Source organism: Lepisma saccharinum, chromosome 3 (assembly GCF_977018435.1).
Source record: "Lepisma saccharinum chromosome 3, izLepSacc3.1, whole genome shotgun sequence".
Classification (NCBI taxonomy): Eukaryota; Metazoa; Arthropoda; class Insecta; order Zygentoma; family Lepismatidae; genus Lepisma; species Lepisma saccharinum.
The window spans coordinates 33,643,233-33,787,411 of NC_139231.1; the positions used below are offsets into that span (position 1 = coordinate 33,643,233).

General features: G+C 37.4%; 1 protein-coding gene across 2 annotated transcripts; it reads right to left on the bottom strand.

The window, feature by feature from the left end:
• Positions 1-14,536: 14,536 nt before the first annotated feature.
• LOC145984966 (uncharacterized) lies at positions 14,537-70,679 on the bottom strand. Of its 2 annotated transcripts, none has more exons than XM_083118410.1 (10): positions 70,630-70,679; positions 66,595-66,889; positions 55,411-55,551; positions 54,593-54,790; positions 43,580-43,729; positions 40,076-40,162; positions 33,569-33,947; positions 30,364-30,734; positions 24,892-25,299; positions 14,537-17,453 (listed from the first exon to the last, which is right to left on the bottom strand). In XM_083118410.1, the coding sequence occupies exons 2-9, from the start codon at positions 66,706-66,708 to the stop codon at positions 25,261-25,263; spliced, it is 1,479 nt and encodes a 492-aa protein (XP_082974536.1). In that variant the 5' UTR covers positions 66,709-66,889; positions 70,630-70,679; the 3' UTR covers positions 14,537-17,453; positions 24,892-25,260. The 2 variants fall into 2 exon arrangements, with proteins under 2 accessions (XP_082974536.1, XP_082974537.1); XM_083118411.1 differs by having other exon boundaries at positions 66,595-66,839; positions 70,630-70,648.
• Between the last annotated feature and the right edge of the window lie 73,500 nt (positions 70,680-144,179).

Sequence of the window (144,179 nt, forward strand, 5' to 3'; positions counted from 1 at the left end):
CTGTCTGAAAAGATTTAATTTTGTGGATTTGATAATGATTGTGTGTAATAATTGGAAACAATATTTACTTCTCCTGTTTTGTTTCCTGTTCATAAGAGAAAGACAATGGTTGATGTTCTGTCAGATCACCAGTATTGTTTCTAGTCGTTAAAGAATTTGTAGTTGCATGTAAACAGTGTATGTTTATAATTGGTACAAATACATTATTTCAATTTCAATTTTCCTTTATTAACCCTCCCGGTGCCAAGCTTTTCGACACCTTTATTTTACCAAGCGGGGTATTTTGACTACCCCAATACAATTTTGTGATTTAGTGTAATATTTGTTTTTAGATTCTGTTATTTTCAATGAATATCTTTATTTAGTATTGAAATACAGTTTTTAAAATTATTAAAAAGTATTTAAACTGAACTTAAACACCGTATGGTGACACTAGTGCAGCGCTGCCATGTATGCGCGCTCTAATTCAACTCAACAATAGTAACCTGACACAATAGAGAACAATATATGTTATTTGAGCTAAACAATGGATGTATGGTAAAACTCAACAATGGAAAAATTAAATAACGAAGATGAATGAGAGACCATGTTTCGTAAAACCTTCATTTTTGACAAATAAGAAGATAAGACATTTCATACCAAGCGGGTTAGTCTCACAACCCCACCAATATATCCCGTCAATAATAACTATAAAAACAAAAAAATTGAGTCAGTCACGAGAGTGAATACAATTTCAATCATTTTATAACAAAGTCATGAAACCACAAGTATGCAGCTCTTCAGATAAAATTATTATAGGGAAAAATCAACCTGGGGTAGTCAGAATACCCCGCTTGGTAATGCTAGGGTTAAAGGGCGAGGTTCAGCCTGCGGCTGTTCTACCACCTAACCCCGATGGATACATATACATACTAAAAACATTCTACACACTAAATGTTTGTACAATAACAAACAAAGGAGAAAGATAGAAACATAAAGAAGACACAAAAAGAACAAATACAACAAAAGAACAAAGGCTCATCTCTACACATTAAAATAATAATAAAAAAGTAAAGATTGAAAACAAATACACAAGAATACACAAATTAATTGACACAATTGTGCTTGATGTGATATGGTTAAGAATAATACAAATTAATATTAATGTTATGTATAGAAACATATAAATGTTCTTAATATGCAAAAAAAAAAGGACAAAATATCGTTAAGGGTTGGCAACATGTAAGGGGAAAAGTAAACAAGCAAAATGAAAATGAAAATACTTGTTATTAGGAAGTTGGTTCAGAAATGAGAGCTATTATTCGTCAGTGCTGGAACACAGATATTGTTCATTTAACAATAGTTTTAAGTTTGTCTTTAAAGTTGTTGCGATTAGTGAGGGATGTCATGGAAGGAGGAAGTTCATTCCACGCTCTTGCACCTGAATATGTAAATGATGATTCGAAAAGCACTAGTGTGTGCTTTGGAAGCTCAAGTTTCGATTTTCCCCTTGTTTTGTAATCATGTATTTCCCTTCTGAATTTTAATTTCTGGAATAGGTTTCGAGGTGTTTTGGTTTGTAAAAGATTATGAATAAAACAACACAGATGTAATTTTCGGCATCTGGTCATGTTCAACATTTTGTTTGCGTTTAGAGTTGGGAGGATATGATCGTATTTTCTTATATGGTACACGAAACGGAAACATGAATTTTGAACTTTCTGGATTTTGATTTTGTTTCTGTTTCGAATGGATAGATTTGGTCCGAAAATTACGTTGCAGTAGTCCAGTAAAGGAAAGATAAGTGCTTGTATTAGTCTCATTTTAATCTCTGTTTTTAGGCATTCTTTAAAGCTGTACAGCGATCTTAGCATGGCGTAAGCTTTTTTAATTTGTTCTTGTACATGAATATCCCAGTTAAGGTGTTCATCGAAAATGACGCCTAGATTTTTCACATTTGTTGAAAGGGATTATAGCTGTGTCTAGTTTGATGCATATCTCGTCAGGATTTATCAGAGAGAGACTATTTCGGGAACCAATAACAGAGAAAGTTGATTTTTGTGGGTTTATTTTTAGACTGTTACTTTTACACAAAGTATTTATGTTTTAGTTTTTCTTTTTCCTTGGTTCCTTTATGTAATTTTAGCATGAAAGATATGTTTAGTGATACAGAAACATAAAGTGCATGCAGTATAGATAATAGGACTGTACCATAGGACTAATAGGACTGTACCACCCCTGTAAAGGGTGACCTTTCCACGTAGTGCACCCAACTGTCAACCTCACTTCCGTGTAGTACAGCCTGGACTGCATTTTGCAGAGTAACGAGGCTCTGGCGTCTGGACCTACGGCCAGTATACTCCTCTGCAGGACTGTGTGTGTTTTGTCCTTATGTATGCAGAGTGTCACTTTACAGCCTCAGCTTTTAAACCAAGTAAGGCTATTTTAGTCCAACATTATACGAGGCTCATCCAGAAAGTAAGTTTCCCTATTTTTTAAAAAAAAAAATAGCCAACACAGTTTCAGGAAACCATTTATTGGCAACAGGTACAGCAAAGGTTCAGCTATTTTTCAACATAGCAACCACCAGAATTGAGACTCTTGTCGTATCGTGGTATCAACTTTTGGATCCCACTGTCGTAGAACTCTGCCGCCTGTGAATGGAACAGACGTCTTCAGCTTTTCGTCGTTGCCAAAACGCTCACCGGAGGACAGGAATTTCTTGAGGTGCAAGATAACGTGAAAATCCCTGGGAGCCAGATCAGGACTGTGAGGTGGATGATCAAACAACTCCCAGCCAAATTCAGTCAAAACAGCTGCTGTGCGCCAAGCCGTATGTGGACGAGCATTGTCATGGAGGAGCACAACACCTGCAGTAAGCATGCCACGCTTCTTGTTTTGAATGGCACGTCGCAATTTCCTTAGTGTTTCACAGTAATGGTCAGCGTTCACCGTTTCACCTCTGGGGAGGAAGTCAATGAGCAAAATGCCCTTCCTGTCCCAAAACACGGTGCACATCACTTTCTGTACCGACAGCGTCTGTTTGAATTTCTTGTTGACCGGAGATCCACTATGCCGCCAATGCATTGACTGCTGCTTGGTTTCCGGGGTGAAGTGCGAAATCCACGTCTCATCGCCCGTGACGATCCTGTCGAGGAAATCATCGCCGTCATCATGGTACCGTTGCAGGAATGTCAGTGCTGCTCCTGAACGTTTCATTTTGTGTTCGGGTGTCAGGTTTTTCAGCACCCACCTGGCACACAATTTTTTGAACAGCAGGCGCTGCGTGACAATCTCATGCAACACGGATCGCGATATCTGCGGAAAAAGGCTACTCAACTCCGTAATCGTGAAGCGACGGTTCTCTACGATGCGCTGCCGCACCAGCTCAACCAGATCATCAGTGATGAGGGACGGACGCCCACTGCGCTCTTCATCATGGACACTTTGACGACCTTCGGAAAACTGCCGACACCAGCGACGCACCATCTGCTTACTCATAATGTTCGGCCCATAGACCTCACAGAGCTGATGATGAATGTCAATTGGCGCAATGCTTTGTGCATTCAGGAACTTTATCACCAACTGAACCTAGCATGCGGCGGGAGAAGGAATACGAGCTTCCATTTCGGACCACTGCTGCCTCTCTACTGGCATGCGGCGGGAGAAGGAATACGAGCTTCCACTTCGGACCACTGCTGCCTCGCTACTGGCGCCGGGCGGGATCTGTCCACCTGGCATATGATTGATACGCCTTAGCTCTGCTGCGCATGCGCAATTTACACGGCTCATTATGTTTACTTTCACGGGAAAAAAATAGGGAAACTTACTTTCTGGATGCGCCTCGTATTATAGTTATGCTAAGAGACTGGACCCCATATAATGTGATGGGTGCAAAATAACCTAAGTGCTGATGCACCCAAAATTACGAGTTCAATCAGTCAATACTCTTTATAGATTCTTATAGACTTTAACTTACTTCCACAACTCTTGTCATTTTGTTGTTACCCTTAACAATACGTGTGTGTGGGATACTGAACAGCCAGGAATGGTGTCATTAAAAAAAGCGATTTATTTGACTTTTCTGCCCTGTATCAAATATTTATTGGCAGTTTTCATTCCAGAAATGCACTCACTTCAGTGAGAAATTATATGTAGCAGTCAAAGATCTTGTGAATGCTGGAAGAATGGAAGAACCTGGATGAAAGATTCTGGTGCCAGAAGGAACAATGGACACGACTTTATTAGCTTTTTAAAAAGAACAATGCAGTCATTAGTAGGGAACAGACTCTTAGGTGCTAAAAAAATATGGATTTAGGACTTTATAAACTTCAGTTTAGGTGCTCATAATAAATTAATAAGTACAGCGTGTTTCAAAAAGAATATACGTATTTCGCATGCATATATTTATTAAACTTTAAGACATACGAAGATGAAACTTGACACACATACTTACGAACCTCTCAAGTTAAGATTACAGATGTTCAATATGTCCTCCAGCAGTGTCACGAACAATATCACATCGATACTCAAATTCCTCCCATACTCGGGCAAGCATGTCCTTCGTCACTGATGTTACGGCAGTACGGATCCGGTTCTTCAACTCTTCCAGGTTCTGTGGGAGTGGTGGTACATAAACATTGTCTTTAATGAAACCCCACAGGAAGAAGTCACAGGGTGTCAAATCCGGTGACCATGGAGCCCAGCTGATACATGCTAAGTCGCCAGCTCCTTGACGACCAATCCAACGGTTCGGTAGAGTTTCATTCAGATAATCACGCACTTGGCGACTCTAGTGAGGGGTTGCCCTGTCTTGTTGAAAAATGAAGTTGTCTTCATGCAGCCTCGGAAACAACCAGTTTTGTAACATAGAGAGATACTGCTGACCGTTAACCGTGTTTCCATCAAAGAAGAATGGACCGTAAACAGATGATCGGGATATCGCGCAAAACACATTCACTTTGGGCGAATCTCGTACATGTTCAATGAATGCATGTATGTGGGTTCTGTAGGCCCCAAATGCGAACATTATGTTTGTTTACCTGACCACTGACATGAAACGCAGCTTCATCACTAAACACGATGCGTTGTGCGAAAGTGTTGTCATTGTCAATAGCATCAAGAATCTCGTTACAAAATGCCGCACGTTTGCGTTTGTCATCAGGACGGAGAGCTTGTAACAGCTGTACCTTGTAGTACAGCTTCATAACCAGCCGACGTCTCAAAACACGTCAAATTGTTGTTGTAGGAAGTTGTAACTCCCGACTGGCACGACGAGTTGATTTTGAAGGGCTACGTTGGAAAGCAGTTTGAATTCGTGCAACATTTTCTTCAGGAACACGAGGGCGGCCAGGACTCTTTCCTTTACATGCACATCCTGTATCTACAAACTGTCGATACCATCTGCGAATGTTCCACCCATTCGGAGGATCAATTTGGTACCTCAACCTGAAACGTCTTTGCACTGTAATCACGGAATTGCACTTCGCAAACTCGAGAACACAAAATGATTTCTGCTGCGGAGTAGCCATTTCAAACAACGGACGGTTACCAAGCAAAACAGAACACAACTGACATCTAGAGGCTATTATATAAACTAGACTATGTATTCGTTTCTCTAATAACCGAGCCGGGACGCAGCGATCGATAGTTTGGACAAAATAATACTTTGTAATACGTATATTATTTTTGAAACACGCTGTATATTTATTAATTAATAATAATTTTATGGAATAGTTAGTTTTGGATGCAGTTTGTATAAAAAATGCACTATTTTCAATGGTTATGAAAATGATACAATTTGTCCAATACAAAATCTTTATCAAATTTTGAGGTACTGCACCACCATATGCTTTTCAATGTTCTCCGTGGTGAAGTTATTCCTGTCATCCGTGAGTAGTGCTTGTACATGGAGAACCTTCTTTCAAGCCAAAATGGTTATTGGTGCAAACTTCATAAATGCAACTGCTATTGATTCCCAAGGTAGTTCGAGCCTCCCCGATGGCATACTGGTAATGGCATATTGTAATAAAAAGTTCCTGGGTTCGATACCTGGTGGAGACACATAGTAGTTTCCACTTTAAACTGTAGATCCATTCCCGAATAGCCTATCTTGCATCAAGTGGGCTAAAGATAAGAAAACAAGCTGAAGGCTGGTTCATGATGTTCTCTAATCCTCCCCTTTCACCTACTTGTGTCAATGGGGCAAAATAAGGTGATGTGATTGGTCACGCATGGTTGCCTGTCCTACTCAACACAGTAGATGCTCAAAACATCCAATCAGAATAGCGTATTAGAATCCTCCTGCGCTCTTATATTGTTGGAGGCTGGGAATAATATCGGCTGTGCTTTATCATTGAATTATTTTGTAGCTAGGATTCTGTCCTAAAACAACATGCATCTTTGTTTGGTATGCTACAACTATTGTCCCTTTAGTTGCCTGGGAAGTACAGCATTAAACAATGAAGAAAGCCTCTTCCAGTCAGTGTCACCACATTTTTCTAATTTTCTGATGCACGCTGGAAGATGGTGGAAATCTACACAGATGCTGACACACCTTGTTGTTACATTGCTTCTTTTGCTAGTTGGATCACAGTGATGGCAAGAACTCAACATTTCCATTCCTAAATGCCATGATATTCTTTATTAATATTTTCAATCTTATCCAACAAAAAAAAAAACTTCAGTCTTGCTTACCTCTACTTAAGAGAGAATTACTCTGGGATTCCTGAACCATTCATTGCTACAAAAGCACAAGTCTTCCATTTGTCCCTATCCTTAGAAATATTATCATAACTGTTGTTATCCTGAATGCAAACACAATATTTATGTATAATATCTGTTTGGTTTCTTTTTGCAAGGGAAAGATCCTTCACGGTCATCCAGTTATGTATGTATAGAGAGTTCATCATCTATGAATCAAATATTTGCCATGTTGTTTTACGTGTTATTGTCGTGTTGTTTTAAGTCCACTTTATGCACAGATAGGCTAATTGGAACTGGCCTTTAAAGTGGGATCCAAAACACTGTGCAATGTGCCTCCACCGGGTATTGAACCCTTGATTACAAGGAAATGACATTACCACTACTCCATCCGGGAGGCATGTTTGCCATGTTATATCCTTAGTGCAGTAGCAGTGTTGATACATTCCTAAAAATGCATCTCCTATGCCAGTTGGCAAGGCCGAGCAAGTGGGTATGTGTCATCGGGCCAGTTGCCAGGCCGATTCCAACCTGACTAGTAGCGGTTTTCTTCAAAGGAAATTGTGCAGATGCACAGAGTAGCACCAAGCATGTTTACACAGGTTGAGGAAGGATTAGGTCTTGTTTCTTCAACTTTTGATCATGGAGTGGAGTGGACGGACTCGCAAGTTATAGCATTATAGAGATATAAAACAACATATAACATATTTTAAACCTTTAAAACACACGACATTGTTTTTGACAAATGTTTAAAAAAAATGTGTTGTAACGTTTTTTTAGACTTGTTTAAAACATATTTTGATACTTGATATTTGATACTCTGGTTATTTGCATGTTTTGTAACTTTGTCTTTTCATTCATCCATTTCATTTTGTTTATTGTGCACAGAAGTCTGTTCAGTGGCTGAAAATAAATATTCAGTTAACAAAGAAACATATCGTAATGAGTACCTGTGGGGCATGTTTAAAACACCTGGTTATGTTTGTTTTTCTTTACAAGTGTTTCAACTTTTTTTTACTTTTACTTATTCTGATCCTCTTTTACTGATTGGTGTCGAGGTTTTACAGAGAGCCTGCCATCTGTCATGATCTTCTTCATGAGATGTTCCTTCTCAGGATATCCTTTACACCCTCATTCCATGTCCTAGGTGGTCTTCCTTGAGGTCTCTTCACATCCAATTCTCCCATACCTGTTTAGGTATTCGATGTTCAAGCATTCTGCTGAGGTGTCCAAACCATCTGAGTTGTGTGCTTGCTCAACATCCTGATATATTGGTTTTGTTTAATGTTATTCTGATTGTTTGATTTCTGATTTTGTCCCTTCTGGTCTTTCCCACTGTTCCCCTCAAATATTTCATTTCTACTGTTTGTAAGCTTTGTTTTTGTTTTTCATTAATTATACAGGATTCACTTCCATATATCAATGTTGGTACATAAGTTGATTTGTAAACAATATTTTTTTTTTGGCTTATTTCCTTTTTCCCTAAAAATCATTTGTTTATGGCATAATACAATCTGTTTGTATTCTTTATTCTAGTGTTTAATTCTTCATCTACTTTTCAATTACTATTGATTGTAACACCAGATACTTGAAACTTTGTACTTGTTTTAGCTCTGAATCTTCAAGGCTTATTATGCAGGGTTTTTCTGTTCTCCCTATCCGTAACACAGTTGTTTTATCTTTATTTTCATAATTTCTTTGACATATTTCCATTTATTATTTCTAAATTTCTTTGTAGTTTTGCTTGTGAATTTGCAAACAATAGAATATCATCTGCATATAAAAGTTCAGATACAGTTAGTTTTCAGTTTCCAATTTCCTGCCTTGAGTTTTCTCATCTTTGGTATTATTTCTTTCAGAACGTCATCCATCAGAATGATAAACAAGTATGGTGATAAAATATCACCTTGTATTACTCCTGTTGTTGTTATGAATTCCTCTGACCTGTTATTGCCAGTTCTGACATAGCATCTGTTTGTTTTGTAGAAACTTTGTATTGCTTCTATTCATTCTTTGTTTATGTTGTTTTTCTTTAGTGTTTTCCATAGCTCTTGCCATGGCACCCTATCGAAAGCCTTTTCCAAGTCTATAAAGCATAGGTATGATTCTCTATTGTATTCTATAACTTTCTCTATTATTCTTTATTGTAAATATGTGATCCTGGACACCTCTTCCTGGTCTGAATCCACTGTGTCTCAGTGGCGTGTGGTGCTAAATCAGGCAGGGGAACAGGTGACCTGCATTTGCCCCCTCCCCTCCCATACTTGTTGTAATATAATACAGTAGACCAAGTAAAATTCAACCCTTGTTGAAATGAACCAAATAAACATATGATACATAAGTTACAAATTGTCAGAAGTGACATACATGAAGCACGCTAAAATTATGACAATACCAATGTTAAAGCAAATATGATATAATGTAAAGAAAACATTAAAAACAAAATTGTTGATGCACAACAAAGAAAAATTAATAAAAGCAATTTATGAGTGATCATAGAAAAAAAATGTTTTGTCGAAACCTGTTTCATCTCTCTATTTGTAGATTAAGTTGACATTTTTTTTTGTAGAGTTGATCATTCTTGTAATTCAAATGTCCTCACTGCAATAATGGCAATCAGATGGCCGAGTTTTTTTCATGGCGTCCGCTGGATTTGTAGAAATTGTGACAAAACCCGAAGTGTTCCAAACTCCCTTCTCGGGAACAAACAAGAACAACAATAATTTGCCACTGGAAGAGTATCCAGTTAATCATTTTACAGAGTTGTAGTAACTTGTTTGAAAATGCCTTGTGTACGATTTTGTTTTAGTTTTTAATTCAGTCAGGATAGGTGTTGGTTTGCTGTCTTTTCTATAAAGTTCTATGAACTAAAAGCTTTCGTCTTCAGCCGGTTAATCATACAACATTCGCTTTCTTGTCCTGCGCCTGCTGCTGCGTGCATCTTGGGACTGTTGGAACAGGTGGATGTGAGCTGTTCCCTTGGAAGCTATTTCGCAGTGCATTTAGCAGACGCTTAGACTGTAGAAAATTTTTTCAGTTCGTTATGACTGGCAGACGCAATTTTTCAATGAATTATAAAACTATAGACTTACTACACACCAAACTATCACTACGACACAATTAAACTTTAGCACATAGCAAAAACTCGAAGGAAAACGAATTCGCTATGTCTCTCGTAGGGAACAGCTAGTGTTCAGCTTCCGTGGTGGTGGGAGGTGGCACCATGAGAATCGTTTACCTTTGCGCGTGGCCGGAAATACTCGGTGTCAAACAGCAGAGGGTGGGACGAGGAGGGTAGGTGAAGTAAACAAACATCCAGTCACGGTGAAAGTTTTTCTTCGGCATGTTGATTTCGGAAGAAAGAAGTGTTCGTTCTTATTATGTTATTATAGATAATTTAAATAGCTAAAAAGGGCGATAAATAGAAGGGAACAGCCTGTTCCCTCTGTTCCATGGAGGGATCGCCACTGCTGTGTGTCCCCCATTTTTGCCTTAAGTCTATTTGTCAAAATTCTTGATTAGACTTTGCCAGGCACACTGAGTCACTGAGTAGTGAAATACCTCTGTGATTTTTTGCATTCCCTGTTATCTCCTTTCTTATATATGGGTATTAGTATTGATACTTCCCAATCCTTCACTACTGCTTTTCCTTCCGTGCCAAATTTACTATTCTTTAACTTCCCGTGTAATTGCTTCTTGTTCTACATCTGGGATATCTTGTTCTTCAGGCCTTCTCTCCTCCTCCTCCTCATCTTAATTTGATACATTGTTTCTTTCATTTTCATTTAATAAATAATGAAAGTAGTTTTTCCATCTTTTAATTATTTCTTCAGAATTTGTTAATAATTTCTTATTTTCATAACATATAAATTTTAAAGGGCTATCTTTTTGTTTCCTCATGTTCTTCAGAACTTTGTAGAAAAGTTTTTGATTTTCTTTATGGTTTTGCTCCATTTTTCTTCCAAATTGCTCCCACATTTCTTGTTTTGCCTCTTGAACCACTTTTATCTCTCTGTATTCTATATTCTTCAAGTGCCTCCAGAGTACCCAATGAAAGATATTTCTTCCATTTTTCTTTCTCTTGTTTTACCTCTCCTTCTACTTGCGGATTCCATCAATTTGTTATCTTCTTCTTGCTTCCTACTCTAGATGTTCCACAAACTTGTTAAGCTGCAGATATTATTGTCCCTTTCCATTTACCCCAGTTTTTCCAAGTCCTCTTGTCTTTCTTCTGCTAGTTCTCCTCTCGCTTTCTTTCTAAATTCTTCATGGATATTTTTCTCTTTCAACTTGTGTACCTTTATCTTCTCTCTTATGTTGTCATTTATCCTTTTCTTCCTTGATGTCTTACTTTAACCCTTATAGTCATATCTAATATGAGAAGTTTATGATCAGTGCTTATTTCTGGCCCTCTTTTGACTCTTGCATATCTTATGAACATTTTCATCTCTCTCCCACAATGATGTAATCTATAATAGATTTTTCATTTCTACTTGGTTCTTCGCTAGTATATTTGTGTGTTTTTATGTATGTACATAGTGTTGGAGATAATCAAATCATTTATTATGCAGAGTTTGAATAATATCTCCACTGTCATTTATCACTTCTTCTCCGTGCTTTCCTATTACTTTTCCCCAATGTTCTGTTTTTTTTCCCACTCTGGCATTCATATCTCCTAGGATAATAACTTATTTATCTATGTCTTCTATAGTTCCATCCTCGTCGGGGCATATACTATCGCTAAAGTTAAGTCTTTGTTCTGCTCTAAAATGTCTACTGTCATTATTCTCTCATTTATAAATTTCCATCCCTTGATATTTTCCTTTCTATCTTTATGTATCATACATGCCACTCCTGCTCTTGCTCTTTCTTGTTTTGGTACTCCACTGTATAATAGTAAAAGGTTTTCATCAAGTTCTTCAATTCCATTACCTTTCTTCTTTGTTTCTGTAACTGCAAGGTATTTCACTTTTGTTTCCTTTATCTCTCTTACTAATTCACATTCTTTCTTTCTTTAGACCCTTTACATTCCATGTTCCAACATTCACTGAGCCATATCCTCGTCAATTCGCCGTCATCGTGATCTGTCAGGCTTGCATGCTTGTTGTTCTTGTTTCACATGTGCTACCAACAAGTTGTTGAACCAGACTGGTGCACGTCTCCCCACTGCAGTGCTGTGGGGACCTTCATCAATATCGGCAAAGCAGTGTGGCTTTTACGCTCGATCTTGCCAACTAGCATAGTGGGGATGCACCTTAATACTGTAGGGATGTGAGAGATTAATCAGTACACTACCTGAATCAGGTGATATTATTATTTTATTGGTGATATTCCTGATAATTTTACTTATTTGATATTTCTATAAATAGCCTGTAACTTTGTGCAAAATTCATGTGGCATTTTTGGTTACTAATTAGGGTCATACCAGTGTACATCCTGAATGGTGCATGCTACGTTGAAAATTCAAGCACCTTAGATTGAAACTCACCTACTTCCACCAACTTTCCCCTCTTTTCATTTTTCGCCATGTGCATTAATAACGGAATTGCCTATGGAACCAGACTTTTGAGTCACCCTGTATTTATAATAAACTGGACTTTGAACATCATATTCATGTACGTTAATTCAAACAATATTGTGTTTGATTTCTGTTAGACTTTTACTTATGAATATTTAAGTAGCCTACCCAAACCTAAATCTAACAGAACTCCGGATCCCATTGGCGTCCCATTTTTAAATTATACTTATTGATTTGGTGTTTTAAGTCCACTTTATGCACAGTAAGGCTAATCGGGACTGGACCTACAGTTTAAAGTGGGATCCGAACCATTATGTGCCTCAACCGGGTATCGAACCTGGGACCCCTTGATTACAAGGCGATGATGCTACCACTGTGCCATCGGGAAGGCCCATTATACTTAGTGAGAAATAGTGTATGTATGACATGTAATTTTTTGAAAAAAATTAATAAATAAAAGAGCCATTTTTGAGAAAATTGCTGCCAAAGTTTTCTTCAAACCACCTTCAATTGTTCTTTTACCCTGGCATAGACATGCTATATCTCATGTAAAAGAGCCCTTCAAGAAAAGTGGATTGTCTCATCATCAAATCTTTTACGAATTTCCCTTGCAGGATTGCCTCCTACAATTGAGTAAGGCTCCACGTCTTTTACAACTAAACTATTTGTACCAATAATGGCTCCATCACTAGCTTTTTTCCATCAACTGTGATGACTTTCCTGGCCCTTTACAACGCCATCTGAATCACTTCTATAGGTGGCCTGGTTTCCGAAATATTGTAATTAAAGTTAACAAGATGTTGGAAAAATGGTCAAAATCGCAGTTTGCAACACAATAATTTCGGAAATACAAAAGATATGGATCTGCAAAGTTGCATATTTTTCCTACCTCAAGTGGCCCTTTCAGTGTGGCAAATTTCAAATGCATCAAAAAATGTAAGGTTGAGGACCTTGTTGATTTGACATGAAATGACCCTTTGTGCGATTCCAATGTATCCAAAAATTCTAATTAAATTCAATTAAATGGTATACATATATATTTAATTTAAGGAGCGCAGTTTACATTTGCCATTTCATACACTCAGTTTAGAAACACATCTACAAACGTGAGTCACAAATGATACGGGATGTAGTAATCTAAGAGAAATTGTTAATTGTATAAGAATTTCAAATTTACCTAATGAACTTCAAGATATCTTGCAAATAATCTTCAGTATGTCAGATAGATTGTTCTGCAAAGGACAGTAACAAACCAAACGGATTGAGAGAATTCCATTTTATTTTTCACACAGCTTTCTTTTGTTTTCCTTCCTTGATAAAAATAAAAGCTAAACTGTAACAAATGTGCCTCAGGGCATAAATAAATATGTATAAATTCAATGGGATTTGGATTAATAAAAGTTGAAATTTTTCAAGTCTATGGAGAAAAATTCAAGCATAATTTCTGAAACCAATAATTCACATACAATTCCTTGAATTCTCAGCGAGTGTATATATTTACAAAATTTGAAATTTGGCTGTTCCCGCGGAGGCCATGCCAAGATGGCAGAGTTTAAAATGGTACTACCAAAAATTCTACCTCAAACAAAGGATATGAGAACAGGTGTACATGGAATGCCGATTTATAGTTATTTTGTGTTGTGTATGTTCTGTATGCAACCTTGTACTCTTAATCTTTCTCAAGGGGCTCTTTACAACCCCCCCCCCTTCTTTTAACTTTAAGGTAAGGGTTTAGATAGGAATTTTCCTTGCATACTTTGAAGAGTGTAAAATGGCCAATGACACATGCAAAAACTTGGAACTTATTCATTCATATATAGTTGACAGGCTGCCAAAACAAACTTAACCCCCCCCCACCTCATTCCATGTTTCATTTGGTTTTGCTGAAAGCAACAGCACGTAGGCTGTGCCAGCTTGCTGTGAAAACAAGTAACATTGACAATGACTATTTTTGTAACTGCCGACATAGGACTCCTCTTACCATCTGCTTTTTCCATTCAGGCTGGAAAAGATTGTGTCTCGCCTGCAAAACTCTCATTTGGTCCAGAGAATGGGAAAATAGCACAGTGTTGTTTATCTAACCTGCCCCAACACACACAAAGATCTCTAAACATTATCCGATTCATAGTATGTTCCAAAAGTCAAAAATGAATCTGGTACATATGCTGTTCGATGGCATACCTGGTGGAAATACCTTTTGGTGCAGCATATGTACCAAGCTAATATTGAAAGAGTTAATATTTTAGGTGGGTAAATTTCAGTATATCGTTAAATCTAGTTCTCTTGCTCGCTGTATGGTTTTTGTTTTTAGTGAATGAAGCACACACTTTTAAAGCATTACAACCAGCCTTTATTGTTTGTTTTCATTTTCCAAGTATAAAATAACAAATAAATGCAGCAGTTTATGTTGTTACAAACTTAATGCATATTTGATACATATACATATATCAGCATCAGCATTGCTGAAACACCATTTTTCACTAAAAATCCAAATGCTGTACTACAGGAACTCACATTTCTAAACATTTTATATAAAAAACTTTTTCTACAAAATACTGAATTACATATAACTGTAAAGACTAATCAAGAAGCTAAATATGGGGGGAAAACTGGAATGATTTGTACAAAGTTAAATTTTCATGTTATTTTAAATATTTTGACAATTGTTTTTAAGAATGAAATCTGCAATTGACTCCTCAGTCATCACAAACACTATGGTGTAGTTGCAATTAATACTGTTCTAAAAATAAAAGTGCACTGTTTATATTATTCAGAGGCACGTTAAAGTAAAATAACCACTGTTGTGTGGTTTACAAAAAATCCTCTACTTTCTGCATTTGATGTTTGTAACTATCTGTGAGCAACAAAATTCAATGGACTTTAACTGTAGCAAATATGTGAAATCTAATTAACGTATATCACATGTAGAAAAATATATATCAGTCTATTGTTCTGTAAATACAATATCATAGAAAATGAAAATACAAAACCATACATACATATTCCCTATCCACTTTCTGCACCCCTTTTCATATTGGTAGGGCATCACCATTCATACAGTATAACAACAACACTACATGTATTCTTAACATTTTTGTTTTTTACATTATATTTGGCACAACAATGACTGAATAACTCAATACTTATATACACTGTAAGTCTATTTGCATATGTACAGAAATAATAACTTACTTTCTTTAAATATCTACTGCTGTACTGTCATTATTTTAAAGAGGTGAGATGTAATGTGTCAATGCAATTTACTTTTGTCAATTAATTTAGAACATACATGTGTGTGTATGACCCTGTGCATACTTCAGAATTTAATAATTATAATGTTTGTTCCAAAATATGGAACAAAATTCAATTTAAATTCACTAGCAGAAGAGGTGTTGGGTGTTTATATTTGTGCATTTTTCTATTATTGACCTATTACTGATGCATTCAAGAGGGGTTGAAGAGAATAGCCACCATTTTTTGCATGTTACTACCTATTTATTTAAAAAAATATGCTTGAATTTTTTTCAACTGCTACGAAGCTCTAGTGAAGATTGTATTAGAATAATATTTATGGGTTAGACTACATTACTCTTTCCATAAGGCTAATGACGGGACTGTTTTGCAGGTGATGTTCTTGTCTGGGGCCTCATTACTTCCAAACTATTCATGTTAATTTTCCATGTTAACATTTACTTCCTGTTAATATATACTGGAATGTTGTTGCCAAGCATGTAGGGTTACAAATGAAGCAAAAGCGATGCTACGATCAAGGAAAAAGACTTTAACCTACATCTAGAGAAAGTGGTTTATTTTATTTATATGCTTGAATATCAGGCAGCATCCTCTCCTGCCTGTGCTTGTCAGGACAGAAGGTTACCAAACCCATATTTCAAATGTGCAGGAAAACTATTTATAGCAGACAGTTGGGGTTGGTTTGTTTTTAACTCAAAGAATCACACTGTTGTGGGGAGGGTAATTTAGGTATCACCTTCCTGAAAAACATAATTAGAAGAAGAAAATTTAAATTTTACGCATTAATTCTATTTGGACAGCCTAATCAGAATGACTACAACAAGAAAAGTTCTGAAGGAGAGGTGTTCAAATACTGACATGTTGAATGTCCATGACATACATGAGAATACATACCGCATATAACAAGAACTACTGAAGGTGTATAACTGAAGAAAGAGGTGATGAGGGAAGGAAGCTTGAAGAAGGACAAGGCCCAAGGTGGGCTCTATAGCACTATGAATGATGGTGATGATCACATACTTATGTGTCAGTTAACCAGGTAAAGTTTGGTGTTCCTAAAAGGGTGGAGGATGGGGTCCCATCCAACAATGTATAAAAAATAATGTTTTCAGGCATCACTTGCAGAACACTCTAGTCAACAGCCTTATCAATCACTTTTTGAGGATGCTTAGTATCTGTTCACTAACACCCCCAACTGACAAAATATTGAACTATTGCTTCTATCTAATCACAAAAAAGAAACAACCTACAAACAAGACACAAGTCAACTCAGATGCTAATCAAAACTGTCAACCTTTAAAATTAATAGGAAAATGGACAAAGGTAAATGTCATATTTTCTTACAATGCAACATATAAAATATCTTCCTTTTACTTTCTGATACATTTGATTAGTACCTTATAAAAAATCATATCATTTGAAAAGAAATAAATTCTTTTATAGACCCAAGTGAACTCGGACACTAATAAAAACTGTCAACTTTTAAAATTGATAGGAGAAATGAGCAAAGGTAAATGTCATTTTTTCTTACAATGAAACATATAAAATATCTTCCTTTTACTTTCTGATACATTTGATTAGTACCTTATAAAAAATCAAAAGAAATAAATTCTTTTATAGACCCAAGTGAACTCAGACACTAATAAAAACTGTCAACTTTTAAAATTGATAGGAGAAATGAGCAAAGGTAAATGTCATTTTTTCTTACAATGCAATATAAAAAATATCTTCCTTTTACTTTCTGGTACATTTGATTAGTTCCTAAAAATCATATAATTTGAAGTAAAACAAATTCTTATGTAGAATAATTACATGAGACACATGATTGAGTTATAAAACATTTACCAGGTCCTCAAGCTGCAAACCACATATGCTCACTTGAATTAAAAAGACACAAACAGCACAAAAACACACCAGTAATGTAATTTCATCAGGTAATATCACCCAGTAAGTCCTCATGGAGTATTTGAGTTCAAGCACCGTAGATACTTCCAGGAAAATCCTGAAAAAAAGATACAGATAAATTTTGTTTTCACTCTTTTTCTTCTATTAGTAGAAATTCGTGTATATTAAAATTAAGGCTGAGCCCATGCCAGTGACGTATCAGAAAGTATCAGTTGGAATTCTGGTCTTTTGTGGGGCCTGCAAAAATGCCACAATGAAAAAATCCTGTAAATTATGCAAAATTTAAAGTTTATTTTTATTTTGCACAAGTTTTGTAGACAGATTTTCCACTCAAAAAAATAATAATTATGTATTCTCATAGGCTAGGTAAGATACTGGTTAACCTTTTGAGTCCCAAGGCCATTTTCACAAGTAAGCCTCTCGGTCCCGAGCCGATTTTGAGCAAAATGCAGAGTTTCAATTAAATGAGTGTAGATCGGAGACTAATTGCCCTAGAGAGATGAGTGATATATCGTTGTACGCGAAATGAACCAGAGATTCAGACTATATGAAATTTATTCAAATTCGGCGTATATATGAAGGGGGAAAGGGGGGAAATCCCCTGAAAATCATTTTTTTTTAAAGAAAAGGGGTTTCCCCCACCCCCGCCCCCCGAAAAAAAGCATTTGAAAAGTTCAAAATGCACATAGAAATTATTGCTGGCATGTAAGGAACACAAAAATATTTGCATTATTATCATATGACCAATGTAACTTGAGTTGTACATCCCAAAAAGGAATGGTCGGCACGCCACTGATTCAAGCTTCAAAATGCAGCGGTACCTTGAAATGACTTTAGCTCAGAGACAATTTGCCCTGGAGATATGAACTATATACCGTTGTAAGCAGAATGAATCACAGATTCAGACGATATATAATTTATGCATCTTCGGTGTACATATGGAGGGGGAAATGGGGGAAATCCCCTGAAAATACTTTTTTTTTAAAAAAATGGGGTTTCGCCCCCCTGCCCCCCCGAAAAAAAGGATATGAAAAGTTCAAAATGCACATAGAAATTATCGCTGGCATGTAAGGAACACAAAAATATTTGCATCATTGTCGTATGACCAATGTAACTTGAGTTGTACTCCCAAAAGGAATGGTGGGCACGCCACTGTTTCAAGCTTCAAAATGCAGCGGTACCTTGAAATGACTATAGCTCAAAAACTAAATGCCCTAGAGATATGAAAGATATACCATTGTACGCAGAATGAATCACAGATTCAGACGATATATAATATATGCACATTCGGCGTACATATGGAGGGGGAAAGGGGGGAAATCCCCTCAAAAATACTTTTCTTAAAAAATGGCATTTCCCCACGCCCCCGCCCCCCCCCCCCCCAAAAATTCAAAATGCAAAATTTATGCAAATTTGGCGTATATATGGAGGGGGAAGGGAGAAAAACCCCTAAAATTCTTTTTAAAAATTGTTGAAATGTTTGAAATTTATATTTTCCCTTGAAAAGAGAAGTCCCTTTTCCCGCCTTTTCACCTCCATTTTCATGAAGAAAAAAAAGGTGCAAGAAATATTTCTGTTAAATACATGTGTTAGGAACAATATAAAAGAAAAAAATCGAAATTCTAGCCAAAAATAGAAAAGTTATAACGTAAAAACTACGACCTTGACACAGCGTCTCGATCGAGACGCTTGGGACCGTGAGGGTTACAGTTGGGTATCTCGTTCGAGACGCTTGGGATCCAAAAGGTTAATATATTGTGTGTACAGGTTGCAATCAAAACTGAGCCGATACTGAAATCAGTGTATTGGTATCTAAGAGTATTGGTTAGAATTTAGTCACCAATACTGGCCGATGCTTCATGGAATAAGGATATTTTGTGGTCTGCAAAAATGCACTGCAACACTTTCGCAGAGTCTAATTATCCTAAAAATTATGAACCAGTATTGTGTGAAAGTGGTTTTGACACCCATTTTAATATTCTGATGTAATTCTTGAATAATTTAAAGCAAAACTCTGGTAAATTGCAACATATCGTTGCAGTGAAATGCTTACATATTAATATTAATCAATATTGTAAGCAATTTTCAAGGATTGTTATCGATATCAGTGCAGTAAGAATACTGACATCAGTTCGGAGTGGTATTGACACAGTCCTAGTTTCAATATCAACTACACTAGCAATATGAAATAACTTTTGGCACACATGAGAATAAAATTTACTTAAAAGTTATGTGAAAATTGTGCCTAAATGAGAGATTGAACCTGTCTCTTTGGTTGTTGTTGAGTTGGTGTTTTAAGTCCGCTTTATGCACAGTATGGCTAATCGGGACTGGACCTACAGTTTTAAAGTGGGATCTGAACCACTTGTGCCTCCACCGGGTATCGAATCCGGGACCCCTTGATTACAAGGCAATGACTCTACCACTGCACCATGGGGGAGGCCCCTGTCTCTTTGGCTTTTCTGCCAATGTCCATGAGTAATGAGAATTTGCAGTATAACTGAAGTGAACATTATGAACTTACAGAGTTTAAAGTTTTAGAAATTGTGGGAAGACCAGAAGTTGACTTGGCAGTTCATTGGTAGGCACCGAATGCCAAAGACTCAGGTTCAATCCTTGGTTAGCCACAATTTTCACATCCTCAATAAGTTACTACATATATTTGTGGATATTTTCCACCGTCAACAATACTGATTGGGTAGCAACCCAGCCTGGTACACGTACACATTGAACACTTTAACCTTTTGATTGAATAATTGATGGTAGAGGCAAAATTCATTCTACTCTCGATACTGTTCATTTTCAAATACATACCAGTAACATGAAAAATTTCTACAAAAAATTTAATATATTACCTGATTATATCATTGCATGGAAGAGGTCACTTCACTATGAAAAATAAAAATGACAAAACTGGCATCATCCTTTATACAGGGTGATTCTAAAGGTATAGTACAAACGAAAACCACAGATACCTCCCATGAAATAGAGACGAAAGTTCCCCTTCCACTTTGCCGAGAGATGCCTCCGTGAGGAGCTAGACAATGCCGAAAACGTGTGAAAATGAACTTCACACCTCTGTACAGCCAGTACCAGTGAAGATAGAAAGGCGGAACAAACGAAGTCAAAAGGAACACCAAAGTCGCCCATCCGAAAAACACTAGGCGGCAGCTGCGCAATGCATGCGCATGGGGTTCCACAAAGGAAATAGGAGTGTCCCGCAACACAAGTGAAGGGAAAGGGTAGCGATCGACAACGGTAGGGACAAAAGAAGCAATGAAGCATGAAGTAACAATTGCACAGCGGGAAACAAACACATGCAGCACGTGGGGAGTCCCCAAACACAGTGGGGAGACACCGCAGCAAGAACAAAGCATGGTTCAACAAAAGAGAAAGAGGACCGGATGGGGAATGGTACCTGTCAAGGAGACAACAAATGCGGGACGAGGGATTCCCCGTAGCAGCACCGAGGGGATGTCACACAGAGGTCGTGCGCCAGCAGGACAAACACAGCAATCACGGGCACAGGAGGTTTATTGCCACGCAAAGGTAGTAGTACGTAGTCGTACCCCGGACTGACGTTGTTACAAAAGTTGCTCAAATTGATGACCACCACATTCAATGCAGGCATTGCAGCGTCACAGGAAATTCTGGCGAACCCTATCAAAAATCCCTGGCATGGTACACACCTCGGCCGATGCTGCAAGTATCCGCACTACCAATGTTTTCTTGTCAGGCACCGGGGTCTCGTAGACGAGTGTTTTCACATGGCCCCACAAGAAGAAATCCATTGGTGTGAGGTCAGGCGAACGGGCGGGCCAGGGGACGGTACCCTCTCTGCTGATCCAGCGCTGTGGGTAGGTATGGTGCAAAAGGGTTCGCACTGTGCCATCAAAATGTGCAGGCGCTCCATCCAATTGAAACCACATACGATGTCGCACGTTGAGGGATACATCTTCTAGCAGCACTGGAAGGACTGATGCAAGAAAGATGCGATAGAGGCGGCCATTTAAACGTGGTGGCAGTAGGTATGGACCGATAATCTGTTCATCGATGATACCTACCTAGATATTCACTGCAAACTGGGTCTGATGGTGCACCTCGACTGCTGCATGTGGATTTTCATAATCCCACACATGGCTGTTTCGGCAATTGAAGATGCCCTCACGGGTGAATGTTGCCTCGTCCGTGAAAAGCACATGGTGCAAAAAACGGGGATCGTCGGTACAAAACTGCAACAGTCGTTGACAGAATTCCACATGTCATGGGTAATCCCCAGCCTGCAACGCGTGGACTCGCTGTGGATGATAGGGATACAGCAGATCATCATGAAGGACACGCCACACTGTCGACTGTGATACTCCCACTGCACATGCAATGCTACGGGTGCTAGTGGACGGTGTGTCGTCCACGCGAGCAAGTACGTCCTCCTCGACCGGCGCGGTGCACACATGTCTTGGGTGACCGACATGATGGCCTGCACGTAACACACCCGATTCACCAAGGGTACGGTGCACGTTCGAAAACAACCTGCTGTCGGGTTGTCGCCTCTCCGGATACCGTCCGCGATAAAGGTGTGCAGCTGCTCGGCCATTGCCATCTGCAAGGCCGTAGACAAAATGCATGTCCCTCAGTTCTACAAATGTGTAGCGTTCCATGGTACGGTGAGTATATTGCCAATTATGGAATACTGTACTGCAGTGCACAGGTGGCACACACACACACTGGTCACAACGGCTTTGAAACAACGTACTCAATTGTCGTACGTCAAGCACACCACCACCGCACCGGCTCTTTCACTGACACGCTCCCTGACGCTGCACTTCCAATCAGCCCACACGTCCGCACGGCGCTGTCGTACAATCAGCTGACGTTCCTGAGCCACCCATGCCTGTGCTCTTCACTACCTGACCACTGCCGTCAGGTGGGGCCATGTACTCTGGGGCCTTGTCATCGTGGAACACATGTAGCATCCTTCATTCTTGCCCCATTCACCCACAACACGTACTTCGTCCGTCTTGCTCGAGCCGACGAGGAGCACTACGTACGATCGTGTGGTGTTTGTGTACACCAATGTGGGGTAACCCAGCAGTTGAACAGATGTTCATACCCCCACGTAGCTTCATTACACGATTGTCCCACGCAGTTTATCTGTCCAGCCTTGCTCGGCCCGGTCTCACACCCACGCGGCAGTGTGCGGCTGCGGTGGTGTGAGGCCACGCTTAGTTTCGGAGCGGAAGGCTGCGGCCGAGGAGGGACTCGAGTTGTTCGGCTGGGGTTGCGCTCGGAAGCAAGCAGCCGCGTCAGGTCTGGGAACGGTGGACTTGGTGATCGGGATGGAAACATTCCGACCTCGTCCATTAGTGTCGTCCACCGTACGGAGTGGTGGGGTCCGTACAACACTCCAGCAGCCTTTCGCCCGATCCCACCCAGCGATGTGCCTCCGGCTTCATTTCTAAGAGGCTGATTGGGCCCCATCACGATGTTTGTTACAACGTCAGTACGGGGTACGTGGTCCTATCTGTACGTGCACCTTTCATTAGCAATAACCTCCTGTGCCCATAGTTGCTGTGTTTGTCCTGCTGGCGCACGACCTCTGTGTGACATCCCCTCGGTGCTGCTACGGGGAATCCCTCGTCCCGCATTTCTTGTCTCCTTGGCAGGTACCATTCCCCGTCCGGTCCTCTTTCTCTTTTGTTGCACCATGCTTTGTTCTTGCTGCGGTGTCTCCCCACTGTGTTTTGGGGACTCCCCTTGCGATGCACCGCCAGCGCCGCCATTTCTGCCCCGAACCATGTACGCGTCTGTTGCCTGTCGAGTGTCACGGACCACTTTGCTTGCATTCTCGGTGTGTTTTTACATCCTACGTCGTCCTCCCGTGGTTCTGCAACCCCGCACTACTTTTCTCGACTGCACTGCTTCAGTCATGGTGTTCGTTTCCCGCTGTGCAATTGTTACTTCATGCTTCATAGCTTCTTTTCTCCCTACCGTTGTCGATCGCTACCCTTTCCCTTCACTTGTCTTGCGGGACACTCCTATTTCCTTTGTGGAACCCCATGCACATGCTTTTTGCAGCTGCCGCCTGTTGTTTTGCGGATCGGCGACTTTGGTGTTCCTTTTGACTTCGTTTGTTACGCCTTTCTATCTTCACTGGTACTGGCTGTACAGAGGTGTGAAGTTCATTTTCACACGTTTTCGGCGTTGTCTAGCTCCTCACGGAGGCATCTCTCGGCAAAGTGGAAGGGGAACTTTCGTCTCTATTTCATGGGAGGTATCTGTGGTTTTCGTTTGTACTATACCTTTAGAATCACCCTGTAGAGACAGATCTGGACATAATGTGTGCCTACTCATTATAAAATTATAAATGTTGGATTTCGAGGTTTTTTATTTGTTGTTTAAGCACATTTTTAAAATTTGCGAAAAATTCCAACAATTCACATTTTATGCCAAATTCTCGTTATTTTGCTATTTCGAAAGGGTGAAAAATGTGTCCACACATCACTGCACATTCATAAACACTACTTCGCAGCAATTGACATTTTTCACTATTATCAAGTTTGCGAAAAATCAAGGTCCCTACTAATTGGAACTTACTTCCTGGATGCCAATCGTATAAATAGATGAAAAGTGAAATCAATTACATCAATTACTGAAGAAAGTGATATGCTTTTAGAATTGAATGATTAAAGAAATTATGATATTAAAATATTTACATATTTATTATTATAATTTTATTTCATAACACTGGACATTCCACGAGTTTGAACAGACAGAACAAAAAAAAAGGAGGGTGAATTGCAATACGAGTGTTGGAGAAAACTTGAGGTTTGGAGCATCATGCACTTGTCAAATTTATATGAAGTTTACCAATGCAGATTTCTGTTTTACTTTTTCGTGACATTATTTAACATATATATCCCGATTTGTTGGATTCTTCTTGACATGGAATTACAGTTTGATTTTTGTAGGATGTCGCAGAATGACAAATATCGAACTGCTACGTTTGACAAAAATCGCATGCATACAAGGAGCCAAAAAGTTTGTTCAAAGAAATGTACCACACCAGACATGCAAGGATGTATGTAAAAATTAATGCTTCAGATTTCATCCTGGATGGGGAATGGCCACATTACTTTCAAATTTTTGCAAAACTTCATGCATATAAGAATGTAATTCTTAAAAAACAAAGTGAATTCAACTCAATCAACCACAACTCAATATAATTTTAGATTTCCGAATATTCAATTTTATCAAATCCCAGTACAGGTACATTCCGGTCTCCATGGCAGAATGGTTATCACATCGTGCTACGATGCCAGGGGTCCCAGGTTCGAATCCTGGCCTGGGCATTGAAGTTTGTGAGTGTCCATTCATCAATTTCATGACAAAATCACTCATCCCCATCTTAGTAAATTAACCAAAAGTGGCACAATAAGTTAAGTAAATTAAAGCAAATCAAGCAATATAACAATGTAAATTCAGTACTGTAAAAAATAGCAAAAATTCTTAACCACAAGCATAATGTCTTGACCTACCTGTTGATTTCTTGACTGATAGACACCCTGTTCTATAGAATTGATTGAATGTCAATCAACATCCTTCTGTGAATGGTGGCAGTGGTCACAAAAATCAATAGCAGAATAAGTTATCTTTTACCGCATGTTTGTCCTATGAATTTAACCATAGTTAATCAGAAAGTTAAGGTTAATTTATGTATGGTGTTCCCTCACTCACAAGTATACCTGATTATGATAATTCCTTTCAGTATACAACTGCACAGCACATAATGGTATCATATAATAACTTATATCACAGTACAAGGTTCATTTAAAATAAATCTCATTTGAGCATTTAATAGGTTTTTCACATTCTTCACTGGCTATGACATATTCATGCCTTCTTCCTTAGCAAATAGCATATCCTCTTTGACAGACAGGCAAAATCTGTAAAAGATAAAATGGTAAGTTTAATAAAGCATTATAAAGTTGCTTATTAAACTACAATATTTCACATGGTTCCTATTGTAAAATTATGGTTCTTTTAACTGCTATTTAACATACCAATTGGAAAACATCTTTATCTGGCTACACTGTAGTTCACACTTTAGTTATTCTCTGATGAAGTAGCCAGCTCACAAAACATAAACTGTTTCTCTCCTTATTTTTCTTATTTTATTTTGTCAGAATTACCTGTATCTAGTGATGTGACGAAGCTGAAAATTTACCAATGCTGATGTACTCACAGATAATTTTTGGAACCGATACAGATATTTGATTGATCGATTTAAAACTTTTGGGTGTGTTGGCACATCAGGTTATTTTGCACCCTTCAGTGAATGCGGGGAAGATACCCTTACCTCAAGTTTAAAAAGATAAAAAAAGGATGTAAAAAATCCCTCAAGAAAGGTTAAAAAATGCAGGTTGTAAATAGACCTGCATTGGACAAACACAACACATTTAAAAAGGTAAGGATAGTTTAAAAACTACCTCAGACAGTGGAAGAGACCAGCTCTTCTCAAAAATCTAAAAACATTGGCTAAAACACTGACATTGCCACCCAACATGGATGACAAGTCCTTCGGAAGGTTAATACACTGTCGGAGGTGATTAAAATCTGCACATTTGGGAAGAATGTGTCGAACACTTAAAACAACGTTGCAAGTATGGCACAATGGGGGATCTAGTCCTTGCAGCAAATGATGGTGTGTTAGACGGTTGTGTCTGATTCGGAGCCACGTTAAGATCACTTCTTCTCGGTGTGAGGGACGGGACGAGGAATGTCAAGCACCAGTAACGGGCTTGATGGTTGAAAGCTTGTTCCCCCTTGTCTCGTACCACTCTTCCTTTCAAGTGTCAAGAAGGGCATCGACGAAACACATTCTGAAGGTCCCTAGCTGGCAGAAGGTGGACAAGAACGTCGCTGTCTGCATCAGTAGACTTGCCGGCAGCATCGGCTGCTTCATTTCTCTGGGTGCCCATGTGGCTAGAGATCCAACAGAAGCACACTTCAGCTCTGGCACGCAAGGACACTAGCCATCGAAAGATTCGCTGCACTACAGGATGTCTGGAATTCAATAATTCCAGAGCACACTGGTGGAATCTGTGCATACAAGGACGTTCTTTAGAACGTGAATATATGTGAAATACAATGCCTTTACAGCAGTGTACAGTTCTGCCGTGTAGATGGAACAGGCAGGGTGTAGGACGAAACTGTGACTTACTGAGTCCACCACAATGGCGAATCCTACTGATTCCGCAGATTTGGACCCATCCATGTAAAATACATTAAAATTGGGGTACTGAGAGCGTAGCTGTAAAAAGCGCTGCTAGTACTCGACCACTGGTGTTTCTGCCTTTTGGAGAGCAGTAAGTGATATGTCGATGGAAGGTGCAGGAAACTGCCAAGTTAGGAGAGGCGCTATGAGTGGACAGATGCCAGGCAAATCACTATCAACACCAAGTGCTGATAGGATCTCGTCTATACACCGAATTGTCTTGTGGCACGAGAATGTAATCGGTACATAGTCAGCCTTCTCTCATCGGGAGATGATATGAACGAAGATGAAAGTAGTAGTTTATAGAGACAGCGACAGCTCAGATGCAACATACAGACTCACGACTGTTACGAGTGTGATGAACAGTGTTGAGAATTCAAAACCCAAATGGTCTGGCGGACGAGTAGACAACACATCCATAATTGACCTTCGACCTGATAAGTGAATGGTACAGGCAGAGCAGTACCATTCGGTCAGCACACCGAGACGTATGACTTAAAATGCGTAGAAGGTTGAGAACCCTTAGACAGGAGAATTTTAGCTAGCAAAGGTGAGGTAGCCAAGTAAATTTCATATCGAAGATGATGCCGAGAAATCTGACCTCATTCACGAAATGCAGGGGCAATCTACCCATGTGCAGGTCTGGGTTAAGATGACAGGTACATTGATGGCTAAAATGAATGCACGTGGATTTCTCGGATGAAAAGCTGAAACCAGTTTGGGAGGACCAGTCAACCAAAAGGTTTAACGTCAGTTGGAGTTGACGAGAAGCTGACGCCAGATTCCGTGAGCGACAAAAGATCGTGAGGTCATCTACAGAGGAGACGATGTACAGGGGCAAGAATGTTTGCAATAACAACATAGCTCTGTTCACTGCTATGGCAAACAGAGTTACACTAAGTAACTCCTGTAGATGAAGGTACGAAAAGGTGTTCCCAACACGTTACGTGGAAATATCAATCTGACAGGAAGTTCTGAACAAAGTATGCCATATGGCCACAGACACCCGAAGAGTGGAGCTGCTTGAGGATGGTAAATCACCACATCGTGTCATAGGCCTTTTGGATGTTGAAGAAAACTGCAACTAAATGTTCCTTGTTGAGGAATGCATCCTGTTCCCTGAATATGTGTTTCCATCTGAACCAGGTGACCCAGCGTGGAATGGTTGGAGCAAAACCCACATTGAAAATTGCTAATCAAGGAGTTCTCCACCAAGAACCAGGTGAGGTGCTTGTTGACCATCAACTTGCACACACAGCTAGTTAAGGCAATGGGCTTGTAACTCGAAGCTGTGATACAGATATTTAACTGATTCCGATACATAAGATTATTCAACAGAAATGGAATGTCATTTTATGCTATAACATAAATTTGCTATGTACACTTGTACATAGTACATAATGCTATGACATTATATATTGACCATATATATATTCTCATATATTAAAGTTAGTACACAAGCAGTACTTTGAAATGTAAAATAAATACTTGTTCTTAATATTGTAAATTTAATGCTCGCAGATTCAACTTCAGAAAAGCGAGTTTTTGAAGCACTTCTGGAAGTAACCTACTTCTTCTCTTATCACAAATCTGTCCAGCAACACTGAACACTCTTTCATTAAATACTGATGCAGCAGATATGCGTAAGTATTTTCTCACCACTTGCTTCAGGTTTTTGAATTTCCAATACAACATATGGAATAGTTGGTTCAGCAATGTACTGTTCTGTTTCTGATTTTGAGGTAGGTTGGTCCTCTGAATGAGAATTTGCAATAATTTTATCACAAAAACTCCACAGTGATGAAGATCCATAACCTAACTTTCAATAAATATTACAAAATTAAAATAAAAAACTTATTAGAAGGTAAAACTCTAGTATTATTGGTACCAATTTAAATATTCAATTTTTGCCAAAGCCGATATGTCAATTTCTGAAGATTATGTATATTGGTAATTGGCTTCGGCCACGGCCAGCTTCATTAAGGCCGGAATCCTGAAATTTGGCAATGCTGTCTCGCTGGCCTAAACATCCAGCTACATAGCATGGGGGCCAATAACAAAATTGATGTTGACTCTTAAAGAAACAAGGGCATCTGTGTAAAATGTTTTTCTTTTTCCAAATCTGGACAGAAGATTGACATTACAATGCAAGTGGAAAACATACATTAACAATAAAAATTTAAATTTGCAGATAAATAACTTGAAATAAGCAGAAAATACAATGCCAACTTTGCGTTTCATATGCAGTATGGAACTTTCCAATAATGTGTAGTCTGACCTTATTTTATTTGGTAGCATTTCGGAATGACATTCGAATCTCTTTAACAACTAAATATTTAAATGATGGAAGATCTAACACACTGGCCTTCAAGTTCTAAAAGTAAGACGTACAAAGTAGTTGTGGATGTGTATATATAGCCCATGTATTTACAAGGCTAAAAAAAATGCTGAGTGCTGGCGACTATGTACTTCCCTGCGAGAAAGTGGATAATTTTGCAATTAGAAGGTGTTACATTTCCGTTGTTTTTCTCTTGCGGAGATGTGTTAAGAGTGAAGGAATTAGTGATTTTGTGTTCTACTGTTTCTGTTAGGTTAAGCAGTTTTATGCTCATTTAGAGGTTTGTTTGAATTTGTTTTGTTTCCCGAATTCTTGTTTGACTGTTGTAGTTTAACCTTTGTATTTAATACAAGTAAAAGCTTAGCGTGCGGTGCCTCATGCAAACACAACTTTTATCAGACTGGAATTTGCTTTTTACGTAAAAATGTTTTAAGCCTCTATGTCATGGTTAAGAGTTATAGCTCTTCGACGTTGCTAATTTATTTTGCACATGATAATTTAGAATATTAATGACATCAATATTGGATATTTATTATATTTGATGATTCACATGTGAAACGTACAGAATGCTTCGTGAAATGCTCAAAAATGTAGTGTATATTTTAAACACCTTAATAACATACTGCTTTACTTGTGAAAAATAATGTTGAATACACTAGTGAATACAATTTGAGCAAATGAAGTGATTACAGGATGAATAGGCTATATAAAATTATTACTTTTTTTACGTTTGAACGTTCATTCCCTAATGTTTCTTCCAAGTAACATCGGCCGGCTGATGTCACGGTTTGCAGGGTTGCCAAATTGAAGGCTCCGGCCTCCCTCGGATTAAAGATGGCCGTGCTTTGGTACATCCCTACCTGTATCTTTTAATTTTGATAAGATTAACATTTCTTTATTCAGGAAAAATTATGTATCAAAGCTGAGAACGTTATATCGCAAACTGAAATCGTACAGGATTGTTTCTCGTAGCCATATAATAGGGCATACCAAAAAGGTCTCTTTTTAAAAAACTCACCTCTTTAATCTAATTGGAACAATACGAATGGATGATGATTATGTGAAATTTATCCTGCCCAGGTCAGGACTTGCACCTATGTTCTGAAAAAAAAATCATCATCTTCTTCTAATTTATAGTGCAGAATTGATTTTTTTTTTACACATATTTATAGCCTGATCTATACTGAACAAAACGAGGTATTATTAGCAACTCTACCGTTCGTATTTTTCAAGAAAATAATTTTTATTTACAAAAGTGCATAATTTCAAATTTCACGCTGAAAACATGCTGGGAAGGAATGCGAATACCAGGGAAACGGGCTTAGGAAGATAGGGGTTCATCAATACTGGAAAAAAAATACTCAAAGTACTTAATACATAACAATGAGGAATTACCTGTGTGGAACAATTTGTTGATGGTTCATCTCCATCATCATCATCATCTGAAGAACAAAGATCAACTACAGGAATTATAGATATATGATCCAATTCATTACGGGAGTCAGGAAACATATTGAAATAAGAATTGATAGTTCTTAAAGGTACTGGTAGTGTGTTGTTCCTATGACAAACTCCAGTTCCCAAGGGTGTGCATGGAGTTACTTTGGGAGCAAATGCAGGTATATCAGCTACAATCTTCAACTCCACATCCTCTTCTGCTGGTCTTCTAATTAGATAATGAGCAACAGCATCTACAGTGGACTCTTTCAGTATCACGTAAAGCTTATCCTCCTTTAGAATTTTGTGTACTTGCCTGATATCTAACCCTATAAGAAAAAAAAAGTCTTAAAAGCTCCAATTAATATTTTTAAATTTAATTTTTCCATGCTCAACTGAGCTGTACACTACAAATACAGCACGTAAGAGATGCTATTCTATATCGCCGTATGACAACCACAGAAACGTAACTCCAATAATGAGGTATTTGATTTTGTTTAACATAGGGATAGGACAGATTAATCAGTACTCTATTGATATCGGCTGATATAGGCATCTTGGTGCATCGGTTTATAGGTAAAATTACCAATTATTACACCGATCCAATATATCTATAAATATCTTACAATTTAGTGCAAAATTTTGTCATTTTGTTATAATTTTTATGGATAATTTTCATGCCCTACTATATAAAAAGTAAATGTTTAGGCATGCAACTTCTTTTGCACTGCAGTCACCTAGAAACATGCATTTATTAAGGTCAGTAATCCATTCAGGTTCTTCAAGGACCATTTGGAACCTTACATTGGATTGGTAGCATATCGGTTATCAGTACCAGTAAATTTTATGCTGGAACTTTTATCGGAATTGGACAACATTTCATATCTGCACATTCCTAGTTTAACATATCTCCTCTGAAGAGCTCTATTTGCTGTCAGATCGAAATATCTCCACTACCTTTCTCTCACAATGATGTATATGCACAATTTTGCCACACAACAACAAGCTTTCATGGTGGGCAGTGGTCACCACGGCAAACTTTTATTAGTAATGTTTTTCACACTAACATCTTGTTTCGACACTACAAGCTCTCTGATAGTTTTTTTTTTTCAAAATCCTGTATGTATGCAAGCATGCAGTGTAGATTCAGATTGCCACTAGCATTTATACTTAGAACTGATAATGTACTAAAAGATAAGTATGCTGCATGGAAACATCACAGGAAAATAAAAACTACTTAAAACAACAATATTATATTGTATTATATGGCATTTACAAAAGTAGTTATGCGAAGCTTCCAGAAGAACAATGATTTTTTAAAATCTTTCACAGACTTTATAATTAGCCTGTGTACACAAAAGAACAAAAATGAAATACGAGGGGTATGTCAAAAAAAAATGGCCGATTGGTTATTACAGACAATAAAATCAAGCGAGAAAATTTTTATTTTGATGCTATACAAGTGCATACCCTGGCTATTTTTCTACATAGTCACCATGACGCTCCAAGCATTTTTGGTACCATGGAACAAGTTTATGTAGACCCTCTGCGTAGAAATCTGCTGCCTGGGATCTCAGCCAGTCGAGAACTGATGTCTTGAGAACTTAACTATCATCGAAACGTTGCGAAGCAAGCCACTTTTTGAGATGAAGGAACAGAAAGTAATTACTTGGGGCAAGATTGGGACTGTATGGTGGGTGATTAAAACGTTCCCATTGGAATTTTTTAATTGTCGCAACAGTACAGTCAGCGTTGGATGGGCATTGTCATGAATAAGCAGAATTCCAGACCGTAACATTCCTCTTCGCAGATTAGACAGTGTTTGGCAATACACATCTGCTGGATCGTTCATCCCGGTTCCAGAAATTCCACGAGGATTACACCTTTTTGGTCCCAAAGCACGGTTGCCATGATTTTGCGATGTGACGGTGTTTGTTTGAATTTCTACGGTTTTGGTGAACCATTGCATGGATTGCTGCTTTCACTCACCAGTGACGTATGATATCCAGTAACTAATGAGAAAAAACAGTCATCCCCATCCTTCTCCCAGCAGGCCAAAAAATTACGTGCTGATTTCATTATTTCATCTTTGTGATTGTTTGTCAACAATTTTGGAACCCACCTCGCACACAGTTTGCGATAACCCAGATTGTCCCTTACAATTCGGTGCAATGTTTTTATCATCGAAAAGCACGGCACCATTGTCTTACCTTTCCTTCACTCATTACTGTTGGTCCGTAAATGGCACACAATTCCCGATGAATGTCAGCTGCACTCGGTCCTTTTGCGTTGAGAAATCTAATCACCGACCTCACCTTGCATTTGGCGGGATTTTCTATCACAGCAGCCATTTCTTGCTACTTGACATACGCACCTCTACACTGAGAAATATACCTCTGTTGCAGGCACAGAATGCTAAAGCATGCTTCTGTGCACGCGCAGCTTTGTCAGTGTTGCCAGTCCCAAGTAAAGAATTATCGGCCCTTTTTTTTTTTTTTTTACATGTGCCTCGTATTATGAGTTGTTCCAGAGAATTTATGAAAAATATAGTTACATGCTACTGGTCTCAAAATGGACGTCAGCATATAAGATATACAGTTACTAATCCCAAATGGGATTAGACAGCATTTAAAGCTGGGAAGCTACAGACAAGTAGAAATTAAATTTCCCGACTTTTCCAGGACAAATTTTTCATTTTCTGTGACAAATTTTAACTAATCAAACGTTTTGGCAAATGGAAATAGTAAATTCATAGAGCTTCCAAGTGTGAATTGCATTAAGTGCCTATCTTAGCTTACAATAAATTGTCTTCATTTCTCTATGATTTATAGTCAAACTGGAAAATAGTGCGTTTGGAAAATTATTACAATATTCAAGTTATGGAGGGAGTTTTACAGGGATTTTTTTTACCACATAGCACTTAAATAAAACATTTGATTATTTTTACAAAATTACGACTATGCGACACAAGAGTGAATTAGTTGTTTTCAATAAGTGCCATTAATAGAAAATAAATTTTGTAATTTCTCAACCTTCTTAGTCATCTTCATTTTATATGTTGACATTTCAACTGAGGTTTGGAGATTTCTAAGCTCTGTTATTGGAATCTTCTACTTGCAAGAACCACACTTAAACTCGCACTTATGAGTAAGCAAACACTGACCTGTCATAATGGACAATATTTTCCTTTTCAGCTGCCGTTGTGTGAAACTGTACAAATGATCCCACAAGTCTCTCATCTTCGATGACTGTGTCCACGTCACTCGCCACTGGTTACCACCAACCTTTCTGCTTCTGCTACACCTTACAGGTTTGTTCACATACATCTCATAGCGATGTGTTTGTCCATGAAATTTCACCATAGCTCGTTTCGTCTTTGCTTTTAGACTCTTCCCCAAAGGAGATGAAAATGGGATATCAGGAAAGGTGCTGACCGTCATTTCAGTGGAATTCTTTACAGACGTTTTGCTTCTGTTTATTTCACTTCCTTTGTTCTTTTTTCTTGAGGATGGTTGCAAAGAAAATTTGCTCATAAACAACACCTGGGAAAAAGTTATAATTGGAATTTTACACAAAGGAATATTAAGATACAGGTAAAAGTTTACACAGTGCAATCACAACTACACTTTTTTAAATAGGAAAATAATATGGGTAATGTACACCAATACTAGACTAAATTGCTTCGAATTTGAACTCAGCCCCAGATTTGCGTATGTGGAGCTCGAGGATAACTATATTATATTGCAATTTCAATTGTAACTTCTGAGCTATGTTAGATAGTTTTATTATTTATATTTTTGCTACATTTGAAATATTTTATTTTTATTTTGTGGCCCAATTCAAGGCATACCCCACCCTGCCCCACCAGTGAAGGGTCAGGCCTGTAGACGACACCCTAAATCTGGACCTGTACAGGCAATAAAATTAGTGTCAAGGTATTCATAGGGTCCACAAAATACTGTGTAAAAATTGCAGGAATATTAACATCCTGTAAATTATGGGAAATTCAAGTTATAATACATTTTGTGATTAAATGACAAGTTATTTTCATATTCTTATAATTTTCATGTGTGAACTTATGAATATTTTAACATGAAACTTTGTTAAGTTGAAATCTAATAGATACACACAAACATGAACACACATAGACAGAGAGAGAGATATATAAATTAGGGATAGGGATGGGGCAGATAAATTAGTACTTTATTGGTATCAGGTGACATAAACATATTGGAGTATTGATAAAATTACCAATAATTATAATCATAATATTACTATAAAATAGCATGTAACTTGGTGTAAAACTCTGCCACTATGTTGTTCATATATCCTAGTTTGTAAAGTAAATGTAAAAATACACACAAAATTTCTTAACATGCTACAAAATTAATATTTTTACGAAATTTTCTGCTTACGATGTGCTGGTGCAAAATTCCAGTACAGCAAAAAATGAATTATGAGTAATTGAAAGTTTGCTGAAAATTATATGTAGGGCACCTAACAATGTGAATGAATTTTACAGGCTTCAACACTAAACTATTTTCTTGAAATTTTAACTAGAGCTGAGTCAATACAAATACTGATATTGTTACTTCTCTCACCAATGCTGATATGGATACTTGAAAATTACCCATCTTCCATAATTTCCATGATTCTTACACTGCAGAAAAGTATGGGATAGTTGACTGATTAAATTACATCAGTATTTGTATTAGCTCACCCATGGTGTTAAATTATTCTAGTACACTGAAAAATAAGTAGAACATATTGTAAAATATGATGTGCAGTTCACCAAGACAACAGTTTTATGTCACTTTTCTGCCACGTTTGGTTACATGCAGCAATGTGGACGAATAACAGATGGAATAAAATGATGAAGGAACACACTCGCAGGTCAACACATGAACCAGGAACTTTCAATCAATTGATTTTTAAATTTTGAACACATCAGCACACAGGCTATTTGTGTCCATCTCACAATATGGTGACAAGCCCCTTAACTAAAACAAAAATTAAGGACATGAGCGAAATAAAAAAAAAGTTTAACAAATTGAACCGGTGTCGAAACGCGCTGTGCTAACCACTCCACCACAGAGGTCGGCCCAAGTATTAATATATGTTTCATTGGTCAGTGATGTGATGGTTAAATATCATGATTGCATCTCACTATGCCACTGAAAGGTTTCGAAATATATTAGCGAAACACGAATATAAACGAACCGATAGCGTTAAAGAGGAAGAAAGCCACATGCAAAAGCTTTTGACATCTTCAATGCTTCCGTTGTGAGTCACCCCACACCCAACCATTAAGGTTTCATGGTGCCATAAAGTACGAAGTGCCGCTTTTCTGGCTCACTGTCTTCCGACGTTGAGGAGTTACTGCTCTCTGAAGTATAGTTTTGCAAATTTGCTTCAAAGATGTTTCTAACCAGCACTAATTTAGCATCCGTATCGAACTGATTGGCCAGTTACTTTCTTTTTTACAATTTTTACGATCATATTAGTTCGTTTATTGATGGTAATAACTGTCTTCCAAATAGCAACTTCTCATTTTCAGCTGGCATTTACGATCCATCTCTGCTGCATGTTGCTGAATTACTGAATCGATAATTATGTGAAAAAGTTTAACTCTGATTTAGTGACTCTGTCTTCCTTCCAAGACGACGGGGCCTATATCTTCCACGTTTCCTCAACAGTATACACATTTTTTTATTTGCTAGTGAAGAAACTAGCAACATCTGTGTATAGTAAGTTTTCGAACGTGATTAGTAATGGCCCTATACTCTCTCGCATTTACTCCAGAAATTTTCGGAATAGAGTGTACCACAGACTTGTCTTGTGTAGTAGTTATGCTGTCTAATGTGTTTCTATTTGTCTTGTGTAGTATCGGTGGTGTGTATGTATGTGTCTTGTGTTGTAGTTGTGCTGTCTAGTATGTTTGTGTAGTAGTTGTACTGTCTAGTATGTTCGTTTTGCGTACTAGTTGTGCTGTCTAATTTGTTTGTGTTTGTCTTGTGTAGTAGTTGTGGTGTGTTTGTGTTTATATTGTGTTATAGTTGTGATGTGTTTGTGTGTGTCTTTTGTAGTAGTTGTGCTGTCTAATGTGTTTGTGTTTGTCTTCTGTAGTAGTTCCTCCATTCATATTGGGGGTTAGGCGTAGAGCTGACAACTCTGCACTGTAAAAAGCCATGTCAAGAATCGGCAATATAAGGCCATGGATGTTCCCAAGGTAAAATACTCCGGGTGGGGACTACTTTGGGAGGTCCCTGGACTAAGGATAAAATCTACATTAGGAATAAGGATATTAAATTAGGCACCTCGAATGTTCTGAGCCTTTACCGGCCTGGGGCATTTTAGTGTACAGTTAATGAGATAGTTAAGTATAAATTAGATGTAGTAGCTGTCCAGGAAGTTAGGTGGCCAGGAGAAGGGAATTGTAAAACTAAAAATTATACTTTTTTCTATGGTGGTACTGAAAATCATAATTTTGGAACAGGCTTTTTCATAAATAATAGAATTATCTCGGCTCTTAAAACAGTAGAATTTATTAATGATAGGATATCATATGCAGTTTTACAGGGTAGGTGGTGTAAAATTATTTTAATAAACATACATGCACCAACGGAAGATAAAGATGATAATACTAAAGATGATTTTTATACAGAGTTAGAACAGGTCTTTGATAAATTTTCTCAGTATGATATGAAAATTCTGTTAGGTGACTGTAATGCACAGATTGGCAAAGAAGAGACATTTAAACCCACAATTGGTAAAGAAAGTCTTCATGAATTAAGTAATGATAATGGTATAAGATTCATTACTTTTGCAACCTCAAAGAATTTAATTGTGAAAAGTACCACTTTTAAACATAAAGATATCCATAAATATACCTGGTCTTCTCCAGATGGTAAAACTCATAATCAGATAGATCATATTCTCATTGATAAGAGAAGGCATACTAGTATAATTGACGTTCGTACACATAGAGGTGCTGACTGTGCCAGTGACCATTATTTAGTAATTGCTAAATTAAGAGAAAGACTCTCAGTGATAAATCATAAGCAACAAAATCTAAAAGTTCTAAAATTTGATACAGGAAAGTTTACTGATGAAAGAATTAAGAAAGATTACCAAATTAAACTGTCAAATAGATTTGATGTTTTGCAGGATTTAAATGATGATGAAAATATAAATGAAACAGACGTAAATAAGAATTGGGAGCACATACGTAATGCAATAGAATCAGCAGCTAAAGAAAGTATAGGATACCATAAACCGAGAAAAAAGTAAGCCATGGTTTCATAATGAATGTCATAATCTAATAGAAATAAGAAATCAGGCTAGACTTAGGTGGTTAAATAACTCTGATGATACAAATCTAAACAATTATAATAGAATAAAGCGAGAAGTTAACCGCACGTTTAGAAGTAAAAAAAGAGATTACTTGAAAAGCAAAATTAACGAAATTGAAACAAACAGCAAAAATAAAAATATCAGAGATTTATATAAAGGTGTAAATGAGTTTAGAAAGGGGTGGCAACCTAAAGTAAACTTGATAAAAGATAAAGACGGTGATTTTCTAGCTGACCCAAACGATATTCTAAATAGATGGAAGAACTACTTTAATGACCTTTTAAATGTCCATGTAGGAGATAAATCAGAAGTGAATGAAGTACACACAGCAGAACCTTTAGTTCCAGAACCTAACTTGACTGAAGTTAAAGATGCTATTAAAAGGCTACAGAATAGCAAAGCACCTAGCATTGATTTAATACCAGCTGAGTTAATTAAATATGGTGGAAATTCATTAATATGTCAAATTCATAAATTAATTTGTTTAATATGGAATAAAGAAGAAATCCCTCAACAGTGGAAAGAATCCATAATTGTTCCTGTGTTTAAAAAAGGTGATAAAATGAACTGCAATAATTACCGTGGAATTTCTCTACTCTCAACAACATAAAATATTATCTAACATTATTTTAACAAGACTAACCCCATATGCTAATGAAATTATAGGTGATTATCAATGTGGATTTAAACGCAACAGATCAACTACAGATCAAATTTTTCACATCAGACAGACACTTGAAAAGAAGTGGGAATATAATCAAAATGTCCATCAGCTATTCATTGATTTCAAAAAAGCATATGATTCGGTCAAAAGAGATAAATTATATAATATATTAGTAGAGTTTGGAATACCTAAGAAGCTTGTCAGTATGATAAAAATATGCACCAGTGAAACAGAAAGTAAAATTTGTGTGGGTATTAATATGTCTGACAAATTTACAATTCATGATGGGTTAAAACAAGGAGATGCATTATCTCCATTGCTCTTTAATTTTGCCTTAGAATATGCTGTTAGGAAGGTAAACGAAACTAAAGAAGGACTAAAATTAAATGGTGTGACTCAGTTGTTAGCATATGCAGATGATGTAGACTTACTGGGGGATGATGTGCATACAATTAAGAATAATGCTAAAATATTTTTCAAAACTGCTAAAGAGATAGGTTTGGAAGTTAACAAAGAGAAAACTAAATATATGCTTACAGGCTGAAACCAAGTGTTAGGTAATAATCAAAATCTAATTATTGATAACAACTCGTTTGAACCAGTTTCCAAATTCAAATACTTAGGAGTAATATTAACAAATGAAAATTATATTAAAGAGGAAATAAAAAGTAGGCTTAATTCAGGAAATGCATGTTACTTCTCTCTTCATAAACTTTTGTCTTCTCGTTTAATATCTAAGAAACTAAAAGTTAAAATATACAAAACAGTAATTTTGCCTGTAGTATTATATGGGTGTGAAACTTGGTCCCTTACATTGAAAGAGGAACATAAATTGAGAGTATTTGAAAATAGGATCCTTAGGAAAATCTTTGGACCTAAAAGGGATGAGGAGACAGGTGAGTGGAGAAGGTTACATAATTTAGAACTACATAATTTGTATTCATGTCCAGACATTATTAGAATAATTAAATCAAGAAGACTTAGGTGGGCAGGCCATGTGGCACGAATGGGAGAGGAAAGAGGAGTTTACAGGATTTTTGTTGGGAAACCTGATGTAAGAGACCAGTAGGAAGGCCAAGACGAAGATGGAGGGACAACGTCGAGATGGACCTAAGGGAAATCGGTAGGGATGGAAAAGAGTATATACATCTTGCTCAAGATAGGGACAGATGGAAGGCCTGTGTTGCTGCAGCCATGAACCTTCGGGTTCAAGAAGGCTAGAGAGTTAGTTAGTTAGTTAGTTAACAAATTGTCAGTTTTTAAAACGTAAGACTTCTTATCAACAACTATGATGGCTTCAAGGATAAAATCTCCATACATAGGTCAAAAGCTTAGGCTGTAAAGGGTCATTCAGAACACGTACGGACAACACAGGACAACATGACCCTACAGAGTCATACTGGTCATGGGTTCAGGTGCCAGAGCTTCGTTAGCCTGAAAGACTGCAGTTACCAGGGTGTACTTTATGGAAGTGAAGTTATTTGGGTGATTTCTCAGGACACCACTTACATGCACAGAACTTTCGATAGCAAGACACAGGCAGTAACAATGTTTGCCAATTGTTTCTAGCATACAAGTATTTTCTACAGTCTGGTATTTTATTTCATACTCACAATCATAGTCTGATGAAACTCTAAAAGAAAATATACATACCTTATCTATCTGCTGATAACCACCTTCACTCAGTGTTGGACTAGATTCATTGATGAGCTTTTGTGTACAAAATTTTCTTTCGTGCTCCTGAAATGATACCATGGTGATGAAATCTGGGATTTAATCATCCCCTACATGTACAGATATTTATAAGTATTGAATCTAGGGATGAGCCGATACCAATGCCTATGTATCAGTATCGAGAAGTATCGTTTGGAATTCATCTACCGAAACCAGCCGATACTTCTCCAGCATATTCGTCTATCACAGGGTCCGCAAAATGCTGAGTGACACTTTCGCAGAGATGAATTATCCTGGAAATTATGCAAAATTCAAGCTTTCTTTTAACTTGCGCCAATTTTTCATGAAAAGCTATATTTTGCGATTACATGATATATATATTTCAATATTCCCATGCAATTCTTGAATATTCTAAAGAAAATTTCTTGGTAAATTTATGCATATAATTGGAGAAGAATATTTACACATCAATATTGATAAATATTTTGAACAAATTATAATTATTGCAAATTTCAAGTATTGTTATCTGTGGGAATCGGTAAGAGTATCAGCATCAGTATCAGCTCAGCCCTAATTGAATCTCATGGCACTCTTCTAACTTTAATTTGGATGAGATTACTGTTATCTTATCAGCAAGGCAGATTGATTCAAATCAAGTTGCTTTAAATCACAATTCAAATCACTTTAAATAAATAATTTATAGAATAATGCACATAAGGATTTTGTCGATATCAGAATCACTTTTGGTGAAAGTACATTCATCTCGTAATCATTTAATGGTGTCTATTAGACTCAAGGAAAGGAAAAGAAAGAAGCAAAATGTATGTACTGATGGGCTGCTCTCATACGAAAGGAAATGTAATATGTAATCTAGCACACTTAAATTTATCTTGATTTTAAAATTAAATAATTTTTATATGCAAAAATGGCAAACATTTTGTGTACAATAATATGCAAAATACTAATCATGTTAAATCGTAAATAGTGTCATTATATTTAAACTGTAAATATGGCAGGTGATATTTTGCAGAAGATCTGAAATGGTACGTTTAATGGAACAAATAGAACAAATTAACGAGGAAACTACCGTCATGATACAACTCACGTTAAGTAATTTCCCGAGAACGACCTGATACTTGAAAGTCACTAAAATTGTGTTGCAATGCGACTTGAAGAGGAACAACAAGTAGGCAGATAACAAAACTGTGTATCAACAGTGCAAAGGAAAATATACAACTAATGCTGAGCTGTACACATTTATCGAAAAACACAAACTACTACATGAAACACAAGAAGAAACAATTCTTTATAACAATTCTGAAGAAATAAAAACAATGGCCGCTGATCTTTATGGACTCCCGACAGTACAGGAAAATAAATGCGGCATCTCTTTGAGAGGAGGATCCATGCTTGCCTGTTGTAAATAACAAGCATCCCTTCGTGCCCCTGATCACGAAGGCCAGCAAAAGAGTAATTGTGCACATACATATGGTCAAGAATACTTGATAAGAACTAAGTGCACCACTAAATGTAGTAAAATTAGCAGCCTGATACAGGGTGACAATTAATGAACTATATGAAATAAAACGGAAATTAGTGACAAACCACGTAGTACACAAACTGTATTGCACATGTAAACGGCACTACAGATATTCGGATTTAGGTTATGACATGTTCGATATGTCTGCCATCTCTGGCAATGATGTGGTGCAGACGAACAGCAAAATTCTGCTGTCGATGACCTCCTGAATGGCAGTTTTCAGCTCGGCAATGGTTTTGGGGTTATTTCTGTGCACCTTGTCCTTAACATAGCCCCACAAAAATGAGTCACATGTGTTCAGATCTGGGAAATATGAAGGCCAAGCGAATCTCCTTCCAGTGGCCTCTGGGGGAGCCAGAATGCGATCCCCAAAATACTCCTTCAGGACGTCAAACACTCTCATGGTCCGATGGGGTCGAGCAAATGGCCGACATCAACACGTTGCATGCGCATACGCATACAAATTCCCATCATGCCCTGTGGCCAGCCACGCAGTTTGGACGTCATCACGCGAACCGTTCAGAAATTATGATGGTTATATTTCATATAGTTCATTAATTGTCACCCTGTATCAGTATGGTATGTTTGTACAAGTTACAAATGAAAGGTGCACAAACTGTTGCATGCCCACAGTAGCAAGTAACAGTGTTTTTCTTTCACACACAATCCAGAAATTTCATTGGACCTGTGCATCTAATTTGTTTTCCATGAATAAAATGATGTATCAGGGTGTCTACCAAAATAACAAATCTAAAATGGTTCACTTTTTCATGATTGGAAATTAAGGAAATAGATATTTTTATTTAATGAAAAATCTCTATCGCAAGGCAGGTTAAGATGAAAACTGAAGCTGCACTTTAACAAGAGATTTACTATTGATGCCTGTAAAAGTTAATGCTTCAGATTTCATCCTGGATGGAGAATGGCCCCATTACTTTCTTTAGAATTTTTATAAAACTTGACACATACAAGAATGTAATTCTTAAGAAACATTGTGAACAAATCTTAACCACAACTCAATACAATTTTAGATTTGCACATATTCAATTTTTTTCAAATCCCAGTACAGGTGTATAACAATGCAAATTTACTGAACTGTAAAAAAATGCAAAAATTCTTGACCACAAGCATAATTTCTTGACTTTTTTGACCTACCTGTCGATTTCTTGACATTCTTGACTGGTAGACACCATGTGTATTTGTATTTTTTGTTATTTTTACACAGCTTTCTTGGCATTTTTAGCTATTTGCGACGATGAAGATGAGTGATGATTAGAAGAAATAAATGAAAGGGAACTCACAAACTATGCAATCACTACAAACTAACCAGCCAAACAAAAAGTTACATTTTCATGTGGGTCACATCAAATCAACGAGAGAGAAAAAAAGATTTTGTCACCCATCATCTCAGATTTTGATGAAACTTGGTATACACCCTTCTCTTATGGGTGAAAGAAGCACCCTGAAATTTTTTCGCTCTATCTCAAATGGTTTCAACTTTACAGCACTTTGAAATTTAATTAAATCTGTGTTGTCTGTCACAAGATACCCTTGCTTACATTTTATTTTTTTTCTCCTTAACCAATGATCAAATCATTTTGAAATTTTACACAAACCTCAATGAAATAATGAGGATTTCAGAAAAAAATATATCAGCACTCAAAAGATTTTATAGAAGCCTCAAAAAAGATGAATAATGTACTTGTAGCCTAATTTTTGTGGTCGAAAAACTAGGCTAAGAATTTTCAGCATGTGGACTTGATGGAACCAAAAGTTTTTGATGTGCGAAACATCTTATTGTGCTATTTCATTTCCAAATTTTCTTAATTAATGATTAAAGTTGTATAGATAGTTTTGGAGCATCTTATATATTTCAATCCTTTTATATCACTGCAACCACTTTAAACCATGGCAGAGAATACAGAATGTGACTAATCTTTTACCTGGACTTCCTCAAGTGTTGTGAATTCTGCTGGGCAGTATTCACACAAAAATATATCAACTGTAACATGCTGAATCCTTGCATTCGAGCTTGATGATATATTATTAGGCAATAAGCACTGATGTGAATTGTCATTGCTCTGGTCGTAAATCTGAAAGACAGAAAAGATCATATAAAAGTAAATTACTTGAAATGTGAACTCCATTGCATTGACAATGGTACAAAATGATTATCAATATTATTTCTTTTATTTATTCCATGACAATGACGATAATTATTCATTCAGTTATCTTTAACCTTTAAGTGTCAGCTGAAGCAGCATGCAACTAAGTTTCTCACAATTTCTAATGAACAACTTTTCATTTCTGTTGTCTATTTTCATTTAAATAAACATTGAGGTATGGCATACTTAAATTTCAACGAAATACAAATATTGCAGATTTGTCGAAACTTTTCTTTTCTTAAAAAAAAGAAGAGGAAGAAAAGAAAGTACTAGTCCATATGTATGTGTAAATCATTGAATGGAAACCATTTGTTGTAGAGGGTTGATATTTGATTTATTCTAGGCAAAATGTCAAGGACCTTCAGATCCTCAAACATTCTGACATCCCACCAATTGGATTTACTTGGACCATTTAAGTTTCAGGTAAAATTTAATTTATTTTGTTTTAATCTCCTTTGCCATGGTAGCTCAGTCATTAGAGCATCTGACTACCATGGGAGAGAACCAGGTTCGAACCCTGGCAGGGGAAAAATGGGATTTTTTTCACCTGTTCAAGTGGCTCCGGAACCCACCCGGCATCACATGAAGTGGTTCCCTGAAGGAAACTCCCGAGGGGTAAAGGTGGCCGGGGGCGTGATGCTGATCATATCACCCCCTCCTTAAGCCGAGATCAAGAAAGTGTGGGACCTCTAACTCCACACCCTATATGCCGTCATGGCGTGGTGCAAAGCACAGGGGAAGACCTTACTACCTTTCATTATTTTTTTTACTCCTAACTATGCTTGTTGGGATGGAGGATGAAAATATTTTACTTCCCATAAGAGCATGGTCTTTCTCAAAGGAAAACAAAACCAACTTCAACTCTCTGCATTAAGTACAGTAGTTTGTCTTTTACGTTTTTTTTGTTTTGTTTTGTTTTTGCACACACACCTAAAACCATCTGGAAAGGAGTGTAAGTTAACCAGGTAACCAAAGAAAAGGAACGTAAAAGAAAAAACAACACCTACTTCATTACTTAACAACTCTCTCATGGGAAAAGCCTACCACGCCAAATGGATTTTATTGACACTGAGTCTCATTGCAACTATTTCGGACTTTCAAGAACAAAGTCTTCTACCACTGCTTTCAAGTAGACCCCAATAGTACTCACAATCCTGGGTCAACACTGAATTTTTGGAACTCCCATATGGAATGTTGGCACTGTGAGAGGAATAAGCATTCAACCACTCAGGAACTATTCATGTTACTAAACATTGTTTCATTTGTCAACATAATCAGGCAGTATGGCCCTTCTTCTTGGATCGTATTGAGAGTACAGGTATTGGCAGGCAGGAAGGAAGGTCAAAAGGAATGTTTTCCGTGTGGGAGCAAGTGGGGGTTGGAAGTTGGGGGAGGGGGAAGAGGGGTTGTTGAAACTGCATCATAATAATGCAAGTTCGAGGCACGCTGAAGAAAAGCCTTTGTTCTTGAGCAACAGTGTTTCACAAATGGCTACAAAGGCTACCGTGCATTGTCTAAAAATAGAATTTGGAAGTAGCTGCAAGATTTTTTGAGTGAAGTGTGACTCTTCCCAAGACTTTATCATCATCTTTGCTTTACATGCCAGCGATAATTTCTATGTGCATGTTGACCTTTTCATGTCCTTTTTCTCGGGGAGGGAGGAACCCCATTTTTTTTCTAAAAAAGGATTTTTTGGGTGATTCCCCTTTCCCCCCTCCATATATATGCCGAATGTGCATACATTTTATATTGTCAGAATCTGTGATTCATTCCGCGTACAACGGTATATCATTCATCTCTCTAGGGCAATTCGCCTCCGAGCTATAGTCATTTCAATGTAACCCTGCATTTCGCTGAAAACCGAAGCTTGAGACAGTGGCATGCAGGCCTTTCGTTTCAGGGGTACAATTCGCGTTACATTGGTCATATGATAATGATGCAAATATTTTTCTGTTTCTTACATGCCAGCGATAATTTCTATGTGCATGTTGACCTTTTCATGTCTTTCTTTTTTCATAAAATTTGGAAATCTGTTTGGGCATCAAGGAGTTATATGTGAAAATAGCCTTGGGCTCCAAAAGGTTAACATTCAACGCAAGACCACTGTCAGCTTCTTTCTTCTTAAACTTATGCACGTTAAAATAATATCTCTACTCTGACTGTGAATCACTTTGCTTTCTCCAATATTCTTTCCAGTTTTCACCTCAGCTCCCGTTCAATAAAAACATCCTAAGCAACACAGGTCAACAATCACCTTACTCATGGTAACATGATCTGCCCCCCTCCCCCTGGAGAGGAAGAGGAGGAGAGGGAGGATGCCTCTTTCACCGAAGAGGCTTAAGCAATGGGTGTTTCACCGACAAAAAGAATCCTCTGTCATTCATTTCCTTGAACTATCACCATCTCAAACTGTCGCTTTAAAAAAAAAGAACAATGCTAAATGTGCAAGGCACCAGTAAGTACCGAACACCCCTACCAATAAGCTCTGAAGTCAAATTATGGATACAGGTAATTGCTAAAGCGGTTAAAAACTTTGATCTCAGTGGAACTCTCACATCGTCGCACCGATGGCAGGCTTCTGCGCAGCTGAAGGCCAGAGTTTAAGCTAAACTGAATGGCCTGTATCACTCAATTTGAGACAACCCTAGTGAGAGAACCACATTTTCCTGTACCAACTATATCTTTGATCTGGGTCTGGTAAATTTGTAGGTTAATAATATCAATTTCCAACCACCTCTTTCTAGAACTGAAGAGACGGCCCTGAAAAAGTTTTCCAGTGTCTGGTGGGTGTTTCATATTTCCTTCTCATTTGTTATTTAGCCCTTTTGGCTCTCCTTCCTTTCATTCACTAGCTTTCTTTGGATTCTGAGTTACCATGCTCTGAGAGCAATCTTTCTTGTCTTGTGAGATCAAATTTGGACCCTGCCTTATCACAGAAAAAGAAACTATGCACATGTTGAACTGTTAAGTTGCAAATTGCTACTTAATTGTATTCATGCAGTGTTTGACAGTACAATAAAGTAAAGTGCTCCCCTGTGCTTTGCACCACGCCATGAAGGCGTATACCGGGGAAGGAGTTGGAGCCCTACACTTCCTTGATCACGGCCGACGGTGGGGGTGATGTGATCAGCACCATGCCCCTGGATGCAGGGTGGCTACAAACAAGCAGAAATGAAATTCCCTGACTTTTCCAGGTTTTCCAGGACAAAATTTAAATTTTTCCCTGACAATTACAAACTAAACTAAATCGATGTTTTTGCAAATGGAAATAATAAACTCATACAGATCCATGTATGGTTTTGTTAAGTACCAATATTATCTTCTATGAAATTGACTTAATTTCTCTATTCTCTATGATTTGAATTCAAACTGCAAAATAGTGAATTTGGAAAATTATTACAATTCACAAGCTAGGGAAGGATTACGGAATGTTGTCATACGCAGTAAGTTTAAAATAAAATACTTGATTATTTTCAAAGTTACGACTAAATGAGATTAGAGTGAAGAGTGATTGATTAAGAAATACAATTTGTAATTTATCAGTCTCCTTATACATTTTCGTTATTATATGTTGATATTTCCCTGAGGTTTGGAACCCTCTGCTTGCAAGAACCCTGAGTGCAGACTCATTTTTCAATGCATAACGCTACTTTTCTCTTCTCTGTAAAGCAAACAACTTAACTCTTGCATATAAGTGAAACAATTGAATCGAACAAAATAAAGTGTCATATTTCCTTACATTATCAATGGGATTTCTGCTTCAGTACAGTATATCCAAGTGAAGTACTGTAAAACTGACAACATGCAGTTATACCATTAATGCTGACGAAAAGGGTATGTAGGTATTAGAAATTTAACGCAAGCAATTTATAGAATTTCATTGTATAGGTACCTGACTTAGCTAACCACACATTAAAACTGAAACACTCTAATAATAAAAGCTTCTGAAAGTTCATATGCGAGGGGCATCCTGAAAAATGGTCCCTATACGCAGCACTAGTGGTCGGAGAGCGACACGCACACATGCAGGCAGGAAGAAGTGGCATGTAGCTGTAATCTGGTACAGTTGTAATGCAGCCGTTTTAGGAAAGTTCTAGGTTAAAGATTTCAGCTCTCATACAGTCTCTACCGACTGCGATGTTGCCTACGTGTAGTAATAAGATTTTTGCAGACTCAGAATTTGGCACAGAGCTACCAGCAATCGTGTGATGTGTGCAGACCAGATATCGTGAATGATAGTATGGTCAGACGATGGTGCAGACAATTCACGAAGGCCAATCGAATGTGCACAACCCCATACAGCTGAGTACACGCGGGTGTTCCATCACTTCAGGTGAGAGATTTTATACCACTTTCTGTACAGCCCTGGCCTTGAATGTACAGACTTTCATCTCTTTGTCTAACTGAAGAGGGCTCTGGCAGGGCAAGGATTTTACAGCTACACTGCGGTAGACATAGTTCCAGACTTTGCTGTCAGACACATATACCATGGGCAAACAAAATTTAGTGCCATGCTACAACAAATGCCAGAACAACGGTGGTGATTATGCCGAAAATTAGGTTAGGAATCACTGTTACTAATGCAATAACTTACAACTGATATTCTTGTTTTATTTATACCTAATCGGTAGGGACCTTGATATTTTGTTACTTTTTTCAAATTGGTGTATTTTTTTTTTTACTATAACGTGTTATTTTTTCCAAAATTCACATTTTCATTTTAGAGCATTTTCTGGCAAATATCTAAAATTATACCTTCATGGTGTTTTAAAACTACTGTTTCAAATTGTAAGTCACATGGCTTACGCCTCTTCGTGAGAGTTTGATATCTTGAAAGTTATTTTGGGAAAGTTATTTTCCATACCCCTTTTTTTAATTTTAAGGTATGGATTTTAGATAATGGAAATTTCCCAGTATATACTGAAGGGTACATAATGACCGTAAGTGGCGAGGCACCCAAAAAATTAAAATCAATCAATCTCATGTGACCAATACCGATATATTATGGCACCAAAAATTGGCATTGTATTTTTTTGACTTGTTAGTGTTACGTTTCCCAAAATTCGCGTTTTTGTTTTAGAACATTTATCTGCCAAATATACCGAAACTTAATACTCCATTGTGCTTTTAAACTATTATTTAAATTGTAGGTCACATGGTCTAAGTATTTTCGAGACAGTTTGATATGTTGGAACAGATTTTTGAGGAAGTAAAAGTAAATAGCTCGCCTGCACTTTTCCATGAAGGTGTATAGGGGTTTGGAGTTAGGGGCCCACACTTTCTTGATCACGGCTGAAGGTGGGGGTGATGTGATCAGGACCACGCTCCTGGCTACCTTTATCCCTCAAAGTTTCCTCAAGGTACCAGCTTCATATGATGCTGGGTGGTGCCGGAGGAGTTTGAATAGGTGGAAAACATCCCGGTTCTCCCCCGCAGGGGATCTACCCCGGGTCTCTCGCATAGTAGTCAGACGCCCTAACGACTGAGCTCCATTATTACTCGCTCGACAAATGCCGATGGTGCACACTTAGCTTGGTAATTCAAAACATATCTCGTGCGACAAATACTGAAGATGCTGCTCCCGTGTGACGGTAGATAAGCACTCGATCTCCTGTTAGAACCCTGCCACTTTTACATGATTTAATGTGGCTTTTGGAATTATTCCATGTACGTATAACTCTATAGTTTACTCTTGAATAAAATGTTGGCAAAATTGCATGTTCTATGTACACAAACATGGCCTAGAAAAGACAAGCATGTTGGATTTCACGGAATTTTTCATTGTTTTAGGACATTTCTTTAAAAAAATTCGCTAAAAACGCCAACAATTCGCATTTTATGCCAAATACGCATTATTTCGATATTTCTATCGGGCGAAAAATGTGTCCAGACATCACTGCACATTCGTAAACATAACTTCACAGCAATTACCATTTTTCACAGTTTTGGCGTTTTCGAAAAATCAATGTCCCTACTAACAGACAGGACAGAGAGTGGCGTTAATTTCATTGCAATACTAGTGTTGCAGTAAATTTGAGATTGGGAGCATGCACTTGCCAATTTTTATAATGTTCACCAATGCAGATTTATGTTTCACTTTTTCGTGATAGTATTCAATATGCAGGGTGACTGGTAATTAGATGAATTCCCTGAAAGGGGTTAAAGTAGAGACAATTTGCAATAAATTTGACAATATGATACCCCGTTCGAAAATTAGTAGTTTTCGAGATAATCGAATTTCAATTTTTTTTTTTTAATGACAATTTTCCACATAAAAATATAAATTGAGAAAAAACTGCTCATTGTATGCCACTTATTTCAGCATTTTCTGATAGACTCTCCCTGAGCTCTTCTTGCGAGTTTACCGGTGTCTTGTCACGTGGCTCCAAATGTAAAAGTCGCAAAGCGTCAAATCGATCGCGGGATCGAGCTGGGCAGTAATCATGCTGATAAATCATGTCACGTCTTGTAGCTAGAGGCACATCCTCCAACAACATTGCCATCCCGTTCCTCAAAAAATGTTCATAAGTGATGCCATTTAAATATTTGGGGCAGGAAAAATGGCTCTGTCAAATGATGATTGTTGGTTACGCCCATCCATACTTCTCCTGCCTGGGCGTGCGACAGTGGCTGAATGAAAATTATCCAAAGAAATGGATTGGCCGAGGCGACCCGATTCCCTGGCCGGCTCGATCCCCCGATTTCACACGCCTTGCGACTTTTACACTTGGAGCCACATGACAAGACACCGGTAAACTCCCAAACAGAGCTCAGGGAGAGGATCTTAACAGCTGGTCAACACATCAAAGACACCATCACATCACGAGTTAAGTGACCAAATGTCCGTAAAAACTGTGTGCCTGCATTCGTAATGGAGGTGCCCACTTTGAGCAAGACGTGTAATGTTCCTTAATTGTATTGTTCATTGATTCCATCAACATGAAGATGAATGAAGTATTATTTCTTGTACACAAATGTGAATGTTAGCAACATTTGTACCTTGTTGGATAGCAGATGTCACAAGGAAGTAATTTAAGTAATTTGTACGCTTCGTGTCATACCATTTTTGTTATTAATACGTTGCCAAGTAAACTAAGAGTTCATTTTTTTATCATCACGTGTAAGTTTAGACCCACCCGTTACTTACATGTGATTGTTATTTGGTAAAAACTTTTTTTAACGAACCACTTATTTGTTAGCTATCAGAAAATGCTGAAATAAGTGGCATACAATGAGCAGTTTTTTCTCAATTCATCCTTTTATGTGGAGAATTGTCATTTTTTAAAGAAACAATTGAAATTCGATTATCTCGAAAACTACTAATTTTCGGACGGGGTATCATATGGTCAAATTTATTGCAAATTGTCTCTACTTTAACCCCTTTCAGGGAATGCATCTAATTACAAGTCACCTTGCATATTCCGTTTGGTTGGATTCTTCTTGATATCTAAGAATAGTGTAATGTCATTGTAAAAGTATGTTAACTTGTGCGAAACCAGTAATACGTCAGGATGATGAAAGAAGACCTTAGTAAGCACTGCTACATTAAAGAAGGTGAAGTGAGCCAGAAGAGTAATAAATTCCAGCAGCATATTTGCAGTCTAAAGCTCTTCTTGTTCATGCATGAAATTTTTGTTGGATGTTGCAGTCAATGCAATTTCTGTCGCATGTTGTAGTGAGATACTTTGTCGGGTGGCGATATTCGACAAAAATCGTATGTATCAATGGAACCTATTTGTTTCAATGTTCCTTCAGTTTGCCCAAGAAAATGCCTTACTACGACGTCCGACAACTATCGGACGGCGCCACCCGCTCTTATCCCCTCCATCTGTTGACAAGTTCCCTTACTACTCCTATACGGACAAGAAAAAAATTATAATTCAATGCATTTTCCACGTAATATTTAGAGGCTTAACCTTTACTCCCCCGATGATACCATATGGTATCATCAGAGTAAGGTCGTACTGGCCGGATGATACCATATGGTATCATGGTGCTGATTACGAAATAAATATGCTTTACGGAACTACATACTCTTATGTTTGGGTGGAAACTCTGACACAGGTCTGGAGCAAGCTTGGGAAATTCATATTGATGACCAACCTCCCCCCTCTCCCCGCAACATATCCATGCCACATTTCCGAACAGAGTTTCACATTTTGGCTTATTATTCAACTTTTATGGCACCCAGGACCATGAAATGTTTCCATCTTTTTGGAAACGTCCATTCTCCCCCAAATAGCGGGAGAAGAAGGGGCAAACTCCTAATTTTTATAGTTTTTCCATTGAAATTCGGGGGTCACGCCCCCAAACCCCCTTCTTCGGTTCGGCGTTCTGAATTGTACTGTTGCATGCTCTGATGTTTTAGCTGCAAAACAAAACTTACCCGAAGTAGATTGCTCCCATAGTGCCCGAGTTATAACAATTTACCTCCAAAAATGCAAATTACCTATTTTTCGTTCAAAAAAATCACATTTTGGCTTATTATTCAACTTGTATGGCACCCAAGAACGTGAAACATGTTACGTTCTCTTTAGAAATGTCCATTGTTTGAAAAGAATACTAAAGTTTGCGCCCTCTCCCCAAAATAGCGGACAAAGAAGGGGCAAACTCCAAAGTTTTATGTTTTATCCATTGAAATTCGGGGGTCGTGCCCCCAAACCCGCTTCCTCGGTCCGGCGTTCTGAATTGTACACGGTTGCATGCTATGATGTTTTAGCTGCAAAACAAAACTTATCTGAAGTAGATTGCTCCCATAACAATTTTCCTCCAAAAATGCAAATTACCTATTTTTCGTAAAAAAAAAAATAATCACATTTTGGCTTATTATTCAAGTTGTATGCCACCCAAGAACATGAAACATGTTTCACTCTCTTGAGAAATTTCCATTCTTTGAAAAGAATACTAAAGTTCGCGCCTTCTCCCCAAAATAGTGGGAGAAGAGGAGGAAATTCCAGACTTTTATGTCTTTTTTTCTATTGAAATTCTGGGGTCGCGCCCCCCAAACCCCCATTCCTCGGTCCGGCGTTCTAAATTGTACATGGTTGCATGCTCTGATGTTTTAGCTGAAAAACAAAAGTTATCCGAAGTAGATTGCTCCCATAGTGCCCGAGATATAACAATTTTCCTTAAAGAGTGTACGAATTTAAAATTCCCGCCGAGAAGCCCGGGCGAGAGAATCTATCTATCTCTCTCTCTCTCTCTCTCTCTCTCTACTCCTGCCATCACTGGTTTCTGGCGCCGTGGTGTGCATAAAAGGGGCCTAAAAGTTGAGGCTGAAACTTACGAACGAGATTTCCTGTTCCCGTGCAGAGTTCGATATTAAAAAAAAAAAAGACGAAATTCCCTGACATTTCCCTGACTTTTTTTGACACCTCAAATTCCCTGACTTTTCCCGGTTTTCCAGGTTTTCCAGGTCTGTCGCCACCCTGGGATGCCTTTATCCTCCAGTGTTTCTTCCAGATACCCAATTTATACGATGCTGGGTGGGCGACGGAACAGCTTGAACAGGTCGAAAAAATCAGTTATCCCCCACAGGGGATCGAACCCAGGTCTCTCGCATGGTAGTCAGACACCCTAACGACTGAGCTACTGTGGTTCTTTTAACAGTACAATATACTGTATAAATACAGAAGGAGTGGAATGTGCAAAAAATATCACCCCTTTTTTTTTAAATTTACATACGAGGGCTATTCAGAAATCAACTTCCGATTAGCTCATAAAAAGCAATACATAACCACAGAGTGCAGCAGCAGCAGTAATGAGTAATCACACTCCATTTGCTTCAACAGTGCATGAGTAGGAACCGACAAACATGGACGCTCATATTACTGCTCCTGCTAGTTGTGAGCAGAAGGAGCCAACGCACCCGACATTCATTGTCTATTGTGTCGTGTTTATGGCAATGGCATTATGAGTGATAATGCTGTAAGAGACTGGTACAGGAAATTGAAGGCTTGGTGTGCAGTTGTGCATAATGAGGGAGGTCAAGGAAGACCTTCGATTGTGACTGATGAACTCGTCCTGGAAACTTGAGGAAATTTCTTGGAGACTTGTGAATTTGTAAACGGCAGTTTGCTCACACAATTTCACTCATAAAGCCATTGTCATAAACACAACACATGATGATTGTCGGGTACGTTGGTTCCTTCTGCTTGAAGGAATCGAATCACACCATGCACCTCACAACTGGCGGGAGCAGTAATACGAGTGTCCATATTTGTCGGTTCCTACTTGCGCACTGTTGAAGCAAATGAACTGTGGTTATGTGTGGAATGAGATTACACATTACTGCTGCTACTGCGCATGTGCTTATGTGCTGTGGTTATGTATTGTTTTTCACAAGCTAATTGGAAATTAATTTCTGAATAGCCCTCACATTTGAGCCAATTTTTACATACTTAGCTATACATTTATGTGGTTTATGTGTTGAAAATGGACTAAATTCATTACCCTGAGCCAATACCACTTTGAACCAATACCCAGACTGATAAAGATACCACCAATACAGATGCTTGAAAAATTTCTAACAAAGTTGTTAAAAAATATTGTTAAAGTTGTTACAAATTTGATTAATATTATTGTGTAATTATATGCATGAACTTGCTTAAAATTTTTCAAGAATTACATCAGAATATTGAAATACATTTCATACAATCAGCAAATCCACCTTTTTTCCACATCACTGACACAAAATAAATCAAAATTTCGAATTTTGCATCATTTACAGGATAATTCGACTCTGTGTGTGTCATGCAGCATCTTGTTAGAAGTGTGAAAAGGTATATTTACCCTGTTCTCTTCAAGAAAAGTAACCAAAAGTTTTCCTGTTGCTTTTACTGTAAGTGTTGTAGTTCCATCTGCATTATGCTGAAACCTGAGATCTAATCTAGGATACTTTGCTAGATCAGACGAATACTTCAGTAGAATATTACAGTCATAGTAAGCGTAACAACTACGAACCACAGCCTTCATATCTTCTAATTTATCCTGAAACAAAAAAGCATAATATTAGTAGTATTAATAGTTTCTGAGATATGACATGTTTTTGTGGTCCATGGTGCGTTCATGTTGAACAAGTCTAATATTACATATTTGTCATATTAGACTAAGTGTCTGTAAAAATAATATGAAGCAAATCCATGACTAAGAAGCAACTTTTTGTCTTTCCGTGGAATGACCCACAAGGATATTTCTGATAAAAGAGCTTTACTAGTAACATCTTTACTCATCAAGGTATTTCATAAGAACAGGAAACTTATCCTAAACTCCATGGTTGAACAGCTACTTTGAGGGCCAGGACCTGCCAAGTGGCTTTTCGGTGGGTGACGCATGGCCAGCATGTCAACTCCCATTGCCACAGCGTTCTAGCTTTCAAGACTGGAGTCTGCTATTGTTCCCCGGTTGTCTTCATGATGCTGGGTCAACACCGAAATTTTGGAGCTTCTATCGGGAATCCAACCTGGGACTGCTCACCCAGAGGTGAGAGCACTAACCATTTGGCTATGTGGGAGCTCTGTAGCTCAGCTTTCTCCATTATCATCAAACATAATAACAAACATAATAATAATAATAATAATAATAATAACAACAACAATAATAATACTTACAGTCTTTGCAGTTGAGAGAAATGTTGGCGAGTATGATACATCTGGAGGCCACCATTCAGGCTTTGGTGCAGTTTTCAAATTATCAGTCTTGTAATTCAAGGAACATTTCAACATAAATGGTATGAAACGCTGCAACTGTTGCTGAAAATGAATGCACAATATTAGAAAGCTGACCAACTTCTTGCAAGCAGTGTAAAGTCATTTCTATATATGGGTCATCCCATGTCAAATCAACGGACATAAAAAAATATTTTTGAACCTTTATAATTCAGATTTTTAATAATTTTTGTTTATTCACTTTACCTACCAAGAGGGCAAAAAATACTAAATTTCAGTTTTATGGGCTCTCAAAAAAGCAAAAGTTTGACAACATTTTGAAATCTTTAAACAGTTTAAACATCAAAAACTATTTACCTGGATAGCTCAAATTCGTGTCATTCTCTTCTATTTTTCATGAACTTTAAATTGAAATGCATTTTTATAACTGTGGTATTTGAATTTTGTAATTTTTCAAATACTCAATTTTTTCTTAAATCTCAAAAATATTTTAAATTTAAAAAAAAAAAAAAAATTAAAGGCATGTGTGCAAAATTGCATAATGGGGCGGCAATGGGTTCCTATAGAAATTAATTTTTATTTATTTTAATGTGCTTATTTTAATTCTACTTGCTAAATCTGGTGACTTCCATGTTAAAAATCACAGTGAAATTTGGATATATTTTTTAAAAAAAAACTGCTTATAATGTAATAATGTTATTGATTATAAGTTTGGGAACTCTACTCAATAATTTATTTTTTTAAAAAAATGTTATTTTGATCTGACAATGTATCAATTGCACATTATTTGTGAACACATTTCCTAGTTATATATATTATTAACTGGGAATAACAGTGTCCTACTTCGTGATTATACAATGAAACCCCCGGTTTTACATTCAATTTTGAGAGGCTTTACAATAGCAAACTGTTACAATATCTTCCCTCACTTTAAGTTTCAACTTGGTCCCCTGAAGAACGTAAAATCAACATTTCACTGTAATGATCTGGTAACCCTACTCTCTACAGTATGTCCTTCTTTTTCTTTAATTTTCACGATAGGGTAATATTAAATTTGTTACACATACAACAAAATTTTGAAATTAAAATGGTTTAAATTTACGATTTACTATGAATTTGGTTTCTGGTTCTTCACAAATGGTGAACATCATACCTGCATTTTGTTTCTAGTAAAAACTGTAATGGTTATTACTAGATGTTTGTGTCCAGAAGTGGACACAGTTAAAGAAATATTTATATTGGAAAACATCAGAAATTGTCAACACTGGATCTTGCTCAAGATAGGGACAGATGGAAGGCCTGTGTTGCTGCAGCCATGAACCTTCGGGTTTAAGAAGGCTAGAGAGTTAGTTAGTTAGTTAGTTCCGGGTCGCTACTCTAGGACCATGATAAAATTCAAGTATAATTCCTGGTTTTCAAGGCAAATTTTCAAAAAATTCAATAGGGCGCAAATAATTTCACGAGGCACCATGGCATTCTCTCATTTACAACTTTTATCATGTTCGGCGGCCAGGACCGACTCCCACCGCTCCCTAGCTATGGCTTTGAACTTGACGAGACTAAGAAAAGCAGGCATTGCGACCGAAGCGAGCGAGAAAATTTTATGAAATGTATTTTTATTTGCATAAAATTTGAATTTGAGGGGGATAATTGCCCCTCTGCAGGTGCCCTTGGCCATTAATGTTTGCCCCCTTGCCCTCCTTAGAATTCATTTCCTTTCAAGGTTGGGGGGGGGGATGCCCTTTGCCCCATTGTGGTTGCGCCTCTGATATGCACACACAAATCACAAATATAGTAACAATATGAAGTGTCTGTGTGATTCCAATGTATCTAAAAATTCTGGTATATTTAAAATATTTAATTTGAGGTTATTAATTCACATTTGCCATTTCACATACAGACTCGAAATACATCTACAAACACAAGTCACACAAATGTTATGGTATATATTCTAACCTGCGAAAAATTGTTAATTGTGTAAGAATTTCAAACTCAAATCTACCTTATCACCTTGAAGAAATCTTATCTTGCAATAATCTTCCATCTGTCAGATTGCTCTACAAAGGACAGTAACAAAGTAAACAGATCGAGAGAATTCTATTTTATTATTCACACAACATTATTTTCCTTCCTAGATAAAAATAAAAACTCAAGTGTGAAAATTTCGCCTCAGGGCATTTATCAATATGTGTAAATTCAATAGTATTTGGATTTATAAAAGTTGCAATTTTTCACGTCTGTGGAGAAAAATTCAAGCAGAATTCACGCATAATTCCCGGAACCCCGCTGAGTAGCCACCCTGCAACAGTACCTCCCCTGTTTCTCCCAACAGGTGGACAGGAGAACATAGCTTTCCCTTCTGAACTTTAAATTCCCACTAACCGCACTTCACCTGGATGTTCTAACAAGAATTGGCAACATAAATGGCACTTGTGGTGACCAGAAGGCCTCTTCACACTTTGCCAAGACTGTGAGGAAGAGAAGGTCCAAGTTTCTTAAAGTGTGTCCTGAAAAGTAGGTTATCTTTTGTTGGTAAGATACCAAATGATTCCTTAATGTTCAATTCTGTTTCTTCATGCATTATTGTGTACATGATCTTTGGTTGCATGCACTATTATCGTCACTGTCAGAGACTGAAATGGTTGGAATGTTGTACGAGGTGTGTATCTAATTTCAAAAATCACAAACATGTTCTCCCTTTGCTTAATGATCATGAAATTCTATTTACAATGTAGTAAAAAATATAACCCAAATTATCTGACTGTGAAGCTTAACGCTAGGAGTCAAATGAACTCATACTCCATCAGAAATGATACAAATCTTAGTATACATCTCACTTATGTGAAATTTAGGAATTTCACACTTCTGCATTGCACAATTTAAGAGGCTATATCATGGGCAGCGGAAAAAGAGACCTTCATTCAGTACACTTTTACTCGAAAACTATTTGAGACATTTGAATTAGCTTTGTGGTAAATTGATTAGAAAGGATGAATCTTAAGAGTGAATGTCGAAAAAAAATTATCACTTCTATATTTTAAAAGATATTAGCTGTGAAATAACTCAGTTTTTGGATCAGCGTATAGAACCCGATTCTAAGTTACTGTAAAAATTTAACCTTGCAAGGTTTTCTTGCATCCTTCCTGAGTAATGATTTTTATTTTTTTCAAATTGAGAGGCCCATTGTGACAATACGCCATTGCAAACATTTTTATGCATTTTCAAACACCATGTTATGTCCTTCGAGAATGGTTTTATTCGAGCCATAGCAGGGTCTGGCGGGGTTATGTTCAAGTCCTACAAGTTCAGCAGTCTGCCGATAGATGACTCTGACCAGGTTTTACTACAGTGGGCGTGGCTTGGCTTTCTTCTTCTTCTACCCTTGGCATTGTCTTTTCCCTTGGGGGTGGCTTTTGACTGTGTTCCGAACATTTCGGAAAATCGAAAGTTGATTTCCTTCACCCGGCTGTTTTTTCATTGTGTTTAATTTGTCTTATTTCTGTTTTCCAAAAGGATAAATACATTAATACAGAGACTGTCCCAATTGAATCTTACATATATTATAGCAAGATTAAAGTTTGTTTTAAGTCAATTACATGCTCAAATAAGGTAATCGGGACTGGGCCTACAGGATAAAGTGGGATCCAGACCACTGTGTAGTTCCATCAGGGATCGAACGTGAGACTCCTTGAATACAAGGCAAGATAATTACTACTAATTCCATCGAGGAAACACAAGGACTTAGTTGGGGGGGGGAGGGGGTCGGAGTGCAAGAATTAAATAATGAAATATAATTGTGTAGCATTTATTACATAATCGATGGTTATAATTTCCTTTGAACTTATTGATTGATTTGTTGTTTTTAAGTCCACTTTTTGCACAGAAAGGCTAATCGGGACTGGACCTACAGTTTAAAGTGGGTTCCGAATCACTACGTGCCTCCACAGGGTATCGAACCCGGGACCCCTTGATTACAAGGCAACGACGATACCACTGCACCATCGAGGAAGCCCACTCTTTGAACTTATTGGAAGGCAGATTGGAATCATGGGGCTTCGAAGGAGAGTACTAAAGATTTATGCTTGCACGCTACTATTTATAACAATATGCATAAAATATTAATCAGGAGCTTTACTTTTCACCAACCGGATCTAACATTCTCTTTAATTCAATAAATATTCAATTCTTCATCAATTTGAAATGAATTTCCTTGTCAGGGCACTTGTGTTTATGTAATCTTCACTACAGGTAAGCTAGATAATGAATACGTGCTGTTATTCGATCTTTTTACCTATTTATGTGATAACAATATAATTTTAACTTAAACATCATATTATTATTATTCCTGACACAATTGGTTCGGTGTATTTCTAGATACGTGCCTTGGGAGGCCCTGCAGAAATTACAGTGAAAGGAAGTGAGACAGTCTGGTCCCCTTTCAAACTAAATCTTGTTCTTGTCCCAAGTTATAATTTCAATTATAGTCACATTAACTTCAACACATTTTAAAGATGCAATTTGTGTCTATATAAAGAACACGCTTTTGCAATACATTCACATTTAGAGAACACCGATCTATTTCATAAAGAGGTAAGACAACTATGCTGAAGGTAGATATTTAAAGTTCAAAAATAATTCACTGCATATTCAATTATACTGTATGTAATGTTATGTTATAATAATGGAACCCACATCTTGCAAATTTTGTAATTCTAGTTTTGTTAATATTTTACTTTGGCTATTATGTGAATACATAATCGTGATGGAGGGAGAAATCACACGGGAACACCAAGTGACCGGCAACATGGGTCGCTTGAGGATTTCACTAATCGAGCGTAGGCTTGTGCAGCCTGTCATGTCGCTACGGTGTGAAACGTTGCTGCTGATTGGCTCGTTCCCAAGCGACATGTGTTGTTTGTCGCTTCGGTGTGAGTTCTCCCTAAGAGGGTGAGTGACAATGAATTCAATTACATCTTCATAGCTTGTTCATGACTGAAGCTACTCGTGTCGAATGTTGCTCGGACTGGGCCTTTCACTCAACATCGTGTCGCCTCGGTTTGTTGCTTGTGCATGTTTTGCTTTAGACTGAATAGGCTCCTGTTGCTTGATGTGAATGTTCCGTGTCACTTGGGAATGAGCCAGTCAACAGCAACGTTTCTCTGTAGTTGCAGACCGAAGTGACAAGTAACACATACCTCTAGAGAACAATCCAATCAACAGCAACGTTTCACACAGCTGTAGGATAACATGTCACACAAGCCTGCATTCAATTGGTGAAATCCTCAAGCGACACAGATATTTAAATCCGTCTAAAGCAAAATATTCACTGCGCATGTGCGAACAACTGGCCAGGGCGACATGATGCACGGTATGAAAAAGAACTCAGTCCGAGGGGGACACAAGCAACAGACAACACAAGCTGAATGGGTGGTTGCATTTATTACTGAGAGCCAGTTTCCAAGAGACACATGTCGCTTGTCGCATGTTGCTTCGATATGAAGTCTCCCTAAAAGTAAGAAGCTTTTGAAGCACAGTATGAATAGTTAGTAGGTAAACAGCAGTGACAGCATCAGACTTTCTTGCATGGGAGAACTACTGGATACCTGTCAAAGATTTGGGTGGACCACATCTTCACATAAAAATATTTTGATATTCAAATTTTACGTAACTGCTTTCCCTTCTTCCCTTGGGCCATTTTATCTATGTCTATCTATATCTATCTAAATCTATTCTCATCTATATCTACATTTGTCTATCACTATCTCTATAATCATACAAAGAGGATCCCTACCCTTGCAGCTGCTTCTGTAGCCTTTTTAGCGCATATGCTCTTAAGATGACAATAACTATTAGTTAATCATTTTCAAATGCCATTTTAACACAAATTAATTTAGAGAACAACCAGTGTAGCATATGAATAATTGAATTACTTTCTAATGTCACTCTCTGTTTGCATTCACCACACCTACCACAGTTTATCAGAAAGATCTATTTTAACGGACATCTTGATATTAATTTACATTGAAGAACGAGATCAGATCCTGAGTGGCCTAGGGACACGAGATCGAGTATGAGACTCAGTCTTTAAAATAGAGCCAAACCAGAATTGGAGGTAGAATATTTATTCCTTCTCATGTGTGAACTAGCAACCTGTAACTATGTATACAGTTGTGAAATATAAATACATTGTTTGAAAAGTAACTATATGTAAAGGAATTTTAATGGTACACTTCTATGGTATGGCTAAATGATCGGGCAATAAATTTTATGTTAAATGTGCAGTACTTCCACATTTATGGTAAACACCAACAAATACTGCTGTTTCACTACATCTAACACGGATGATCTTTTTTCTTCCTCGGTCACGACTACTTCAAACATACCCTGAACGTTATTAATCTACTTCATTATTTATAAATTATCATAATCACAATTACAATCATAAAGAAAAATTGTGTCAACTGTGAACCGTCGTTTCACATATTCAGGCGAATTCAGTTTTCTGGGGTTCCAAAAGTTGAAACAAGACACCAGACAATCAATCATTTTACTTATCAGCCCCATAGATCAGCCACTGGGCAGGATTGTGGTTTGGTGCCTCCCTTTCCCCGCATTACTATGCACCGACATTTTGTGTGTCTTTGGATACTTTCTTCTTATGCAATGGTTTATGATATTTACATTTTACAAATTGTGTAATGATGAAAGGATGAAAAAATCAGTAAATAAAACAACAACAATAATAATAATAGGTATACTAGACAGTGGTGGTATCCTTTCTATATCCTTTAGCCAAAGTTGGCTAAAACATTACGCTAAATAACAGAAACTGAATAAAATAAATAAATAATACGTGTTAAATTTGAAGATCAGTAAAGCCAGCAAATGGCAAAACTGTCATAAAACTAACAACAATAACAGCGGCACGGCGTAGTGACCATTTTATTTTCGGAAAGGATTTGCATTCCTAGAAACTCCTCTATCTCTCTCCAGTAGTCGAGGCATCAACCCAGCTCATGGTAGGTGTAAAGAAAATCCAACCACTGTTTATAAGTTAGACTGTAAATATTTATTTCCCACCAGAATACTTTCATCCAATCGGCAGGAAATTTGAACACCAGACCTTGAATATAGTAGTAATTTTTAATATACGAAGATAAGAAGATACTGGTTCATCTAGAGAACAATCCAACCAACGCTCGACTAGTATCACTAAGGTAGCCAGGCAAGGACTTAGGGCAATGCGGGCAATCCTCAACATTATATTCTTGGTATCCTGAGATCCAGGTTAAACCGATTAAACAAACACTTCAACTACCCCAACTTACAAGGTTTTTATACTCAAGCTCTCAGCCTCGAACCCCTGTCCTTTAGTAATTCCAACATTCTGAAATATTACATGCAGATATTCTGAAAATACACAGTTTCATTTCATGCAATGTACAAAGAGAAATGGCATTCCTTTAAATTAACAGTTCCTGTCCCAACGTTTCACACAGCTGTAAGATAACATGTCATACAAGTCTGCGTTCAATCAAGCAACAATCAAGTTGGTTGCATTTATTACTGAGAACCAGTTACCAAGAGACACGTGTCACTTGTCGCGTGTTGCTTCGATATGAACTCTGCCTAAAAGTAAGCACCTTTTGAAGCACAGTATGAATAATTAGTAGGTAAACAGCAGTGACAAAACATAATTATGTAATGATCTTTATATATATATATGAGAGAGAGAAAATTGCCTATAAATCCGCACCCTAATCATAACTTATTAAACATATCAAAACATATTTTTTCATTCATTTTTTACGCTTACAATAACCTCTAATTATTACTAAATCAATTTTTGTATTTTCCATCTAATATCTTATTCTATTTAGCTCTCGCCAGTAGGCACTATACCTTCTTATGTACATAACATTTTTGGCCTCCACCTCATCAGACTTATCATGCGTTAATTTCCTCAATTATCTCATCGAACTAGTTTGCATTTCCACCCTTCTACATAGAAGTTGTAGCTTCCCTAGCGGCGTCAATTGAACAGGGGTTCTCGGGTTAGCAGCCAGGTTAAATTGGCGTTAGCTTCCATTGCATACATTGCTCTCATCTTCAGGGATGAGATGTTGTTGCTTTGTACGTGCTCGAAACGTTGGAAGCTAATGCCGATTTAATGTGGCTGGTACACCTGTTCAAACCCTTCTAACATGTTTTATTGAAACAACAATCTTTCGTAATCATTAAACAGGATGGAATAAATAACGAGGAGGCTTTTGTAATATTAATAATTTGAATTACATCCCCATTAAAAATTGAACATTTTCGATGGCGCAGTGGTAGCATCGTCGCCTTCTAATCAAGGGATCCCAGATTCCATGCCTGGTCCAGTCCCGATTAGTCTTACTGTGCATAAAGTGTACTTAAAACACCAAATCAATAAATCATTAAGAATTAATCTTAAAATTTTATGATGAATTTCAGGTGAAAGATTCAATATGTTAACCTCCATTATTAATTCAATCCCTAAAGAATTATAAAAAATTGGTGGAGGGGGTTGTATTTATACACACGAACGCTCGGGAGCCAATAGAAGTTTACAACCTGCAAATTGGGTTTTCTCTGCCGATTCAACAAGTTCAATATCTCCAATGTTGTTTGTGATGCACCTGATTCACCAGCTTGACTGGCCGGATGTTCGATTCCCGGAGGAGAGGGTGAGGAAAGTGGGATCTCCCACTGCATGGGGTGCATCTACGTACAAGGGACTCTACTATATAACTACGGGGGAGCATAGAGACTATTTCCATCGCCTCTATAAATAACCGAGACTGAATATGTAAAGAGCCACCACCACCCACCTCCCAATATGCCTTCAAAACACATTGCATAATGCAGGTGGGTGGCTTTACCAATTTCTTTCAAATACAAGTACCTAATTATAGTAACAAAACTCTTTTTATACATAATTGGATTTTTTAAAATTACAAAAAAAATCAACCAATTTTTTTGTAATTCTATAAAGGATAAGTTAACATAGCCAGAATCGGTAAACATCCCGTTCGGACAAATGTCACAGTTGAAGTAGTGGTCTTGACAGGTAAAAAACTGCTTAATCTGACTTAAATTTGGTATAAAGCAGTCTATTTTGTAGTTTCAAAGGCCTTGTGACATTTGTCGAGCCAGGATGAAGTTCTTCATAATTAATGGGATAAAAAAAACAAGGAAAAAAAAATTCATAACACTACTAACGGACTTATTACGCCATTCGCATGATGTAAAATACAATAATTCTAATTACATGATTATTAAAAAGCAAACATTTCTTTGTAAATAATAACATAAAATGCCTGTTTTTGACCAATCCCTCCCCTGTTGTAGGTTTGTTATCCATGAAATATCAATCTGGAAATTTTTGGTTCACAGGTGCCTGTCATAGAGTAATCTTTACGCTGTAAATATCATTTTTTAGCTCCCCCATCGGAGAGATGTGGGCTCAAAATTTTGAAAAACAGAATCAAGAAACAAAGAGCTATAACAGTAATTCAGCCAAAATTATCTGATATTACATAACTTCCCCAACAAAAAACATACGAAACATACAATGTAGCTTGAAATGTACTGAAAACATTGTTCTTTTACCCAAACTATCATTTTTCTTAGATGAGTTATCATAATTGCCGCAACTGTCTACAAAGGCTAAAAATGCCGCAAATCATAAGTCAAACATGGCCGCAATTTTTAAACGAAGTCAAGTTTAGGAAAATGCTACCCTTGCATAGGGGTTACAACAACAAAAATATATATAAATAGAAAAAAGTTGACCATTTTATCAATTATTATCTTTTTGGACCATATGGTATTAAATGACTATATTTTGCTTTAGACCTAATGTTAAAATATGCAAGTTTGATTAAATTAGTGCATATATTGCGTATCAGTGAAAGTTTTATAAAAATAGATCAAATACATTCACAGAGGTTGGATTAACCCCAGAGTCGGTTATATGCAAGGATAATGTTGGAAAAATTTCCGCTTGAAATCATTCACACTGATAATCGAACCTGGGTTTACTACGTGGCAGTCCGATGTCATATTTTCTCTTTTTTTCTCATATATCAGTTTTTACTCAGTTCAATATTTTTTTCACATTCACATTCAGAACATAAACATCCATGTCTTACTCGGGATACGAACACGGGACCCCTGCTGTACTAACTACCTTGCCCCGGAGGTCAAATACTAGACTACTGGGACTCTATATTTGTTGAAGACAAGCTTTCACAATTATGTATGTTACAAGCCACATATTTTTGCTGCAGGACTCTATATTATTGTCTGGAATTTTTACACAAAATGGTAAGATCAGCTTTTGACAATGAAGATGCCAATCGAACCGAACAGCAAAACCTAGGATATGTCTGAGGAAAGAAATGACAAGGGTTTTTACGACCTGTCAATCACTAACTGCCCGGGTACCGGAGGAGGCATGTTGTTGAGGAGCCACACGAAGCGGGCTTGGACAAAACATCTGGTGTTGTAAATGCTGTTCACGTTCTACCGGCAGGAGGAAGGCGAATTCGGGAAAGGCCTTTCCATGATATACAGTCTTAATGGTTAAATCCTATTAATTTCTAAGATCTACTGTCTTCATTCCCTGGAGGGTACGTAAGTAATTTTAAACTGCGGTTACAGCATCCATCATGAATTAGTATACCTCATTGCAGAATTTCTGCTTGCCAATCTTAGTTCAGTTGTACAGTGCCTAAAACTTGGAATGCACTTCCAACAGATGCAAGAATAAAAATAAGCAAATCCAGATGTGGCTCAGAGTTAGTAGAGAAGGATTCCCACTTATTTTGGAAAAACAAAATTCCCTGATTTTTCTAGGCTTTCCAGGTAATTTAAAGAAATTTCCAGTTGGGATGATGGTTCAAGAGAAAGTTAAATTTATTTTGATTTCCAATCCCTGCAATAAAAAAAAAATAATTGATTTTCCATGACTTCCAGGTCAGTGAAAACCTTTTTGGAATGGTTTTCTAAGGTACATATATATGTGTTAAGATACTTAGCCTAAGTCATTGCCGATCCCGCCACCTTGTTGAAGGTAAATACGAAAAGGAAAAAACTTACTGCAGTGAGTTCATCCAAACTTCTTGGAAACCCACCAGCAAACAGCAAAGGTAAATATGATGTCAATGGCTCCTGGTCTGATTCTGGGGACATGCTCCTGTCACTGGCTTCCATTTTTGGTCTTTGAATTGATTAGTAATGCAATAAAACTTTACACATGTTCCATCAATGATTCTCTTTCCATTTCTTCACCGATTGTCAGCTTTCCACTTATTTTTACACTTTCCATTGGACACAATACACCCCTAAAATATATTCAGGGTGCAGCACATAATTATTTTAATTCTTCTGTTTTCTACAAAAGACAAAAACCGCATGATTAGCAAAAATACTCTTCTCTGATATACATGAGGCATTATGTTATTAACAATCTAGTTGTTGCATAAGATGCAGGATGATGTCATAACAATATCATTAGAATTGATTAATTGATTTGCTTTATTTTACTTCGCTTCTTGTGTCACTTTTGGCTAACTTGTGAAGATGGATATGAGTAATGATATGATGAAATTGGTGAATGGACACTCACAACCATCCATGCCCAGGCCAGGATTCGAACCTGGAACACCTGGTGTTGTAGTGCGATGTGCTAACTACGTCGCCACGGGGGCCAGCAATATCATTAGAATTAGCTGAAAAGTCACAAGACATGTTGTAATTCTCAATCGAAGGAGATACAGCAGGATGCATAAGTATTAGGCCAGCAGCACACCGAATCTGATACGATGTGATACAACAGAACACGGCGAGAGAGAACACGATGAAGCAAGAAGGGTCACTTTGTTCCCAACAGAACAAACTCATGAAAGTAGCTTCTTAAAGTATTCTCAGTTAACATGCAGATGGCTGAAGAGACAATTACAGTGTGTTTTGTTTTGATGACAAAAGATCCTTCCATGGTTCGTGAATGAAATCAATAAATGTATAGATTAAAAGACAAATGTTTCTATTGAAATTAGTTTCAAACATCCCAGAAAAAGATCATAACTTATGAAGAATAATAGTATATATTCTTCCATACTCCTTGCAAATTCTACACTGGGTACAATTTGCACTTGCTAATAAATATCTTAAAATTTTGTTATGGTTCGGAATGAGATAGATTTTTGGTTCAATATTTTGTATTTGCAGATTTTTGGAAACTGGTGAGCGATTTCAATTCCTTTACTACTACTTTCATGCTGGAGTTACCACAAAAAGGAAAATTGTACCGCAATCCTGTGAAGCCATATGGAAAGTGGCATTATTCAGATCTGTGAAGAGCGTTTTGTCACAAAAGGTGACTTGAGTCAAAATGTTTCATCTGCTGTGCAGCCGCCAATAAGAGTATCATGTAAAACCTTCCCCCGAGTCAGTTTGCAACAAGAATGACTCGTTGTATCGTGTTGTGATGGATCTGGTGTGTGGTTGGCCTTACCAAAAAAATTGCCCATCACAATATTTTTTTTTCCTCTGTTTTAGCCGAGAGCTTCAAGAATTGGAACAAAATGCCAAACAAGCAGCTGACATCATTGGCACTTGGACATAACACACTAGCTCACAGCACAGTAAACGGACAGATTCAGGAAACCTCGTCGCACCCTGCACATATGACCTAGGTCCTTGATGGCAGAATATTTGGCATATAATCATTGTATTTGTACACTCCTGTTTATGCAAAGTAGCACTCTTTATAGGATAGAATTGTCGATGTATGTGCTACTTTATCTCGAGGTGAGTGTACCTTGATTCACTGCCACCCACAATGTTGTTAAGAAAAATGCTTATCAAGTATGTTTACATAATCCAGAACATTTGCCAGAAACATGGTGGCGGGCATGATTTCATGCAATGAATGGGGGGTTCCAAACAGAATATCATCCTTCCCAAACAGTGGCATGCCCAGGAATTTTGAAAGGGAGGGGTTTTGTATACTATTTCTTGGTAGTCAGCACTCATTTTGTCATATTTTCCTACCTTTGACATTCTTTTTTTAGGAATACTGGGCCAGAGGGAGGGTTATAACCCCCACTAACCCCCCCCCTTGGCATGCCACTGTTCCCAAATAACTTCGAAGTTTCATTAGACGAAGGTTAACCTTCCGTCGGGCACATTGGGGTGACTTTGTTACTTCACAAACCTTTTTTTCTTTTTTTTCTGTCTAGACATTACTGGCACCACCCTACAGTCCGCTCTGCTATTCTTCCATTGGAGTTCCTGCTACAGATGGAGGAAGATATCGTTCTTCTGTTTACCTATGTTTACATACCAGAGGCACACTTTCATTTGTTTGCATTCTTGGGGTAACTAAGTAAGTAAAATTTTCATTTTTATTATTATTTTCTGGTTGCTTTTGTATCTCTTATTAGTTCTATCACCGATCACTTTTACAGCAATGAATTTAGATTTTTATTTAACATTTCGGAGCGATTTTACAATACCGGGAATTTCTGCATTTTGTTTGAAATTTGGCATACTCACTAAATTAGGGCTCCTAATCACGAATCTGAAGTTAAAATTTGGCGCTCACGTGTCAAACTTGCAAAATAAGAGGGTCAGTCATCGCAACCGACAATGTACAATTGCTCATTATTTATCGCAAGATTTTCAGTTTCGAAAACTTAAAGAACGAAATATATATATTCCTGATATTACTACGACCCTAAAATTTTTTAACTATGTTTCCTAACCTAACCACGCGCCAATGGTCCATGGGGCTAGCAATAATTCAGGAATTTCTATACGTGAGCGTCAAATTTTAAGTGCAGATTCGTGATTAGGAGACCCAAATTAGTAAGTATCCGAAATTTCAAACAAATTGGAGAAATTCCCTGTATTGTTAAATTATACCAACATTTCTATCCATCATGCCATTTATTGGATAAACAACTTATTATTGTATGAGTAAAAATAAATTAAAAAAATAAACATTTGTAAACTCAGGCACAAACAAAGTATGTACGAACCTTATTGTTTTACATGTGAAAATAATTAGGTATAATTTAACAATACAGGGAATTTATCCAATTTGTTTGAAATTTGGGATACTTACTAATTTGGGCCTCGTAATCACTAATCTGCACTTAAAATTTGGCGCTCACGTATAAATTTGGTGCTTATTTGGGGTAGGTGAATCCGGCCAATTTTTAACATGCCTTTAACAGGGACTCTATAGAGAAAGCCGGGGAGCCGGAGCGGATCGAAGGCAGAGCCGCATTAGTGGTTGGGGGCAGTAGGTCAATTAACCCAAGGGCGGAGCCTGGAATCGGTGGGAAATTTGGAAATCGGGGTTGTAGAAATAAGAACTTAATTTAGATTATTTTGCTATTTCCACGTGTCAGCGCCAAATTTTGACTGCAGATTCGTGATTAGGGGGCCAAAATTAGTGAGTATGCTGAATTTCAAACAAAATGGAGAAATTCCCGGTATTGTACAATCACTCCAATAATTAAATATCATAAATATGTTTGAACTTAAATTTTATATATATATATTTATAAGAACAACAACTTATCATTGTGCGAGTAAAAATAACTAAATAAAATAAACATTTGTACATTCAAAGACACAAAGAATGTAAGAACATGTCTAAATAAAGGCATTCATTTGTAAATATAAACAACCCATTTTTTAAATAAAAACTGCTGGGGTAAGAAAGTCCCTCACTCGCCCGCCGGAGGGAAAGATCAGGATTGCCGTACTATCCTGATTAGTCTGTTGATGAACCGCGAAAAATTTTAGTACCGGCACATATCGCCACCGACGTTACTGGGTTCGAATCCCGTTCCGAGCATGAACGTTCTTTGCAAGTGTCTCTTCTTCAATTTCAAATCACTCACTCTTATCGTTCCGATTAGCCAAAAGCTAAAGACGGAAGATATCAACAAAGAGAAAACACCCCAAAATTTATAATTTAAATTAAATTTGAGAACAACTTTGTCCAATACTTATTAACTACGAAGACAAAATATACGTAGTCATAAGTGTCCGTTATATTAAAAAAACTTTGTACTTTGCAGCAAGCAGAAGAATATTTTTTTGCAATTTTAGCATTACCGATAACAGCAGGTGTTACCGCTCTTCTTCCATGTTCGATTCGGGTAAGGTGTACACACCCGAAGATTAACTACCTTTATCAACGACTATTTTCTTTAAGTTAAGAAATATGTTTTGAATTTACTAACACGGAAATAATCTTTCACCAATAAAAATTAGTCTATATTCCAACAATATGTATTTATTACAAGGAACTTTACTTATTTTTAGAATGTTCAAAATGTGATAAAATGGGAGAACATTAGAATCACCGCCCAAGTCCAGCCAATGGAGCCAGATATATTGTTGGTAATGTTCTATATTTTACACAGATAATCACTTCTGTTATTGGGTGTGCGGGATCCTGAAAAGTGGGTACCGGGATCGGAAAAAAAAAATCATCCCGATACCTCCTCCTGGAAATGATATTCCAACTTTTCTGGATCACAGTCAGGAAATCCCAACGATCGTACTTAAAAGTAATTAATTATCGATGTTTCTGCACTATCTGAAATTTCTTGAAATTAGCAGTATTTATTCCTAAAGGGGGAAAGAGTATCCTGCACAGACACGTATAGGGGGGGCTATCCACGAGTAAACAAAAACATATCGAACGGCACAATCGATTGTCGAACTGTAGCACAACAACTTCCGGTTCACGGCGGCCGGGTAATTCAAGCGCGTACTTGTGGCATTTCTTCTCGTTTTGTATACCGGTTGAAATGGATCATATAAAAGCACTTGACGAGGAGGAGAATAACAGATATCAGGGCAAAGTAGAGGCCTTTACATATCAATTGGATGAGCATATAGGAAGTAATACGGCATTATTCCAAGATGAGATCCATTTGCTGATCGTCGTTTCATTGGCGATATTTGTAGCCTACATATTAAATAGAAAGTAATTTTTCTTACAGAGCGAGAGCGCTTAAATGCATACATTTATGTTTTAAGTGAAAAAGTACGAGATGTACGGACATATAAAAAACGGAAAAAGGAGCTTCTTTTCTTCTTTCTTCAGTCAGGACGAGTCAGAGGGATGCGATAATGCACACTTGCTGGTTTCGTTCTCGTTTGAACGCAGAAATACAAAACGCTCATTGTTATTTTAAGTCAATTTTCTGCTATTTCTGTTAAACATGACGATGAAGATGAATAATAAACTGGAAAAATTAATGATGGGACAAATACAATGACACACCATTGCCTCACCATGGTGTTTAAACCTAGGACCTCTTCTCCATCAATGTTGATTTGATTGATTGAGTTGGTGTTTTAAGTCCACTTTGTGCACAGTAAGGCTAATCGGGACTGGACCTACAGTTTAAATTGGGATCCGAACCACTATATGCCACCACCGGGAATCGAACCCGGAACCCCTTGATTACAAGGCGACGAGGCTACCACTGCGCCATCGGGGAGGCACTCTATCTATCAATGTTGAAAAGATTTCCATTGCAAAAGACGAAAATTAATAATAGTACCTGCACTTAATTTTCTGGCTACACAAAAAAATATTTCCTCTGGTTGCACAAAAATTTATTTCCTCTGGTTGGTTACACACACAAAAAAAAATCTGGTTACACATACATTTAATACAGTTCGTGTGTACTTCAAGAACTTAACGTGTAACCTATCTGGCCATGACCGAGCATCTTTTGAAAGGAAAAGTAATATTTTTGCTCATATCACCAAAACAGAGAGAAAATCGAGATTTGAATGATTTCTCTTCTACTTTTAATGAAGTGCAAGTGGTGCGGGACGCAAAATTTTTGATTGCGAAGGAAACAGGACTGGGTATTTTTAAAGTCCTGACGTTCAAAACGGGAAAAATAATGCTATTTCCCGACTAAATTGGGAGATTATAGGAGCGGAAAATATAACATTACCCGATACTAAAAAAATAATAATAATAATAATTATACACACAATTTCACCCTCGGGTGATGATTTATTTTGCATTTCTGGAATAAAAACTGCTAATTTCAATAAATTTCGGACATTTAGTACAAAAAAAAAAATATGTAGGGAACGCATCATTTTTTTCCGAAGCCTGGATCGGAACGGGATTGTTTTTCAGGTCCCGACTTTTTGGGTTCCTGCATCCGTTGCCATTACTGCGGAGTCTACTCCTGCTAATGGGCTTCCAATTTTCACGCCTGACAGCTTGAATGCAATAATTTGGCGCCTAGATCTCGAGGAAATGGATGAAGAGAGATCCATGAAAGATTATTTAGCCCTGATCGTAGTTTACATCCTCCTTGTACACACTCATTCGTTCCTTTCATACATGACACAATCTCAGCTCCCTTTAGCGGCATGTTGTGAGCCTACGAACCGGAAGTTGTTGTGCTACAAGTATGGCGTCCACGCGAAGGCACTTCCTTCCGGTGGATAGCCCCTATATAGGGACGTCGGTACCGGGGGGGGGGGGGGGCAGCACTCATCATCGAGGGGGGGAATAGTATTTTGCCCCGCCCCCGGTCGCTTGCTAAAAAGAATACTATATTTTTTCCAACTTGTTTCGTTTCCTTTTGAAAAAAATGGAAATATATTTTTGCACTAGTTAAATGAACGTGAACTCAAGTTTCGATAGCAGCAAGAAGTACCGGTACGTGACTGAAAAAGCATGTGCAGATACGAATCGCAGCCACGTCTCCGCAAATCAAGTGTAAGGTGGAATAATAGGATGGTAAGTAACCTTACTATTCTATGGTGGAATTATCCCCTTAGAAATTCGCCGCTTCGATTTTACGGACAGATGAGGTCGGTGTGAAACAATAAACTCGCTAGGGTGACCAGACGTCCTCTTTTATCCGGACATGTCCTCTTTTTAGCTGTCTGTCCGGCGTCCGGGCGGATTTTTTAGAAATCGGTAAATGTCCTCCTTTTTGGAAAGAGTATAGCAATGACCATAGCAAATGCGCTGCATACAGAATGCTTCACTTGGGGCGCGATAAATATTCGAGCAATGCTCACCTAGCATCTGGGAGCTCTACACGATCACTTTCCCATAGTGAGGCGTGTATTTAAGACACTAAAAACCTCTGAAATAGGAACCAAAATGATGAAAATAGGCACTTAAAAAGGCACCATAAACTAAGAAAGGCACCCCAAAAATTTAAAAAAAAGACATTAAAATAGACAATGGATGTGAACTTATTTAAATTTTCTTCTTACAATGCACAGTTATACTGTATTAACACTTCAGTTTATACATAAAAGTCCGTTAACGATTAACATAGTATAGTACTCTTTTGATTGAAATTCACATTTGCGGGGAATCGTCAGTTAAAGTAATTTTCACAAAAAGAGCTTGTGCTGCTAACGACTGTGCGAATTTGAACAAATGGTGAAAAAACAATTTGCACCATTGTAACAAAAAAATATTTAAAACAATTTGCACCATTGTAACAAAGAAAATATTTAAAACAATGGTCCAATTCAGTCCATCAAATCTGGCGAATTCGAGATTTCAGTTAGTACAACATCAACAAAGCCCTACATCTTTCAATATAGGGAAAGTCAAAGGCACGTAAACAGCTGAAGTATGCAAAAATTTACAAATACCCATTTTTTGCCACGATTAAGCAAAATAGGCACTAACCATCAAAATAGGAATTTATAGGCACTATAAAAACGTGTTTTCAGAATAGGAACTTCATGAAACGAACTTTAAAGTTTAAACCTGAAAGCCTATGTTTTACTACAAATGAATAAAAAAGGCACATAGGCAAATTTCCGCACCCCAGTCATTAGTATTAAGCAGGGGGTGCTCGTTCGGCGGCGCAGATCGTATGCCAAGTTGTCCGTGGATACATGACGTCATCATCGAGAAGCTCGGCGCGGAAAAGGCTGGTTCCTTATGCAAATATTGAGATATTTGACAACGAATATCTTCTAAAATATAGTAACAGGGGAAAAGTTACAACTTTTAATGTTAAGATTCATCCTTTCTAATCAATTTATCACAAAGTTGATTCAAATGTGTAAAATGGTTTTCAAGAAATCGTGTTACGAAGGAACCCCTGTTTTGTTCTCTCCAGGCTTCCAATATAAGGGAGTTTTAACTTAAGCGCGTTGGATTTCTTTTTGCTCTATGTTTTAAAATAAGATTATTTTGTTCTTGTCAACTGAATTCATGCCTAAATGCTATGGAAAGTTGTGAAAACTATTATCAGAAAACTAACGGAAGAAATCTAAAATATCACAGCCTTTCCAGTCGGTAATTGCGTAAGTAAACGAAAAGACAAGATTGTTATAAAAAATGCGGGATTGCCCATTTTTGTGAAAAAGGCATTGTGCGAGATCTAAAAGCAGAACATTTTAATATTGCATGTAAATGTAAGGGTGTAATAAACGTGACTACTTCCCGTAAAATATCACTGCACTCTCCACGTTTCTCTTCTGTCTTTTCTTTGGCGCCGTCAATAGCTTCAACGCCTTGTTTTTTTATATATATTTGTCACATATTTGTTTTAATTAGTATTCTGCTCGTTCCGCCACCTGAACGCAGCAGCTAGGGCTCAAAGGGCAGTGCAGTTACACCGGAAGAAGGCTCGGAAATGGCAGGCTTCAGAAGTTAACTCATCCAAATTAAATTAAATAGGTATGTGCTCTCTCTAAATTTAAACATAGTTCACAAATAATTTGATTAAAAGTTTTAAAAGTATCTGTTTTATTTAATAACGTATTAATTGGTGCAATCTTCTCCAGCATAGCTATAGACAGTGACCACACTACAAGGGGGGGGGGGGGGCAGGAGAATTTCTCTCTCTCTCTCTCTCTCTCTCTCTCTCTCTCTCTCTCTCTCTCTTATCTGCCCCCAGTATAACGACAAAAATAAATAAATGAATGAATGCTCTTTTAGCCAAAATATGCATTTTTGTGTCGTATGTAACGGAATAATAAACATGATTGCCCCGGGAAAATATGATTTACCCCTCCATCTTTTCTATTGCGCAGTCACTAGCTACAACATATTTTGATTTCTATTGTTCCCACATATTTATTTTAATTTTAGTATTGTGAATCATATTCCACTGTGTTACCTCACGTAGCCACCCCCCCCCCCCACACACACACACACGCGCGTATGTACGATTTCAGTTGTAAGTTTTAGACTAAGCTTGTCAAATGTCCACTTATATCTTTGTATTCTTGAGCCATTTAAAAAGAATCATTTCGCCCCTTCTTCTGGACGATGTTTTCCCACTGGAAGACCCTTTGCAGTTCGAGATCCGGGGCTATAGTCTTCCCAAGCCACAGTCTCCTCCAAATACTGTCCTGGCCTCATGAAAGAAAAATATATGTATTGATACGAAATATTAATTTGACTTGGCAGTTTCTTTTTTCGAACAGGAATAAGTTTTAAATTTTAATAGCTTATAAATTTACACTAGCAATTTTGAGTAAAGGTTTTACGTAACCCTAAAAGTACATTTAGAGACTGCAAGGTCAACTCTCGATATTTCAGATATATTAATAATTTTCATCACAACGTCTAGTAATAATTATTTGTTACTTCAATAACCTCCTCGCAAATGTTTCTCGCATATTAAAACGTAGATGCCATATGATCGTCATTTTCTGTTTATTTCCTTGTAATGCTGACCTCCGTGGCGAAGTGGTTAGCACAACACTTTACGATGCCAAGGGCCCCCAGGTGCGAATCCCCGCCCGGGCATGGGTCTACTTTCCTTTCTTCAATTTCATCATATCATCACGCATCCTCATCTTTGCGATTAGCCATATGTGACAGATAAGCGAAGTAAAATAAACTAAGTCAATTAATCAATTATTTTTTAAAACTCTTTCATTCTTCTTTAGCATGTCACGTTTTTGTTAAAATTATATTACGATTTGTAAAATGAAAATTCTAAAGGAGAACACGCAACTTTCTCTGTAGCGCATCGGTCAGAAAGTTTCAGGAATATGGATTTTCAAAATACATTTTTTCACATGTAATTTGTCCCCTTTTAAAAGTAGCGCGTTTTCAATTATGTTACTAATCATTAAAAGGATGCCTCAATACCATCTTGGAGGATGACAATTAATAATTTTCCCCTCCTAAAAGTAATAATATACTTTCGCTCTCTGAATCTCCCATATAAATGCTAGGGGCCGTCTGCTTGAGCCGAGCTCACTCCCTCTCTGGTGACGTCACGCGTTCGTGCAAGATCGGCAATCTTCGGATGGCTTTACCTAATCTCTATCTACCTTGAGTATTAAGCGCTGAGACTGCTGGAACGCACGTAGTCTGTGCAGTTCCTTTTCAGTTGATTGATTTGGTTTATTTTACTTCGCTTTTCTGCCACTTTTGGCTAATCGCGAAGATGGGTATGAGCGATGATATGTTACCGGTTATCAGTAGGATATTTAAGGGAGACTTGGGCGCCTCCCCACCTCATGCTCCCCCCCCCAATGTCTTCCAAGTAGTTCATATAATATTAATCTGGTACGTATGCAATTCAATACTAGATTTTGGTAAAGTTATTAATCAGGAAAAAAAATGTTGACATAAGGACTTAAGTGAAATCGCAAACATTGGTTGTTGACACAATAATACGTAATTTGATACTTACAGAAACATCGAAGGCTACTTATAGAGCAGATCAATCCGACTTTGAAAATTGTTATATGATGCTGGGATCCCGAGTTCGAAACCTAGCTTGGGCATGGGCGTTTGTGATGTCTATTCATCAATTTAATCATATCATCACTCATCCCCATCTTCGCAAATTAACCAAAAGTGGCATAAGCGAAGCAAAATCAATCAAATCAAATCAAAAATGTTCTATGATGCTGTCATAAAGAGAAGTTTTTCATTTGAATTTGAATTTTTGGGTGCGTCATGGTCATGGTCCATGTTATCCACATCTGAATTCGACACGGTTTTTTTTTTCACCCGAAAATAGAGTACATGGCCAACAAAAGAGTTTCGACAACTGCACACATCCACATAACCACGGATAGTCGTTATACCACGAAACATTGAAATGTCGGTCATATCCAGCAGACGACTTGGTTTTTAAATCGTTCAAAATAGGCTTTGGCCTACCTTTCGCCACAATTTCGATTTTTTCTGCAAAATAACGAACCGAAAGATTGCTTCAAAATATCTTCTATCGCACGATTACACATACTGTCCAGATAGGATGAACCCGCCATCTCGGAACTCGGAGCAAGCTTCATTAATTAATTGACAATGCCCGAAAACAACATAAAGACGAAAGACACCAGTCACAAAACTCCCACTGCACAGTCCCTCCCACAAACCGTTGTTTACTTTTGTAACACGTGAAGCACCCTCCTTGCCCCCTCCCTCCAGCATCGGCCCTTCCCCAATATTTCGGAACCTGCAAGAAGTCCAGTTCTACTAATGTTGCCATCTTAGTTCTTTTGAAACCAGATTTGCCCAAATCGCGAAACTTTTCGTTGCAAATAATTGATTGATTTAGTTTATTTTACTTCGCGTTTTGTGCCTCTTGGGTAATTTGCGAAGATGGGGATGAGTGATGAAATGATGAAATTGATGAATGGACATTCACAAACAACCAAGCCCGACCGGGATTCGAACCCGGGACCCTTGGCGTCGCAGCGCGATGTGCTAACCACTCGGCCACAGGGTCGGGCTTCGTTTCAAATAAGACGTATGTAGAGTAGATGTAGTCTTCATCTGTTTCCTAACTACTCCCACTCCCATGTTTCGCTACATCCAATGAAATCTCATTTCTGACCACTACTATTTCGTATATTTTACGTCCTTTGCTACCTTTAAGGCTTTCGCTTTATAGGATAATCGTGACGATGAGGATGCATGGTGAATTATTGAAATAAAATTATTATTTCTTTGTGTATGTAATTATTAATTTTTATAATTATGTAAGTAAAATAATAACAACGAACATTGAAATAACCATTTCTTGCTGAGGATTCGAAACTACGACACCTGACACTTCAGAGCGTGCTAAGATAACAATCGGGAAATTATGCTTGTAAGTATTGTTTTCACACAAAAACAGTTCTACCACCTCAGAAACATTGCTTCAATCCGAAATTATTGCATTCCTGCGACAACGTATGTCAATCTCAATCAGTATTATCAACAATTATCACAAATTCCTGTAACCGAAATAATATTATATGTGTGAAATATAGAATTTTAGGTTGACATTTTTAGAAGGACAGCGGACCCCTTGACCATACCCATCCCTCTCCTCTCCTTCTCGCCCATGATGTCGAAGAAGGACAAAGAGGACTTTCATAATCGCTGATATTTAGTGTAAATACAAAATATCACTTGGTAGTTTGCTTTTGCCCCAGTGTGATTTGATTTTTTAAAATTTTGATTTGGCGATTTAAGTCCACTTCATGAACAGTAATGCTAATCGGGATAGTTTAAAGTTGGATCCGAACCACTTGTGCCTCCACCGGGTATCGAACCCGGAATCTCTTGATTATAAGGCGGCGACGCTACCACTGCGCCATCGTTCCCCAGTGTGATTGGACACCTTCAGAGTAAGATAGACCCGATTAGGCGACTTAGCTCTTTTCTGTCAATTGAATATGGCAACACTGGTATGTTTCCGGTAAGGATCACCGGCAACTGCGCCGGCTAAACGGAATGCCATTAACCCGCCTCCTCCTCCCGCCGTAACAGTCTTTGCCGCGACGGAAAGTCTTCCTTGGGTGAGCTCAGGGCCCTATCCTCATGTTGCCTGTGGATGGTACCGGATCAGTCCTCTCTTCGCTTTTGCCGGTGTCAGAAAAAATGTCAGTCTGCAATGTTTACTTTACGACAATATTACCAGTTTATGTACGTAATAATATTTTAAGACGGGTTCTTCAATTCTTTATGTTTTGGTGTTACCTGCGGTAACAGCGGCTACATGCACGCCACGCCTCTGCAGGGGAGGTTTTGTAAGTCAAGTCTAGTGTTGTCCACGGGACGAGACGGGACAGGCTTTTAAAAATTCGAGACGAGACGAGATTGACCATGTGTCATAAGACAAACGAATATTTTCGAGACGAGACAGCATTTCCACGAGACTCCACGAGACGAGACAGGCCAAAGTCTCGTCTCGTGGGCAACACTAGTCAAGTCCATTTTTCAAAAGTTTAACAATGTTAAATGAAAGTAAATTATGTGTGGGGAGGGGATCATTAAGTTACATAAAGTTTAGAAATATCACAAATACTACATTTTTCTATATCTTTTAAAATTTCGCTTGAAGTGTTAATTGGCTGCTACTGCTACCCTTTACTGGAAGTATGTGTCTGACAGACACGCATGGTTTTTTTTTCTCGTTGTGCTGGCATCCCTGTATGTTTCTGTGAAGCGAGCTCCTCAATACCTTCATTTTTTTTTCTTAGTTTGGTGGTGTGATTCATTGTTGTCGGTCGCGCTTGTGTGTTAGCTGATAAGAGCTTTTTTGTAACCTACCGTGTCTGAGAGGCACATACTTCCAATAACGTAAGTTTTTTTGCGTGTCCCTTGGACACATACTTCCAGTAGTGGAGTTTTCTTGCACACAAGTATTATTGATGGTGATGATTAGAACTTAGTTATAATGGAGGAAGGACCTTCTACATCTAGGAAAAGGAAACTAAGCGATGTAGCGAAAGTGGGTGAACCCAATTTTTGCGCCAAGGTTTCAAAAATGTGGGAAGAAATGGAAGAAGAAGACGGGCTAGAAGAGGAGATGGAAGATCTATTTTCTGATGATGATTCCGATGTGGACTCCATGTTCATTCTTGTGACATATGGTTCTTCCACTGATGATGAAGATTGTCGTAATATCGAAGCTAGTATTTCGTCTGTAAGTTGCAGGACAAATAAAGAGAATGACGTTCCAGCTTTCTTTCAAGGTAAGGAAGGATATTCTTGGGAATCTAAAGAACCAACAAAGACTAGACGTGTTCCTCGTCAAAATATAATACGAGGAATTCCAAGCTTGACAAAGATTGTTAGAAATTTAGGTGAAAATCCTCAAATGGAAGATATTTGGTCTCTAATTTTTGATGACGACATTATTGATCATATTCTGTTGTGGACAAATGTAAAATTAGAGAAAACAAGAATTAAAGTCAAAAAGCATCAAACGAGCAATTACAGACCAACTCATAAGTGTGAAATAAAGGCACTTTTAGCTCTTTTTATGCTTACATCAATTTGTAAGTCTGGACATGAGGATATGGTTTTCCTATTTTCTACTGATTCTATGGGTAGACCCATATTTAGATCAGCTATGTCAGTGAAGCGTTTCTAAATTTTGTTACTCTGCCTCTGATTTGACGACTCTGAAACAAGAGAAACACGGAAGGAGACTAACAAAGTTGCATTTTCATAAAAAAGAAAAGTTTTTCTCAATAATAGTTAGTTTTTCTTACGTAGCACTTGCGTTGTGTATGTATTTTGAAATAAATTTTATAATATTAGATTATAAGAATAAATCTATGTAATACTTTGCAAGGAAACAAAAGTTTCGGCGTTCCGTGTCTGTCACACACATACTTCCAATTATGTAATAAAAAATCATACTTCCTGTTAAGGGCTAAAATCATCACTTACTATAGCCATAGAATAGTTATCTATGGTATTACGCACACGTGTTAAGGTTTATAACGAAGATAAACTACTTGCCGAATGACTGCATTTTGTGAATGCTACATAGACCAGTGGCCTGTTTTTTTTTTTTTTTAAAGCCGAGTGGGGTGGGGGTTCTTTTGCTTATCGTACAACAATCGCTACGAGAAGGCAATCTGATAACCAGAGTTAGGATTTTTAGGTGCGCACCTTTTTTTCGTAGTGAAAGTGAGACCTCTCTGGAAGGACTCAGTGTGTGAAATGTTGCCTCAACATGAGAATGGAGCTAATTTGCCAGCACCTTTTTCCCCCTTTTTTGATAACCTTTCCCGTTCCCTCCCTTTTCCGGGACATTTATCTATTTCCCCCTTTTTCGTGTTCTTAATCGCTTTTCCTCCCCTTTTTGTGTCCTTTTACTGGTGTTGTTAAATATATTTCCTCAGCAAATCATTGAATTTTTATTTTCTTTTTTCGCGACACTTTTCTCTTTAAGATGTTTTCACATTGTTAACTGAAATTGAATGTATATAAACTGTGCTTGATTGTTGCCTATTTGAAATCAACAATGGAAAGACCGCTACTGATATGCACCAGATCGCAGTTTTTTTTTTTTAAGATAGAAGGAAGAAGGAAACGCATTTTGGTCTTGGAAGCAGTGAAGCAACAATGTGTTTCTGAAGTGGTGGGTTTCACGTTTCATGTGTGCGCAGTCGACAGATATTGTTTGTGGATGTAAGTTCCTTACCTGCTTTTTCACTTTGTTAGATGCTGTTAGCGCATGTACTTTACCATGCCGAAAGTGCCCAGATCCCGATTTCTCAGTCTGGCTCAAGAATTTAAGCACGACTTCATAGAAAGTGATGGAACTGTTATTCGATGCACGGTTTGTGATACGGGAATCACATTAGATGAAAAACACCAGAGAGATCGCATCCAGCAACATATGTCCAGCTCTAAGCATCAAAAGAACAAGAATCTGCAAGGAAGTAAATCTCGGCAGCCTCTCTTACGCAATGCATTTGGTTCTTCCAAGAACCAAAATTTAAAGGAATTTAATGTTGACTTGTGTGAATCTTTTACACAAGCTTCTTTCCACTCAACAAGGTGAACCATCCGGCCTTGAAAGGGTTCCTTGAAATGTACACACGGTTGTCAGTGCCCGATGAGAGTACGTTAAGGAAAAACTATATTGAACCTGTGTATGAAGAAACTGTTCGTAAAATTAAGGTGAAAGTGTCAGATTGCGATATAGGTGTCATTCTGGATGAGACGACAGACTCAATGCAACGATATGTTTTGAACATTTTGGTTTTTCCTCTGACAGGTGAGTAAGTTAAGCTCATGTTACTAAACATGTATGAGTTGAGGGAAACCAATGCCAGTACAGTGATGCAGTCATTTATTGATTTCTGTCAAAAACTGTGGCCCGGTGGAATTCAGTTCGAAAAAGTTGTTCTTGTAGTTACTGACCAGACTCCCTACATGCTTTCGGCATTTAACCAATTGAAGCCGTTGTTCCCTAAGTTAAAGCATGTAACCTGTTTGGCTCATGCCCTTCACAGGGTTTCTGAATCTATTAGGAACGAATACAACATTGTAAATGAGTTCATATCTGATCTGAAGAAAATACTCCTTAAGGCCCCGAGTCGCATTCTTGCCTACAGAGAAACTACCTGCCTGCCCCTGCCACATTTACCCATCATTACTCGCTGGGGATCATGGATTAAGTGTGCTGCATTTCTGTGTGAAAATTTTGAAAAAAGTAAGGAGTTTGTGCTTTCCCTGGATTCAACCGACGCAGGTGCAATTTCTCCTCCCAGATAAGATAGATGATTTGCAAAAAGAACTGTTTTGTGTACATTCCTACAAGTACATGTCGACAGCCATCAAAAGCTTAGAAGAACAAGGCGTCGAAAATAAAAAAAACAATGGGATATCTTTACTACTGTGAGGGGGCAGTTAGATGGTTTTGCCAGAGACAAACTTGAGGCTAGTCTTGACAAGAATCCGGACATTGTGGAATTTGCCACTTCCACAGAGTTGCCATTCCGAGTGAATACTAAGTTTGCACCACTTGTTTCTGTGGATGTAGAGAGAAGCTTCAGCTTATATAAAGATATTTTATCTCCGAAAAGAAACAAACTCACTTTTAAAAATTTAGAAATGCTTAATGTTGTAAGGTACAACAGCTTTGTGTTTTTTCCCAGACTCTGGTGAATAACTGTGACACAACCTATGTGTGTGATGTGTACACAGCTTCGAGTGAATAGCTTAGACTAATAAAATAGGAGGGAAAGTTTTAATAAGTAGTATAATTATCAGCACCTTTTTCTTGCCCCAATCAGCAACTTTTTTGTCCCTTTTTGGGTCTTATTTTAGCACCTTTTCCCTTCCTTTTTCCCAATGAAATTTTCCCCTAAAAATCCTAACTCTGCTGATAACATGCTTGCCTGTGTTCTTTTTTTAAAGCATTGAAATGTTCTTGCTCTTTACTCTTGGCTGCATATTTTTGAAATGCAAAAATCAAATCATGCCGGCTCCAACTAAATCCACAATCTGGAAAGCCCCTTATAGGACAGGCCAGATAATTTTTTTACAATGTTGCAACATATTTGCGAAATCAGGAGTTACATAAACTTAAGTATAATTTTGTCGAGTCCACAAGCTCCGCCACGGGAGTATCCAAATGGATGATTTCTCAAGTTTTAAAAGAATTGGATTGGATTGATTTGTTGTTTTAAGTTCTCTTCATGCACAGTAAGGCTAATCGGGACTGGACGTACAGTTTAAAGTGGGATCTGAACCACAATGTGCCTCCACTGGGAATCGAACCCGGAACCCCTTGATTACAAGGCGACGAAGCTACCACTGCGCCATCGGGGAGGCCAAGTTTTAAAAGAAGGAAAAGAGTAGTTGGCGAAAGGTGAGCTGAATTTCTGTACTCCGACAGGTACAAAACAGCCTAGGAAAAAGCGAATACAAATTTCGTTGAAAATCCTCAGACCATTCCGCTCCCTCCAGGTTGCAACACTGCAAACCAACGTCGCTGCAGAGAATGGAGTGGGGAAATGTGGTGCGAGATGCGCAACAGCTATTTGCAGCGTCTTGTTTTTAAACTTGTCAAGTTATACGTTTGATGACACAGATATTTATATCACCCAAGAAAAGATGGACAATATCTAATCATAGTGCCTACCGTACATTCCACTCCCCGGCCAAAACAATAAAACTCCCCTTCGTTCCCAAAACTTTGACGCAGATGTGGAGGGAATTTACATAATGACATAAAAGTCAAATATTTCTGTATAAATGGAAGGTCGCAACATGGGTAGCAAAGGTACAGATAAAGAAGCTCCCCTGTCAAGGAACTTTCTGAAGTCTAGGGAAGAGAATCTCCTAAATACTTGCCGCTACTTAGACTTCTTTTTAAGGGTCGTTCAAGGTTGACCAAGACTTTTATTCCTAGACAGAAAATATACATACATAGAAGCACCAAACTATGTCAGTTTTTCAAAGTATTCCCCCTGAATATCCAGACACCGTTGCCATCGTTGTGGAAGTTCCTTGATGCCTTTGGCGTAGAAAGAAGTACGTTGGTGTCGTTTGAGTTCCTCATCTGTCTGGAAGTGCGTCCCGCCCAAATGTTCTTTAAGAGACCCAAACAAGTGTAAATCACTGGGGGCTAAATCTGGATTGTAAGGACTGTGTGGTAAAACCTCCCAGTGCAAGTTGGCCAGTGTTGTTTGAGTCAATTGGGCCTTGTGCGGCCTGGCATTGTCATGGAGAAGAATGACATGTTTCGACAACATTCCAGGTCTTTTCTTCCGAACAGCCTCACGTACAGCACCGTGGAGCACTGTTGAGTAATACTGGGCATCAGTGGCGGCTCATGCTACTTATTGTTAGGGGGGGGGGCTGTATTCATAAAAATAAAATACCTACCAACTATTTGAAGATGAACTCCATGCGGCAGTCTTTCATTGAATTATTCATTTTTACTTGTACGATTTACCATTCAGAACACCAGATTATATAACTTACTGCCAGAAAACAAATAACTCTTTGAATCGATTCAAAAACTTAAACTATCACGCACTTACTGACAAGCGAAACGTACGCGTTACATAGCCGGCCACTTGTTCTCTCGGTAATCGCATGTTTATGCGCTGTGTCCGCCGTCGTAGTGTGAGAGCTTTCTATTTCTACCACTTGCCAGCGCCACATTGGGCTGCTTTGAATGCATTCCACTTTTTAGCATTGACAAGGGCCTAGCAGGGAGGGAAGTGGAAGCAGTACTTACGTTAGAGTTACGTAACATGGAGATGTACTGGCAGTCCCCGTGGGGGAAGCTCCACAGAGCGCAACGGATGCAGTAAGATAGCGGAAGTATACCTACTGAATTTTTGCAATAATGGCAACAAAACATAATTTGTTTGGGGAGCTTCCCCCCCTTCATCGGCCGCCACTGCTGCGCATTAATTGTGGCACCCTTCTCCAAAAAAAATCCACATGGATAACACATTTCATATCCCAGAAGACAGTTCCCAAAATCTTACCGGCAGACGGCAGCGCTTTGCTTTTTTTTGGGTGGAGGGGGAACCCCTATGACACAATTCGTACTCTTGCCCGTGACCATACCATACGCCAAATTTCAGCAGGTTTCACCTTCTCCTTCACGATAAATTTCATTATACAACACTGTTCCACAGCAATAGATACACTACTTGCCGCCATTTTTGTTTACACTACTGCGCATGCGCCAAATGCGTCGCAAAGGATCATGGTTACTCGCAAGGAATCATGGTCTGTGCTGCCGAAGTAATGCAGCGCTACATTGATATTTTACTCACGAAATTCTTTGTCAACCTTGAACGACCCTTGTAAGATGAACGAATGTAATAGCTCCTGTTAGTAGTGTAAAAGTATATAGGATAAACCCGAGAAATGATGAGCCCCCCTCAGGCAGATTTGGCTACACTTAAAACTAGCTCAAGATGTGCATATGAGCTTATTGCTCAAGTGTGGTACTCTGTCTAACCCAAGATTTTTGTAAAAATGCCCTCGGGAATTTCCCGTGAAATGATGAGACACCTCAGATTGATTTGCCTACACTTACAAAAGCTACATCTGTGAGATTGTTGTCCATAAGCTTGTTAAAAATATGGCCCTCTTGATATTGTTTTTGCTACACTTAAAACTAAGCCAAAGAGCCACCCACACCCACCCACACCCACACATATTTACTTCCGGTTTATTTCCGGTCCATTTTCGGTCCACTTCCGGTTTAAGTTCAATTGGACACCAGGCTCAACTCATATATCTAATACAATGTAATATGCAGAGGCCTTCTAGAATTGCTCTGTGACTCTCTCATTTCTTACATCATAAACATATGATTTTTCACCTATAAGAATAACACTACATATGGTGTCATCAGGGAGTGTATCATGGAATTCACAGATAATTTTAATGTTTGTCCTGTCATTAACCACAACTTGTTTTCTTTTTGAGGTGTTGATGACAAACATGGGTCTCTGTGCTTTGAATTCATCTGGTGAGTAATACATGTCAGTATTGCCAGTAGTGACCCTTTTGTATCCTGTAAATGCTTCATATAATTTAAGGAAATCATCCTTGGACATGTTTAAATTATAATTTTCTCTAGGAAACACCTCATTTCTGCCATTTTTAAGATATATGTTCTTGATGTTGCAGTTATCAAATTTACTTGAATTTTTTTCTTGATTATTGTGTCTTCCAGTCTGAAACAGTACCACCACAAAATCTGGCATGTCATATTGTATACTGGAGAATGAGTTTGTAGCATCAAATTCATAATAGCTACCAGTGGCAGGCTTCTGCACACATTGATATGTATAAAATTGTAAAGGCACCTGTGGATTTTTTAGGATATCTGCTTTGTATTTAAGAGCATAACTGGCTTCATATTCAACAACTGGAATTCTTAGCTCCATAGTCTGAATAATGCATTTGCCTTCATCAGGTAGAGTATTAAGCAGAGCTGCCCCAGTAGAATTTAATGTACTGTACCTCATCAAAGCATTATTATCATTGGCAGCTCTTCTAAATGTAATTCTTAAACCACCCTTCCACATAATATCTTTGTAATCTAAGAAGAATCCTGGCAACAGGCGCATAGGAAACAATACAGTGTGGCTCTTGGATAATATTTTATCACCAGCCTCAAATCCACCTATTTTGTAGTAAGAAGCCTCGGTTTTGGATAATTTTAGTGTGGCCAAAGCGGTAGAGGTAATGTCAGGGTAATCTACTCTGTTTATAACAACACCATGTTTTCTGATCTCAATTTCAGAGAACAGATGCGGCACAAAATTGTCTACCAATCTTATATTTGAATTTGCCGGATAATCTGTACCATCGAGCTTTACAACATCAAATTTGATGTATAGGTCTGCTCTGTGGGGGTGTATAAAGCCATCCCCTACATCAAGATCAACCTCAATCTCTGTGTTGGGTTGATTTAAATTTGCAAATGTCCTCCTGTTTGGGGGGAATGATTGTAGCTCATAACTCTCAATATTTTCCATTTTTTTTGTATGTATTTTTATTTAAATATTAATTTATATGATTGCAGTTGTTGTGGCTCCAGCAAAATCAACTAATTCTTCTTTTTCATTAGTGACCATCAACTCAATATTATCTATTCTATTATGGCACACAGGAAAATATAATGTTGGGGATGGAGTGTAGATGATTGGTTCCATAAATTCAGAGTTAGGTTTGAATGTTGCAATGATGCCAGTTTGTTTGTGAGTGCCTATGCCATTTGATTTGGTGATCATACCCTCGGCCACATTACAGTGAATATTTAGAGTCTCTATGGCTAAGAATTTAGGTATATTAATAGCAGTGTGTTTGATGGCTGGTTCAAGTTTTGTGTTGTTCTCAAAGCCTAACAGCTCTCCTATAGTACCCAGATCCACTGTTTCTGTAGCAGACACAATCTCTACTCTGTGAGTGACAGAATTTTGAGTTAACACTATACCTCTGGGTAACTGAGCATTTAGAGTGGACAGATTATACTGCCCTGGAGTGATAACAGTTATTTGATCCCCAACTGCAATTGTGTTGTTGTGGTGTGTAATATTAGGGATCAAGTACATGCCATAAAATGCTCTGAGAGCTATTGTTTTGGGATAAACTATATCATCATGTAATCTAAGTTTCAATATTGAATTTTGGCTGGTGAGATGGAATACTCCTATGATGTTTCAGATACCACAGGGCCTTTTGAAAATCTTCAATTGATGGTTTATTTATTTGAGACAGATATCTAAGAACAGATAAACACAGATGTCCACAATTAACATCTTTGAAATTTTGAACACGGGCATTATTGTAATAAAGATTAGTTGATTTTAGATATTTTACTAAATTTTCAGGTGGAATACCTCCAAATGAATCAAACACAAATGCCTCATCTTTTAAATATTTAAGATAACAGATCCAGTGAGTGCCCTGATTTTTGTACTTATCCAAATTAACTATGCCACACTCTTTGTTGAGTGGTTGTTCTGGTAAAGAATCAGACATGTACACACCTCTAAAATTTTTGATGCCCAGTGGCTTGATTAAAGCTTCAATAACTTGGTTTGTAAGCGGCTCTTGTTTTTTTAAACTTATTCATGGCTCTCTTAACACCTTTGCCTTGTTTTTCCATAGCTAGATTATGGCGCTTTATTTCATCTAATTCTGCCTTATTCTTTTTGGCATCTATTACTGTTTTTGCTATAACAGCTGATCCCCCAGCCAAGCTCCCAACAGCACCAAGTGCTGCTAAGATGGCCGGGATAGTAAATATGAAGCCACCCACATGTGATTTTTTCTAGATTGCTGTAATTTTTTTAATTGAGGGGTACTAAGTAATAATTTCATACCATGGCCCTTTGCAAGACAAGAATTTTTTTTCTTGCGCTGCTTTTTGGTTAAAAGACTATCAATAGTTTTAAGAGATTTAAGACCTGCATAAGGTATCTGATACATAACACCCTTGGCCTTCATCCTAGGTTTATTATATACATATTCTGGGATTACATAGCTTAATTAAGTGGCTTAAATTTATTTAATTTATCACAACCCCCACCGCAGTTTTTGTTTGGTGTTCATAGCTATGGTGGTCCCCAATGCTGCTATTCTCTCACTTAAAGAAGCATCTTTGCTTACAAATCTACCAAATGCAGCCTCTTCTAATTTCTTGTCTGCAACATGTCGCCTATCAAGATCAGAATGTGTGTTGTATGCTATGTCATGGTCTCTACAAGCAGCATCTAGGGGATTAACACCAGGGTCCCCTCTGTTTAATCTATGGTCCAATTTTGTGCCTGGACCACAATACTGATAGCCTGGAATGTGTAGTTCAAATGGCAGCTTGTTTATAATGTTATTAACCAGCCCCCGACCCTCAGAGATATTCCAAAATTTAGGTGGTAGAGTAGTAATAATTTTTATAAGATATCCAATGCCCTTAGTGTCATTCACTATAAAATTAGACAATTTGGTGCTTATCATGTCCATAATTCCAACCTTTTCATTGTAAAAATTGTGGTTGCCAGCATTTTCTTCCCCAGCTATGACCAGCAACCTATCTACAAGTTTCCTGACATCATCAACCCACACAAATTTTTTAGGCAGGGTGTTGTATTGTTTGATTCCACTACCAGTCTTGATCTGTGACCATATGGGCTTGATTAAGTTGTTATATTTTGCTCCACTGCTAGACTTGACTCTTTTTTGTGTGGGATCATTGTTCTGGTATAGAGCATCTGATTTTATTAATATTTCTTTGTAATGCTCATAGTCTTGATCTGTATAGTTGCCAGGCCTTTTCCTAGTCATCAGTTCCCACAATCCAGGTGTGCCAGGGTACTTAACAAAAGCACCTCTATCTCCAAGATGAGATTCTGAATATACTATCAGATCATCTCCCATAAATGTTACTCTGAAATTGCCAATTCTATGTATGATGCTACCATCAACCTCTGTGTCAGCATATAAACCAAACACCTCATCTTTGTTGTCTTTAGGTGTGCTTAAATATTTTTGAGCAAGAAGACCCAATTCAATAGGATCCTGAGTAGCTTCAATTCTTCGAGCAGCAACAGGACTAGGTGTATGAATACTCGAAAGTGGGGTGATTGGATAATCTAATATGTTCCTAGCAGCTACAGGTACAAGCTCTGTGACCAAATTTTGATTTTGCTCTGTAACAGTTTTGATATTTTTACCTAATTCACTAATAGCATCAACAATAAGCTGTTCTGTTTGTTTGTGTTGTTCATAGATTCCTCGTTTCTCTGATTTCCATCCCTTAAATCTTTTTACAAGATAATCTCTTAATTTAAGATCATCAATAATTGGCCTTTTCATGGTTATTTATATATGTTTCAATGTCTAGAAAATTGTTGATTTTATTTCTGTATTTGCCACTATTGGGTTTCCTTTGTGACGGTGCTGTGAATCCGCACAATATAATTATATGTTTATTGAAATTATTAATTTCATATTATAAAAATCACTTTATATTAACGTTTAAAAAATGTATAATTATTACTTTGTACAACGTTAATTATGTTTTATGTTATTCATTGCACTCTACGCTGTATGAACGAGATATTTATAGAATCAATAGTCAGTATGTAGTAGTGTGTCTGACAAAAATGGAAATATAGGTAATAGTGAACTGCATATTGCTCAGTTATTTCACTAATATATAGACCTATAGAAGTTGTATCTTCACCTTCGCGTTTTAGTTGTAATCGAGCAAATAATTGACTTGTGAACGTCACAGTATAATTGGTGGTCCAGTATTGTGGAACATTATCAGCACGATCTTGAGTGATATGTTTTGCGTGTTAACTTACACCATTGTTCTCGTGAATCTAGTTTGTACATAAATTTATATTATGCACGCGTCAAGTAATCCTTATAATCTGAGATCCAAAACAAGTCTTACAGCTAGATCTATCAATTGTGGTGATGAACCTGATGAATCACAAAATGAGAATGGTGCCATGAATATGGTGAAGTGCTGCAAAGATCCCGACAAGGAAAGGTTGGTAGCTTGTGAAAATTGTGGCCATTGGTATCATTTAGAATGTTTGGGTTTGTCCGATAAGCATTGGGAATTATACCAGTTAAATGAAAATTATTTCTGTAGAGATTGTGATCCATCTTATGATCCGTTCAGTATTGAAGCTTTTGTGCAATGGAAAAGAAGTCAAGAAAATGTTCAAGAAATTGACATTCGTCCTTCTGTGTTGGCAGAGACGTCAACGAGGCAAAGTAATGTTCCTTTTCAAATGTTTGATCTGCTGGCAGAGTTAAGAAAAATCAGCGAGTCACAACAGATGGAATTTACAAAAATTAGGGAAACTCAAGATTCTATGAGGCAAACTCAAGAGCTTGAGTTTACAAAAATGAGGCAAACTCAAGAGTCTCAACAGCTTGAGTTTACAAAAATGAGGCAAACTCAAGAGTCTCAACAGCTTGAGTTTACAAAAATGAGGCAAACTCAAGAGTCTCAACAGCTTGAATTTACAAAAATTAGGCAAACTCAAGAGTCTCAACAGCTTGAGTTTACAAAAATCAGGGAATCTCAACAGGAAATTCAAAATTCACAGCAACTACTCAAGCTTGACTTCCACGAATTGAGTACATCGTTACGAAAGGAATTAGCTGAAGTTGCAGAGTCCTGCAAATTAGCAACACGTTCATTACATCAGGAAATGGAAAGAGAAGTGCAAGGACTAACAGAGAAAATCGAGGAAGTAAACACTACTTGTACAGAGAATTCTGATAAACTTGCTGGCTTGAATGATCAGATTACAGAATGCCAGAACAATGTTTCAGGATTGTCTCGGCAAGTTCAAAGACTTGAAGCCGTTGTGAGCCATGATGAAATAACTAAGCGCGTGGAAGCATGTGAGGAAAATATTACTAAGTTAACATCTAATATTTCGACTAATGTTGAATCAAGTAATCCTGTACAAGTTTACAGTTCTCACGTGAATAGTAACTGTCAACCTGGTATTCCTGCACGGAACCTAACCTCTCCGAAATCATCTGATTCTTCAGCGTGTGATGTTTCTGATGATGAACACAATCGCATTGCTTCACAAAGACACAAACGTTCTAGAAATAATCGAGTGAGAACTAGTAATACTAACAAGTTATGTCAATCAACCCGTTCTTTATATTCTGATGGTTCTGGTCAGGAAAGAAAGAGGCAAGTAAACCAAAAGTCAGCAAATCCGCAGAATCATCGATGTGATTATCCTGACAATTGTATGCGTTCGCTTACTCAAGAACCTCGACGGTTGGTAAGATTGAATGAACTTACTGTTCTTCCTAAATATTCTGGAGATCCTGAAAAATCAAGCCCACGTAAGTTTATTAAAACTTTAACGTCCTACTTAGACTTACTGCAAGTTCCTGACATGCAAAGGCTTGAATGTATTACTAATTGTTTTCAAGGACCTGCAGAAGGGTGGTATAATACTCATGTCGATTCGTTTGCATCGTACAAACAGTTTGTTGACGAATTTCTGAATCACTACACGTCTTATTCGTTAACTCAGGCTCAATTATCTGAACTTAGAAGTCGTAAATATGATCCTAAATCGACGAGTAGTATGGAAGTTTTTGCTATTCGTACGCATTCAGCATATTATAATTTAGTTGATCGTCCGAATGATGCAGAAGTTATTGATATTTTAATCAATCAGTTGCCCACATCTATTGCACAAACAATTTTAGCTGCTAGATTAGTTAAAATGGATGATGTAATTGCGTTACTAAAGAGGTTGGATTTAGTGAATTCAAGATCAAACAAGAGTTTTAATGTTCATGATAATGTACGTGAAAAAAATTTCCGACATGATGGGAATAATTCTAAAAGTTTTACCGACAATAATAGTGCAAGGGCAAAACTGAGAGTTCAGAGTGTTGCTAAAAGTTCCTCGTTTGTGAACGATGATGAACCTAATGGAAATCAAGGTTCAAGACGTAGCGTAAGACCTAATGATACTGTTCATTTTGTTTCTTCTAGCGATGAAAATAAAAGATTTAAGATTCCACGTACAGATGTTCCGTTTGTTGCTGAAAACCAACAATCAAACTCCAGCCAAAAGACGATGACATTTAATAGAAATAATAATTTTGGGAAACCTAACCTAACTAACAGACCATATAATCGTTACAGACGTAATGGTGCAGGAACTCAAAATTTCCGGCAAAATAGAAGTCCACAAAGCTCACGATACTTCAACAATAATGGAAGATTTATGAGCAACAGTTTCAATGCCAGAAACGAGCAAGAACAACAGCAATTTACACTGCGTCCTCACTCTCAGTTCTCTAACAATAATTTCCACTCATTCCAACCATGCAGTGTATGTGCCAATATTCGTCTTCTCAGTTGTCAACGGGAAACAGTTGCAATGCAACTGCAGTGGCGAATACTCCATTAAATGAAAATGCTCCATCTTTCGACCCAAGAGAAACTTCTTGTAAACAGTTCATTTCTTCTGTCCCTGAAGCAACATTAAACGAACGTCGCGGGTGAACGTGGACCAGTTTGCTCGCACTAACATAATGGAGGGTCCGGCTAAATCATATCGTAGTGATAATATAGGCACAACTTGTCAGTATGCTGTATTAAGTAATTCCGTTTTATCTGAAGTTGATCATTGTTATCCACTTTCAATATTTTTTCAATTAGATTGGTACGAAGATGAACCTACTTGGCTTTTAAATGATACTGGTATACCTACTCCTATTACTGATCAACCTCTGATCACAGGAACAGTTTGCGGTATTACCATACAGTGTGTCATCGACAGTGGAAGCAAGTGTAATTTAGTCAGTTATGAATTATGGTGCAGTATAAAATCAATTATTCCGAGTGCCAAACTGGATACAGTGGATCAACTTAAGTTATTGCCGTTTGCAGGACATCAGAAGTTTCGTGTTGCTGGTCGGAAGATTATAAGTATTTCAATTAACTCGGAAGTTTTTTCTTTGGAGATGTTTGTATTGAAGCAACTGCATGCTGAATTAATTCTCCGAATACCATTTTTAAGGCAATACAAAGCTGTACTCGATTTTAGAAGAAACGAAATTAGTTTGATGGCGTCTACTGGTTCCGAATTGGTTCAGCCATTAAATTCTAGCAAAAGCACAACTGATAGGGATTCCTGCCAGATGCAGAAAGTTACTATAGTCAAAGAAGTAGAAAATTTACTTGTCGTTTCTCTAGATCAGATCACAACGAAGGTGCGGTCGTGTGAAGCACTCAACACGGAGCAGCAGTCTCAGCTTGAGAATCTAATAATAGAATATCATAGTTTGTTTTCTGATCGACCCCGATCTGCATTCGTAGAACCTTATCAAATTGAACTAGACACAAAGGAACCAATTAAGGCACCTATATATCCAGTACCGTTCGCCAAAAGAGCAGCGTTAGAAAAGGAACTAGAAAAATGGAAAGCCTGGGGAATAATTAAAGAGATGTCTTCACCTTATTTGAACCCAGTACATATCGTCCCAAAATCTAATGGTGAGTGGCGTCCAGTGGTGGATTTTCGTCGCCTAAACCAACATGTAATTTCACCACTTACCCATGTTGAACATTTAAACGAGCTACTTCAACATTTTAAGGGTGCAAGGTATTTTTCTTCGATTGATCTCTCCTGTGGATATTTTCAAATACCACTTACGCCCGACTCATATAAGTACACAGCTTTCTCGTATCGAGGACGACAGCACGTGTTTTGTTACTTGCCATTTGGTATAAAATCAGCTGTTTCTGTTTTTGTTGAAAGAATGAATAAGGTGTTTGGACCAGAGACTCATTCATTTCTGATGATATATGTGGATGACATTTTAATATTTAGCCCAACAATAGAGAAACATTTTGAACATCTTGATTATGTTCTACAGACATTGCAGAAGACGAACATGTCCATAAAATTTGCCAAATGCAAATTTTTCCAAACGGAAATTAAGTTTTTGGGTCATGTGGTATCTTGTTCTGAGATTAAGGTCGATCATGATAAAGACTCAGCTATTCTACAGTTTCCTGTTCCTCAAAACAAAAAGTCACTTCGCAAATTTTTAGGACTGGCAAATTGGAGGAGTCGTTTTATACAAGGATTTTCAGATATCGCTAGTCCATTATATCATCTTTTACGCAAGAATGTGCCATTTTATTGGACACCTCAGTGTCAAGAAGCTTTCTTGTTATTAAAGAATGCTCTAATTTCAGCACCAGCATTGAGTCAACCCGACTTTGAGTTGAGGTTTTGTGTTTCTGTTGATGCAAGCCAGAAAGGATTGGGTTGTGTACTTTGGCAAGTTGATAATGATGAAATTCGTGTCATACAATATGGCAGTCGTGCTCTTAGAGGAGCAGAGATTACATATAGTACACACGAATTGGAATGTTTAGCTATACTATTTGCTCTGGAGAAATTTGCTATATATCTTAAAGGAACTGATTTCAACTTATATTCAGATCATAAGATCTTGGCTTAAAACTGCACAATCACTTAATTCTCGTCTTACGAGATGGACTCTCAAACTGCAGTGTTTTGATTTCACGTTATATCATGTCCCAGGAGTTTCGAATAATATTGCTGATACGTTGAGCAGATTTCCGCCTTCTACTACTTATTCTGCACTTGATGATAAATTATATATCAATCAAGTAATTGTGGAAGATTCACAAGATGATACTTCTTCTATTTGGTTAAAAGCTCAACGAGCAGATGAAAAATGCAATAATGTAATTTCTCACCTGGAAGATAGTACAACTGATAAAAACTTTTCAAAGTATCTTCTTCATAACAAAATTCTTTTTTATAAATCAAATTCAGATGAAATTTGTAAACTTGTAGTGCCACGTGAGCTTATACCTTTGATATTGCACAAAATGCATGATTTAAATGGACATTTTGGTTATCAGAAGGTTTTAGCAGCTTGTAGAAGGGCATATTTTTGGCCGTACATGAGAAAATCAATTAGAAATTACCTGAAAGATTGCTTAGAATGTGCACGAATAAAGATTGTAGGTCGGCCGTTGCGGAGAGATGAATATCACGTCGATTCTCACCAACCTCACGATTTCCTCTCTATTGATTTAATCGGAAAATTACCAAGATCACGTACATATGAATACCTCCTCACAATTGTAGACGTTATGTCAAAGTTTGTTATGATTTATCCGTTAAGAAAAGCAACTGCCAGGGAAATTATCAATCGTTTTGAAGAACAATATTTTAAACATTACCCTGTATGTAATGTATTATCAGATTGTGGAAGCCAATTTACATCAAATGAGTGGAAAGCCTACATGGATTCAAGAAAAATTAAGCATATTACTACCACTACATACAATCCGAAATCTAATCCTATTGAGATGTACAATAAGGAGATTGTTAGATTACTGCGATTATTCAGCAATGATAATCGCACCAGTTGGTATCCAAGAATAAATTCTATTATTCAGATATTAAATCATTCATGCTCTTCAGTTACCGGATTATGTCCTCGTGAACTTTTCTTACATGAAGATATGAAGGACTCAATATTTGAAGAAATCAGCTGGCCAGAACAAATTAAATCTTTGCCATGGAAACGCAAATTGTTTTTAGCAGAAATCAGGACTAGACAATCTAGAAGAAGTAGGAAGATTAAGAATGCATTGAACTCGATCAAACTTCAAACAGGAGATTTGGTTATGATAAAAAATAGGCAAGTTAGTTCCAAAATTAACAGCCAGATTCATAAATTGTTCAACTTTTATATTGGGCCATTCCTTGTCAAGGAAATTAAGGACAATAATGCAATTCTTTACACAATGAACCAGCAATATTATGACAAGGTGAACTTTTCAAATCTTCGAGTGTTTAACTGTTCGGAAGAAAAGAGGAATCAACTCTTGTCTGAGAATTAAATTTATGAGAGTAGATACTTGAAAAAAATGAAACCATTCTGTTTATTATTTTGTACAATTGAATGTTGTATTATGTTCTGATTTGTTATTACCTGTTAGGCACAAATCTGTTTATGTGCACGTTGTTGTCGAATGTCAGATAATATTGTCCATTTGTAACTTTGTTGTAGTTATGTTGATACACATCTGACTGATTTATAAATGAAAACTCCTCCTCGTTGTTTCGTAGTTTTCATTTTCCCGGAGGAGGGGAATGTTGTGACGGTGCTGTGAATCCGCACAATATAATTATATGTTTATTGAAATTATTAATTTCATATTATAAAAATCACTTTATATTAACGTTTAAGAAAATGTATAATTATTACTTTGTACAACGTTAATTATGTTTTATGTTATTCATTGCACTCTACGCTGTATGAACGAGATATTTATAATTCTAACGTTGCTATAGCAACGAGAATCAATAGTCAGTATGTAGTAGTGTGTCTGACAAAAATGGAAATATAGGTAATAGTGAACTGCATATTGCTCAGTTATTTCACTAATATATAGACCTATAGAAGTTGTATCTTGACCTTCGCGTTTTAGTTGTAATCGTGCAAATAATTGACTTGTGAACGTCACACCTTGTCATATCAATTGTGACAAACCCATAGCTATCCTGGTTCCAGCACCTACTGCAAAACTTGGAAAAATCATTGTAGCTCAAGTCACCACCTACATATTCATCATGTATGTGTTTGAGGTTGGTATGATCTTGATGAAACACACATATAAAATTGCTGTTGTCTCGGATCAGCTGCTTCGGTATTTTAGAAATAGTCTGTGCCAGGTATAAGCAATCTATGTTTTTGTGTCGCCCCTGTGTAAAAAAATTTCTAACCTTGTTTTGATTATCCAGTATAATCAAACACAACAACAGCATTATCGAGACATTCATGGAGTGGCTTAACATCTGGTTCAAAAGTGGCTATATCCAGTCCATTATATAGCTTCATCAGCTGCTGATATTTTAATTGTTCCAAGCTCTTAGAGAAAACATACAAGTGCCTGTTTTTCCAGTCTAACCAGTTGGGTGCCAATAAAAAATTATCAATCATTAGTGTAGTTTTACCACAAGCCGATGGCCCAACATTAAGACATCTAATATTATCAGGCAGCAGCTTGCCATTTCTCTTATTCTGCTGTTCAGGCTCTGGCAGTCTCTTTATAACATCCCAGGTGTTCATAGTATCACTTTGTCTGCCTCGATCCAGCTGTGTTCTGGGAGTCCTAGCCATTTGACAAGTATCTTGTTGCCTTTTCTGCGGATGATTTTTTCTATAATATATCTGTCAGGCTGCTTAGTTTTGCTGAGTTCTTCTTCATAAAACCTGCCTTTGAGAATTTCTCCTCGGTGATCTTTTATTATATATGTGTATCGGGTCCCAGGTTTAACTTGAACCACTGTAAATAATTCAGTGCTCCAGTTTCTGGTAAAGCCTCTTTTGAATAAGTGCTTATATTTGCTGATTCTTACTTGATCACCAACCTTGTATTTGGCTTTTCTTGTTGTTGGCTGGTATCTAGGATAATAAACAGTGCTGATTAATTTTTGCTCATCATATGAAGTTACCTCAGAGGGCTTCATGTTGATTGTGGAATGGACCGAGTTGTTATATCTATCTAAAAGTTCTCGTAGGATACTGAGCCATTTATAATTACCTTGGAGGGTAAATTGTTTATACATATGATTTTTTAGGGTTTTGTTGAATCTTTCAACAATAGAGGCCTTGAGATCACTGTAACTCGAGTAATGTTGTATTGACTGGCTTTTAATAAATTGTTGGAACACCGAATTATAGAATTATTTGCCATTATCTGTTTGCAAATAGCGCGGTGATCTTCCACTCTGATTGATGATTGTCCTGAAGGTTTCTGTAACACATTTTCCAGTCTTGGATTTGAGTGGCACAGCCCAGGCAAATTTTGAAAATGTATCTATGACAGTGAGTAGATACTTGTAGCCCTTGTTGATCTTGTCTAAATTTTTCAGCTGTCCACTTGCCATCTCAACCAAGTCACACTGCCATAAATCATCTATGCCTTTTGTAACCACTGGCAGTCTCTTATAATTATGTCTGGCTTGTCTGTGTAATTCATCAACAATAATTTGTCTAGACATAGTATGTAAACAAGAATATTGCAACTATGGGATGTTCAGCAGCTGATACTACAGGATTTTCTAAATATAATTTGTCTCCTGTTTGTATATTAAATTCAAGAGAACCATCATCTTCAGCATAAGTTGTTTCTAATGTATTGGGGTCTGTAAAATCCTCTAACTCAACACTGGTGATTTTTGCTTTGTTGTCAGCATTTGTTATTGATAAGGTAGGGTAGTGGTGTGCCTGTGGTTGTAAGCAATATTTGATTTTGATTGGTCTGAGTGTGCCCCCAACAAAAAACTGGTAATAAAATTGTGCAGGGGACAGCATATATATTTTGCCACCTGGTGTAAATGGTGAATTATATTCTTTGTTGGGTATACTGTACAATTCAAGGATTACTGTATGTTTAGGATTCTCGATTAGGCCAGTTATTTCTCTTTCTGCTGTAAGCAATCTACTTGTTACAGATTCAAGGTGCTCATTGATAGTCCTAACAATCTCATCGTGCCCTGGCTTGATCCTTATGTCCACAGCAAGTTTCTTGTATTGTTGTACAATCTCTTGAAGCTGGGTGGCAAAAACAGACAGAGCATTTGCTTGGTTGGATTCCATGGTCCCTAGCTGTTGCTTGATATTGGCTACAATTTGCTGTAAATTTTCAATAACTGCCAATTTTGAATTTTGAGCTGTAAGATCATGGACTTGTCTTCTGATATCCTCAAACAAGGCATGCAATTCATTAATATGTTGATTAGTTGGTAGGGTGGCCACTGTCTGAGTAAGTTGTTTGATCTCTGTCTGGATATTCTTGATATCTTCTGATTTCAATATGCGATTCACAGCTCTCTTAATATTTTTAAGTTCCTGTGATGTAGGCAGATTTGCTACAGTATTTTGTAAAGATTCAAGTGCCAATTTTACATCATTTAATTCAGAAGCATCAGCCACATTTTGCATAGCATCTTGAAGCAGGGTTATGTCTGCCTGAGTAGGTGTTGATTGTTGTAAAATTTCAAGTTTTGTTTGGATATCATCGATCAAGTGATGAAAATGAGATAGCTCAGACTCAGTGTTGAGGTTTTCAAGTTTTGTGATCTGTTGCTGGACACTGACAAGGGTGTCTACAATACCAGGCAGGCGAGATTCTAGAGTTTCTTGTACATTTGTCAGATCACTTTGCACTGCTGCTATTGTACCCTCAAGATGGCTTATGGTACTCTGAATTTTTCCAAAATCTTCATATGTTTCAAGTTGCAGCTTGATGTTGGCAACACTACGAGTTATAGCACTCAGAGCATCAGAAGATGGCAAGTTGTTCATAAAATTTTCAAGTGTCTCAATTTTTTCTTTAACCTCAGCTATGGCATTGTTCAGAGGGTCCAGATTAGGTATCTGTAGTGATTGAATCTGTTCCTTTAGAGTGGAAATCACTAGATCAAAATCTTCTTGTGATTTTATGCTTTTGACAATTGTTTGGAGCTGTGCCTGGACATTATTAATCTGTTCTACTAATTGTTGTTTCAATTGCTCAGAGTTGGTAGCCTGAGTCTTAAATTTGGCTTGAAGAGCTGCTACAGCCTCCTCTAAACTTTGAAAATTATCTAATGTAGCCAAATCAGTATATTTTTGAAGCAGCAATTTGAGTTCAGAATCAATTTTAAGAAGAGGGTCCATGCATTGTGATTGTAAATTTGTAATTTCTAGTTGAAGACTGGCATTCAGTGTGGTTTGTAAAGCTTGTAAAGCACTTCTTAATTTCTTGACTCTGACATCAAGCATCAGAATCTCATCACTGTGATCTTCATGTCTTGTATGGCCAAATATATCATTAGGCATTTTGATTTAGTGGTTATTTATTATTGAATATCTAATTCTTAATTCTATAAAAAAAGGTATAAGCTTGTCATAGGATCCCGGGACCTCAATATATAAGCAGTCACCAGCAGAAACAGTATATACAGTGCCAGAAATCATGTTTGAGTGCTTAATTCTATAAATATTTCTCCCTATTGAAATCTTGACATTACCCTCGGGGGTTGTAATAAATTGTAATTGACCACCTACAGGTAACTGGTAGTGATTTAAATTATTGTTAAATATGTACAATGTTTTACCTGTTTTATCATCAACATCTGTAAGTATGCTGTTCAGATGAATAATTAACAAACCACTTAGTTTAGATATTACAGATTGTATATCAGAAGAGGGTGCTGGTGTTGGCAGGTCCATAATAGCCTGTTTTTTGAACCCAAATAAGTTCATAGGCATGTTTATTTATTTCAAATCATGCTCTGTAATTGGGCATTGATTACCACTTTTCAAATCACAATGACCCCATGGTAGAGTATGTATGCCACATGATAAAATGCATCTCTTATCATCATGTGGGTCCAGAGCCACTTTTCTTACAACATTTGTAGTCAACAAGTGATCCTCACTCTGAATTCTGCATTCTGATGTTCTTATTAAACTCTGTGATTTGAGACAATTTTTGTAATCTTTAAATTCAAGCTCTTTGTCTACAGTTACTCTGCCGATGCCCTTGGCTTTTTTTGCAACAACACCACTACATGTTTCAAAACTGTACATCTTGGCCCTTAACCCAGCAAATGCCACAATAACATCACCAAGTGTCTCATCTTTTAACTTGCCAGGCACCTTTTTGTTGTGGGGTTGAATTTTTGTATGTTCACTGGTATCAAAATATTCAAGCAATGCAGGCTGGGACATATCTTGATAAACATCTTCTGTCTGAATATCAAGAATAAAGCTATCTGTGTCCATGTACATCAGTTTTACACGATCAGCATAAATAGGCTTCAACACATCATAATAGAGCTTTAACATGTGTAATTTGGCCAATTCCAATATCACAGCCCCTACATAAATAGGCTTATCAAACTTAATCTTTGTTTTTTCATGTTGAAAAGTGCCATATTTTCATCATAAATTCTTCTGTAGTTGAAATTAGGCTTTGCTATCAATTTTTTGCTCCGGTCAGTAATTAATTTAACATCAGTATGTTTTCTGACATTTTCTATGGTTTTGCCATACACAGAATTTACCATCAATTTAAACAAGGTCTTATCAAATTGGCTCATTGCAGATGTTCGAAGCTCTGTGTTTGTATCAATATATGGTTTCAACCATATTGAGTGCCTGAACCTCAAAACTTTGCCAACTTTGGTTACTTGAACACCATGATGCATCAGGAACTGAAGGTTTTTGTAATATATGACATAATCCTGTTTTGGCTCTAGAGTCATCATTAGCTTCTTCTGTTTAGAGCCAGGTGAACACTTAACCTCAGGAATTGGTGGCAGATCAGAAAATTTGTTGTGTAAATCATCAGGAATTGTCAGATCAACTTCTAAGAACAGGCCATAGTTACTGTCATCAAAAGTCCTGAAGATCCTCAATGTTGAAATCTTCAACCCACTCAAGCCTTGCATATGGCAGTTTATCCATCATAGCATAACCATACAGGCTGTTGGCATCTACATACAGTATATAATTTGATGGCAGTGCTGGATCATAATTGTGCATATACTTGTTATTTGCTCTGGCATATCTCTGAGAACATTGCACCATGCCTCCTCTTATACATTGCTCCATAAACAGATACATATCTTGATCTTGGATCAGATCCAATTGCATTTTAGTGTTCAAAAACATTGCAGACCATGCTAGGCCTGGAGCACTGTACAAATACATTGGATCCAGCTTATAATTTTCCATCGATGATTTTCTAAATGCCTGAAGTATATCAGCTAAGAGGGTCACATCAAGTTTTTAATATGGCTTATGATAATCACCAAATGTCTGGTATTTTAAATTGTTCCACATCAACTGGGCATGGTGATAATCATCATCAGTAATTCCAGATGCCCTGAGTTTGCTGTAGAATGCTTGTTTTGGTGGCAGAGAACACTCATTAAATTTAGAAAAATCTGTGACATAATCATATGGGTATACACCCTTCCGCCTAATTAATTTCAGCTTCTGATTTGGAAACAAAGCACATGTGATTTTGAATTGATCATCAGATAATTGACTGGCCAGTGTAGCCAGGCTAGCGGACAGAATTCTGTAGGAATCAAGAAATCTTAAGTGAATGGGAACACCATTAACTTTAATTATCTTGCTAATAGCAATATATTTCTCATTATTTTCAGCTAAAATATTTAAATTCTGCTTGTCAAACCCCTCGTACCTGATCAAATGATGAAAATCATAATTGGATGCACCATGGCAAAATATAGGGACAAATTTTGGTCTCTGGATCTTAATATTACAGCTATTACACAGGGCCATTTTGAATTTACCATCTGTATGAGAATGGTGATGGACCTTGATATTTGTATCTGAAAATTCAGAATCACATACCGGGCATTTTTCTGCATTGTTGAAATCTTCAATCTGATCCTCTGTTAAAGGCATCATGGGTTTTGATTTTAATAAGACATTAGATGCTATGTCATGGCACTCATTTTCTATTCTATGTGCAAATTCTTTGATGGCATCTAGTCCCATGTATAAATATTCTTTACTAACCACACCATCCTGTACAACAACATAATAAAAACTAGAAGGCTTATGTAACTGGTATGATGTAATTGAAGATTCATCAGGATCTGGGCTGCAGAATGCAAGAGGTTTGAGGTTTGATTCAAAATCACAGACTATATATGCTGGGTGTTCCAACAAGGCTTCAAATTTTCTGAATTTGGCATTTTCACTTAGATTAGGCATCACCATATGAACAGGTTTATGATTTCCACAGTATTTCAGATGCTCAATTAACTTGTTTTTAGCAATTTCTGCATTCACTTCACTAATCCCATTTATTATTTTTTTACCATCAAATAGAGTCAAACATCTTCTACACAACTTGAGTATTGTATTAGATTTGTCTAGTTGTTTTCTGACTAAAGCTTCAAGACTGTGTATCAGAGTGTAATGGTGTGTGTCACCCCTTCAATTAAGAGCAGATCAATCGGAACAGCAGAATCATCATCAAGTATACTGATTCTGAGAGGTGCTATCAAGCAATTGCCACGGCCAGTAGAACAAATAAATACATTAATAGATAATTGTTTACCATTGATATTCCTGGCCTTTTTTTCAAATTTATCAATATTCTGAACAGACATTGGATATTCTAAGCCCTCCATAGCATCATCAAAATTGTGTTCATGTTGTTTATAATAAGTTATTCTCTCAGGATGCCTTAAAACTGGAAACAAAGCAGCTAAAATACACCACAAAAAGCATTTCTCATCGTTATTTTCTATGTTAACCACGGCTCTTTTGTTTTTAATATTGGCAGGAAAAGGCAGATATGTAGATCCTTGTAATGGGCTGAATTCAGAAATATTAACATAGAGCTTGTGTGGAGATCCACATAGGCTCCATCCTGATTCTTTTGCTGAAAATTCAGAGTGTTTAATATTCAATTGCTCTATCAAACTGCTTATTATTTTGTCTAAATTTGCATTTGAATATACAGCTACAGTTTCTGTTATGTGGGGCTGTGTAAATTTTGTGCCATTTGGTTTCTTATATTGTGTAAACAATTTGAGGGACAGCTTATAAGAGCCATTTTGTGCATTTAGAATTGCCTGCACATCAGGATTTATACTGTTCAAAAAATTCTTAATGTCACATCTTGGCTCTGATACAAAACAGTGATCCCTAAGTTGGCCATTAAAACTGCTGTGGATGGGTTCATAGCGTGGCTGCTTTGCCGGTCTAGCATTAACAGGTGTTTCAAGCCTCCTTTTCAGACCAGATGTAGATGGTTGTGGGGGCAATGTTGATGACTGTGCAGAACAAGTACCCTTATGTTTATATGTGAAGTATTCCATGCTATATTTTCTATGGCATTTAGGGCATATTTTTGTGGGAGTTCTGCATTTGTCTGGATCACAATTCTTTTGGTACCTAGGCCAATTGGGGCTGGATATATTCTTATTGCATTGATTACAATATTTTTGATTTGGCATTTTTGTTGTTTATTATATAAAATTTCTTGGGATTCAAATCAAAACTCTATACTTAATAAAAAATATCAGTTGGGTTCAGCAGTGTGCTTTGTATATTTAGTGTATATACTAAGTGTCTTAATATTTTTGGCTTTGTTGTTGGTTTATTATATAAAATTTCTTGGGGTTCAAATCAAAACTCTATACTTAATAAACCTATGACAGGTTGTAAAGCTAATAGCCTACATGCACAAAGGTAGAATAAGTATTGATCTACTGAAGCACTGACCTATCACAATTGCATGTCTGCACAGGCATGTCGTGGTGTGCATGGAAAGGCAATTACCTAATACCATGTGTCACGTATTGATCTTGTATAACAAACTGGGACAGATATAAACCCTTTGTTCAATATATTAGAAAATTCTGTATATTAAATCAAACAAACCTATAATTCAATTTATACAGATCTGCTATATTTTTGTGGTTTTTTTTTAAAAAATAAGAGGAGCACTGCAACAACACATTTGTACTCCTCAGCCGATCTCACAATACTAACTGATATGTAATGCAAAAGCTCTTGCATCATAATTTGTTGCATAATATTGGGTGATAATTTGTTGCACAACATGATGCAAGAGCTTTTGCATTATAATTTGTTGCATAATATTGGGTAATAATTTGTTGCACAACATGATACAATAGAAATAAACCAGAAGTAGGCCACAAGTGGGCAACAAGTCGGCCGGAAGTGGGTAAACCGGAAGTGGACCGAAAATGGACCGGAAATAAACCGGAAGTAAATATGTGTGGGTGTGGGTAGGTGTATCTTGGCTTAGTTTTAAGTGTAGCAAAAACAATATCAAGAGGGCCATATTTTTAACAAGCTTATGGACAACAATCTCACAGATGTAGCTTTTGTAAGTATAGGCAAATCAATCTGAGGGGTCTCATCATTTCACGGGAAATTCCCGAGGGCATTTTTACAAAAATCTTGGGTTAGACAGAGTACCACACTTGAGCAATAAGCTCATATGCACATCTTGAGCTAGTTTTAAGTGTAGCCAAATCTGCCTGAGGGGGGCTCATCATTTCTCGGGTTTATCCTATATACTTTTACACTACTCCTGTTCATGCTCCCTGAACGTATCCTTCACCAAAGTTTCACTCTTCACTGCAAACAAATTACACAAAATATTTTTACCTAATGTCGATGGGGCTGACCTCAGTGCCGGGGGGGGGGGGCTGACGGTAGTTTCAAGGGGCTCAGCCCCCTGGCCCATGCCTGGCTACGGGTCTGAATAAACCCCGCGTACCCCGATGGGAAGGGGCCACAGAGCAGCCTAATTTTAAATATCTTCTTTTCCATCTGCAACTACATTCCATGGATGCAAGGGCTCCGAACCAGGGGGACAGGTGGAACTTAAGAGCCCGTATCAGCGCTGGTGATGATACCTAAAAAATAGGTTCTTGCGTCGACGTTCTGTGCTCAAACAGTCAAGTGTGTCGCATTTAAATTGTACTGAGTTAAAGATCAAGTATGAAATTTGTTATGTCGCGAAGCCTTTTTTTAAATACATTATTTATTACGTAGTTTTCCTTATCTCAATTTCGTAAAATTCACTTGCTCGCCAATTGTATGTAATAACTTAAATCAACATTTTAAAGCACAAGAAAGCTTCAACTGTTCTTCTACAGCAAAGAAATGAAACTGATCTTACAAAATTTTCTTTAGAATGTCTGTCGACATGAACCTTGTCGACGTACAGAGCAATGTATGTAAATTTTAACTTCCACTTTTCTAAGCTGGTCGCGCTAGCCGTTTCCCCCTCTGTACCGCTGGCTCTCCTATTGAACCCCCCCCCTCCTCACTCCTCGGCCGTCCCTTTTTTCTTTCACAATCGGCTTTCCCTTCCTCAAGTGGCAAGAAAACCGCATGCTGAGAGCTAGGAAAAGAAAAAGAAGGCAGGGAAAGGTTTTGGGGGAGAATCAATGGTTTGGGCGATGCTTGTAAACAGTTCTTCACTACGCGATATCCTAATATTAAATCACGATGGGTTTGTAGTGCAATGACAACAGTGAAGGACGGTGGATTTCCCCAGTATATTGTTCACAAATGGGTAGGGCTGATTGCACAGACTGAAGTACACCTTTACAAAAGGTTTGCCCGCGAAATAAAAATTGTGCCAAATTATAACTTTTTTTTGTGAGAACAGGATAGTCCATTACCAAGGGATTTTTTTAGGGGGAAGGTGACTGTACCCAAAGTTTTTAGGTAAATATTGTGTAAATTCTAGCTGGTGGTGGATTATCAACCAGTCACGCAAATGAATGACTTTTTAGCTGTCGATCATAAATAAGTTCAATGAACGTTCATTGTCAGTTTGAGATATTTCTGAGGATCAATGGTAAAAAAAAAAAATACTTGATGATCTGTTATGGAAATAGTGCTATTTTTAAACATTTTGAACGTCCGTTGAATTTAATTTCGATTTGACTCCTTTCATGATTTGTAAGTAGGGGGATAAAATATATTTACTTAATACTTTACTGCGTTATTTTTTCACCAATTACATATATATATTACAGTCAGACCCAAGGTTAAATCGCAACATAAGATAGTTCTGTGTCATCATATACAAAATTACTTGTAGGCATAGGTCTTATGTAAAATAAAATACATTAATTATGTTCTTGTTTCTTTTCCAAAGTCATTATTTAGTGGAATAAATTGACAGACTTACTATTGATAATGACCATACAAAACACACCATAAAAATTGCATTCACTTTCAACTTTCTGGGTCCGGCCACCGTGGGGGAGTGGTTAGAACATCGCGCTACGACGCCAGGGCTCCTGGGTTCGAATGCCGGCTTGGGCGCGGACGACTGTGAGTGTCCATTCATCAATTTCATCAATTCATCACTCGTCCCCATCTTCGCAAATTGGCCAAAAGTGGCACAAAAAGCGAAGTAACATGAAGCAAATCAATCAATCAATCAACTTTCTGGATATACGACAAATAACACTATGTAATGTAACACTATTTCTGTATAGGACTAAGGAAGTTTAGGCGTGCTCAGATCCTCCGATTATGGGGAGCAAGGGCCTTGATAAAATTTAGCTTACGAAATAAAACCCTCATTCCATCTAACTGTTTTTATTACATTGATGGGCACAAAACACGGTCGTGTGTGTCCCGACGCACCTAAAATCACTTTATTAGATTAATTTCAACTTCAGCGGCACCATTGTTCTCTGCTGGCGATTTATTTTCCATCTCTGTCGTTCAAAGACTAATTTACGTATAAACGTGGTTTAGTACCGCAAATTCAAAACAACTACACATAATTTATTCATGTGCAATGTATGGACAATTTATTCTGCAGACACATACAGATAATACAACTAAAGAATAAAATATGTGGAGGTGTTAATAAGAAATTTGTTAGTGGGAGAGTCCAGTTACATAGGAAGTAATACAGTATCCTTCCCCTACGTGGTTACTTGGAACTTTCGTCGGTTTGAAAATAGTATTTACTTTTATTTCTATAAAAGCATAATGTTGTTTAAGAAGGGTTATAAGATTCCTCTGCACTAAATTTCTAAGTGAGACTATTAAGCGACTTCTCCCTCACCCCCTCATTTACGCAGCGTATGCAAAGAATGTGAATACTTTTTTGCTGAAAATGGAAAATGAACCACAGCAAGAAACTAATGAAATACGTCTGTTTTTATGAACAGCTGCAGAATTATCTACAAACTTGTTGAAAATCACAATTTTCCTAGCTTGTACTCATTGGACAAAATACATAGAGCCAGGGACGGCGCTAGAAAGAGGTTAGGGGGGGATGAAACCCCCACAACAGATCTAAGCTCCCTATAGCCGCCAGATTTTTATAGTACGTTAGACTCCTTTCGATCGAAAATAAAAGAACTAGAAGCTATCTTACGTAATAAAGCGTATCCACAATGAGACTCCAACATTTTGAAAGTCTATAACTTTTTCATTTTAAGTTGAACAGCTGTGATTCCGGAAGCAGCAGAAGCAGAAACTCAAAAAGTTTATGTGGTAACGTTTTAGTGCGCGCAATAACCGTAGTGGCGCTGCAGCAATCGATTGTTTGGAAATTGAGATTCCAAACGAGCGTGCACAGGTTGTGTGGTGGTGTGCAGAAACTAAATCACTTATTCAAGTGCAACGAAACTTGCGTCGTGTGTACAATAAGGATCCTCCGACATTCACGACTATAAAGAAGTGCTGTGATCAGTTTTTGGCGACCGGCAATGTTTTGAAAGGACACTGTGGAGGTAAACCCAGAATCCAGGAACAGGTTGTAGAAAATGTGCGGAGGTCATTCGAAAGGAGTCCACAGACGTCAGAAAGACAAGCAGCGAGAGAACTTGGTATGAAACGGTCGACAGTTCACACAGTTCTTCACTGCTTGTCTTACTGACATCTGTGGACTCCTTTCGAATGAACCTGTGCACGCTCGTTTAGAATCTCCATTTTCAAACAATCGAGTGCTGCAGCGCCACTACGGCTATTGCGCGCACTAAAACGTTACCACATAAACTTTTTGAGTTTCTGCTTCTGCTGCTTCCGGAATCACAGCTGTACAATTTAAAATGAACAAGTTATAAACTTTCAAAATGTTGGAGTCTCATTGTGGACACGCTGTATTTTCCATTATAAAACTTCCCTTAGGGCAAGGGCATTGCAATGTTCAAGTACATTTCCTGCTTTTGTAAGATCGCAAGATTATTACAACGTGTTGTACGTAAAATCGTGGTTGGAGGTAGCAGCTGCAGATCTGCATGGATCAACAACGGACACATTTAATACGTACTAAGTGATTGTTAAATCACAAGTCTCCAAACTTGCCAAAACAATTTGCAGATACTCTGCTGCCTATCTGGTAGGTGGATGTGTTCAGTGGCTGTGGGATTGCTGTTTGGTTGTTGGAGGGTCAAACGATGATGATAATACGATGCCTACAAAGCTAAATATTAACAATTATTATCCTATGTAAATCATGTCACTATTTTTGGAACGAGTGTGAAAAAATATTTTTTATAAGTTGGAGGATGTTACCAATTCTATTGCGAAGGTAACACTGAGAGAACAAACATATTTTCAGTGCAAATTCACCTACACTATGAGACAAAAGCATTGACATAAATCAATGAATACAGTTGCAGCTCTCGCACTGGGCAGAAGTGATTAGTAGTGAAAATAACAACCAATAGTTTTATATGTGTTTCACATCTGATTCTTCTCCATGCAATAGTAATTGGCCACTCGGCATAAATTATTTTCCAACGTCATAAATAATAATTTATTAACATGTAGACCTAGGCTTTCAAGGAATAAAACTGCCCAAGCTTGCTGATTTTTGCACTGAATTGCAATGTTTAGTTGCACAAAGGCTAATCGGGACAAAATTTACAGCCTATAGTGGAATTCGAGCCACTTAATTAAATGTGCCTTACCGTGGATCGAACTCGTGACCCCTCGATTACAAAGCTAACCGAGGCGGGGAGGTTCGCTTATAATCTTTCTAATTCTTAACATTTAAGAGTTAGGTAGTTTGTGTAGTCTTTTAATTCCTTAATGTCGTATTTTTGCCTCTCGGATGTTTTCAATAACGATGTAACGATGAAAGGATTGAGAAAACATCGCTGACAATTATGTTCATTGCAAATACTCGAATGAGAAACTACAATCAGAAAAGCTGCCCCCGTGGCGGAGTGGTTAGCACATCGCGCTACGACGCCAGACGTCCTGGGTTCAAATCCCAGCTTGGGTTGGGTGTCCCTTCATCAATTTCATCATATCATCACTCATCCCCCATCTTCGCAATTAGCCAAAAGTGACAGAAAAGCAGAAAAGCAATGTAAATTAACTAAATCAATAAATCACTACAAACCGGAAAATAAACTTGACGGTTCTTGAGATGTTGAACGTCCTCCAACTTTCAAAAATTCATTTTTCACACCTATTCCGGAAATTGGAAACACCATTTGTAGAGGATAAGGATTGTACACATTTAACTCTATATATAACCTATAGAACCAAATAACAATCTCACAGCCACTGAATAAATCCACCTACCAGGTAGGCAGCAAAATATCATGTCACTATCGTGACAAGTTTGGCGACTCATGATTTAACAATTTCTTAGTATCAAATGATCAGTGGTCATTGTTGATCCAGGCAGATAAGCAGTTGCCCTGCCCTTTCACGATTTTAGAACACATCGTAATAAGGTAACATCTTCCTGAAGTAGAAAATATACTTGAGCATTGTAATGGCCTTTTATGAAACTTTTATCGAAATGCGTCTACTGTACAATAAAACAATATTATACTCTAAAAGGAAATGGTGCAACCACAAGGAGACAGGGGGGGCATTGCCCTTTTTGCCTTTTTCCAACCTTGGACGGAAATCAATTATAGAGGAGGAGCATACATTGAAGTAAAAGAAAGCAAGACTAGCAGAATCTACTAGTAGCAGGACAAAATGATACTCAAGACGGAATTAGTTTTCACGTCCATCTTTCATTATTTCTTACAGACGGCCAGGATCACCTGCAGGGGGCACAGAGGGGCAATTGTCCCCTCGACTTTAAATTTTATTCAAATAAAAATACATTTCGTAAAATTTTCTTTCTCGCTTCGCTCGCGGTACCTGCTTTTCTTGCAGTCTTGTCAACTTCCGAACCGTAGCTAGGAAGTAGCGGGAGTTGGTCCTTGGAGCCGAACAATCTGATTGAGAAAAATTGTAATAGAGAATACCATGGCGTCCCATGAAATGTTTTGTGCCCTATTAAATCAATACTGTTTTCAACTTTCAAAAATTTGGATCGAAAAATTTTCTTGCTCGCTTCGCTCGCAGTTTGCCAGTTGCTGCTATAGCAGTTTGGTTTGGAGGAAAACGATCGCTCACATTTCAGAGACAATTTATATAATTTTTGCTGTTGGTTTGTTAAAGGGGCGGATGAATACATTACGTAATGTATTTAAATAATATGTTAATACCTAGGTATATATAATATACACACGCGCGCACGAATACACACACACATACATACATATATATATATATCACATCAATGCAGAAGACTTAAACAGTGAGATAAAATGAGTTTTTCTTTCCCGATCTGACTTAATTTTCAAGGTTTTTGCCCCCCCCCTTATCAGAGGGTCTGCGCACGCCTATGATGTTGGTACCTTCTTCTAATAATAAAAACAAGTTAAAATAACAGTAATATTAAATTAATAATATTAAAATATTAATTAATATTGTTATCACATGAATGGGAAAAGACGGCATAAGAATAGGAATATAACAGCACGTATTCATTATCTAGCTCATGAATAGTTAAGATCGCTTCAATTTGTATAAAAACAACTGACCTGGCAAAGTGATTGTGAAACAGATAAGGAATTGAATATTTATTGAATAACGAAAAAGGATGTTAGATCCATTTGACGAAAAGTAAAGCTCTTAATTTAATATTTAAGCATATTACTTAGGTAGTGGTGTGCATAAATCTTCTTTGATACAGTCATCCCCAATGTAATCCTTCCCTTACAATAAGTTTGAAGGAAATACACCTCTCTCGATTATACGACAGATGCTAAACAAAACAAGCATATTTACATAATTTAATTTTAGTACTTCGTAAGTCTCTCGTGGAAGATTCGGACTCCCTGGACACTCCGCCTCCCCTAAATAGTATTTGGCTCTATTACATGTAAGTTGTATTGCGATGTTCGTCAATGTGTGTTTTTCTTCTTTCAGACACTCGGAAAAGTGTTGTCTTGTCACAGAAACCCTCTCGGAGTTATAAACGTGCGGGCTCAAAAGAAAGGTCTGTTATGGTCAGAGTCTGACCTTCCAGGCGGGGTGGGGGTGGGGGGTGAGTAGCGGACAGGGAACCTTGTCTTCTGTTTCTTTCGACATAGCAACCCTCTCACCAGTAAAGTCTCAATAGGTCTCCCATGCAATGGATTTGCGTTCGAAGGGGGAAATGGAATCAATATTGGCAAGACTAGGAAGAAAATTAGACATCTGTCCGGTGCTTTTTTCGAGTGACGCTGATACGGGCTCTTAAGCCTTGTAGCTAAAAAGGTGAAGGTGGGAAAAAATTCGAGACGAATGTGAGAAGCGGTGGTCTAGTGGAAAGGGCGTCTGACTGCCACGCGGAGACTCAGGTTCGATTTCCGTGGTGGGTTATCTAAGGTCGGAATTTTTCCCGTCCTTATCCCCGAAAAAAGCGGCTCCCGGGCTCACCCAGCCTAGAATGAATGAGTACCTGGGGGCAACCCTGGGGGATAAATGCGGGCGGAGCATGGTGCTGATCACATCACCTTCAAAATGTCCGAGGTCGAAAATGTGTGGGTCCTACCCCCGCATCCCTTAAATGTGCCTACATGTCACGGTGATATTTGCAAGGGTTGAAAAACAAAATCACATGTGAAGATAAGAAAATTAAGAATGAATGGTGTTACCTCTCTCTGAGGTCTAAAACTAAGCCATCAGCCCTGAACATGACGTTTAAAACAAACAGTAAACTTTTAATAAATCTAAATGGCCAAGAAATGAAAGTTCATCCCTTGGTTGTTCCGCCTCTACCCACAAGTGCTTTCAGAATTGCCTGATGTTAAGAAGCCACAGAGGAGGGGCAATATTGCATTTTTGCTCCCCCTCTCCCCAGTCACGCCCTAAAAAAATGAGACTACATATATTTCAACTTATCTTGGTTGTGAAGAAAATTTGGAAAAATGTTTTTGCACTAGATTTGTGAACGTGCACTCAAGTTTCCGTTAACAACAAGGAGCACTTGACATCGCAGTCAGGTCTCTGCATATCAAGTATCCCCGTAGGAATTCGTTGCTTCTCTTTCCAGTTATGCTTTGAAGCCTGCCAGGTTTTGTACCTACAAGTGCGCTCGCATATGACAATGCACCAGGCAGGGGCACAGAGGACAGCTTAATTTTAAATCTTCCGGTGCACTTTCCGAACACGAGCTTTCTTTAGAGACCCTGGGCGCTACCAGGAACGTTCAACATAGTAGCCCTGCTACGTCACAGAGTTGTATAGCCTTTCCTGGATGCAGAATTGAGAGATAGCGACGTTCCAGCTGCTAAAAGAAAAAGTAACGTGTTCCCCTGTGCTTAGCACCACGCCATGAAGGCGTATAGGGGGTGTGGGGGTAACGCCCCACACTTTCTTCATCCGGTCGTGAGTGGGGGTGATGTGATCAGCACCATGCCCCTGACCGCCTTTACCCCCCAGGTACCCATGTTATTCGACGCTGGGTGGCCGCTTCCAACGTTAGAAAAGTTCCCGGATTTGAACCGGCCGGGGATCGAACCCGGGACCTTTAGCATGGTAATCAGACGCGTTACCGACTGAGCCACCGCGGAACGTTCAACATAGTAGCCCTGCTACGTCACAGAGTTGTATAGCCTTTCCTGGATGCAGAATTGAGAGTTAGCGACGTTCCAGCTGCTAACAATTGAAAATCACATTGCATTTGCCCTGTGTCGTAGACAAATTACTGATTCTCCGAGGCCCGATTGTATAAAACAGTTGATCCTCGATTAGCCAGTAAAATTGATCTGCAGTCACGCTGAACTCTGATTTTGTGTTGTATAAAAGTTGAACTGAGATTCAGTCCCTGCGATCTGCGATCAAAGTTGATCCGCGATTTTTCTCCGATCAGCAGACATTGACCTTAGTTCAGCTGTTGTAACATGGCTGTACTAACGAATATTGGCTTGTAAAATGTGTTGCAAGTGAACGTATGCGGCAAGACGGGAGAATCAATTCATAAAATCCAGTTTCCATAATAATATAGAAGAAGCATGCACAACGAGGTGAACAATGATAAATATTTCTTCCATTTTTCTTTCTTTCCATATATCGTGTGTCATTGTTATTTACTGTTCGAAATACCATGTATTTTTTCTTGAAATTTGCCTTAAATGACTGCAAGAGCATACTGTAACATTGTTTAATTGCACGATCAAAGAAAAGTAACTTGAGATCAATCGAGTGTTGATACAAACCTAAAATAGACCCGCTTACATTTTCTTGTTGTTATGATATCATTGTAAAACTTGCGTTGGGATGAAGAGGGAGTATAAAAATATTACCATATCGCTTTACTGAATTCAGCCAAGTATTATTGCAATTCAATGTTGTCCGCAGAATGGAACTGATCATGTAACTTTGGTTGTAGTGTATATATCTACTGCTCTATGAACCGAGCACGTTATATTTTAGTTGGTAAAGCTTTCTCTCCTCCCGATAATAAATTATACATATTTTATTTCGAATATTATTTGTTTTGTGCGTTATTTACATCCGAGAGGACAAGCGCCACTGTTGTTTCAATATTTCATTCCATTCGGGAAAACGCAAACACATTTTACATTTCACAACGTAGGCTATTAAAGTGCAAGGAAAATTCCGTAGGAACTAATGGTCCACCCGTAACACACCTGCGGCGCGATTCACAAACTGTTAGTAGTCCGATATGTAGTCTAATATGTAGCCACGTCAGGCTTGTGGTCGAATTTGTAGTCATTTCCTGAATTTGCGATTCTTGAAACTGTCTACAGCGGTCTACAGGCTACAGTCGACTACATATCGGGCTACAGTTGTAGACAGTTCTTGTAGGACCCTTTTTAACCCTCCTAGAGCGGGCTACAGCGAACTACAATCGTCATATTCTGTGTTTGTGTATGACATCCAACTTCAAAGAAGAAAATAGAGCTACCAAAATGGCCCATAATCTGTGTTTTCACGTTTTCGAAAAGCAGAAGGAAATGACAGTGGGCATTTGCGTGAACTTAAAACACATCTTAGAGATATCGGAAATCCTTTTTCTGTTTCGAAAATATCTTCATAGTAATTTGTCACTGAACAGGAGGTGGCGGATTGATCAAAATTGTGGAACCTCATTTTCCCAACAAAAGGATTGTCTCTCTCAACCTCCTGTAATCCAAGTTAGTAATAATAATAATTATCCATATCTTGCACTAATTTATATGAAAATACACTTCCACGAGCAGATTAAGTTTGGTAGGCATAATTTGTTAGCACCTCTTTGCAGGCATTCCTGGTCGTGCACAATACATTTCAAAACATAATTTATCTTGTAATTAATACTTTGTGCAACTTTTAACTGTGCTAATTAGTTTCTCCAAGTTTCTAACTTACTCCCACAATCATTTCCAGTTTTGTAAACACTTCCTAATAATCCTATAAAATTTGTGAAAAATAATGAAACATTCGGAACTGTTACCTAGGATTTCCTGCGATTTAAAAACAGCAATTTCATCTTCTACAGACCATAAATAATAACCACTCATTTTGAATCTTATGCATCCCATAAGCCATGCCAAAATCGTAATTTTACGGAAGTCAAGACCCAACAGTACGCAGTTTGGTTTTGTACGAACGTGCTTGCAGGCAGACGGATGAGAAGAAGCAGCACAAACTTAAGTGAAAAAAAAAATGTGCATAGGTTATCGATGGCTGTAACAGGACAAAAGTAAACGGAACAGTACAAATAGTGAAAACATTTCTGAAAAGAAATGAAAACTCTTGATAGGCTACTTAAGGTTGCTAAATCATACAAACGCATGCATCGAAAATGTTCACAGTACACACACCACTTATCATAGCAGCCTATATTTTTGCCAGTTATGTACAATCGTTGTGATGATGTTTTTATTATTGTTATTTATCCATGCCATTCCATTCGCCTTCTCAATTGCCAGCGATGTGGTAAGCACATCGTGCTATGATGCTAGGGTCCCGGGTTCGAATCCTGGCCTGGGCATGGCTGTTTCTCAGTGTCCATTCATCAATTTCATCATATCATCCCTCATCCCCATCTTCGCAAATTAGCCAAAAGTGGATCAAAAGCGAACCAAAATAAATCAAATCAAATCAACCTAACCGTCTCAATTGTTAACATGGGCTTCAATGAAGTCCCATGAGAGCTATTTTTCTTCTTTGTGCAGTGCTCAAGATTTGTGTGAAATATAGTTTTACATAAATGTATTAAGCATTTACTTAATTTATAAATAAAATTCACAGCACAACAATTATGCATTTATTATGAAGTATTTTTTATAATGATCATGCATTAATACAAATTGTTGAAACATATGTCATTTAAAAATTAGATGTGGATAAAATTTGTACTTTACAGCAGGTTTTATTTACACATTGTATACTTAGGACATAGTGTAGATAGAGCATGTTGTATACTTAGGGCATAGTGTAGATAGAGCACATATCTGCTAGAACAAAACAGTACACTGTACTGACACAAACACATGTAAACATTTAGATTTGTTGTGACGATTATGTGTTCATTACCATGTGCAAACTATATTTTTATTTTTTATTTTTCTCAGGTTCCAAGTTCATTCTGGCTTCCCTGGGATCCAGACTCATGAGCATTAATGCAAGGCACGGTATGGGATTTGTGCTTGGGAAGTGTATTGTACATAAAACTTCTCAGTTCAAATCCTGTATCAGCCAGCATAAAACATCTTTGGATGCATATAAAATATTAGGGATATCACTATTATAAACAAGAAGCACTATATTTCCTCTATTGGCAACCCCTCAGCACATTCATGTTTAATTATGTAACACTACTTATCTTTTAACGGTTAAAAGATTGTGGTAGCAATTATTGTAAAACAACATAACTTTCAAAATAGTTAATACATGAGAGGGAATATTTTCCTGTAGTTTACGGTTATTACAACCATAAGGAAACAGTTTTTCTTTGTGACGTTTCAGGAGAACACACGCTCCTTTCATCAGACATTTATTTTCATTTTGACTAAAGATACAGTTATAACAATGGTTAGTAATTTTTTAAACAATGAGAGGAAATTGCATTAGAACATGATTTTTTAAAATTAATTTGGTGCACCAAAGCATTCTAGTTGTGACGGTCCTGTGAATCCGCACAATATGATTATATGTTTATTGAAATTATTAATTTCATATTATAAAAATCACTTTATATTAACGTTTAAAAATATGTATAATTAGTACTTTGTACAACGTTAATTATGTTTTATGTTATTTATTGCACTATACGCTGTATAAACGAGATATTTGGAATTCTAATGTTGATATAGCGACAAGAATCAATAGTCATTGTGTGGTAATGTGTGTGACTAAAAATGGAAATATAGGTAATAGTGAACTGCATATTGCTCAGTTATTTCACTAATAGAATAGACCCATCGAAGTTGTATCTTCACCTTCGCGTTTTAGTTTCAAATATATGTGAACGAAATGTAATCGTGCAAATGATTGACTTGTGAATGTCACAGTATAATTGGTGGCCAGTAAGGGGAACGTTATCAGCACGATCTTGAGTGATGTGTTTTGCGTAAGTGTTAACTTACACCATTGTTCTCGTGAATCTAGTTTGTACATAAATTTATATTGTGTACGCATCAAGTAATACTTATAATCTGAGATCCAAAACAAGTCTTACAGCTAGATCTATCAATTGTGGTGATGAACCTGATGAATCACAAAATGAGAATGGTGCCATGAATATGGTGAAGTGCTGCAAAGACCCCGATAAGGAAAAGTTGGTAGCTTGTGAAAATTGTGGCCATTGGTATCATTTACAATGTTTGGGTTTGTCCGATAAGCATTGGGAGTTATACCAGTTAAATGAAAATTATTTCTGTACAGATTGTGATCCATCTTATGATCCGTTCAGTATTGAAGCTTTCGTTCAATGGAAAAGAAGTCAAGAAAATGTTCAAGAAATTGACATTCGTCCTTCTGTGTTGGCAGAGACGTCAACGGGGCAAAGTAATGTTCCTTTTCAAATGTTTGATCTGCTGGCAGAGTTAAGGAAAATCAGCGAGTCACAACATATGGAATTTACAAAAATTAGGGAAATTCAAGATTCTATGAGGCAAATTCAAGAGTCTCAACAGCTTGAGTTTACAAAAATGAGGCAAACTCAAGAGTCTCAACAGCTTGAATTTACAAAAATGAGGCAAACTCAAGAGTCTCAACAGCTTGAGTTTACAAAAATCAGGGAATCTCAACAGGAAATTCAAAATTCACAGCAACTACTCAAGCTTGACTTCCACGAATTGAGTACATCGTTACGAAAGGAATTATCTGAAGTTGCAGAGTCCTGCAAATTAGCAACACGTTCATTACATCAGGAAATGGGAAGAGAAGTGCAAGGACTAACAGAGAAAATCGAGGAAGTAAACACTACTTGTACAGAGAATTCTGATAAACTTGCTGGCTTGAATGATCAGATTACAGAATGCCAGAACAATGTTTCAGGATTGTCTCGGCAAGTTCAAAGACTTGAAGCCGTTGTGAGCCATGATGAAATAACTAAGGGCGTGGAAGCATGTGAGGAAAATATTACTAAGTTGACATCTAATATTTCGACTAATGTTGAATCAAGTAATCCTGTACAAGTTTACAGTTCTCATGTGAATAGTAACTGTCAACCTGGTATTCCTGCACGGAACCTAACCTCTCCGAAATCATCTGATTCTTCAGCGTGTGATGTTTCTGATGATGAACACAATCGCATTGCTTCACAAAGACACAAACGTTCTAGAAATAATCGAGTGAGAACTAGTAATACTAACAAGTTATGTCAATCAAGCTGTTCCTTATATTCTGATGGTTCTGGTCAGGAAAGAAAGAGGCAAGTAAACCAAAAGTCAGCAAATCCGCAGAATCATCGATGTGATTATCCTGACAATTGTATGCGTTCGCTTACTCAAGAACCTCGACGGTTGGTAAGATTGAATGAACTTACTGTTCTTCCTAAATATTCTGGAGATCCTGAAAAATCAAGTCCACGTAAGTTTATTAAAACTTTAACGTCCTACTTAGACTTACTGCAAGTTCCTGACATGCAAAGGCTTGAATGTATTACTAATTGTTTTCAAGGACCTGCAGAAGGGTGGTATAATACTCATGTCGATTCGTTTACATCGTACAAACAGTTTGTTGACGAATTTCTGAATCACTACACGTCTTATTCGTTAACTCAGGCTCAATTATCTGAACTTAGAAATCGTAAATATGATCCTAAATCGACGAGTAGTATGGAAGTTTTTGCTATTCGTACGCATTCAGCATATTATAATTTAGTTGATCGTCCGAATGATGCAGAAGTTATTGATATTTTAATCAATCAGTTGCCCACATCTATTGCACAAACAATTTTAGCTGCTAGATTAGTTAAAATGGATGATGTAATTGCGTTACTAAAGAGGTTGGATTGAGTGAATTCAAGATCAAACAAGAGTTTTAATGTTCATGATAATGTACGTGAAAAAAATTTCCGACATGATGGGAATAATTCTAAAAGTTTTACCGACAATAATAGTGCAAGGGCAAAACTGAGAGTTCAGAGTGTTGCTAAAAGTTCCTCGTTTGTGAACGATGATGAACCTAATGGAAATCAAGGTTCAAGACGTAGCGTAAGACCTAATGATACTGTTCATTTTGTTTCTTCTAGCGATGAAAATAAAAGAAATAAGATTCCACGTACAGATGTTCCGTTTGTTGCTGAAAACCAACAATCAAACTCCAGCCAGAAGACGATGATATTTAATAGAAATAATAATTTTGGGAAACCTAACCTAACTAACAGACCATATAATCGTTACAGACGTAATGGTGCAGGAACTCAAAATTTCCGGCAAAATAGAAGTCCACAAAGCTCACGATACTTCAACAATAATGGAAGATTTATGAGCAACAGTTTCAATGCCAGAAACGAGCAAGAACAACAGCAATTTACACTGCGTCCTCACTCTCAGTTCTCTAACAATAATTTCCACTCATTCCAACCATGCAGTGTATGTGCCAATATTCGTCTTCTCAGTTGTCAACGGGAAACAGTTGCAATGCAACTGCAGTGGCGAATACTCCATTAAATGAAAATGCTCCATCTTTCGACCCAAGAGAAACTTCTTGTAAACAGTTCATTTCTTCTGTCCCTGAAGCAACATTAAACGAACGTCGCGGGTGAACGTGGACCAGTTTGCTCGCACTAACATAATGGAGGGTCCGTCTAAATCATATCGTAGTGATAATATAGGCACAACTTGTCAGTATGCTGTATTAAGTAATTCCGTTTTACCTGAAGTTGATCATTGTTATCCACTTTCAATATTTTTTCAATTAGATTGGTACGAAGATGAACCTACTTGGATTTTAAATGATACTGGTATACCTACTCCTATTACTGATCAACCTTTGATCACAGGAACAGTTTGCGGTATTACGATACAGTGTGTCATCGACAGTGGAAGCAAGTGTAATTTAGTCAGTTATGAATTATGGTGCAGTATAAAATCAATTATTCCGAGTGCCAAACTGGATACAGTGGATCAACTTAAGTTATTGCCGTTTGCAGGACATCAGAAGTTTCGTGTTGCTGGTCGGAAGATTATAAGTATTTCAATTAACTCGGAAGTTTTTACTTTGGAGATGTTCGTATTGAAGCAACTGCATGCTGAATTAATTCTCGGAATACCATTTTTAAGGCAATACAAAGCTGTACTCGATTTTAGAAGAAACGAAATTAGTTTGATGGCGTCTACTGGTTCCGAATTGGTTCAGCCATTTAACTCTAGCAAAATCGCAACTGATAGGGATCGCTGCCAGATGCAGGAAGTTACTATAGTCAAAGAAGCAGAAAATTTACTTGTCGTTTCTCTAGATCAGATCACAACGAAGGTGCGGTCGTGTGAATCACTCAACACGGAGCAGCAGTCTCAGCTTGAGAATCTAATAATAGAATATCATAGTTTGTTTTCTGATCGACCCCGATCTGCATTCGTAGAACCTTATCAAATTGAACTAGACACAAAGGAACCAATCAAGGCACCTATATATCCTGTACCGTTCGCCAAAAGAGCAGCGTTGGAAAGGGAACTAGAGAAATGGAAGGCCTGGGGAATAATTAAAGAGATGTCTTCGCCTTATTTAAACCCAGTACATATCGTCCCAAAATCTAATGGTGAGTGGCGTCCAGTGGTGGATTTTCGTCGCCTAAACCAACATGTAATTTCACCACTTACCCATGTTGAACCTATAAACGAGCTACTTCAACATTTTAAGGGTGCAAGATATTTTTCTTCGATTGATCTCTCCTATGGATATTTCCAAATACCACTTACGCCCGACTCATATAAGTACACAGCTTTTTCGTATCGAGGACGACAGCACGTGTTTTGTTACTTGCCATTTGGTATAAAATCAGCTGTTTTTGTTGAGAGAATGAATAAGGTGTTTGGACCAGAGACTCATTCATTTCTGATGATATATGTGGATGACATTTTAATATTTAGCCCAACAATAGAGAAACATTTTGAACATCTTGATTATGTTCTACAGACCTTGCAGATGACGAACATGTCCATAAAATTTGCCAAATGCAATTTTTTCCAAACGGAAATTAAGTTTTTGGGTCATGTGGTGTCTGGTTCCGAGATTAAGGTCGATCATGATAAAGACTCAGCTATTCTACAGTTTCCTGTTCCTCAAAACAAAAAGTCACTTCGCAAATTTTTAGGACTGGCAAATTGGAGGAATCGTTTTATACAGGGATTTTCAGATATCGCTAGTCCATTATATCATCTTTTAAGCAAGAATGTGCCATTTTATTGGACACCTCAGTGTCAAGAAGCTTTCTTGTTATTAAAGAATGCTCTAATTTCAGCACCAGCATTGAGTCAACCCGACTTTGAGTTGAGGTTTTGTGTTTCTGTTGATGCAAGCCAGAAAGGATTGGGTTGTGTACTTTGGCAAGTTGATAATGATGAAATTCGTGTCATACAATACGGCAGTCGTTCTCTTAGAGGAGCAGAGATTACATATAGTACACACGAATTGGAATGTTTAGCTATATTATTTGCTCTGGAGAAATTTGCTATATATCTTAAAGGAACTGATTTCAACTTATATTCAGATCATAAGTCGTTGTCTTGGCTTAAAACTGGACAATCACTTAATTCTCGTCTTACGAGATGGGCTCTCAAACTGCAGTGTTTTGATTTCACGTTATATCATGTCCCAGGAGTTTCGAATAATATTGCTGATACGTTGAGCAGATTTCCGCCTTGTACTACTTACTCTGCACTTGTTGATAAATTATATATCAATCAAGTAATTATGGAAGATTCACAAGATGATACTTCTTCTATTTGGTTAAGAGCTCAACGAGCAGATGAGAAATGCAATAATATAATTTCTCACCTGGAAGATAGTACAACGGATAAAGACTTTACAAAGTACCTTCTTCACAACAAAATTCTTTTTTATAAACCCAATTCAGATGAAATTTGTAAACTTGTAGTGCCACGTGAGCTTATACCTTTGGTATTGCACAAAATGCATGATTTAAATGGACATCTTGGTTATCAGAAGGTTTTAACAGCTTGTAGAAGAGCATATTTTTGGCCGTACATGAGAAAATCAATTAGAAATTACCTGAAAGATTGCTTAGAATGTGCACGAATAAAGATTGTAGGTCGGCCGTTGCGGAGAGATGAATATCACGTCGTTTCTCACAAACCACACGATTTCCTCTCTATTGATTTAATCGGAAAATTACCAAGATCACGTACATATGAATATCTCCTCACAATTGTAGACGTTATGTCAAAGTTTGTTATGATTTATCCGTTAAGAAAAGCGACTGCCAGGGAAATTATCAATCGTTTTGAAGAACAATATTTTAAACATTACCCTGTATGCAATGTATTATTATCAGATTGTGGAAGCCAATTTACATCAAATGAGTGGAAAGCCTACATGGATTCAAGGAAAATTAAGCATATTACTACCACTACATACAATCCGAAATCTAATCCTATTGAGAGGTACAATAAGGAGATTGTTAGATTACTGCGATTATTCTGCAATGATAATCACACCGGTTGGTATCCAAAAATAAATTCTATTATTCAGTTATTAAATCATTCATGCTCTTCAGTTACCGGATTATCTCTTAGTGAACTTTTCTTACATGAAGATATGAAGGACTCAATATTTGAAGAAATCGGCTGGCCAGAACAAATTAAATCTTTGCCATGGAAACGCAAATTGTTTTTAGCAGAAATCAAGACTAGACAATCTAGAAGAAGTAGAAAGATTAAGAATGCATTGAACTCGATCAAACTTCAAACAGGAGATTTGGTTATGATAAAAAATAGGCAAGTTAGTTCTAAAATTAACAGCCAGATTCATAAATTGTTCAACTTGTATATTGGGCCATTCCTTGTCAAGGAAATTAAGGACAATAATGCAATTCTTTACACAATGAACCAGCAATATTATGACAAGGTGAACTTTTCAAATCTTCGAGTGTTTAACTGTTCGGAAGAAAAGAGGAATCAACTCTTGTCTGAAAATTAAATTTATGAGAGTAGATACTGGAAAAAGGAAATCATTCTGTTTATTATTTTGTACAATTGAATGTTGTATTATGTTCTGATTTGTTATTACCTGTTAGGCACAAATCTGTTTATGTGCACGTTGTTGTCGAATGTCAGATAATATTGTCCATTTGTAACTTTGTTGTAGTTATGTTGATACACATCTGACTGACTTATAAATGGAAAACTCCTCCTCGTTGTTTCGTAGTTTTCATTTTCCCGGAGGAGGGGAATGTTGTGACGGTCCTGTGAATCCGCACAATATGATTATATGTTTATTGAAATTTTTAATTTCATATTATAAAAATCACTTTATATTAACGTTTAAAAATATGTATAATTAGTACTTTGTACAACGTTAATTATGTTTTATGTTATTTATTGCACTATACGCTGTATAAACGAGATATTTGGAATTCTAATGTTGCTATAGCGACAAGAATCAATAGTCATTGTGTGGTAATGTGTGTGACTAAAAATGGAAATATAGGTAATAGTGAACTGCATATTGCTCAGTTATTTCACTAATAGAATAGACCCATAGAAGTTGTATCTTCACCTTCGCGTTTTAGTTTCAAATATATGTGAACGAAATGTAATCGTGCAAATTATTGACTTGTGAATGTCACATAGTGTAAATAGGTAAAGAGGTTAGGTTAATAGTTCGTTATATCGGAGACACATTAAAATTGGATATTTTGTGTTTCGCATGGTTCGTACTTACCAATTGTGTATTGTGAAACATAGTTCAAGGTGCCATTATGCTTTTTACACAAAAACAAACACAATTTTTCATATAGAGAGTAGTTTTTGTTATTCCTTTTTTCGCTTGTGTAACACACAATATGGTGGGCAGAGGTTGACTACTGTTGTAGGTATGCAGTGTTTCCAACCTTCTTTACCGAAAAATATTAACTATCATGTTCGTCACGTGTGCAAATTGTACATTATGCATGGGTAGCTGACGGATAGCCCCACAAACCATTTCTGATAAGGTTAGGTTAGGTTAGGCAAGCATAGTTAAAAAAGGGGGGTTGGAAACTGACAGGGGGTTACATCATCAAACGTATGTAGCATCCAGTTCACGTAGTGAAAGCAATGGCACTTGTGCGTCGCTGAGATGTTTCTCTTGAAAAATATATGATTTCCCGGTCAAATAGATTCCAGGATGAAAGAAAATACCTCGATGAACGTTGTAATTAGTTTCTTCTGTAAAAATGAAGAAATGTGTCTCCAATATAACGAACTGTTATCGAGGTTAGCAAAGTTTGCTATGATGCCAGGAGTTAAGGGTTCAAATCCTTCCCAGGACATGGATGTTATTGTGAGTGTCCTTTCGTCAATTTAAACATGTCATTCCTCATCCCCATCTTCATGATTAGCCAAAAGTAGCAGAAGACCAATGCAATAAATAAATCAATAAATATGTTAAAAAAATATGTGAACAGAGCATTTTTATTTTAAATCTATAATCCCATATGGTTGGTTCTTTCATTATTGTGTGATTTTGGGTATGACTTGAGATGATCGGACCCCTCTCCGATTTTCTTCATATTTGACATACTCACTAATTGAGGCCTCCTAATCACGAATCTGAAGTTAAAATTTGTCGGTCACGTCTAGAAATGGCGAACCATTGACGCTAGCCTCACGAACCATTGGCACGTGGTTAGGTTAGTTTCGGTTAGATTAGGCAAACATAGTAAAAATTTGGTGTCATGGTAGTATCAGGATCTAGAAATTGGAAATAATTGCGAACCATTGGCACGTGGTTAGGTTAGGCAAACATAGTTAATATTTGGTGTCGTGGTAGTATCAGGAATATATATATATTTGAAAGAAAAAAAATTCTGAAATCGACAGTTTCCATTTCGAAAACTAACGCCTTATTTTCGCTTATTTTGCAATTTCTAGACGTTTCCGACAAATTTTAACTTCAGATTCGTGATTAGGAGGCCTCAATTAGTGAGTATGCCAAATGTGAAGAAAATCGGAGAGGGGTCCGGTCATCTCAAGTCGTTCCGTGATTTCTAATCCAAATTGTTACAAATGTCAACATTTCTTTTTTGTTATCAACAGGAATGCAAGGTATATTCTGGAGTGTATCAAATTGTGATGTGTGTAACTTTTAAGAATTTCTTGACATTCTCATTGAATGAAATTTCTGTAAATTTGAGGTGTAAGCAAATGTGATGTGAGTGGTTGTTTTATACATAGATAATACATGAGCAGCTAACAGCAGCTTGGTGCTACATGCTAAAAACACCAAACCTACTAGCATATGCATCTGATAGCAAAAACAAACATCTGAAAAGGTTAGGCTGGTTAAGTTTGATTTATTTCTGATCTCAGATGCAGGTGTGAGTAGGTTAGGTACGTCACGGTTTGGTGCTTTTACCATATTCCAAGTTGCTGTCACTAGCTGCTTATAGATAATGCAAATGTATGTTTTTTTGCCAGGTGGTGGCAGTACTAGTCCATCTTCTTGGCAACAAACAATGAATGACTGTCTGCTGAGAATTCCATACAGTATAACATGGGACATGGAAATCGCCCTGAAAGAAAAAAGAAGTAACATGTAGGCCTATCTTTTATGTTTCCGTAGTATGTGCATTCAGTCAGAAATGAATTTCATATGTACAAATGTAGCATGTAACATGACAATATTTTATTCATCAATTAAAAGTTCGGCCAAGTTCAAGGCATGAACAATTTTTGAGCACAAAAACATTCAAAAGTGTGTTTTCTAATAATTAGTGACATTTGTAATCCGTGAACCTTGAACTTAATTTTCGCTAGTGATTCCAATTGTTCAGATTCTACTTTGCTAGGTTCGATACTCAGTGGAGGTACATAGTGGCCCGATTAGCTGGGAATTTCTATTTACAACTGTTATCAATTGTACTCTACTGTTTTCTTGGAAATCTACTGAAACTGAATGGTTTTCTACCAAACACCTACAGTAGATCTAGGGCACAGCAAAGAGAAAAAATAATAGGCAAATAGTTCATATCTTTTCATTCCACATCATATGTTGCTTTAAAGAATGGAATTCTGTTGAAGTGAAGCACATATTGTCCTCCACTTCTTTTACATTTTCATTTAAATTTCACATTGTGTAGAACAGACCAAATAAAAACTGTTATGGACAACTCGCCTACCATTTCTTTAACATATTGGCTGTAAATATAAATTGTCATTCCTCATGATAAACGATTTGTTTTTACATCTGCTTGAAAATCTAAACACAGTAGATGTTTCAAAACACCTGTTGATGTACTGAAAACAAGAGACACTAAAAGTGTAAATAATTTCTTTAGTATTATTTTTAATATGTATGTAATGTGCTTAGGATAAGATGATGGCTGCTCAGCAGGGCTATTTGTGCATAAAGTTGAGTAAAGAGAAACAGTTCGTACGAAACTGCAACGTTAATCTTAATGGATTTGAACAGGTTAAGAAAACGTAGACGTTCCTGCTACGAACGACTAACTTAAGAAAATGTAATGCCAAACAACTAAAAATTTGACATTTGTAAAAATAAGAAAATTGAGTTTTCACGAGATATTCAATGGTTGGATAATTTAATGGTTTCTTACGCCCTGCATTATAGATAATAATGGCAAAGCATGAAAAATCAGCTGCCCGACCCTGTGGCCGAGTGGTTAGCACATCGCGCTGCGACGCCTAGGTTCCCGGGTTCGAATCCCAGTCGGGCTTGGTTGTTTGTGAATGTCCATTCATCTATTTCATCACTCATCCCCATCTTCGCAAATTAGCCAAGAGGCACAAAACGCGAAGTAAAATAAACTAAATCAATCAATCATGAAAAATCAGCTGCCTTCACATTTTGCAACATAAGAAAAATAGTATTCCTTAGTTCTGCCGCATATGTTTCAACAGTGACACAGTAGAGGGTAAGGTAAAACATAGCATCTGTTATTAAATTTCGTGTATTTACACACAATTGCTTTAATTCAACGAGTATTTTCACTTTATACAAATTACTTTACGGTTACGCGTACATTACGATTACTTCGCAGTTTTAAGAAACTAAACTAGTTTTCTATGCATATTCTGCGTAAACAAACAACTCTCGGAATCTCGAAGTACGACATGCATCGATAATGTCAAGGAAATAGCTCAACAATCGATTAAAATATCGATTATTTCCATAGATATTGCTTAGTTTCGGCAAGTTCACCACTTTCCTTGTAGCCGTGCGCTGTAGACAATTAAAGATATAGTCGATTCTTAGTAGACGGTTTCGTGAATCGCACTTTACTACATCTTTTACTACTAAAAACTACTACTTCGTTGTAGACTCGATTTTGTAGTCATTTTCGTGAATCGCCCTGCTGTAATCACAAAATAAATATAAGGTGCGTTGCAAAATGATAAGAACAGTATGGAATTTGAACATATCGTGGGAACGAAAAGGAAACAGGTAACGAAAGTGATGCAGACTGACACAGAGAGGAAAGCATGTTATGAGAAATGTGGTACTGTTCAGGGAGACGTGTATGTGTAACAGCAGGCAAAGTCGAAATCAAAAGAGCGTTTATAAAGCCCCTATCACACGGAACTGGATTTCTAGTTGGAATGCCCTAGTTGGCGATGAACTGACTTTCTAGGTAGAAATTATGACTGCCTGGCTGACTGCTTGACTAGTTTTGAGGAATAGGACATTTTCTAATTGCTACTAACTTCTTCGACTAGATTCTGTGGAACAGCCAATCAGAGCAAAGTTTGGCCATGTGAAGATAATCTGTGAGTTTGCAAAGTAGCCTTTTTTGTCTGTGGTTTCCGAGTGCATACAGCACGAAAGGCATGTTTACAATTGAAAAAGCTAAAATATTCTTCCATACGTGTAGAGTAAACGTTGTAAAGTATGCATTTTATCAGCGCCATTCTTCCCTACCGAACACCATTTAATACGAAGCGATATTCCTCTCGGTTGAATAGTTATCGTATTTTAAAAATGTGAAGTGATACGTTGTTTACTTCTCGCGCGGCCGCCATTATGGGAACGAAAGACTATCGACAAGTACGGTATAACAAGTACCGTGTGAGGCGAAAACTAGCAAATGGGTAGCCAGTCCAGCGTCAACTAGAGCGTTCCTACTAGAAATCCAGATCCGTGTGATAGGGGCTTAACCCTCTGCCCACAAATGCATTGAATGTGCTGGTAACATTGCAACTGATGTCATGCCTGGATTTGATTGGCTGTTATGCCCAGAGCCGCCAGGAGGAAACGAGCACGGTTTGTCTTGAGGCAACGGTCACGGGGGAAACAATCTTTGGGGGGAAAGAGCGGTGTAGCTCTGACTGTAAACGTGTATGGTAAGTGTGGCGATATGATGGGGAATTTACGTAGTGTGGTTCCTTTAAAATTCTATAGTTTATTGTTCATTTCTTTACCCTATATTAGGTTTGCACTGTTAAAATAAAAAGGAAAAGATCTAAGTTTCTGGTTTTGAATTCGTAACTAATTTCCTAGAATAATGGACTCTGATAACAGCTTGCTTTCACTGTCCCTCTGTATGGTAGATCCTGCTTAATGCAGTTGAGGTTGAGCGTGTCGAATATGAGTAAATGGGCCTTTTTTACACCTTAGTTGCACGTTGCAAAATGATAAAAACGGAGTGCGGTTATTTCAGTAGATGTCGTTGCCAGTGGCTACAGAGGGCGCTGTTGCGGCTAGCGTGTAGATCGCGAGGTATTCATGCCCTGTTGTGGAGTATGACAGCATTGATGAAGATACAGAATGAGCCGTCGAGCAGGATTGTCGGAACGTGAAAAGGGCCAGATATTGGAGTAGTATAAAATACAATAGGATGAGTGCACTTATAGCGTAGAAAAGAAGAGGTTATTTGATTGAACAATCCGATTTGCCTACACTTAAAACAATGCCAAGAGGGGCTTATACCCTAATTCTTCAAGTGTGATATGCTCTTAATATTATGAATTCTGAATTCTAGTGTAGAAAAGAAGAGGTCATATGCCCCGATTTGCCTACACTTAAAACTAATCCAAGTTCTCATAAGATTTTATTGTTTACAGTGTGTTTTTCTGTCAAAATCCCAGGAATCTTGGATTCTAGTGTAGAAATGGTGAGCCCCCCCTCAGATTGATTCTGCCATGTGTATATTGATATAAAGCTCATAGCTCCTGGGTTCTGAGACACAGTAGAGTGTGGTGCATAGCCCCATGGTTTTTATTGCCTTGTAATCAAGAGGCTTCTGGGTTTGAGTCCTGATAAAATGTGAAGCCTCCCCTGATTGCAAAGTGTTAATATTGTTGCTTTGTAAACAAGAGGCTCGGGTTTGAGTCTTGATAAAATATGAGATTGAAATACATGTGGCAAAATAATATCTCCACACGTGAGATTTTGAGAATAATTACTGCTAGTTGATATACAACTGATAGCTCCCAGATCTGAAACCTGGTAAAGTGTGTTGTACAACAGCATAAAAGAAGAAAATTATTTTATATTGGGGATCACCAGAGCCTAGTTATTGCTGTTGTCTGAGTATAAAAGCACCAGCTCAGCCACTAACTGTTGTTATAATTGTTTTGGCATAGTTCTGTTTTTTGGACCCAGAAATTTTATATAAATAAACAATAAAAATGCCAAAACAAAAATATTGCAATCAATGCAATAAAAATATATCTAGCTCTAATTGGTCTAGACACCGGCATATTTGTGACCCTAAGAAATGCAGAAAGGCCACAAAAATGTGTCCAAGATGCCATAAAATATTAAGCAAGGCTTATTACAAATGGCATAAGTGTAATTCTTATGTACAGTCATCAACATTGCCCTCACAACCATCTACATCTGGTCTGAAAAGAAAGCATGAAGCACCTGTTAATGCTAGAGCGGCAAAGCAGCCACGCTATGAACCCATCCATAGCAGTTTTAATGGCCAATTAAGGGATTACCGGTTTGTATCAGAGCAAAAATGTGGAATTAAGAATTTTTTGAACAGTATAAATCCTGATGTGCAGGCAATTCTAGATGCACAAAATGGCTCTTATAAGCTGTCCCTCAAATTGTTTGCACAATATAAGAAGCCAAATGGCACAAAATTTACACAGCCCCACATAACAGAAACTGTACCGGTATATTCAAATGCAAATTCAGACAAAATAATAAGCAGTTTGATAGAACAATTGAATATTAAACACTCTGAATTTGCTGGAAAAGAGTCTGGATGGAGCCTATGCGGATCTCCACACAAGCTCTATGTTAATATTTCTGAATTCAACCCATTACAAGGATCTACATATTTGCCATTACCTGCCAATATTAAAAACAAACAAGCCGTGGTTAATATAAAAAATAATGATGAGAAATGCTTTTTGTGGTGTATTTTAGCTGCTTTGTATCCAGTTTCAAGGAATCCTGAGAGAATAACTTATTATAAACAACATGAACATGATTTTGATGAAGCAATGGAGGGTCTAGAATATCCAATGTCTGTTCAGAATATTGATAAATTTGAAAAAAAGGCCAGGGATATTAATGGTAAACAATTATCTATTAATGTATTTACTTGTTCTACTGGCCGTGGCAATTGCTTGATAGCACCTCTCAGAATCAGTACATTTGATGATGATTCTGCTGTTCCGATTGATTTGCTCTTAATTGAAGGGGGTGGCACATATCATTACACTCTGATACACAGTCTTGAAGCTTTAGTCAGAAAACAATTAGACAAATCTAAGACAATATTCAAGTTGTGCCGAAGATGTTTAACTGCATTTGATGGTCAAAAAATAGTGAATAGGGCTCGGGAAGTGAATGCAGAAATTGCTAAAAACAAGTTAATTGAACATTTAAAATACTGTGGCAATCATAAACCTGTTCATATGGTGATGCCAATGCCAAGTGAAAATGCCAAATTCAAAAAGTTTGAAGCCTTGTTGGAACACCCAGCATATATAGTGTGTGATTTTGAATCAAACCTCAAACCCCTTGCATTCTGTAGCCCAGATCCTGAGGAACCTTCAATTACACCATACCAGTTACATGAACCTTCTAGTTTTTATTATGTTGTTGTACAGGATGGTGTTGTTAGTAAAGAATATTTATACATGGGAGCAGATGCCATCAAGGAATTTGCACATAGAATAGAAAATGAGTGCCATGACATAGCATCTAATATCTTATTAAAATCAAACCCATGTTGCCTTTAACAGAGAAACAGATTGAAGATTTCAACAATACAGAAAAATGCCCGGTATGTGATTCTGAATTTTCAGATGCAAATATCAAGGTACATCACCATTCTCATACAGATGGTAAATTCAAAATGGCCCTGTGTAATAGCTGTAATATTAAGATCCAGAGACCAAAATTTGTCCCTATATTTTGCCATGGAGCATCCAATTATGATTTTCATCATCTGATCAGGTACGAGGGGTTTGACAAGCAGAATTTAAATATTTTAGCAGAAAATAATGAAAAATATATAGCTATTAGCAAAATAATTAAAGTTAATGGTGTTTCTATTCACTTAAGATTTCTTGATTCATATAGAATTCTGTCTCCTAGCCTGGCTACACTGGCCACTCAATTATCTGATGATCAATTCAAAATCACATGTGCTTTGTTTCCAAATCAGGACCTGAAATTAATTAGGCGGAAGGGTGTATATCCATATGATTATCTTACAGATTTTTTTAAATTTGATGAGTGTGCTCTGCCACCACAACAAGAGTTTTACAGCAAAATCAGCGGATCTGGAATCACTGATGAAGATTATCACCATGCCCAGTTGATGTGGAACAATTTAAAATGCCAGACATTTGGTGATTATCACAAGGCATATTTAAAACTTGATGTGACCCTCTTAGCTGATATATTGCAGGCATTCAGAAAATCTTCCATGCAAAATTATAAGCTGGATCCAATGTATTTTTACAGTGCTCCGGGCCTAGCATGGTCTGCAATGTTTTTGAACACTAAAATGCAATTGGATCTGATCCAGGATCAGGACATGTATCTGTTTATGGAACAATGTATAAGAGGAGGCATGGTGCAATGTTCTCAGAGATATGCCAGAGCAAATAACAAATATATTCCTGATTATGATCCAGCATTGCCATCAAATTATATACTGTATGTGGATGCAAACAGCCTCTATGGTTATGCTATGATGGATAAATTGCCATATGCAGGGCTTGAGTGGGTTGAAAATTTCAATATTGAAGATCTTAAGGATTTTGATGACAGTAACTATGGCCTGTTCTTAGAGGTTGATCTGACAATTCCAGATAATTTACACAATACATTTTCTGATCTGCCACCAATTCCTGAGGTTAAGTGCTCACCTGGCTCTAAACAGAAGAAATTGATGATGACTCTGGAGCCAAAACAGAGTTATGTCATATATTACAAAAACCTCCAGTTCCTGATGAATCATGGTGTTCAAGTGAGCAAAGTTGGCAAAGTTTTGAGGTTCAGGCACTCAATATGGTTGAAATCATATATTGTTACAAATACAGAGCTTCGAACATCTGCAATGAGCCAATTTGATAAGGCCTTGTTTAAATTGATGGTCAATTCTGTGTATGGCAAAACCATTGAAAATGTCAGAAAACATACCGATGTTAAAATAATTACTGACCCCAGCCTGAGCAAAAAATTGATTGCAAAGCCCAACTTCAATTACAGAAGAATTTATGATGAAAATATGGCACTTTTCAACATGAAAAAAACAAAGATCAAGTTTGATAAGCCTATTTATGTAGGGGCTGTGATATTGGAATTGGCCAAATTACACATGTTAAAATTGTATTATGATGTGTTGAAACCTTTTTATAAGGATCGTGTAAAATTGATGTACATGGACACAGATAGTTTTGTTCTTGATATTCAAACAGAAGATGTTTATAAAGATATGTTACAGCCTGAATTGTTTGAATATTTTGATACCACTGAACATACAAGGATTCAACCCCACAACAAAAAGGTGCCTGGCAAGTTAAAAGATGAGACACTTGGTGATGTTATTGTGGCATTTGCTGGGTTAAGGGCCAAGATGTACAGTTTTGAAACATGTAGTGGTGTTGTTGCCAAAAAGGCCAAGGGCATTGGCAGAGTAACTGTGGACAAAGAGCTTGAATTTGAGGATTACAAAAATTGTCTCAAATCATGTAGCACAATCAGAACATCAGAAAATAGAATTCAGAGTGTGGATCACTTATTGACTAGCAATATTGTAAGAAAAGTGGCTCTGGACCCACATGATGATAAGAGATGTATTTTATCATGTGGCATACATACTCTACCATGGGGTCATTGTGATTTGAAAAATAGCAATCAATGCCCAATTACAGAGCATGATTTGAAATAAATAAACATGCCTATGAACTTATTTGGGTTCAAAAAACAGGCTATTATGGAGCTGCCAACACCACAACCCTCTTCTGATATGATATCTAAACTAAGTGCTTTGTTAATTATTCATCTGAACAGCATACTTACAGATGTTGATGATGAAACAGGTAAAACATTGTACATATTTAACAATAATTTAAATCATTACCAATTACCTGTAGGTGGTCAATTGCAATTTATTACAACCCCTGAGGGTGATGTCAAAATTTCAGTGGGGAGAAATATTTATAGAATTAAGCACTCAAACATGATTTCTGGCACTGTATATACTGTTTCTGCTGGTGACTGCTTATATATTGAGATCCCTGGGTCATATGACAAGCTTATACCTTTTTTATAGAATTAAGAATCAGATATTCAATAATAAATAACCACTAAAACAAAAATGCCTAATGATATATTTGGCCATACAAGACATGAAGATCACAGTGATGAGATTCTGATGCTTGATGTCAGAGTCAAGAAATTAAGAAGTGATTTACAAGCTTTACAAACCACACTCAATGCCAGTCTTCAATTAGAAATTACAAATTTGCAATCACAATGCATGGACCCTCTTTTTAAAATTGATTCTGAACTCAAATTGCTGCTTCAGAAATATACTGACCTGGCCACATTAGATAATCAAAATTTAGAAGAAGCTGTAGCAGCTCTTCAAGCCAAATTTAAGACCCAGGCTAACAACTCTGAGCAATTGAAACAACAATTAGAAGAACAGATTAATAATGTCCAGGCACAGCTCCAAACAATTGTCAAAAGCATAAAATCACAAGCAGATTTTGATCTAGTGATTTCCACTCTAAAATAACAGATTCAATCACTCCAAATACCTAATGTGGACCGTCTGAACAATGCCATAGCCGAGGTTAAAGAAAAAATTGAGACACTTGAAAATTTTATGAACAATTTGCCATCTTCTGATGCTTTGAGTGCAATAACTCGGAGTGTTGCAAATATCAAGCTGCAACTTGAAACATATGAAGATTTTGGAAAAATTCAAAGTACCATAACCCATCTTGAGGGTACAATAGCAGCAGTGCAAAGTGATTTGACAAATGTACAAGAATCCCGCCTGCCCGGTATTGTAGATACCCTTGTTAGTGTCCAGCAACAGATCACAAAACTTGAAAACCTCAACACTGAATCTGAGCTATCTCATTTTCATCACTTGATTGATGATATCCAAACAAAGCTTGAAATTTTACAACAATCAACACCCTCCCAGGCTGATATAGCGCTGCTCCAAAATGCTATGCAAAATGTGGCTGATGCTTCTGAATTAAACAATGTGAAATTGGCACTTGAATTTTTGCAAAATACTGTGTCAAATCTGCCTACATCACAGGAACTTAAAAATATTAAGAGGGCAGTGAATAGGATATTGAAATCAGAAGATATCAAGAATATCCAGACAGAGATCAAACAACTTACTCAGACAGTGGCCAAACTACCAACTAATCAACATATTAATGAACTGCATGCTCTGTTTGAGGATATCAGAAGACAGGTCCATGATCTTACTGCTCAAAATTAAAAATTGGCAGTTATTGAAAATTTGCAACAAATTGTAGCTAATATCAAGCAACAGCTAGGGACCATGGAATCCAATCAAGAAAATGCTCTGTCTGTTTTTGCCACCCAGCTTCAAGAGATTGTGCAACAATACAAGAAACTTATTGTGGACATAAAAATCAAGCCAGGCCATGATGATGTTGTTAGGACCATCAATGAGCACCTTGAATCTGTAACAAGCAGATTGCTTACAGCAGAAAAAGAAATAACCGGCATAATCGAGAATCCTAAACATACAGTAATTCTTGAATTGTACAGCATCCCCAACAAAGAATATGATTCACCATTTACACCAGGTGGCAAAATATATATGCTGTCCCCTGCACAATTTTATTACCAGTTTTTTGTTGGGGGCACACTGAGACCAATCAAGATCAAATATTGGTTTCAACCACAGGCACACCACTACCCTACCTTATCAATAACAAATGCTGACAACAAAGCAAAAATCACCAGTGTAGAGTTAGAGGATTTTACAAATCCCAATACATTAGAAACAGCCTATGCTGAAGATGATGGATCTCTGGAATTTCATATACAAATAGGAGACAAATTATATTTAGAAAATCCTGCAATATCAGCTGCTGAACACCCTATAGTTGCAATATTCTTGTTTACATATTATGTCTAGACAAATTATTGTTGATGAATTACACAGACAAGCCAGACATAATTATAAGAGACTGCCAGTAGTCACAAAAGGCATAGATGATTTATGGCAAGGGGACTTGATTGAGATGGCAAGTGGACAGCTGAAAAACTTAGACAAAATCAACAAGGGCTACAAGTATCTACTTACTGTAATAGACACATTTTCAAAATTTGCCTGGGCTGTGCCACTCAAATCCAAGACTGGAAAATGTGTTACAGAAGCCATCAGGACAATCATCAATCAGAGTGGAAGATCACCGCGCTATTTGCAAACAGATAATGGCAAGGAATTTTATAATTCTGTGTTCCAACAATTTATTAAAAGCCAGTCAATAAAACATTACTCGAGTTACAGTAATCTCAAGGCCTCAATTGTAGAGAGATTCAACAAAACCCTAAAAAATCTTATGTATAAACAATTTACACTTCAAGGTAATTATAAATGGATTAATATTCTTCCAGAACTTCTACATAAATATAACAACTCGGTCCATTCCACAATCAACATGAAACCCTCTGAAGTAACTCCATCTGATGAGCAAAAATTGATCAGGACTGTTTATTATCCTAGATACCAGCCAACAACAAGAAAGGCCAAATACAAGGTGGGTGATCAAGTAAGAATCAGCAAATATAAGCACTTATTCAAAAGAGGCTTTACAAGAAACTGGAGCACTGAATTATTTACAGTGGTTCAAATTAAACCTGGGACCCTTAACACATATATAATAAAAGACCACCGAGGAGAAATTCTCAAAGGCAGATTCTATGAAGAAGAACTCAGCAAAACTAAACAGCCTGACACATATCTCATAGAAAAAATCATCCGCAGAAAAGGCAGCAAGTTATTTGTTAAATGGCTAGGACTTCCAGAACACAGCTGGATCGATGCAGACAAGGTGATAATATGAGCACCTGGGATGTTATAAAAAGGCTGCCAGAACCTGAACAGCAGATTAAGAGAAATGGCAAGTTGCTGCCTGAAAATATTAGATGTCTTATTGTTGGGCCATCAGCTTGTGGTAAAACTACACTAATGGTTGATAATTTTTTATTGGCACCCAACTGGTTAGACTGGAAAAACAGGCACTTGTATGTTTTCTCTAAGAGCTTGGAACAATTAAAATATCAGCAGCTGATGAAGCTATATGATGGATTGGTAATTGCCACTTTTGAACCAGATGTTAAGCCACTCCATGAATGTCTCGATAATTCTGTTGTTGTGTTTGATGACATTATACTGGATAATCAAAACAAGGTTAGAAATTTCTTTACACAGGGCCGACACAAAAACATTGATTGCTTCTACCTGGCACAGACTTTTTCAAAAATACCGAAGCAGCTGATCCGATTCAACAGCAATTTTATATGTGTGTTTCAGCAAGATCATACCAACCTCAAACACATACATGATGAATATGTAGGTGGGGACTTGAGCTACAATAATTTTTCCAAGTTTTGCAGTGGGTGCTGGAACCAGGACAGTTATGGGTTTGTCACAATTGATATGACAAGAAAACCCAATAGTGGCAAATACAGAAATAAAATCAACAATTTTCTAGACATTGAAACATATATAAATAACCATGAAAAGGCCAATCATTGATGATCTTAAATTAAGAGATTATCTTGTAAAAAGATTTAAGGGATGGAAATCACAGAACCGAGGAATTTATGAACAACACAAACAAACAGAACAGCCTATTATTGATGCTATTAGTGAATTAGGTAAAAATATCAAAACTGTTACAGAGCAAAATCAAAATTTGATCACAGAGCTTGTACCTGTAGCTGCAAGGAACATATTAGATTATCCAATCACCCCACTTTCCAGTATTCATACACCTAGTCCTGTTGCTCCTCGAAGAATTGAAGCTACTCTGGATCCTATTGAATTGGGTCTTCTTGCTCAAAAATATTTAAGCACACCTAAAGACAACAAAGATGAGGTCTTTGGCTTATATGCTGACACAGAGCGTGATGGTAGCATCATACATAGAATTGGCAATTTCAGAGTAACATTTATGGGAGATGATCTAATTGTATATTCAGAATCTCATCTTGGAGAAAGAGGTGCTTTTGTTAAGTATCTTGGCACACCTGGATTGTGGGAACTAATGACTAGGAAAAGGCCTGGCAGCTATACAGATCAAGATTATGTACATTACAAAGAAATATTAATAAAATCAGATGCTCTATACCAGAACAATGATCCCACACAAAAAAGAGTCAAGTCTAGCAGTGGAGCAAAATACAATAATTTAATCAAGCCCATATGGTCACAAATTAAGACTGGCAGTGGAATCAAACAATACAACACCCTGCCTAAAGAATTTGTGTGGGTTGATGATGTCAGGAAACTTGTAGATAGGTTATTGGTGATAGCTGGGGAGGAAAATGCTGGCAACCACAATTTTTACAATGAAAATGTTGGAATTATGGACATGATAAGCACAAAATTGTCTAATTTTATAGTGAATGACACTAAGGGGATTGGATATCTTATAAAAATTATTAATACTCTACCACCTAAATTTTGGAATATTTCTGAGGGCCGGGGGTTGGTTAATGACATTATAAACAAGCTGCCATTTGAATTACACATTCCAGGCTATCAGTATTGTGGTCCCGGTACAAAATTGGACCATAGATTAAACAGAGGGGATCCTGGTGTTAATCCCCTAGATGCTGCTTGTAGAGACCATGACATAGCATACAACACACATACCGATCTTGACAAGAGACATGTTGCAGACAAGAAATTAGAAGAGGCTGCATTTGGTAGATTTGTAAGCAAAGATGCTTCTTTGAGTGAGAGAATAGCAGCATTGGGAACCACCATAGCTTTGAACACCAAACAAAAACTGGGGTGGGGGCTGTAAATATGTATATAATAAACCTAGAATGAAGGCCAAGGGTGTTTGTATCAAATACCTTATGCAGGTCTTAAATCTCTTAAAACTATTGATAGTCTTTTAACCAAAAAGCAGCGCAAGAAAAAAAATTCTTGTCTTGCAAAGGGCCATGGTATGAAATTGTTGCTTAGTACCCCCCAATTAAAAAAATTACAACAATCTAGAAAAAAATCACATGTGGGTGGCTTCATATTTACTATCCCGGCCATCTTAGCAGCACTTGGGGCTGTTGGGAGTTTGGCTGGGGGATCAGCTGCCATAGCAAAAACAGTAATAGATGCCAAGAAGAATAGGGCAGAATTAGATGAATTGAAGCGCCACAACCTGGCCATGGAGAAACAAGGCAAAGGTGTTAAGAGAGCCATGAATAAGTTTAAAAAAAAACAAGAGCCGCTTACAAACCAAGATATTGAAGCTTTAATCAAGCCACAGGGCATCAAAAATTTTAGAGGTGTGTATATGTCTGATTCTTTGCCAGAACAACCACTCAACAAAGAGTGTGGCATTGTTAATTTGGATAAGTACAAAAATCAGGGCACTCACTGGATCTGTTATCTTAAATATTTAAACAATGAGGCATTTGTGTTTGATTCATTTGGAGGTGTTCCACCTGAAAATTTAGTAAAATATCTAAAATCAGCTAATCTTTATTACAATAATGCCCGTGTTCAAAACTTCAAAGATGTTAATTGTGGACATTTGTGTTTATCTGTTCTTAGATATATGTCTCAAATAAATAAACCATCAATTGAAAATTTTCAAAAGGCCCTGTGGTATTTAAAACATCATTAAGGGGGTTATCCATCTCACCAGCCAAAATTCAATATTGAAACTCAAATTACATGATGATATAGTGTATCCCAAAACAATAGCTCTCAGAGCATTTTATGGCATGTACTTGATCCCTAATATTACTCACCACAACAACAAAATTGCAGTAGGGGATCAAAAAATTGTCATCACTCCAGGGCAGTATAATCTGTCCACTCTAAATGATCAATTACCCAGAGGTATAGTGTTAAGTCAAAATTCTGTCACTCACAGAGTAGAGATTGTATCTGCTACAGAAACAGTGGATCTGGGTACTATAGGAGAGCTGTTTGGCTTTGAGAACAACACAAAACTTGAAGCGGCCATCAAACACACTGCTATTAATATACCTAAATTCTTAGCCATAGAGACTCTAAATATTCACTGTAATGTGGCTGATCACAAACAAACTGGCATCATTGCAACATTCAAACCTAATTCTGAATTTATGGAGCCCATCATCTACACTCCATCACCAACATTATATTTTCCTGTGTGCCATAATAGAATATATAACATTGAATTGATGGTCACTAATGAAAAAGAAGAATTAGTTGATTTTGCTGGAGCCACAACAACTGCAATCATAGAGATTAATATTTAAAAAAAAGACACAAAAAAATGGAAAATATTGAGAGTTATGAGCTACAATCATTCCCCCCAAACAGGAGGACATTTGCAAATTTAAATCAACCCAACACAGAGATTGAGGTTGATCTTGATGTAGGGGATGGCTTTATACACCCCCACAGAGCAGATCTATACATCAAATTTGATGTTGTAAAGCTCGATGGAACAGATTATCCGGCAAATTCAAATATAAGATTGGTGGATAATTTTGTGCCGCATCTGTTCTCTGAAATTGAGATCAGAAAGCATGGTGTTGTTATAAACAGAGTGGATTATCCCGGCATTACCTCCACAGCTTTGGCCACACTAAAATTATCCAAAACCGAGGCTTCTTACTACAAAATAGGTGGATTTGAGGCTGGTGATAAAATTATATCTAAGAACCACACAGTGCTGTTCCCTATGCGCCTGTTGCCAGGATTCTTTTCAGATTACAAAGATATTATGTGGAAGGGTGGTTTAAGAATCACATTTAGAAGAGCTGCCAATGATAACAATGCTTTGATGAGGTACAGCACATTAAACTCTACAGGGGAAGCTCTGCCTAATACCCTACCTGATGAAGGCAAATGCATTATTCAGACTATGGAGCTAAGAATCCCAGTTGTTGAATATGAAGCCAGTTATGCTCTTAAATACAAAGCAGATATAATAAAAAATCCACAAGTACCTTTACAATTTTATACATATCAATGTGTACAGAAGCCTGCCGCTGGTACTTATTATGAGTTTGATGCTACAAATTCATTCTCCAGTATACAATATGACATGCTGGATTTTGTGGTGGTACTGTTTCAGACTGGAAGAAACAATAATCAGGAAAAAAATTCAAGTAAATTTGATAGCTGCAACATCAAGAACATATATCTTAAAAATGGCAGAAATGAGGTATTCCCTAGAGAAAATTATAATTTAAACATGTCCAAGGATGATTTCCTCAAATTATATGAAGCATTTACAGCATACAAAAGGGTCACTACTGGCAATACTGACATGTATTACACACCAGATGAATTCAAAGCACAGAGACCCATGTTTGTAATCAACACTTCAAAAAGGAAACAAGTTGTGGTTAATGACAGGACAAACATTAAAATTATCTGTGAATTCCACGATACACTCCCCGATGACACCATATGTAGTGTTATTCTCATAGGTGAAAAATCATATGTTTATGATGTAAGAAATGAGAGAGTCACAGAGCAATTCTAGAAGTCCGATTCAAACACATAGTAATTTTCCTGCCAGTTGGTCTGGACTTTGCCACAATTTTTATCTGTTTGGGCACGGCATGTATATTTTCCTGCTAGCTCATTTGAAATATAGGGAGGATTTTTGTTACAAGTTTTATCTGTTTAGGCACGAAGGCATGTATATTGTTTGGACTTTGCTACAATTTTTATCTGTTTGGGCACGGCATGTGTATTTTTCCTGCCAGCTAATTTGAAATATAGGGAGTTGGGCACAAAGAGTTGTTTTGCTGCCAGTTTTATTTTGCGCCAGGCACAAGGAGCCCTATCTTGGTGCTTGATCTGAACTTTGCGGTGAGGCAATTCTGAACTTTTGTTTCCAGCTCATGTGTCGCATGCCAGCAGATATAATCTCCCAGGCATGCATGATTTATTGCTGGCCGGGACATGGAACTGATGAAAAGATTAGAAAGAACATGAAACAGAATGCCCTTGCTTTAATGTATTGATCTATATGTTGTAGAGCAAGGGCATATAAGTATTTTTCGCTTAATTTCAAGTGTAGCCAAAACAATAACAAGGGGGGACATATTTTTGACAAGCTTATAGACAACAAACTGAGATATTCAGCTTTTATACACATGGCAGAATCAATCTGAGGGGGGGGGGCTCACCATTTCTACACTAGAATTCAAGATTCCTGGGATTTTGACAGAAAAACACACTGTAAACAATAAAATCTTATGAGAACTTGGATTAGTTTTAAGTGTAGGCAAATCGGGGCATATGACCTCTTCTTTTCTACACTAGAATTCAGAATTCATAAAATTAAGAGCATATCACACTTGAAGAATTAGGGTATAAGCCCCTCTTGGCATTGTTTTAAGTGTAGGCAAATCGGATTGTTCAATCAAATAACCTCTTCTTTTCTACGCTATAAGTGCACTCATCCTATTGTATTTTATACTACTTATTGGCATTTAAGGAAGAGGGAGTGTCTTTGAATGAGATTGCACTCCCAATTTGTCGCAGCGCCTGTGTGGTGAACAAATTCCTAAAACTTGGAGACAGGTATGGAATGAAGAAAGCACAGGGAAGGCCGGAGAAATTGACGTCCCGACAGGAACGTGACGTCCTGAGGAAGCTGGCTGCTGGTGAAACATCCCTCAGACAGTTGGC

Excerpts from the sequence above, each read along its gene's own strand:
- LOC145984966 (XM_083118410.1), bottom strand. The coding sequence starts at position 66,708 with ATGGAAGCCAGTGACAGGAGCATGTCCCCAGAATCAGACCAGGAGCCA. Across the intron at positions 33,948-40,075 it reads GTTATCAGCAGATAGATAAG|GTGTTGTTTATGAGCAAATT; the intron begins GTATGTATATTT and ends ACTTTTTCCCAG. Across the intron at positions 30,735-33,568 it reads AATATTGTCCATTATGACAG|GGTTAGATATCAGGCAAGTA; the intron begins GTCAGTGTTTGC and ends TTTTTCTTATAG.